Raw genomic sequence first — 144,179 nt, forward strand, 5'->3', positions numbered from 1 at the left:
TGCAAACCTTCCATCAGCTCCCCATTGTCCTCGTAATAAAGTCCACACTCCTTGGGGCGCCTAGGTGGCTCAGTCAGTTAAGCGTCCGACTCACGGCTCAGGTCACAATCTCACAGTTCGTGAGACTGAGCCCCATGTCAGGTTCTGTGCTGACAGTGCAGAGCCTCCTTGGGATTCTTTCTTTCTTTCTCTGCCCACCCCCCTCTCGTTTATTCTCTCTCTCTCTCTCTCTCATAATACACAAATAAGAACTTTAAAGTCCACACTCCATGCTATGTCCCCCAAGCATCTGGGATCTGGCCCTTGCCTGCCTCTTCAGCCCCATCTAGAATCACTCTCTTTGAAGGTCTTGCCCACAAGGCTGCATCCACTTGGGCCTATACATTTCCTCAAACAAGATGAACTCCTTGCACACAGACACTGGATCTTTCCATGACCAGTTGCTTCTTGATGTTAATATGTCTAGTTAAAGGGCACTTTGTCAGAGTCCTTGGCATGACCATCTGCATTGGAAGTAGCTATTTTTTCACTCTGTTCCATCACCCTCCTTTTGTTCTCTGTGTCGTTCTTGTCACTCTCTGGCTTGTAAATGGTCCGTCTGTGCCTGCCTGCCCTCTCACTGCCAGAATGAAGCTCCCTGAGGTGGGACAGTACCTGTCTTGTCCCTCATTGTATCCCACTGCCTGGAAGGAAGTCTCATACACAGGAGGGTCTTAGTAATGCTTAATGAATGAAGGGGTTCCTGATAATTTGGACCAGTGATGGAGTTCAGAAAATAGCTGTTTCCCAGTAGGGGAGGCACCAGCTGCTTTCTGACTGATCAGGCCAGACCTTTGGCAGGAGTGGTAGTCATTGGTGGGAACACTTTTCTACCTTATTCATACTTACTCTGTTCTTCAAAGCCTCAGAAGTGAAATGGTCATGACCCTTGCTCAGCCTAGCGCTCTAATGGCTAGTTAGTGGTAACTCTTACACACCCTGGCAAACTCCTGATGGACACTTCTTGTTTCTAGTACTATTGTAACTTTATATTTTTGTTTGTTTGTTTGTTTAAGTGGACATTTGACCATGAAATTGGGGGAAAGAGAAGAAGGTGCCACCACAACCCAGCTGGCAATCAAACAGAGGTGGTAGTGACATAGTTTTATATTCAGCCCATGTTCAAAACTGGTGGTAGAGAATTGTGTTTTTATGTGTTCATATTAGCCTTTTCTTCATTTAATAAATGTGACTCTTATAAGTAACATGCTAATAGCATACACCTACCAGATAAAATAATACTTTAAAATTGTTATCAGTTATCCTCCCAAGTCAAAGGCATTTGAAGTGCACCTCAGTCTTCTCATTTAAGAGATGGGAATAATGGTAATAATAATAGTATCTAGCTTAAAGGTTGTTGTAAAGATTAAATGAGATAATCAGCATAAAACTCTGATGGAGACCCTGACAAAAAGTAAGTGCTGGTTAATGTTCTCTAAGATTGAGGTTAATATTATTTTGATTTTCTCTATCCTTGGTGCATTGTATGTAAAATGCCAAGAACCATGGGAACCATAGATATTAAGAGAAGGTCACTGTTACTTTACAAACTAAGGTTATCATATCCTTAATTGTACCTGAGTGTGGCTAGGGGGCACACAATTCTGCCTGTGGGTATGAAACAATGGAGAATAGACATGTATCTCAGAAAGCAGGCCAGTTAATAGGCCAAGGTGAGCCCCTAGAGGGCACCAACTTCATGGGTCATTATAAACCACATCTAATCCTTTTATGACTTACAAGGTCACAAAAATTTGATTTTGTTGATTCGTGGAGGATTGGTCAGACTCTCAGGGGAAATTCACCAAAGGTGGGAAGTATCTAACATTCTGGGTGCCTATTACTTGCCAAGCCATCTGTTACACACTTTATAAATGGGATTTCATTTAATACTAACAAAACCCTTTAAAGAAGTAAGTAGAGAAAACTTAGGCTCATGGGGAGTTTCAATAACTTGTCGCAGGTAATGAGTGACCTAATCAGCATTTGAACTCAGGTATGGATGATTTCAAACCATCGTCCTTTCTATTATACCACACAGCCTTTCTCAGATGCTGAAATATAGTAAGCAACTTAACTTTGGTAAGAGGCTGGTATATATGTTAGAACAACAATGCATTATTTTACAGTGGTGTTTTCAGCCATTCCAGTGAGTGGAATACTTAAATCTGCCACTTAGGACATTCACGAGATTTCTCGAGAAGTAAATTTCCAACCAGAAAGGAATCCACCAAGTCTGTAAGAATATTCCAGGCCACGAAGTGTACTAAATTCTGCCTGACCCATACACCTGGCTAAATCTTCCTCTTGGTTTTGAGCGTTCTTCTTCGTGCAGGTTGGCTATGGCTCTGACCTGCCAAGGTCTAAGGAAGGTAGCATTAGGCACTGAGGCCGATACTTTCTTCCCATGCTCTTGCTCCTTTCCTTTGGGGCCAGTGGGTCTGCTCTCTATGCCCTTTTGCTCAACTGGGAATGCTAAGATTTATGTGAGCTGCGGTTCCTAATATAGTAGACAGACTTAATAATTTAGTTTGCTCCGGGTTGAAGCTTCTTTGGCTTCTACTTCCTCCAGCTGGTCCAGCCTACTTCCCTAGAGTTCTACAGAAGTACTTGGAGGCCAAAGCCCCAGCTCAATAATGGTAATGATTCGCTTGGCCCTGCCTTCTGAGCTCGCGCCTCTGTGGATCCTTGACAGAAAGAAGGAAGTAAAACCTGGGTATTCCTGGATCTTGGCCAAAGTAACAACACATGACTTTAATCTTATACTTGTCCCCAACATTCTCCATGTATCTGCCAGATCCCATCATTTTCTTTCCTGGACACAGTTAGGTAAACACTGCCAAATCCTTGGTCTTTGATTTCCTTTTTTTAATATATATGTATTTTTTATGTTTTTATTTTATTTTTAGGAGAGAGACAGGGCAAGCAGGGGAGAGGCAGAGAGAGAAACAGAATCTGAAGCAGGCTCCAGGCTCTGAGCTGTCAGCACAGAGCCCGACATGGGGCTTGAACTCACGGACTGCGAGATCATGACCTGAGCCGAAGTCGGATACCCAACCGACTGAGCCACCCAGGCGCCCCCTTGGTCTTTAATTTCCTAACTAAATTCCATGTAAACCAACTTCTTTCTGCTAAAACATTTTGTCCTAAAACAAAACGATGACATTCCAGTGCACCCACCCCATTCTGGCAGCACCTGGCGGGGACTGCATTCCTGTGGCAATCTTGCTTTAGTTGAACTTCATGATTTCTCCAGTTTTTCAGCCCTGGGCAGGCAGACCTTCTCCTTCTGTGGCTTGAATCTCTGAAGAGCTCATTTATCCATTCGTTATGAGTTGGTCCTATTCTTTCTATCACAGAGTTTAACCTTATTTCCAAGTTGGGAGGCAACTAAGTTTTAGCCCATTTATGTCTGACTTCATTCAGTAAAAGTGTTACTTCTACTCTTCCAGAGACATATGGGATTCATCTAAATGGACAATTTATTAACAAACTTATTTTTTAACAGACTGCCTGTACTGAATGACTATATATAGCAAGAATCTGGAAAAAACTTTATCTCCATTCCAGGAACATCCACTGCAAATACCATACTAAATTCTTTTATTATCCAAACTATATAAATTATCTAAATTGTTTCCCACTTTTCCTAGCCCTTGACTAAGGAAATACAAAGTTCTCACACCTAAACTAGGAAGATAAAGGGGTTAAGGAAGAGTAAGATAGACTAGTGAGTTTTCAAAGTCATGTGGTAACCCGTTGTGATCCAAGAACTGTCTGCATAATAATACAGTTCCATAAAGATTAAACTGAAAAGTGTCCCACTAGGTTCAATTATTGCACATCTGAGCACACCAGAATACTGAACATTAGTTGCTCTTAGTAGACAAAATAAAAATCATTTTACATTTAGTGAACTGAAAAGCAATATTCCCCAGACCAGTAAGTTTTCTCCTTCAAGCTATTTTCCTTCCTCATTAAATGGCAACATCTACTATTAGGTGCAGAGATCCCAAGCATGGGAATAATTCTGAATTTCTGGTAGAAGGGGCCAGTGGTTCATGGTTCAAGGAAGAACTGTCACTATGGAAATGCTAACTTAAAGGGGAGCTATCTGAACTGAAAATCACTAAAGTGTTGCTTCAGAAATGGCTTGAGCTATTCTCATGTTTATTCAATACACATCAATAGCTTTGGATTGAGAATTTATGATGATAAACCAAATGATGTCTCCTCTTTTTCCTCCTCTTCCTTCTCTTCCTTTCCTTTTCCTCTCCTTCCCTTCCCCTTTCTCCTCCTCAATCTATCATTATTTTTCACTTCTCTTTGCTATTTGGGATATACATCGTGTGTGCTAGAATGTATAGGATTTCTATAATCATGATATGTGATGATATTACATAGGACACATAAGGAGTATTGGGACCCATCTGAAATTTTTGCAGTGCTATTGGTTGCTTTTTATGTAGCATGAGTTCTGGTGATAAGAACTTGTGTGTAGTTGCTGATTTGAGGGGAAATTATAAAAGCTGGTTAAGTGAAGGGCAGTTTAACCAAAAATAAACTTCATAAGAGCATACAGCTTTGTTGGGCTTGAGACATCACTTTGAGTTCATCATCACTTCCATGATGCTAATGTATACCATAAATCATTAAAGTTTCCTGAGATTGTGCAAGACAGACCAATCTATGTATTCACTTTATTATTATTCCCAAGCCCTCAAAGAGGCTAGAGCTACTAAGAAAATGTCGTTTAACACTTTAGGCTCAAAAGTTTCTGCCAAAACAAAGAGCCTTGCTGAAAAGAGACAAACTTATGACCGTTGATCACACATACGTATTGACCATGTGATTACAGAATGTTTCAGAAATAACTTTTTTTTTAATGTTATTCATTTTTGAGAGGGAGTCAGAGCATGACCCGGGGAGGGGCAGAGAGAGAGGGAGACACAGAATCCAAAGCAGGCTCCAAGCTCTGAGCTGTCAGCACAGAGCCCAATGTGGGGTGCAAACTCAAGAACCATGAGTTCATGACCTAAGCAGAAGTTGGACACTTAACCGACTGAGCCACCCAGGCACCCGAGAAATAACTTTTATCTGAGTCTATTGCTCATCAAAAGTTTCAATGTAATTTTTTAAAAACTTGGTTTTTCCTGAAATTCTGCATATCCTGATGGAATTTGATGAAACTTGTCTTTGATGAGAAACTTATCTCATTCCATAAGATAGGACAAATATGGCATGACTCCAAGCAAAGACACCATTTCCACCACAAGGAGTAGAACAAAACCAAGAGACCCTACAATGATGTAATATATATATAATATATATATTAGTTAACTATAAACTTCAGTAGTTTAGGTTGGTGCCTCCTGGTTGGGAAACTAGTACCCAGATTGAGTACAAGCAGATTGAGAAGTTACCAAATGAAGTACCTCAGGTTCAAAAAACCATTTCACAAAATAACCCTTTGACTTATTGTTTTTTTGATAATTTTCTTTGCTGAAACTATAGAGCTCAGCTGAAAATTACACTGATGGCAGTAATGTTTTCATAAGAAGAGTACCTATTTTGCCATCAAAAATTATCCTAAGAGGGTGCCTGGGTGGCTCAGTTAAGTGACTGACTTTGGCTCAGGCCATGATTTCATGGCTTGTGGGTTCAAGCCCCATGTCAGGCTCTGTGCTGCAGCTCAAAGCCTGGAACCTGCTTCGGATTCTGTGTCACCTTCTCTCTGTCCCTCCCCTGTTCATGCTCTCTCTCTTCCTCAAAAATAAATAAACATTTTAAAAATTTTTTACAAATTATCTTAAGGAAGGATAAGAACACTTAACTATGTGGGGCGCCTGGGTGGCTCAGTTGGTGAAGCGTCCGACTTCGGCTCAGGTCATGATCTCGCGGTCCGTGAGTTCGAGCCCCGCGTCGGGCTCTGTGCTGACAGCTCAGAGCCTGGAGCCCGTTTCAGATTCTGTGTCTCCCTCTCTCTGACCCTCCCCCGTTCATGCTTTGTCTCTCTCTGTCTCAAAAATAAATAAACGTTAAAAAAATAAGATAAAAAGAACACTTAACTATGTGATTTGAACAAATGCATGTTAAAATAAATAAAGAGTATGCCATTGGGAATAAGGTAGCTGCCGTGGCAGCTTAGCGCACACACACACGTATGTTCAGATTACCTAAATACTGTGTATGTTGTATTCATTGAAAATTGTTACTAACTTACAGAATAATTATAGTCCACTTTTCAATTGCTGAGACTATATTATGTTTTCCACCATTAAGTATGAAATATATTGTAAATATGCGTTAATTTTTGCTCTAATGGAAACAATGTAAACTTTTAAATTGGGATTCCGTAAAAGTGAGCATCACTTTCCCCCAAATTATAGGCCCAGCCTTTTTTCATCACCTGTAGCTGAGCTAATAATTCTGCTTTAAAACAAATAAAAATCTGGGAATGCGAGCTGGTGCAGCCACTCTGGAAAAGAGTATGGAGGTTCCTCAAAAAACTAAAAGTAGAACTGCCCTACGACCCAGCAATTGCACTACTAGGCATTTATCCAAGGGATACAGGTGTGCTGTTTCAAAGGGACACATGCACCCCATGTTTATAGCAGCACTATCAACCATAGCCAAAGTATGGAAAGAGCCCAAATGTCCATCGATAGATGAATGGATAAAGTAGATGTGGTATATATATATATAATGGAGTATTGGCAATCAAAAAGAATGAAATCTTGCCATTTGCAACTACATGGATGGAGCTGGAGGGTATTATGCTAAGCGAAATTAGTCAGAGAAAGACAAAAATCATATGACTTCACTCATATGAGGACTTTAAGAGACAAAACAGATGAACATAAGGGAAGGGAAGCAAAAATAATACAAAAACAGGGAGGAGGACAAAAACATAAGAGACTCTTAAATATGGAGAACAAACAGAGGGTTACTGGAAGGGTTGTGGGAGGGGGGATGGGCTAAATGGGTGAGGGGCACTAAGGAATCTACTCCTGAAATCATTGTTGCACTATATGCTAATTTGGATGTAAATTTAAAAAAATAAAAAATAAAATAAAAAAAAATAATAATAAAATAAAGCAAATAAAAATGTATTTTGGTCATTATCCTAGCACAGTTCTTGGTAGAAAAGATTATTGATGCCAGAATATCCATATATAAAGCCAAGTTTGTCTTTTAAAGAGATGCCTTTAAATCTCATACATTATTCATGAGACTTTGAGGCAGCTCTTTGCCTCCTCCAGCTGATGTCATTTTAGCTCAATGAGAACAGCCAGGAGACCATTCCTGCATTGAAGTTGCTTTCAACTGAAGGAGGAAGACAAGACCTACATACTTGGAAAAAGTGAAGAACACCCTTTGTATTACAGGTGAACACACAGGCAAAGGGATTTCAAATCACAGAGGGGTGGGGCGCCTGGGTGGCCCAGTCCGTTGAACACCCAACTCTTGGTTTCTGCTCAGGTCATGATCTCACAGTTGGGCTCCATACTTGGGATTTTCTCTCTCTATCCCTCTCTCTCTTTGCCCCCCTCCTGTGCTCGTGCTCTCTCTCTCTCTCTCTCTCTGTCTCTCAAAATAAATAGACTTTTAAAAATATGTAAAAATAAAATCACAGAGGGAACACTGAGTGGGTGGAGTTTATAAAGGAAATGCAGCAAGAGGTAAGTAAATGACCTTCCAAAGGGTGTGGAGTTTAGGTGCGGTGGCAAATTAAGAGTACTTTGTCAGAAACACCCTCAGAGATCCCAACTCTTTGGCCTTCTTGACACATTTGAATAATTTTAAAACGTGCCCCAACTTTAGGAAGTGCAACATTATCTCCAAAAGCAAGACTTCCTGCCAGAAAGTCACCCTGATAAGGGAGCAGTGGGGGACAGAGAGGCCAGGCCTCCTCGCCTCCCCGTGGGCCAGCAGGAGCAGGAGGGCTGGTTCTGACTGGGGATGGGCCTTCCGAGTAGAAGCCAGAGGGTAGAGAACACGCCAGCACTTTCGTGGGTCCTGGCAACTTGTCTCGGGAGACGTAGAAGTGGCTCCCAGGTGGCCTGACCGTCAGAGACACATGACGCAGGGTGTGCCCAACATGGCGCCGGGTCCTCCTCCGGCTCGTCGTCAGCAATGCCACGTCGACAGATGAGACCCTCTTGTTTTTGACTCTGATGTCCCAGAGAGTGGTGACTAGGGAAGGCCTCCTGCCACCCAGGGGGACCCAGGCCTTGCTTCTCAGGCTCGGGTGGCAGTTGGGAAAGAGAGAGCAGTGTGAGCGCTGAGGCTGGGAAAGGAGGGAGGCCGGATCCACGGGGCCGGGAGCACCACACTAAGGAGCCTCCCCCTCACTTTGACACAGTGGGGACCCAGAGGACGGGGCACCAACAGAGGTGAAGTCAAGTCCCGCAGATGTAAAATCCTTCTGCAAGAGGGCCTTTGTATTCATATCGGCAGAATGGCCTAACTACTAAAAAAGGGCACCTGCTTTGCCTGTCCCTGCACAAAGTAAAAGGAGTTCCTTTCCTTTCTCCTGCCAGTGGGAATGTGCACTGGGGCGGGCAGAGACAGAGATCCCGGGCTGAGAGGACATGGGCAGTTCGGCAAGGACTGGGGACCATCCTGTGGGTGGAGAGATAAGAAGTGGGCAGACACTGTGACAACGGCTTTACCAGGCTGGACCGGCTGGAAGGCAGCTAGAAGTCCCCATCTGCGCATTCCAGATGCCAGCCTTGCCCGGGCTTCGCTCTGCTCTGAGACTCCAGGGGCGTGGGCCCTGGAGATAACGGGGGTCTCAGTACCGCCTTGGAACTGACTGATTGATGGACTGAGCAGAGGATGGCTTTGAAGAGAAAAGAGCAGGGCAAGACAGAAGCTATGAAGATCTCGCAAAGGCCAGTGAGCAGAAGAACCTGGACCTGGATGGAGGCCGAGGGCACGCGCAGGAGCTACGCTGACAAGACTGGGGACACTGATCGCCTGTGAGGATAAAGGAGAGAAATGGGCCAAGAACGCCCCTGAGGCTTCCAGCCCAGGCAACTGGGCTTTGAGGGGAAGAGCAAGCCTCTGAGAGAGGATAACGATCACTGGAAGCACGTTATTCATCAGAGCAGAGTTTGAACCCCCGAATAACCAAGAGAATCCACATATATGACAAGAGTAAATATATGAAAGAACACGAAATGCGATTAAATCTGTTTATTGAAATAAACTGTAGTACAGATTGGTTTCAGCATGTTATAGATGTCACACGTTTCTCCTACTAACAGATGATAGCCAGATGAAACACGATAGCAGAAGAATCTAGAATAATAAATTTTATTACTGAGACTCTCCCCAGAGGTCAGCAAACCCAACCCAACCCTTGAACAGATGAGGAAACTAAGGACCAGACAGGCTGGCATCGTCCACTCTACAAATGTTTAGGGCACTGACCATGTGCCAGGCACTTACTCGGTGCTGGGCATATAAAAGCTAACACCACGTGGTACCCGTACTCAAGGAGCTCGTAGCCAGGCTAGTGGGCAATAGTGTCCAGTAAGCAGGAAATTAACACACGGCCGAGGCAGTGTTGTGAGAACAGCGTGCTCAAGCTATCGGGGGCACCCGATCCAGGCTCAGGAGCAGCTCTCTGAAGGTCAAGTGCGAGCTGAGCTGGCAGGGATACACGGAGCTCATATAGACAAAGAGGTTGTGAAACAGTGCCCCGGGAAGGCCCGGGTGAGGGAAAGCACAGTGCGTTTCGTTAACCCAAGGAGTTCAAGTACAAAGGAACTCCACTCCTGGATTTTGAAGACAGCAGTCTCCTGACTTCCAATTCGAAGCTATTTGGAGAATACTATCCATCTTTCTAGGTCCCCTGACAAATATGTGGTGATTCGGCACATACATATCAATAGTCTTGCATAGAAAAAGCATACGTGGCTCATGCTTACCCAGGTAAGATTTTCAAACCCTCTTGTTTACAGTGTCTCTTGGAGGAATCATTACTTTGCATTACAGCCTCTCATTTCCTCCCCAAATTTCCATCAGTGGGGTCATGCCATAAAGCCCTTATGTCTGGAAGGGATTTTAAGGAATCACTTTGTCAGTGGCCATGGGAGCAGGAGGCGGGGCTGGGGGAGCAGTCACCACCCCGGTGCGGGCAATAAAGGAGCTGTTATCTGTAGAGCACATAAAAATGTATAGTAAAGCTGACCAAAATCGTCCTGCATTTTATTACCACCACGTGGCAGCAGTCCAGCAGTCCTCAGTCAAGTCAGTAGCGAAACACTCCCTGCCAAGGCAAAGTGCTCCTGCTGACCCCCGCCCGTGCACGCCAGTGCGCTTGGATACACCTGCACAGGCAGAGAGCACACTTAAATACACCTGCACACGCAGAAGCACACAGCGCCCGCACAGGCTGTGCACCTGTCTGAAACCCCCAGGGTTGCCCTCTCTTCCCATTCTTGTCACCATTCTCCAGTCCACTCCCTTCTGTAAACAAAGCTTGAATCGTCAAAAAAATCATATATACAAAGAACCTCTTATCGATGTGCATCTTCCTACAATGATGACATTTATCTCCAGTGAAGGTTCTCGTTTCTCAAAAGCCTCAAATCCCTCTCAAGGTGGGGATGACATCGGAGGCCACCACTTCTGTGCTCACGGGCTTACCAGGAGCAATCCTCACCCATCCTTTCCGGCTGGGCCATCTGGCAGGTGCTCGGCGGGGTAAACACCGAGGGGTCTTTAATACCCAGCTGTATGTCAAAAAACCGCGTGGACAATATCACACTGTAATTTTTGGTGAAGGTTTCCTGGACGGGATAGCAATCCTTGACTGTATAAATGCCAATCCAGGTTTCATCTGTAAGAGAAAGAGAGGGTGACTTAAAAAATTTTTTTTTAATCTTTATTTTTGTGAGAGAGACAAAGTGTGAGCAGGGGAGGAGTAGAGAGAGAGGGAGACACAGAATCCGAAGCAGGCTCCAGGCCCTGAGCTGTCAGCACAGAGCCCGGCGCGGGGCTCGAACTCACAAACCGTGAGATCACAACCTGAGCCAAAGTAGGAAGCTCAACTGACTGAGCCACCCAGGCGCCCCCTGGGGGTGACTTTTTAACGTAGAAGGTAAGGCAAAATGCCTGTGTTGTTTGCTTTCTTTTTCTCTCGTGGGAAAATATACATAAAATTTACCATTGTAACTATTTTTAAGTAGTTCAGTGGCATTAAGTACGGCATTAAGCCATCACCACCTCCATCTCCAGAACTCTTTCATCTTCCCCAGTTGAAACTCTGTGCCCTTTGACACTAACTCCTCGTTCCCCTCCCCCAGCCCCTGGCAACCCCCGTTCCACTCTCTGTCTGGGGGAATGCGACTATTCTTGGCATCTCATGTAAGTGGAATTATATGGTGGTTTTCCTTTGCTGACTGGCTTATTTCACTCAGCGTAATGTCCTCAAGGTTCATCCACATGGTAGCATGTGACAGAATCTCCTTCCTTTTTAAGGCTAAATAATACTCCATTGTCTGTTTACACCACGTTTCGGGGATTCATTTACCTGCTGGGGGACACTTGGGTTGGTTTCCACCATCTGGAGGAATTATTATTCATTCATTCATTGTCATTAAGTATGCTGCTATACACATGGGTACACAAATATCTTCTTGAGTCCTTGCTTTCAGTTCCTTCGGATATACACTCAGAAGTGGAATCGCTAGGTCATATGCTAATTCTACGCTAAACTCAGCGGCGGGGATGGAGGGAACTGTTTTCGCACTGTTTTCGACTGTTTCCCGCAGGCACCATAAAGCCTGTGTATTCGAAACAGCTTCGGGGTGGGCATATGGAAGCACCACCGAGAACAGCTTTCCGTCTATACGCAAAAGCAGACACTCAGAATGACAGGAGAAGATCTGGTCACTGTAACTTCAGGAAGTGATATGGGGACTCGAACGTATACCTTAGACAGACATCTTCTGTGTCCTAGATCTCAGGGTCATTAAACGTCAGAGCCAAGGCTAAGCCCCTAACAGCCAAGGTGGCAGAAAGGTACAGCTGGTGCTGGAAGGCAGAGGTGTTTCAAATGTGATGCGTATACCCTGGAGCTAAACCACTAGCAGATTAAGCACGTGGGGGGGGGGGCATTAAACAATTTGATTAAGCTTGTCAATTTCCTTAACTACCTTCCTTAGTGAACTTAACCTTTTTTCCCATCATGCTTTCTGGGACGCAGCACTTGGATAGTTTTTGAAGCCTTACATGATCTAGCTGACTTTCTGTCGGACCACTCCTGGACGGTGATCTGCTCCTGGGGTCCCCCTATGGAGTACTGGTCCTCAAAGGTGGCATTCTGAGGAATGTCTAGAGGGTCCCAGGGGTCTGTCAGGGTGATCTTGGAGCACTGCTTGGTGGCTTGTTCAATCTGAAACATCACTCCATCCTTATAGAGCAAAATATATTCAAATAATCTGAAAGACAGATATAGAGAGACCATATCAGGACTTTATTGTCAGTCGTCATGCCTTTTGTCAGCACACCATCCAAAGGCCTGCAATATGAATTACTCTTGGAATAGAACAAGCAGAAAAAAACAGTTTGGCTTGTTAATAAATAAATAAAAAACATTTATTTATTTATTTATTTATTTATTTATTTATGAGCACTAGACACTTTGATAACCTAAATACAAAATAATTAAAACTAAGAGTTCAAAACTGAATATTGAATAACTGAGCACCTATTATATGCCAGACTCTGTGCTTAGGCTACAAAATGGGGAAGACGGGGCCCTGGGTTAACGGCTGGTTTGTGACATTGTAGCACAGGGACGCAGGAGGATTTGACCCTTGGCTTGGTTCAGTTCTCCTTGCAGCACTGAATCTGGCATTACTGGGGTGCCCTATGTAGGGCATCGAGAAGATGCTGAGGTCAGACCACACACCTGTGCCCCATTGTCTCAACTGTCAGTCATGAGTAATGGGTTTTGGGGTGAGGCACAGCGGTGTGAAAATGGGGCCCTCCTCCCACATCTGGGGGAGGCTGAGACAAGCAGGCAGAAGGTGAGGGGACCCCAGAACGACTGGTTTCCACACAGTTTGTCCACATGCTCTAGGCCTCGTCTCTCCTGCCCACGTGCACGCCCCATGTGTGGAGCAAGCCAGAGGTGTTCCCAGGCTGGGCCAGGAGTCTGCAGACGCGCCCTGTCTCCCAGCACACGGCCTTGTCACCAATCCTGCATCAATCTTAAAGCTAAGCAATCCTGGTGCTGGGTGAAGCCAACGGTGGGGGATGGGGGGAGGGGGGGTCCTCTGAAATGTGTTTGATCATCAGTCTGAGACTCGGGCCACTGCTGCTGGTCCAGCAGAGTGAGGCTGCAGGCCTTGAACTCACACAGTGAAGAGCCTACAGAGGGTGCTTTCGATGGGCAAATAAAAGACAACCAACATATTATCTGTGGTATGTGAGGCTCACTCCACATCACAGCCTACGTCTGCCTCCAGGGCAAATGTTCACCATCCCAAGTCCGAGCTTAAAAAGCATTTTCTAGAAAAACTATTATAAATGATCACTGTCTATGTGGTCAAAAAATAGTACCACTATTTTAGCGTTATGCTTCCGTTTTCTACTGAGCCAGTATGGAAATGTACACATGACCTCATTTTATAGATTTAGGTATACTTATCCTGCTTCGTTCCAGGAAACACTTGAAATGGCTTATGAGGGTCAAACCCAAGCGCAGACTTTTAGAAATGGGAGTGATCACAGAAAGAAAAGGAAGTGTTCATTTTCTCCGACAGTGCTCCCATAAACGTGGAGCCAACCTCTCATTATAATACACATGCAGGGTTCACACCCTACTGAAAGCCCTTCGAAGGAGATGGGGTTGGACTGTCACTGTCTTCTCATGCCCAGAAAAATCCCTGGCACATCAGTCTAAACATTCGCGTAAGGACACCCAGAGTGCCTGAGTGACTCAGTCTGTTTAGCCTCTGACTCTTGATTTCTGCTCAGGTCATGATCTCGTGGTTCATGAGTTTGAGCCCCGAGTCAGGCTCCACACAGAGCATGAACCTACCTGGGATTCTCTCTCTCTCTCTCTCTCTCTCTCTCTGCCCTCCCCCAGTTGCACATACTCTCTCTAAATAAATATTTATTTAAAAAAAAAAAGGAGTACAAAGACATCCGTATCAATTTTAGAGCACTGTCCATTCATAAACACGGGACTCTGTACAGAGATCCTGTTCTACGATCCTCTCTGACAGCGGGCCCCACAGAACACCGTGTGCCCTCAGAGGTGACTGTCTTCTTTATTCTTCTCCTCACCATCAGCACCCGCCCCTTGTGCCTTCCCAAGTCCCAGGCATTAGCCTAGACAGCCATTCGTCACTTTTGCTGAAACCCCGATGGCGTGCTTCTCAAAGCGTAGTGACTGCCCCCTGGAAGATATGCACCATGGGCGGAAGAGGTGTGGGGTCCTTCCTGAGAACAGCCCTTAGCTCCCAAACCCACAGGTCGCAGAAGGTGGGAGCCTGGCAGCCATTCTGGCCATACATGGGCGGGCTCCCCTCCACGGAGCTTACGGGACCGGAGGTGAACATCCCGCCCAGGGCAAGACCATCAGATCCTCACCCACAAACATGTGGAATTGCGCCTGCACAGGTCATATGTAAACTCAGAAGCTCTGGGAGGCTTTTTCCAACATGTGAACTGAGCAAGAGGGAAGAATGAAGCAGAGAGAGGCACCAGGAAGCGGGGATTCCAACAGCTGGTCCCCCCGGATGCATTCCTGTGTCCTCTGTTGTAATAAACTTTCCTTTCTTCTGCTTGGAACTTTTTGTGTGACTCATAACCAGGACTCATCTCTAAGATAGTTGAGGACTCCGCGGTTTCCACCTAGAGCCCTGGAGAACAGCCACTGGGACAGCTGTGTTGTGTGTCATGCGGTGTCATGGCGGACCCCTGGCCACCTCCGCCTGCCCGGGGAAGCCACCAGCTGGGGAAGGGAAGGGGCAGCGGGAAAGGAATTCTGCCAGCTGCGCCGTTGTCCTGAGGCCAGCTCTGCCCATACACACACAGAGGTAAAATTTAATTTCAAAATGAGAACTCTAGACTTGAAGGAATCGTTACAAAACGTTAACCTTTATTACTTCTGGGTGGTCTGAACACAGGTGTTTGTTACAGTGTTCTCTGTAACTTTTCTGCTTTCAAAATATTTAGTATTTTAAAAAGAGGCCATAATCTGATACCGAGGTTATGTTGACAGTGCCTTAAGTAAGACAGAAAATATTAATTCAACGGGAAACCAAATACAACCGTATAACTGTTTTTTTGTTTTTTGTTTTTCAAAATCCCATATGGGTAGAAAAGCGAGTACTGATCCATAGGCAGTTTTGGAAAAGAAGCTTTTCACAGTGCTGTTGTGGCTTGGGTGTTTATGGGAACACATTCATAGTTCAGACGTAAAGTTCTCCGTCGCAAATAGGATACAGGCTCCGGAGCCTGATAGAGCCATTAGGTCAAAATGCAGAGATCAGCCAGGGTTGAAATGAATCATCTGCCTGGGATGCTGTGCGGGTTATTACCTCCGGAGACCCAAAGGACTGACTGTCTTCAACAGAAACTCAATCCCGGGAAGCAAGATCAAAGCCTGGCTCTAAAGCAAAGGAAGTTGTAAGGATGGGAGTCACAAATGACACCCCCGGGGTGCAAGCAAGGTGAGGTGCTGGAAAGGGCTTGGAGGACAAGGCGGGCAGGCCAGGCCTGGGTCAACAACAGCCTGCAAACTCCTCCTTGCTGGCCAGACCCCAAGCAAAGCACAGTTCCCGGGAGGGCCCTGCCAGGCCTGGGCTGTGAGCGAGGTCAGGCCATCCAGGCCCGGCCAAGGGGTCAGCAGGCTGAGCTCTCACAGCAGCTTCAATGCAGACGCAGGGCCCAGGCAGGGCTCAATTCTGCCGCTCGCCTCGTGGGACCAAGGATTTTTGTTGCTTCTGACAAAATTCTCAGGCTACATTGACCATTTCTGTTGTTTCCTGAAAATCCATTTTCCTAAATATTAGCCTCTACCACCCGCATGTTCTCCAAAACACTGAAAACCTGCAGAAGTTTTAGATCTTTTGAAAATGGATGTCTGGTTTTTGTAAAACGATTCACATTCAAAGTTAAAAAAAAAAAAATCCAAACAGTACAGAAATGGAAAATGAAGTAAAAATTGCCCAGAAACTCGAACTTACAAAAATAACAACTCTTTGCCTCTGTGGCTAAACATATAGTGATATTTTCACTTAAATTTCTTAAAATTGTGGTAAAATAGAACATAAAATTTACTATCTTAAGCATTTTTAAGTGCATAGTTCAATAGTGTTAGGTACATTCATACTGTTGTGCAACCAGTCTCCAGAATTCTTTTCGTTTTGCAAAACTGAAACTCTATGCCCATGAAACAGCTCCCCATTTCTCCCCCGCCCAGCTCCTGGCAACCACTCTTCTCCCTTCTGTCCCTATGAACTTGACTGCTCTACAGACTTCCTACAAGTGGAATCATTCAGTAGCTGTCCTTTTGTGATTGGCTTATTTCACTGAGGATAATGTCTGCAAGTTTCATCCATGTGATAACACGTGTCAGAATTTCCTTCTCTTTTTAAGGCTGATATTCCATTGAATGCATATAGCATATTTTGCTTATCCATTCATCTGTGGATGGATCCTGGGTTGTTTCCATCTTTCGGCTATTGTGAATGACGCTGCTATGAACATGGCTGTGCAAATATCGTACTGAGTTTTCATTATGTGTACTAGACACGTTTTACAAAAATGAGTGAATCTAATGTCTTTTTTAATGGGCGAATATAATGTTCTCTAACCTACACTTTACCTTAATTTTTTTTATTTTAATGTTTATCTTGAGAGAGAGAGAGAGGGAACACAGGGGAGAGGCAAAGAGGATCCGAAGGGGGCAACAGACAGCAACAGACCCAACGCAGAGCTCGAACTCACGAATCATGAGATTACGACCTGATCCAAAGTCGGATACTCAACCGACTGAGTCACCCAGGCACCCCTGAAATATTTTTTAAATGCAGAAGAGTTGAAGGACTAGTACAATGATCACCTTTGTGTCTACCACTTAGATTCAATAATTGTTACATTTTGCTATATTAGCTTTTTCTAAGTATTTGCCGAAAACAAGGACTTTCTGCCTTCTGGCCACACTACCACTATCACACCTAAGAAATTAAAATTCATTCCCAGGGGCGCCTGGGTGGCTCAGTCAGTTGAGCGCCCGACTTCGGCTCAAGTCATGATCTCACGGTTCGTGGGTTCAAGCCCCGCATTGGGTTCTGTACTGCCAGCACAGAGCCTGAAGCCTGTTTTGGATCCTGTGTCTCCCTCTCTCTCTGCCCCTCCCTCGCTCGCACTCTGTCTCTCTCTGTCTCAAAAGTAAATAAACATTAAAAAAATTTTTTAATAAATAAATAAAATTCATTCCCTAATGCCAGCTAATATCTGGCCCATATTCAATTGTCCCCCCAAAATGTATTTTAAACTCTTTTTTAAAAATCAGAATGCAGGGGCGCCTGGGTGGCTCAGTTGGTTGAGCGGCCGACTTCAGCTCAGGTCATGATCTTGCAGTCCATGAGTTCGAGCCCCACGTCGGGCTCTGTGCTGACAGCTCAGAGCCTGGAGCCTGTTTCAGATTCTGTGTCTCCCTCTCTCTGACCCTCCCCTGTTCATGCTCTGTCTCTCCCTGTCTCAAAAATAAATAAAAACGTTAAAAAAAATTTAAAAAAATAAAATAAAAATCAGAATGCAGTCGGGGCGCCTGGGTGGCTCAGTCGGTTAAGCGTCCGACTTCAACTCAGGTCACGATCTCGCAGTCCATGAGTTCAAGCCCCCCGTCGGGCTCTGGGCTGATAGCTCAGAGCCTGGAGCCTGCTTCTGATTCTGTATCTCCCTCTCTCTCTGCCCCTCCCCCGTTCATGCTCTGTCTCTCTCTGTCTCAAAAATAAATAAACGTTAAAAAAAATTTTTTTAAATAAAAATAAAAAAAATCAGAATGCAGTCAAGTCTCAAGCAATATATTTGGTTGTTACGTTTCTACTGTTTTAAAAATCTGGAACACTACTATCTTTTTTATTTTTATTTTTATTTTTTTTTTTTTTAATTTTTTTTTTCAATGTTTTTTATTTATTTTTGGGACAGAGAGAGACAGAGCATGAACGGGGGAGGGGCAGAGAGAGAGGGAGACACAGAATCGGAAACAGGCTCCAGGCTCTGAGCCATCAGCCCAGAGCCCGACGCGGGGCTCGAACTCACGGACCACGAGATCGTGACCTGGCTGAAGTCGGAGGCTTAACCGACTGCGCCACCCAGGCGCCCCTATCTTTTTTATTTTTAATGTGGCCTTTGACTCTCTGAAGATTCCAGATCCGCACATATTCCCCATTCTACATTTTTGTCAGTTTCCTAATTTAACTTGTTCCTCTATATCCTGTCATTCCTCCAAACTAGGCGTGGATTCTAAAGTCTTGATGTGCTTTGGCTAAAGATTCTTGGAAAGAAATTGAGTGGGCTGTGTACCTCCTGGTGCATCACATCAGAAGACAGGTGATGTCCCATGCCACTATCAATGCTACCAACTCTGATCACCAAGTCCTGTCCTTACTCCAGATGCCTTCAGCATAGAGGTGCTTCCCTTCGCAGTTAGCAAGTAATTGATCAGCAATACTTGGTGAAGCTGGGGAACAGCCCGTTAGCCAATAATTGTCACCTCATGGTTTTAGGTAAAACCATTTCCTGAATCAATTGTCGCTGGAGATTGGTAGATTGGTACCAATGGTATAACAAATGACATCTATCTATTTATCTATCAATCACCACCCAGGACGCAAGGATTTTTATGTACTCAATGCACGACAAAGTCATTATTCCATTTGATGCTCAAATTGTCCCAAGTTCCCTCAGTGGGAGCTGCTTCCAGCTGGTATTTGTGGCTTTGATGTGCCCCCTTAGTGTTTGAATGCTGTGTATACATATGCATGTATATGTGTGTATATGTATGTGTATATATATATATGTATGTGCCCGTGTATAAATATGCATGTATATGTGTGTATATGTATGTGTATATATGTGTATATATGTATATGCTTGTGTATATATGTATATATGTGTGTGTATGTGTTTGTGTATATATGCACATGCATCACATGTGTGTTTATGTACACACACACACACACACACCATGTTTTGCTTTAGTGATCTCCTACTCGTGATCACTTAGATTATTTCCACAGTTTGTTAATATTAACAAAGCTGAATATAAATGGAGGTAAACGCTTTTGGCTTTCTCTGTTTACAACTCTATGAAAAGTTTATAGACTGGAATTGTTGGATCAAATAAAATTCCCATTTTATATTTTACAAGATATTGTTTCCCAAAAGGAATTTTAACTGGATGTAGAGCTTCATTCATTTTTTTTTTTTTTTTTTTCATTAGAAAGGTACTGGTGGGCGGTGCCTGGGTGACTCAGTCAGTTCAGCATCTGACTTCCGCTCAGGTCATGATCTTGCCGTCTGTGTGTTGGAGCCCCGCATCGGACACCTACTTCGGATTCTGTGACTCCCTCTCTCTGCCCCTCCCCTGCTCATACTCTTTGTCTCTCTCTCTCTCTCTCTCTCTCTCTCTCTCTCTCTCAAAAATAAATAAACATTAAAACAAATTTTTTTAATTAAAAAAAAAAGTACTGAAAATTTACCCAACTAAGAGCACCTGGGTGGCTCAGTCAGCTAAGCGTCCAACTCTTGGTTTCGGCTCAGGTCTTGATCTCAGGGTTTGAGAGACTGAGCCCCACACTGACAGCATGGAGCCTGCTTAGGATTCTCTCTCTCCCTCTCTTTCTCTGCCCCTCCCCTGCTCTCTCTCTCTGTCTCAAAATAAATAAATAAACATTTTTTAAAAAGTTTGCCCAACTATACTAAGGCAGGGGAAAATCTTTCTGTCTAGTTCAGGGTAAGGTTTACAGACAGCATGAACTTCACTGTAAAAAAAGCTGAGGTGAAGAAATCCAGGTTCCCAATCTACTACTGGTGACCTGCGATCATAATTTTAATCTCCCTGTTTCTCATATGTAAAGAAAGACCAAAAATTTGAAGCTCAAAGTTTTTTATGAAGATGATTTGAGACAGCAGATATAAAATTGTTATATAAATGCAAGGGATTATAGCTTTGTAGAAAAGTGGGTACGTTTACTATCACCCGTTAATGTTTAATAGGGAAACTACGCATTTGACTTGTGTATGTAAGACCAGATCGGCTGTGTAACAAAGAAGGTCTAGTTCATCCAGGTGGGGTGAAGGATGAAGGGGAGACCAATCTTGAATGCGATAGCGGACCCCTCTGTAGCAGCCCTGCAGGCATCTGACCCTTTCTCTCTTGCCTGCCTCTCAATATAGAGGTTGAGGAAGTACACTCATCTACTCACTTCCTTAGTTTCCCTTGGAGCTGGGGGTACAGTTGGTTCTGGCCTTGGAGATATAAAAGGAAGTCTGTTGGGTGAAGAAATGCCCTGGAGAGTTCTCTTTTCCCAAAAAAGCAGACTCCCTGTCCTGCTCTATGTCCTTCATTTCCTGTCTTTGAACATAAGGATATAATGCTTAGAGTGGAGATAGCCATCTTAAAGCCATGAGGCAACAAGTCAGTGCGCCATCTTGCAACTCTGACCCAACATTCTAGAGTAAATGGATGGAGAAGAACCAGGGGCCTTGATGATACTGTTGAGTCAGACCTAGGAACAAGTATCACCAGAATTCTGAGGTAAACTACAACGATCCTCATAGTTTAAGCCCCCATTAGTCAATTTTCTGACACGTGCAGCTGAAAGCACCCTAGATGAAATAAGTAAAATCCACTGCTTTATAGTTATTATCTATCAGATGCTTTTTTTTAACAGCTCTCTGGGAACCCTTCATTCCAGAATGAGCAGGGCCCAAGGATTTGGCTAATCCCAGGACCCACAATACCAGAGCCTGACCTGGGTGTGGAGAAACCTTAATAGCTACTGCCCGTACAGCCAGGAGGCAACTGTTTTTCTGTCTTGAATCAGAGTAGTCAAGGGGAAAAAAATACAGTCTGAGGCAGAGGTTACAGACTGGCAAATTCAGCTGGCTGACACGTTATTAGCTTTTTCCTTTCTTTCTTTTTTTTAACCAGATGAGAAAATACGAGGCTCAGAGAATAACTAAGTAGTAAATAATGTGCCGGGATTGGACTCCAGGTCTGATCTCCTATCAGATTTGTCCTAATTCACTAACACTGTGATTCTTCCCATCCACGTATAACTGCTTGGCCATCCAAGATATCTTAAATTACAGAAAAGGGAGTGTACAGATATTATATTGTGATTTCAAAAGGACTTTGGCTTTTATGGAAGAAATTGGACCAACTCTGGATTCGTTTAATATGCAATATAATATATTAGCAATTCATGCCAGCTCTGTGACTCGAGGCCGGAAGAATGGAGCTTCGGCCACTTGCCATTCTGGCGTGTACCGGGATTGAGTTACACCCTACAGTAATTATGAGACATAAAAGAAAAACGCTATTTCAAAATTGTTGTGTTAGACACAAACTCATTGTGTAGGCTGATACCAACCACATACAACAAAAGGAATATTAAATTACTTGAGAATGCAGCCCGAGGAAAAGTAAAATCAAAGAATAATTTTGCATGCAATTTAAGAAGCTGTAAGGTGACGGGCCTCCACTGCTTGGATTCTAGTTCAAAAGAGGAAAAGCCTGCTCAAGAAATTGAAGCGGTTTTTTTTTCCCCCAAAAATGTTTCAGGAGGAATACTGGCACAGGCATATATTCTTCCCGCTGATGGAAGATAATGAAAAATTATCATGAGACAATAGTTCAAGTTGTCTTTTTTTTTTTTTTTCAACATTAAAAGAAAGATCCTCATTAGCACCAAGGTACCCATGTTGCCATGGTACATAGTGATTTCTGGAACTACGCATCAGAAGGTATTAAGAAGGTTGGGAGGGTACAAGGACAGTCAGGTTCATACCGTCAGCACTCCGCTTTTCAGTAGAAACTTATCAGTTGCCACTGTGTGTAAATATGAACACAGACATTCTTCCAGCTAACGTTAATGACTCTAAAATATAAATCTTATTTTTTATCTTCACTGGGATTTGGGATGATACTGAATTTAAGAAAAAAAAAAAAAAAGAATATGTGACCACAAAGATAGCTCTCTAATGAAAAACATGATTATCAAAATAGAAAATGTAGCAGAGATGATACAGAATGCTTGGGCTATAGGAAACAAACAAACAAACAAACAAACAACAGAACAGCACATTAAAAGGTATGATTCCAGAACTCTAGGAAAAACATAGGAAGGGATGAAAAGGCTAATGGAAAGATAAGAAATCAGGGCGCCTGGGTGGCTCAGTCGGTTGAGCAACCGACTTTGGCTCAGGTCATGATCTCGCGGTTTATGAGTTCGAGCCCCGCGTCGAGCTCTATGCTGACAGCTCTGAGCCTGGAGCCTGCTTCAGATTCTGGGTCTCCCTCTCTCTCTGCCCCTCCCACACTCATGCTCTGTTTCTCTCTGTCTCAGAAATAAAGAAACATTAAAAAAAAATTTTTTTACAAGTTAAGAAATCTGGGGGAACATGAGGCACCTGGGCGGCTCAGTTGGTTAAGCATCCAACTTGGGCTCAGGTCACGATCTCATGGTTTGTGAGTTCGAGCCCCGCGTCGGGCTCTGTGCTGAAAGTGTGGAGCCTACTTCAGATCCTCTGTCACTCTGTCTCTCTCTGCCCCTCCCCTGCTCTCTCTCCCTCTCTTTCTTAGAAATAAATAAATATTAAAAAAAAGAAATTTGGGGGGAACAGATGTAAGAGAACCAATACATGTAAGTAGAGAGATATTCTAAAGGAACAAAGAGAATGTCTTCCCTCTTGCTTGGAGAGTATCAAGGCTCCAGAAACAGCAGATGAAATTTCCTCTAGAGCTAGACATAGCCTGGAGATGTTAATGATGTTCCAGGATAATAATAGAAACAACCGACAAAAATTAGGGCAGAAAAAAAATTATTAAAACTAAACGAAAATCAGTTTGGTATCAGACTTCTCTTCTAGAGCTCTAAATGCCACAGCAAATTTTAAACAAAAAATACCATTATTACCCAATGAACTGCTTATTTATTTTGAGAGAGACAGAGACAGCATACGTAGGGGAGTGATAGAGAGAGAGAGAGAGAGAGAGAGGGAGAGAGGGAATCCCAAGCAGGCTCTGCACTGCCAGCACAGAGCCTGACACGGGGCTCGAACTCAGGAGACTGTGAGATCATGACCTGAGCCAAAACCAAGAGTCAGGTGCTTAAGTGACTAGGCCACCCAGGTGCCCCTATTATCCAATGAATTGTATACACCCCAAAGTTACCATTATGCAAAATAGCAATAAGTAGATGTTCTCAGACATTCAAACTTTCTGGAAGTATACCATGGCACCAGTACCCTTGCGGAGGAAAATTAATTGAATACATTTTCTAGCTGACATAAACATGAATCAAAATAAAGGATTCAGGTAGATAAGAATATTAGCATAAAAGAAATTGCAGCAAATAATAAAAGGAATAAAATAATCTACGTTTCTTTTGTGGCAAAGCTACTTAGAAGTTTGTACAAACACTCACAAAATAAAAAGTCCTCTGTGCTTAACAAGTGAAGAAGTTGACCTTATAGAGGCTTGACTCAGCCTAGTGAAAGAAGGAAACACTAGAAACCATCCAAACACTTTAAATTCTTTTCGACATAGTGAGTGGGACCTAAGTAAACACGCGTCCTTTACAAAAGAAATTGTGTTCTGGTGACAGAAAAGTGGATTCCCAAGTTTCACCCTCTAACTCCTTAGGGGAACTGAGACATCAAGAGGGTGGCTCCTTGGGGGTCCTCAGGGCAAGCCAGACAATACATGGCGCTGGATGGGGCGGAGGGGGGTGAGGGGGGATCATGATCCAAAATACAGTGTATGACAAAGGGGATGGGTAGAAGGCTCAATTCAGAGAGAGAGGACTCCCACATGCAGAAGAAACACATAAGCCACATCAGAACACGGTGCTCAACATGGCATTTCAGTGGATATTAAATCTGGAGCAGATTCTCTCCCCAGCACCTCTCCTCCCCAGAGGGTGAGCTGGTAAAACTGTCTACTGGTCCACTGCCCTGTTCCAACTCAGAGAACTCCATGGTTTCTCTGGCATCTTCCTCAGAGGAACATCTGCCTTTCACAACTTGATTGGATAATCAGCTCCTTGGTGAGACATTCTGGGAAGAAGGATTTATAATTCCTGGGAATATAAAATGTATCTCGCAGTAAGGGACTCGGTGAGGTGGTGGGGGTGGGAGGACTGTTTTAGAAGCTTTGGAGTCAATGCAGATGGTCTCGCTTACCACAGTCCTCCCTGCAAGTATTTTCAAGCCAACTCAGGAGGCCTGGCATTCATCAGGGGTGAACCTGGATGCCATGTCAACTAGCATGGTAGTTCAGGGTGCCTCATACATTCCTCCTAAGTTACATCTCACCTGTAGCTGATGATGCTATGCCAGCCCAAGAAATTGATGTGCCCTTGGCCCTGTACCTCCACCATCTTCCCATCTGACAGCATCTTCCTTGGCAACTTCTGAGATGCTCCAGAACAGCAGGTTCTCTGGGTTCTATGATCTGAGTGTTTGAGTCCCTCCCCTAACCCTACCAAACTGATATTGAAAACCTAATGCCCAAGGTGATGGCAGGAGGACTGAGGTCTCTGGGAGGTGATTAGGTCTTGAGGGTAGAGGCTTCATGGATGGGATTAGTGCTCTTATACAAGAGGCCCCAGAGAGCTAGCTGGCGCCCTCCACCATGTGAAGATACAACGGAAGGTCTACGACCAGAAGAGGGCCTTACCCAACCATGCTGGCACCCTGATCTCAGACATCCACCTTCCAGAACTGTAAACAATGAACTTCTGTTGCTTATCAGCCACCAGGTCTCTGGTATTCGTTACAGCAGCCTGAACTAAGACACTGTAGGAGCTTGGAGGAGTTACTTTGGTGCCTCCTCTCGGGCAAACTGACGGTTCTCACTCATTGGCAGAGCTCACACTCTGGAACTTTCCCAGTTGATCTAGTGTCAGCCACAACAAAAGCAGCCTTCCGTGAATGGGGCAGCACAGCCTTTTTGTCCAACGACAGCTGCCTCCTATTTAGAAGCCCTCTGTCCAAAAGCTTCCCCATTGTTTGGAGGGTCTGAGGGCCAGGGGGGCACCCTGCTGGGGGTCAGATTCCTCACACGGCCTCTCCCTTCAAAGAGGCACTGCTTCTGAAGGAAGCCATCAGCGCTTGGGAAACTCTCAATGCCCATATGAGGGAAAATTCTCCAAAACCAGGACTGTGGAGCAAGAGAAACACTGAAGATAGTGTTTGATGAGGGAAGAGCTGGGGACTAGCTCATGGATGAAAGGAACCCGGAGGATCCATTTCTGGAGGTCCTGGTATGCTCTCCTAGGTGGGATCCACCTCAAGCCTGCTTACAGACCTTTTCAAAATATGGGTGGGCACTGCCATTTGGTGTCAAGAATTGTTCTGGACAAAAGAGATACATGATGTAGAATACGATAATTAATAAACCATGAAACCATTCCATAAATCCACAAGTTGATTGTTAAACATGTAATCCTGAGGGAAAAGAAAATACAAATGCAGAATATTGGGAAGAAGAAAAGGATATTGATAGGTAAGGTGGAGTTGTTTCAGAGTTCGGAGAACATCACATACAAATGTATTAGGGTGATAAATATAATCTTGATGAAATGGAAGATTTTCTAGGAAAATATAAATAACCAAAACGAATGCAGAATGAAGCATGCAATTAAGTGAATAAATAACCAGAGGGGGGTAAAAAAAAACTCTTACAGAGGTCTAGTGAGATCTTAGATCTTTGATGTTTAAGAGATCAAAGAGTTACTTCTCCAAAAGGAGTTGGGTCCTAATGGTTTCGGGAATTAATGTTTTCCAACCTCAAGGCTATACAGCAATAGAGACATATAGAAAGCTTGCCAATTCTTTTATCATTTTACAAAGCTTTTTCTACATTAAAATACAGAAAGAAAATTAAAAACTAAAACACAAGCTGAATTGTGGCTGTGGATTAAAACCACATCTTAAATATTAGTGAGTCAAATCAGGCAGACTATTAAAAGACTAATACATAACGATAAATTAGAATTTACTTTAGGAGAGCCAAGTTGGTTTAACGTAAAGCAATCTATTAGTACAAACCACTAGGTTGGTGAAGTTTCATATCCATCCCAATTAGAATAAATTCTTTATAAAATAGGTCAGAAAAATATTTACTGAACATGATGGAGTGTCTTAGTTAAACCAACAGCCCATAAGAGACTTACATGTAAAATTTCAGAAACAGTCACAACACAGTGAGAGTCACTAGGGCTGTGACAGCACCACAGGCATGTCATTTTGCCCTTGTTTTTTCTTTATCATATTAGAAATCATTAAAAAAATTAATTAGGCTCCTGGGGCGCCTGGGTGGCTCAGTCGGTTAAGTGTCTGACTTGGGCTCAGGTCATGATCTTACTGTTCATGAGTTCGAGCCCTGCATCAGGCTCGCTGCTGTCAGCCCAGAGCCTGCTTTGGATTCTCTGTCCCCCCCTCTCTCTGCACCTCCTTTGCTCTCTCACTCTCTGTCAAAAATAAATAAACATTTTTAAAAATCTTAAAAAAAAAAATAGCTGCCTACAGGCATGAGTGTGGGAAACATGACCACTCACATTCTGCCAGCTGAAATATCTGCCAGGTGGAACAATTTCCTGAAGGGCAAAGTCGTCACAACTTAAAAATGTGCAAATCCCTTTTCTATCATTTTCTTACCTAGGAATGTATCCAAAATGCGTTAAAAAATGGTACACGTAGAACTGCACACAAATACAAGGTTATACATGTAGTAGTCTATATAGTCCTCCCTGCAAGTATTTTCAGGCAAACTCAAAAGGCCTTGCATTCATGATGGCTGAACCTGGACGCCTCGCCAGCTAGTCTGGTGGTTCATGGCCTCATAAGTCATGGGTTTGTGGTTCATCCCTCCTAAGTTCCATCTCACCCATAGTTGATAATGCTATGTGGACAATAGAGAGGAAAGATACATAACTATCCCATAATAAGGGACAGCTTAAAGAAGCTGTGCTCTATCCATTAGCTAGAATACCACACAGTCATCAGAAATGGTTCTGCTGGGGCGACTGGGTGGCTCAGTTGGTTGAGCATCCGAGTCTTGATTTTGGCTCAGGTCATGATCCCAGGGTCGTGGGATCATGCACTGAGCATGGAGCTTGCTTGAGATTCCCTCTCTGTCTCTCTCTCTCTCTCTGCCCCTCTCTCTCTCTCTGCCCCCTCCCCCACTTGCGCTCCCTCTCTTGCTCTCGCAAATAAATAAATAAACATTAAAATAGAAAAGAAAGAAAGAAATGGTTCCGTTGATGGGTACTTACAGCATGAGAAACATGCACAGCATTTTGTTAAATAAAAAAAAATGCAGACCATGTTTCCCTCTTAATTTCAAAATTTCATACACAGGAGTAGGAAAAGAAATCCAGAAGCACATGCATCAGGGTTCTTAAGTCTATATGGCGGGACTACAAGCGATCTTTATTCTGCTCTTCTGTGTTGTCTAGATTTTCCACCATGAACACGTATAACGCTAGTCGTCCCAAAGCCATCAAAACGGTGTTTACTTGCTCAACACACATTAACTGAGTCTTACGATATACCAAGCACTTCCAGGTGCCGGGGTTTGGGTGATCGGCCAAACCAATAAAGTTCTCTCACTGGCGGAGGAGAGATGGACAATAAACACCAAATGAACTGACCAGACGATGTCACACAGGGATCACGCCCTGAGGAAATCAGAACAGGATGTGACGGAGAGTGGCTGGTGGGGGGCGTCGCAGTAGGTTCCTCTGAGGAGATGGTGAGCTGAGACCCGAAGGAGGAGACGCCAGTTCAAAGATGAGAGAAGGGGACTAGTCCGTATGGATGAGCTTGCCCAGTGTGTTGTTCAGTGAAAATAAGCCTGTTGTGAAACAGTATGTGCTACGGTATGCGTGCTGGGCATCTAAAAATCTCCTAGGCTATTCGGAAGATGTAGTCTTACTGGTTGAGCAGTTATGGGTAACTTTTTTCCTCTTTGCCTATCCTTCTACAATAGATATATATGTCAGCGTTATTAGTCATCCCCTCATTCAAATATTCCCCCCAAAATCTGATTCTGTGGTGCTAGAGATACAGCAACAACCCAAGCAAAAGTCCTAACAATGGAGCCTTGTTTGGGGCAAGGGGAGGCAGAGGAGATAAGAAAACAGGTTGAAAAAACATTAAATAGTAAGTCAGATAGCGGTAAGCATCTTGAGCATGTAAGGCAGTGACGCGGAGTGTAGGAGAATGTTGGCAGGAGAGACCGTCGAATTTGGGAAGGGGCCATGCAGCTTTTTAGGGAAAAGGCCTTCTGTGCACAGGAAACAACAACACAAGTGCCAGCAGCGGGGGAGCGAGCTGGCAACCAGGGAGGCTGCAGGACAAGGTCAGGGACAAGGGATGGAGGGGGTGGGAAGCAGACCCCTTAGGGCGGCCAGGCCCGTGTAAGGACATTTACCCTCAGACACAGAAAGGCGTTGGAGGGTTTTGATCAGACAAGCGATATGATACAATATTTTTAGCAGAATCATCATTCAAAGGTGGCGTGCTGAGAACAGAAAGGGGGCAAAGGTCGAAGTAGGTGGACCCATTAGGAGCCTAGTGCCAAAAGCCCAGGCAAGAACGATGAGGGTTTGACCCTCAGGTGGTAGCGAACATGTGGTCAGATGGTGAGTCTCTATCAAAATTAGAGTCAATAGGATTTGCTTTATGGATTACTTGTGGCATGTGGGAGAAGAAGAAATCAGAGATGGCCCTAAGAGCTGGTCCTGAGCAAATGGAGTTGCAGTTAGCTGCACTTTAGAAACCTGCAAGAAGAATGATTTTTGATTTGCTTGTTTGTTTGTTTTCAGGGGAGGCATCGGTTTGGAGTATGCTGAGTCTGAGATGACGGTCAGAGATCCAAAGGAAGAGGTCAACTCAGGATTTGGATGTAAAGGTTCAGGGGAGAGGACACAGGACTCACGGGGGAACTCAAGGCTGGAGACACACGTGTGGGAGTCCTCCATGCAGAGATGCCATCTAAAGCCATGACCTAGCTGAGGGCACCAACAGAGGGGTGTAGACAGATAAGTAAAGGGAAGGAGGGGCACCTGGGTGGCTCAGTCGGTTAAGCGTCCGACTTCACCTCATGTCATTATCTCATGGTTTGTGGGTTTGAGCCCCGCGTCGGGCTCTGTGCTGACAGCTCGGAGCCTGGAGCTGCTTCGGATGCTGTGTCTCCCCTCTCTCTCTCTCTGCCCCTCCCCCACTGATGCTCTGTCTCTCCCTGTCTCTCAAAAATAAAAATAAAACATTTAAAAAATTGTTTAAAAAAAAGAAAAAAAGTAAAGGGATGGAAAGCCTGCGCCCTGGGACATTCTACCATCAGTGGTATGCAAGAAGGGGAGGAAGAGCAAAAGGAACTGAGAAGAAAAGGAAATGACGTAGAAGAAAGGACACCGGCAGAACGTGGGGTCCTGAAGACCCTGTGAAGAAAGATATCAAAATGGAGGAAATGAGCACCGTAAAAGGAGGACTGATAAAAGATCATTTGATTAGTAACGGGTTGCACTTGAGCAGAGCAATCTCAGCAGAGGTATGATGCTCTAAGTTTGGTCGGAGGGGGTTCAAGGGAGCAGCGGGGAGGGGGCGCGAAAATTGGATTTAGCGTGAGATTTGCTTTAAATAGAAGGGGAGCATGGTGTTTCAGCTGGTGGGATAAAGAGAGGAATTTTTTTCTTTAAAGATGGGTAAAATAAAAGAAATTATAAAGGGGAAACTAGAAGATTTTTACTGGAATTGGGGAAATAGAAGACAATCCCATTCATTCCAGGAAAAACAAACCACTAATTGGTAGAATATTTTCAGATCTTCGGGCACTGTGCCCCCGACCGCCATCTTCGAGGGCAGAATCAGGAAGAAACAGCTCAAGGTTGACGGAGAGAAGTAAAGACGCTTTCACAAAAGTTGGGGGACCACCTCTGGCTTCTAGTTATAAGTTGGCCTTACACCCCACCAGCCCTATTACTGTGTGGGGCTTGTCTTCCTTGGCACTAAATGTTCCTCACTGCCTGCTTCTCCTTTGCCTCCCAGCATCAACTCTCTGAAATCCAGGGTCAACACACCCACTGAATTAAGACTCAAAGCAAACTTTACAGGCTTCCAAGAACATCTCTTCCTTGAAGAAAAACTCACTTTTGCAAATCAGCATGGTTTATTTTCGAGGATCAAAAGGCCACAAGCAGTCAGACTTCCTGAGCTAATAATAAAAGAAAATGCTGGCTCTTGATCTCAGCAGAGAGCAAGAGGAGGGAATAAAGGCAAAAAAGAGTCATTCTGAAATTCTGAAAGGCATGATTTCTTAAGATGGAAGGCCTCATCTATGCAAAACAAGGTTGGTGATGAAATAAATCCACGGAGCCCTTCATATGAATTTACTTCCCCCAGCCACACAGAAGCATTCTGAGGATTTACAACCATACCACCCTGAGAAATCCAAAAGAAGGCAAACATATAAAAAAACATAAACTAATCTTTGCCTTCCCCTCGTTCAACAATGTCGTCTAAAGTCACAAGGGAGGGCCAAGCAAGAGAGCCATCTGCATGGCCCGGCCTAGGGTGCAGAGCCCAGTGCGGTGAGGAGGGCACCCATGTCGGGAAGGGACATCACAGCAATGCACCATCAGTGACCTACTCCAACTGAATAATGGGAGCCAGTTTTCTCTGAGAAGGGGCCTACGAAAACAAACCATGTGGTAGCGGGGTGGAACTGGAGGTTCTAGGCAAACACATATATGGATCAGAACCAGAAGCTTAGCAACGTATGTACATGTAAATCTATGTGTATGTGTATGAGTGAGTGACTGTGTGTGTGTGTGTGTGTGTGTGTGTGCATGTGTGTGTGTTCAAATCTACATCCCCTTCCTTTGTCCACTGAGAGGGGTCTGGGAGCACAGCCACCTAATAGCCATGAGCATAATGAAAGCAGAAATCTTGGCACCCAAATATTATCCTCCAGTAAAAGTAACCAGAGCTTCTTGAGAAATGGCTCAAATCTTGGCTTATTCCAAGACTCTAGCAGAGAGAGTACAGATGGTTTGGGGATGTCTTATGGTGGCAAAAAAAAAAAAAAAAAAAAAAGAAAAAAAAGTGCTCAAAGAATGAGAGGTGCTTGTTAAAAGAACATAAAAGCCAACTTAGAACGGTGCCCACTGGCCAGATCTGGGACAATGTGAACATCAAACCAAACAATGAGAGCAAATGCATCACAGTGAGAATCCTTGAAGGTGTGCTGATATAAGTAAGTGAATAAATTCGGTGTCATGAAAAATGGGATGTGTACGTGGTTTTAAAATATCTCCCTACAAAATACTTATTCATTACAAAGTGAAAAGGTGTCACTTGACGCTGAAGAAACTTTGCAGCCATCAGTTAACCAAGCGACAAGCGATCAAAGAGAACCAAGTGATCACAGGGTACAGCAAGAACAGAGTACTACCTCTGTGATACTCCTGCCGCGGGTGAATAACTAGAATATCAACGTAAGGAAACTTTCAACCAAAAACCCAAATGTGAGGAACATTCTACCAAACAACTGGTTTGTCATCAAAAGTGCAAGAAAGACCGAGGAACTGTTCCAGACGGGACACCTAAATGCAACGCTTGAATAGAAACTGGGTCCTTTTTGCGATACACAACATAAAAGAACAACTGCATTTCAGATGGTAGAAATGAATCCGTGTTAATTTCCTGATTCTTAGGGCTGCGTTGCAGTCACGCGGAAGAATATCCTTGTTTGCAGGAAATCATGCTGAAGTATCTGGGGGTCGTGGGGATATCAAGTGGGCCACTCACTCTCGAATGATTCAGGGGGAAAAAGTGGCTGTGTACTATCACTGTGACCTTTCTGTAAGAGCGGGATGGTTGCAAAATAAAATAAAACTCGATATTTGGAGGGAAAAAAAAAACCCTTATCCTGTTGTTGAAACACAATGATCGTTGGAGTTACCTAGTGTGATAACAGCCTTTGGAATTAATCTTTCAAAGCAGATACGTGGAGGAACACTCTGGAAGCAGTGCTATTCATGCCCTGGTGTACTCGGGGCTCCCACTCAGAGGAGAGCCTTCTGAGTTTGCAACCAAAGCATTTAAGGGTGGCCCCTCTTTCCTCTACCCATTGAACACAGGTATAGGTGAAGAAGAGAAGAAAGAAAAAGCATTTTGGTTTTATCTACACAAAGGGACAAGCTGAAAAAAAAATTAGGATCCATGTCAAGTTCATTGTATCATGGTAGAAACAGGAATCAGCCTGATGTAATAAAAGCACGATTAGTATCATTAAATCATTAAATGATTAGTATCATTTAATCTCTAAGGACGAAGGCCTAAGAGTATTTAGTATAAACATTGTAGATCATTAGAATTAAATTCAAAGATGAAAAGCTGATATCCTGAGAAGTAAGGGATCGCATTGCAAGTGGTGAAGCCAGGGCTAGAGGCCATGTCTGGCAACCCATGACTTTCTCACTGCATGTCCGTGCTCTCTACACAACACTGTGTGGCTTTCTCTAAAAATACAAAACAGAAATGATATTCTGCTCTCCAAGAATAGAATTCTCAGGGAAAACTGAGACTGACATGAACTGATCAGAATTTGAATGAGAATCTATTTTCTTTTCATCTTTTACCCGTCCCCCCACCCCACCAAAATCCCTGAACCTGTAGGACTGGTAGTCAAATAGTCTTCTAAGATATGATCCCTACCATACCCAGGCATATTCTCTTAACCCCTCTCTGCTCACTCTGTATCAGTAGCACCATTAATTCCAACCGCCAAGCCACCATTTTGTAAGTGGGCGCGGTAAGCTACTGGTGGCCCAACAAAATTCATTCAGTATCCCACACTGCTTCTTCCACAAAATTCAACACATTCGCTGAAATATGAAAATAATCTTCTTTCTTTTCCTGGGTCTTCCAGATGTAATACTTGTGAGTTTAGCCAAGGAGTCAGGAAGGATTGTTGGAAGAAGAAAACAAAATAGTATCAATTACTAATATTTCCCATTCTCTGCTGAGGCTGTCTTATCTGAAGCTTATAAAGTTGTTTAATCTTTTCCATCATCTCAGGGAAAAGAGAGCATGGAAAATCCCACTGATAGTTACTGTGGAATGACTAGGATTTTCCATAACTATCTGGATGCAAAATAAAAATCTTAAGAAGTTGATCCAATTCTAAAACTTACTTCTCAGCTTACTAATAAATATGAAGAGACAACCCATCCATATTTTCTTCAAATAACATCTGGTTTCTTGGCCGGACTGCTAATACCTGAAAAAGTTTCTGAGTTTATTCCAGCAAATCTACATTTAAAGAGCTTAAAAATGCATTTACGCACTTAAACATTCTTTTCTACATCTGACGTAAGGCCAGAGATGGGACTGTGAGACGGAACCTCCCCAGGAAACTGGGAAGATGGGGAATAAAATTGCCTTCTAAAAACTAAACTGTGAAATCAACAATTGATAGGTCAGGACAGAGAAATGAGAAATCACCGCATGGGGACAAAAACCTCTAGGCCAGCAAGATTTGGCTGCAACCCCACTAAAGACATAACACACACACATAAAGGCTATAGCAATCGATCATGGAGTCAAAGATGAAGAAGGGTTGCTAAGACAGCCTGAGCAGTACTCACCAAGACTCCATGCGGAGTGGAGGGAGTCTGGACCAGCAGGGCTGGGGTAGCAGAGAACCAGTGACAAGACATCTGTCTGGTGGAAATGAACGCATCACTTAATCTCAGCCCCATTACCCTGGGCTGGCCTGTCTCCTTCAGGATGGAAAGCTCAACATTGCGCATACAGCCTGGCCTGGAGCAAGCAATCATTAGATTCAGTGACTTGGCTCCCACTTTTTGCTCACAACCTCCTGATTATAATTTGGCTTGCCTACAGGGAGAGAATGACCTCGTCTTGTGGATCTGAGCATTCTGGCCCTCATGCCAGCCATAGCACTCACTCAAATATACGTTTTAGCTGTTAAGCCTGCTTCCTGTGAGTCAGCTCCCAAAGGAAGGGCCCTTGATCAAGTTTCTGAGCCCACGGGCTGGCAGCGAGTCTCTGGGCCAGGGTCAATTGACCAGGCGGGCCACGTACAGCTGCAGCCACCTACTGAGCACCTGGTATGTGTCATACACTGTGCCGTGTGCTTTACATACTTGAACTGGTTGAAACGCCAGGACACTCCAGTAAATTAGACACCACTGATATTCCCATTTTGTAAATGAAGAAACTGAGGCTCACAACGCTTTAGCAATTTCCCCCAAAGACCCGCCTCAGGACGCTTGCACTCCACCCAGCTTTATCCACCTCTGAAGCTTAACCTCTTACATGGTGAAAATACTACCTCTGTGGGAATGGACCCTTACCTTTCTCCTGGCCACACTACTCTGCTTCAGCAGTGTACTCTGGGCCATTCCAGTCGGGCTGCAACACGACCTTGTTCATCAATACACCACTACTGTGCCAGCCTGCCCATCAGGGCGCTAAAGGTTAGCGATTTCTCCTGGATCAGAAGCGCACAAAGCCAACCCTATCTCCGTGAACGGCACCGGTATCTCTTTCACGCCATCAGAAGCCAAAAATGGCCACCTCTCCTTGACTCTTCTCTCTCCTCACCTCCTCTGTGGGTAAACCCCTTCCATACTTCCCTAACGAGTCCGCTTCTCACGGCCTCCATGGCCGCTACCCATCTTCCACCCGGACCTTGACCAGAGTCTCCTAGATCACGTGTTTGCCTCCACTCTTGCTCTCCTTTATTCGAAACCATACGCCCAGTGACTAGTCCCTAACGCAATTATGACATTACACTGTTTGAAAATCCTTCAGTGGGTCCCAACCTCTCCACATCCTCTGTCTGCAGTCCTAACAGTGATCCGTCTGCAGTTCTTGGAACGCATCCAGCCCTGTGTGCTCCAGAATGTCCCGGAATATACCCGCAACCCCCCCCCCCCCCCCCCCCCCCCCCCCCCCCGCCCCCGGCAGTCTTCCCTTCTCCGGTCACTGGCACTGGCTTTGAGACTCACTCATGCTTCAGCTCCCACAGGGAGCCTGGGTTAGCTGCCCATCTTATATCCTTCATCTCACCAAGTGGAAATTTTCCTCGTGTGACTCCAACCCCGGACTGTGACCTCCCTGAGGCCCAGGACCCGCGCTGTTTGAACAAAGTGCTTGCCATGAAAAAAATGCACGATGAATGAATGACAGCCTGGTAATATAGCACAGGTGTCAGAAACCACCCAGCTTCCTCGAGTCCCAGCTGTGGGGTCTTGAAAGAAACATGTTGAATCTCCCTAGACCTCAGATTCTCTGCCTATAACACAGAGATCCATAAAGCTTCCACTGGTAAACTGTTGTAAGATTTGCACGTAACACATGGAGAGTCCTCAGCACTGTGCCAGGTGTATAATAAACGCTCAAACATTGGTTGTTGCTACTATGTCCTTTGAGACGGAACCAGAATGTTCTTTAAAGGCCTCAGAGATATTCCCAGGCCCCCATGGTGACTCAGCTGCTCCAGATCTCCTCAGGACTCATGTTTTACCTTTCCAAATGCATTAGCTCCCATTCTCGAATATACTGCTCTGAAAGGTTCTGTTCCCTCGGTACTTCCTTCAAGATTTGCCCCAGATCTTACTGCTCTGGCCCTTAAACCATGGAGGTCACATGCTACCACCTGATGATGCAAATGCCACACAGGGGGGCCCGCATAACCCCCCCCCACACACACACACACATACGAATTTCCACAGGAAAGCTGTGGAGTTGACAGGTAGTGATCCCAAAATAGAAATCAGGTCTTAAACGGGGCAGGAGCAACAGGAGGTCTCAGGAAGAGGACGTCCATTGTCGCAGCAGACGTGGAAAGGTGAATCATGGGACCAATGGCCTTGAAAAAAAAATGGCATCGCTCCTCCCTGGAATATTGTGCAGCTATTTAAAATAGCTCGGCGGGGGGAGGGGGGGCAGCCAATAAAATGGCAAATAAGAACGCATAAGTGAGCTTGTATAAAGAAAGATCATGGTTTCTAATCACAGTGTGTGAAACTTGCTTTAGAAAAATTTAACGAAGTTGACCAAAATGTCACTTGTTGTAACGGGGTGATGATATTTTCTTTGATTCCCCACACCTTTTGCAGTACTGCCCTATGCTTTTAAAATGCAACAAGAATTCTTAAAATATACACATCCTGCGCGCCTCCCTCGCAGATGGCTCCTGGAAGAGAGGAGATAGTGCAGGTGACACGCCCTAGGCTGAAGGGGGCTCCGAGAGCCTGACTCAGCAGCGTGCGGACCTGGGCGAACCTGGGCCCCGGGACGCCGGGATGCGATCCCACCCCTACCTCCTTGTTCACCCGCCACCGCCCCGCTGGGGATCTCAGAGCGCAGTGGGGCCAGCCCTCCTCCCAGCCCCCCAAGCGGGCTGGCCCCGGCCACCCTCCCCGCGAAGTTTCTCCTCGGTAAGAGGGAGGCGCCGCCAGCGGCTGGAAATCTAGCGGCCCGACGCGGCCCCCGCGACCTCGCCCCCGCCGCCCGTCCCGCGGCCCCCGTACCTCTTGCAGGGGATCAGCGCCTTGCGCTCGTCCAGCACCCGCACGCGCTGGTTGAGCCCGTCGTAGGAGAGGAGGGCGCGGCTGTTGCGCCCGGTGCTCTGCCGGTACAGAACCTGGCGGCCCTCCCACTGCTGCGGCGCCTGGCACGGGCGCGGGGTCCCCGGGGCGCCCCCGGCCCCCGCCCCCAGCGCCGCCGCCCCCAGGGCGCAGAGGCCGCCCAGCGCCCAGATCCAGAGGCCGCCCCGCAGCCAGGCGCCCAGGGCCCCGCGGGCCACGCGGAGCGGAGCGCGCCCCAGCATCGCCGTCCGCCGCGCTCGCCGCCCCCCACGAGGGCCGGCGCGAGCCGCAGGGGGCGCTGAGCAGTCCGGGCGCCGCGCAACCGTCCGCAGCGTGCGGGGCCGTGCGGGCGTGTGGTCTCCGCGCGGCCTCTGCCCACGTCTGGGATCAGGTCGCGCGCGGTGCGGGAGCCGGGGCCGCGGCCCGGGAAGGCTCCGGGGAATCGCGGGAGCTATTTCTGCCTGGGCCGCTGCCCGCTGCGGCTCGTGTTTTCGCTTTGCTCTCTGCTGCCAACAGGAAATGCAGTGGCAGCGGTGCCACTAGCATCCTGAAGGGCATCCGCGTTCTAAAGGGGGGGGCGGGGTGGGGAGCAGGACGGTGAGAAGAAATTCGTTTCCTCCAGTAACTGAAGCGCGCAGCAGATAACCACAAACTAGGAGATAAGTTCAAGTTCGAAGTCGGGAAGGCAGTGCCGCTTCACTTGCTGTGCCCCCCACACCTTGCCCCTTTGTCAAAATTGACACCTTCTTCCTCCAAGTTAGAAATCGAAGGGTCCCTTCCAGAAGGAATGATAGCAGTCATGCATCGTGGCCATTTTCAAGCCACCACTCTTAGTCTAGCGCCTGGGGTATTAGTGGATAAGCCCTTGCCCTTGGGCATAGGACTCAGAGACCTTGTCTTCAGGATATGCTTGCAGTGAGACTGCAGCCCTCACCCATCACCTGACTACACCACAACCCTGGAGGTGTGTGAGTCTGGGAGTTTAGCATCAAGAACAAAGGTAATTGGGTTTATGGCTTATGTTTTGTTTGTTTTGTTTTTTAGGTAGGCTCCATGCCCAGCACAGAGCCCACCAGGGAGCTCTTCGGAGAGCTGGCACTCACAATTCTGACATCAAGACCTGAGCTGACACCAAGAGTCGGACACTCAACCGACTGAGCCACTCAGGTGCCCCTGTTTTGTAATATCAGGATGTACCACATGGAATCAAGAAAAAAGAAGCAACATTAAAAAAACAGAAAAAGACCCTCGCTTTCCAAGTTTGTAGCATCTTTTCGGTTGCTCTGTTTCAAGGACGAGGAAGTGAGCCAGTTGACGTGGGAGAGAACATTCCTGGATGAAGGACAAGGGGACAAGAGAAAATGGGTGAAGCGCTGGTGTTTAAGGAGAGTGATTTGGAGCCAAATCGCTCAGGGCCTTGAAAGCCAGGGAGAAGCACCATCAGGTGTAAGTCTTAGGAAGCTCACTCTGGCCTGAGTGTAGAGGATGGGTGGGGGAGAAGGAGGTGGGAGAGGCTGTTATGACCCAGAGGACAGATACTGACATCCGAACTCAAGTGGTGGAAGGGAGAGGGTGAGCGGAGCTGGGAACTACAGAGAAGGTGGAAGAGCTTTCTGGTTGGGGCCACTGGGAGTTCAGTCCTGAATGAGGAAAGAAGACAAATCAGTTTAGGATCGGTTGACTGTGAGATGCCTGTGGGATAGGCAGGTGGAAATACCCCAGGGACTGTTGGATAAGCACTTCCAGAAACCAGCAGGGCCAGAGGTCTGGTTTGGGGAGCTATTGGCATCTAGGTGGTAATTGAAGCCAAGAGTAGAGCAGCAAGGGAGGACGGGGTGGGGGGTACTGCTGTCAATATCTGGAGACATTTTTGATTGTCATAGTGGGGTAGGGGCTGAGCTTCCACTGGCATCTAGTAGGAGGAGGCCAGAGAGGCTACTAAACTTCCCAGAATGCACAGGAGCCAGTAAAGAATTACCTGACCTCAGTGTCAGCAGTGCTGAGGTCCAGAAAACCTGGAGATGGGGGTGTGTGAAGAGCAGGAAGAGGATGGTTATGGAGCCCTAGCAGAGAAGCAGGCCTTTAGGGAGGCTGAAAAGGAACCATCAGAGAGAAGCCACTGACCAGGGAAGCTTCCTGTTATGTGAGCTATTGGCAAATCACTGTCAAGTACAGGGTAATGGATTAAGTGCTAAGGCAGGGCCTGAAGAGGGAGGCCGGTGAGGGAATCTCCAGATGAATCCTTCACTGCTGCCCCACGCCAAGCAGAAAGGCTACAGACCGGCTGCCAGTGGACCCCCTGGGGATGCCAAAGAGCTTTATAGAAAAGGCCTCTTACCTTCTTCTCAGCCTTGCTTAAAAGACAGGCCATGGAGAAAGGGAAATTCCTGCAGCATTGGGACTTGGGACTTGCGGTTAAACAGAGGCAGCAAGTTTCAACCGGCTGCACAAGGAAGAGCCTCTCCAAGTTTGCCTCTTCAGCCGCCTGGCAGGAAAAGGGTCAGGAGTTCAGCCGTTTCTCAAAACTGTACTTTCTTCCCTTGTAGGAATTTGGGCTGCAAATATTTTTCACTAAGCCAGGGGGTTTCGACTCACTGGATTCTACTGCTGGGAATGGCTTCCGATGTCATCCGGGTTATCCCCTGTGCTTGATATTTCACTGGCCTGGTTTGGCATCTTGGGAGCTTGGGTCCCGTTCTAGCTGAAACTGGCATACCTCTCGAGTTGGCGACTGGCGACGCTGTGTTTGGACGCTCTGGCTTCCCCTAAATAGAACCTGACTCCTTGGATGAATCTCGAAATAATATTTGTGTCATTTGTCCTCTCCACTTGCCATGTTTAATTTATGTGCCCTAAAAAAATAATAATAAGACAGTGTATTTAAAGTGCTTAGCCCCATACCTAGCCCATTGTAAATGCTCAATAAAATGTCAGCTGTAGTTTCTGTTCCTTTTATTTCTTAATCCTGGTCAGAGTCAAACTAAACTATCGTTGTGGGTCACAATGTGACGACAGCTAAGCTGTGACCAAGCTAAGCTTTGGAAAGAAAACAAACAAAAAAACAAAACAACAACAAAAAAACCAAAACCAATTACCTACTGTGTGTTCAGGATTCTAATTAGACTATGTTTTTAAAGATTTACATTTAGAAACCACATTTTCATATTCCAACACCCCATGAAAATACCACATACCGGAATTCTTACTGCCTGGAGATTAATACACTTGCAACAATAAAGCCTCCTTTTTGTTTTGTTTTGGTTCTTGTGGAGACCTGAGCCAGTCGTCGGTTTTATCACTTCTTCCTAATAACAAGAAAAAAGAAAACAAAATATACACGCTTGCTTTCCATAGTACACAGGTTCTCACTCAATTCAAATACTTTCTTTCCAAGCACATCAAAAATCAAGAATTTAGGCTGCTGGGTTGGAAATCGCTTTGGGCATGAGGGGGGAAATTTTTTTTTTTTTCATATTGTCATGTCCGGTACTCTTCCCCTTCTCCCGGGTTTCGTTCACGTTGGACGGAGGAATAGGGAGTGAGAAGAAGGAAGGGGAACGTCGGTGGATGGAAAACATTTCCACACTGGAAGATGCTATTATTACACCTCTGGCAGCTCTGTTCCTGGAGCAGGTACAGACCGAATGCCATTCTGGAAAAAACCTGAGCCCCAGCTACTGGCTTCTAGACACAACAATAACAAAACCCAACTCCATGCAACTTGGGGGAGGTTTGTTTCTACAAGGTGTCCATCCTGTTCCAACAATGGCTCCCGGGTCCCACACCGTGGTCTCGCCGCTCAGCGCTCCTCACGCCCCCTCCTGGAGAAAGCAAGCGTGTTTCAGAATTAAAGGGCGGCCGAAGTTTTCCTTCCCCTCCAACTCTGTACTCGGGGAACCTCTAAGGCAGAGGGCGCAAAGTTCAGCTTGGGCCCAGATCTCGTCCTTCCCTCTCCCAAAATCCTCTCCTGCACCCTCTTGGATCCGGCGTCCCAAACGACTGCCAGAGACTCTTTCTCTTGGTGCGAAGAAAAAGGACTGGCCAGACTAAAAAGGAAGGGACTTTGGGGAAATGCAGGATTCCAGCCCTGGGCTGCGGCCCGGAGGAGATGATGTCACCGCTCCGGCGAAGCGAGGGCTGGGGGGTGGGGGGTGGGGGTGGAGGGGGGGGCGGCCGAGGGGGAGCCCGCGCCGCGCCCGCCGCTGCCAAGGGAGCGTTCGGAGCCCACGTCAGGGGAGGTGTCGGGATAAATAGGGTCCCGCAATGGCCGGGGCCGGCCGCGCTCGGAGCTGCCGGGGCCGGGACTGGAGCTGCCCGGGCGGGTCCGCGCCCCGCAGGCTGAGGGCCGGCGCTGCTCGCGCTCGGTGCGCCGGACGCCGGATACCCCCGGCCGGCCCGCGAGGCCCCGCACCGCCGCCGACGGCAGCGCGGGCGGAGAGCCTCTCCGGTGCCCCGCGGGACTTCCTTCCCGGGGAAGGGAGGGCGAGAGCCTAGGGGGGCAGGGAGCCGAGGGCCCCTTCTGCCTGTCGGGGCGGCGGAGCTCCAGGGCAGTGCCATGCTGCTCTCCGTCCTGGCGGCGTTGTGCCTGGGGCTGCGCCTGGCGCTGGGCGTGCGCGGCGCGCCCTGCGAGCCGGTGCGCATCCCCATGTGCCGGCACATGCCCTGGAACATCACGCGGATGCCCAACCACCTGCACCACAGCACGCAGGAGAATGCCATCCTGGCCATCGAGCAGTACGAGGAGCTGGTGGACGTGAACTGCAGCGCGGTGCTGCGCTTCTTCCTCTGCGCCATGTACGCGCCCATCTGCACGCTGGAGTTCCTGCACGACCCCATCAAGCCGTGCAAGTCGGTGTGCCAGCGCGCGCGCGACGACTGCGAGCCCCTCATGAAGATGTACAACCACAGCTGGCCCGAGAGCCTGGCCTGCGAAGAGCTGCCGGTCTACGACCGCGGCGTGTGCATCTCGCCGGAGGCCATCGTCACCGACCTCCCCGAGGGTGAGCCTGAGCCGGAGGGAAAGGAAGGACCGAGGGGGATGAGGGGGCATTCTTGGCTGTGGCTTCCACGGGAGAACCCACCGGGCGGCCCCTTCTACCGATGCCAGTGGGTGGGTGGGCTGTCGGTCCCCCCCCATCCCACCCCCCCACCCCCGCCACCCAATCTCACTTCCGACAATTGGAGGAGGTGGGAAGGGCGGTGACCTGACGTGGGTACAAGTCTGCTCTCCCTCCAGAAACGTAGGGGGCAGAAGAACACTATGTCCCATAGAGAATGTAAGGGGGGGGGGGGGGGTAGGGAGGTGCTTCTAAAGAGAGCCATTAGCATTTTCCTTGACAATGATAGAATAATAGCAACGAACACGTATATAGGTGGGGTCCCAGCTAGCGTTCAGCGCTTTCCGTGTACGGTTTAATGCTTAAAACAGCCCCATCAGGGTTCTCCACTTAGTGCTAGCTCTTGAAAACTCTTTTCGGGGGGGAAAAAAAAAAGCAGTAGCAGGCTTCACTCCCCAGGAGGAGTGCAGTTTGTAAATTTAGTCCTTCTGGAAAATTGTGATGTCTGTTTCACGGTCAATATCTTATCTTGCGGCATCTTGGTTAACTGGATATCAACTTCCGCTTCTTTTTTTCGGTCATTTTGCTGCTTTTCTAGGACGAAGGAACAAATTTAAGTCCACTTCTTGAAGTCAAGCCTAAGAATATTTTTGCATGCTTTTTTTATCCCTGACCCAGGTTACTGAACTTTTAAAGAGATTATGCTGTTGCCTTAGTGTAGTTTCTGAGGTTATGTCTCAGAGCATTGTCCGTAACGTGAGGAAAGAGAAGTATAAGGAAGGGAAAATCGAAACTCTTCTCTAATTCAGAGCTTTAGAGAAAAACATATTTGTTGATTAAATTATATAAATGATAGAGGGTTATGCCTTGGCCGGTGGGGGGTGGGGGGAGTCTTATATAGCTGTGGACTGTTTCTGCACTGGGAAATGAGAGGTGGAGATTTGGAAATATTCGGGATATTTTGATTAGTGTCAACTGTCCACTTAGAAAAACCAACATTTTAAAATGGATTTGGGTGGGAAAGTTAGCTATATGTGTCAGCCAAGTCAAATGGACGGGCATTCACATCAATTTGTGCTGGATGGGCAAAACCTCACTCAAAAGTCTTCTTTTCTAAGCCCAAGAATGTCTGTATGAAAGAAGTAGTTGACAAGCCGATGCCACTTTTACAATGTAGTATTATTCTTTGGTAACGCCGTGTTAGTTTATTTCTCCAGATGGTTCTTTATTCCAGGGGGTGAACGGGCTAAGTCACTGACCACACCCATGCGGCTGTGTGTGTGTTTCAGACGTTAAGTGGATAGACATCACGCCAGACATGATGGTACAGGAGAGGCCTCTTGATGTTGACTGTAAACGCCTAAGCCCTGGTGAGTTCTTTCTTCTCGAAGTCCCTTTTCTTTTTTGCCTCCTCCCCAGAGTGATTTCCGAACACTTTTCCGACTCTCTGCCTCTCTTTCGTCTCCTTCAGACCGCTGCAAGTGCAAAAAGGTGAAGCCGACTCTGGCGACGTATCTGAGCAAAAACTACAGCTACGGTAAGTCGTCCGATGAAGCCGTTCACTCGACGAGTTGGCCAATTACAAAGCCAGTCACGAAGCCAATCCCAAAGTAAAGAAAGCCAATCCAACGTGGTTCACGATGTGGGTTCTGGAAGGCACAATAACAACTATAAAATGCCTTGCCCTTCTGGGTAAATCAAGCAAAAACAACGTAAATTACCCAGGGAGAACAGCGATGTGGTTCAGGGCTCAAATGTGACATCAAGGTCCTCTTGGTCTCGGTGAGAGGTGCCACTCAGCCAGGACAGCCCAACTGACTTTTTCTCTTCCTGAGGTTTCCTTGCTGCAGGAAGGATGGGTGAGTGATCCATGGATTTGATTATCTGAGGCCCAGAGGCCCAGGAACTAAGACCTGCCCATGTTTCTTTTTAGTTATAAACACTTATAGATATTTAACACCTAAAAGGAACTGTAGAGAAATAGGTTAATCATGAGACCCTCTGGCTATAAGTATTGACATCGTTTAAATGCCCTCCTCTCTTATTTGAAAGAACAGTCAACACGGCTATTTTCAGTTTTTTTAAGTAAATGTAATTCTACTGTTCTCATTTGAAAGTAAATTTAATTGAAAATATGTTCTTTTAAAATATCTGAGTTGTTTTATGTTCCTTTGCATTTCTTTTTTTTTTTTTTTAATGTTTATTTATTTATTTCTGAGAGAGAGAGCAAGAGAGTGAGCAGGGGAGGGGCAGAGAGAGAGGGAGACAGAATCCCAAGCAGTCTCCCTGCTATCAGCACAGAGCCCAATGCGGGACACGAACTCACAAACCTTGACATCATGACCCGAGTTGAAACCAAGAGCCGGATGCTTAACCGACTGAGCCACCCAGGCACCCCCCCCCACTTTGCGTTTCTTAAATTACTTCTTCTGGAATAACAGAACTGTCTTGGCAAAATGGTCATTTTATTTGTTAACTTTGTTTTCCATATTTCAAACTGAAATTTGAAATCATAAACCTTATCTTACATATCGCATGTGAAAGTAGGAAGATCGTGGCAATATAAAGGGCTGAAAAAATAACCTCTTAGTGAAGTTGTTAGATTTGAGATTATAGCCAATGTGGGTAACTCTACCAAAAAAAGAAAAAAAAAAAAAAACTGACTTTTCCAGTAGCTTTTATTGTTGTCGTTTGAAAACTGTTCTTTGTAGATATTACGTTAATCTAAACGATTTTGCCCCTCCTTTGACACTATCCAGCCCTAGTTGCTAATCTGAGTTTCACTGTCTTGCTGTCCATGGTGTCATTGCCACATAACTTCTTTGAGGATGAAACCATTTTCTATTTAAGTCCGTTGCCTTCTTCCTAAACAAGCTCTCTAGGACAGAATCCAAGACAGAGATCCATGCTAGGCTGATTACAATTCCATGGAAGGCAGTAATAGCAAGGGACCAAAAGGGCCAGAATTTTAAGCTTGATCAGACAATGATTACTTAACAGCTATCCGTAATAACAGTTATACATCTGCTCGCCGCAGACCTCGCTTTGACAGTCTGTGAAATTAAAGGATTAAGAATAGTGATCTTCAGAGACTCTGTCCAGGTCACAAATGTTACAGCTTTAATAACTTCCTTTGGAAGACAGGAAGTCCCAGCATCAGACGGGCTGTTGGACCATACAAATTGTAAAGTGGCTTGTGACTCTGAGAACATACGATTCTCACTTCCGATAATCACAAGGCAGAGTCTACTTTTTTCTATGAAATTTTTACTGACGTTCTATGTAACTGAATCTCCTGATATGTTCTCGGCAAACAAACGTCCAAACAAAACTGACATCAGGTTTTTAAGGCTGAGAAAAACCTGCAAGGTTCTCTTTTCACACCCTCGCTGTAGCCCAGTGAGGAGCAGCCGCTGACCCAGAGGCAGAGCCCAGACCGAGCCCGCCTGTCGCTTTGCTCTTACGTCTTGCAGGCTGATCCAGAACTTTAAAGACAATGCTGACAGTATGATTGTGTGGGCTTTTGGCCTGCATCTGGGCAGCTTGGACATGACCATAATTACAGGAGGGATTCTTTAAGAGAGGCTCAGGGCTTGGCGTGAATACACCATCCCTATTTGTCTGCAGAGGCCTCATCAACACTTCCATCAATTTTTAAATTGCAGTCATTCACGCCAAAATAAAAGCTGTGCAGAGGAGCGGCTGTAACGAAGTAACGACCGTGGTGGACGTGAAAGAGATCTTCAAGTCCTCGTCACCCATCCCTCGGACGCAGGTCCCGCTCATTACCAATTCTTCCTGCCAGTGCCCCCACATCCTGCCCCATCAAGACGTGCTCATCATGTGTTACGAGTGGCGCTCCAGGTAGGCACGGAGCGGGAGGGAGGAAACCGCACACTGCTTAATGGAAGCATGAATCCCATTTACCAGTCGTGGTGTTTTTTGTTTTTTTTTTTTTTAACGGCGCCAGTAGTTCTTTTTACAAAGGCAGTTTAAGGGGCGCCTAGGTGGCTCGGTAGGTTGAGCACCCGACTCTCGATTTCGGCTCAGATCATGATCCCAGGGTTGTGGGATCGAGCCCCACGTCAGGCTCTGTGCTGAGTGTGGAGCCTGCTTAAGATTCTCTCTCTCTCTCTCTCTCTCTCTCTCTCTCTCTCCCCCCCTTCTTTCTAAATAAATAAATAAATAGACAATTTAAAAATAGTTCAGTAAATAAAAATACACTTTCAACAGATGCCTCTGTTGCGATAATCACATAGCCTAACTATCATTTAATTCCCCGTGGCATTAAGGAACAGTAGGAATATGAGTATTTGAATGGGATGCTTAAAAATCAATTTCAGAATTCGTTAAAGGACTTCAAAAATCATAGGCAGATAAATTACTATGAGTGAAAACAATTCTTTTCAAATGATTCAAATCAATCTTGGTGTGGCAAATACTTAATTTTTTTAAAGAGCTCTTTAATGATCAGGTAAAGACGGCCATTTGAGACGACAGGTCCACATTTTCCTTACACACAATATAAGTACATGACATTTGTTTGATAGATCATTGCGTACACACACACATTCGCACTCACGCTCACCCACATATATCCGCGTACCTCTAGCTGGGAGTGTGTTTCCCCACATCTCTTTTCTTGGCATATTTTTATATATTGGTACATTCCTTAGAATGAAAAATCAAACTCTTCAGACCAGGGTGCGGGATGGGCCCCCTAACTGGCTACAGTATACATCTCCAACAGAATCATTCATATTTTATATAACCAGTCTTCCCTTTAATTCCCTGCCATTAATGCTCATCTGTTTCTTCTGGGTACAGCTGTGGACTGTTTTTTCAAAACACCTTTTGCAACTGACCTCACTTGAATACCTTCCTGATCTGTATTCTGTCTTTCCTGATCTGTACCCTCCCTTGGGTACCCTTGGCTTTTTTTTTTTCCTTTAATGTTTATTTATTTATCTTGAGAGAGAGCAAAGGAGGGGCAGAGAGAGAATCCCAAGCAGGCTCCGTCCCGGTCAGCGCAGAGCCTGACTCGGGGCTCGATCCCACGATTGTAAGATCATGATCTGAGCTGAAGTCAAGAGTTAGACACTCAACCGACTGAGCCACCCAGGTGCCTCATGGGTATTCTTGGCTTTCAAATTGTTCTCCTTATATCTTGTCTCTCTAAAGAACGAATGTTGACTGAATGTTGCTGGGCTCTTCTCTCGCATGGTGTTTGTACCTGCTACAGGACTAGGTGCAGTTCTGGGAATGTACCAGACTGCTAGTCATCAAATTCTATTTGGATTCCCATCATCCTTTCTGTTCATTTATAGATTTAATGGCATTCTGATGAAAATACCAATAAAAAATATTTTCGAATGATCGGGAGTTGTGTCTTCACACAACGATCATTTGGAAGCACAAACTGGCAAGGGCGTGTAAAGGACATTTTGAAAATAACCGTTTGGAAGGAAATCGGTTTCTGCCTTAGGAGAAACAGAAAACTGGAACAAAGCTAGACTGCTAAAACCATGTGGCGCAAGAGTAGACATGCAGATAAATAAAACAGAGGAAGCATTCTTGAGACAGATGCTAATGCATAAAGTAACGTATTAGGAAGGAAAAAGGGCAAATCAATTAGACGTGAGTATATTAGTTAGTAAATGTTGCAAATGTTTTTATTTGGAAAAATAGTACATATTTTCACTTTATACTAATACCATAAAATGAATTTCAAATGGATTCAAGAGATATTTTTTAAAACTTAATCATAGAGGGTAAAATTAGGTGAATAGATAGATGTATGAAATCTGAATAACAAAATACTTTGTAAACATGAAATTAATGTAAAAAATTACAAGAGGAAATGTCCATACATACCTTTGATGACATTATATCATGGACATAAAAATCACCAAAGAAAGCCAATAAAAGTTGAGAAAGATACTTGCAATAGTTATGGCAAAGGGGGAGTAGCCTTAAAGAGTTCATGTAAGTTAATATTTAACACATTAAGACGACAATATATAAATAATATGTACATAAATCTATATGGACACGTTCCAGAAGAAATACAAATAGTAAATAAATTTGCCTCTTTAATTCTCCAATCCAGAGTAAAACATGATCTGAATGAAAGTTCAACCATTCTGAAAACGATTTAGAAAACTTTGAGAAAGTACATACTCTTGGACACAGTAATTCTACTTTAAGAAATCTGTCCTAAGGAAATAATAAGCCAGTGCACACTAGTAAATATACAAGGATATTCAACAAAAAGCTGTTAATAGTAGCGAAGCAATGAAAGGGATTCAACAGTAGGGAAAGGTCTAAGTATCATTATTGCAATATTATATGGTTATTAAAGCCGTATTCTAATTATATGAGAAAATGCATATAATAGAATGATAAAAAGAAAGGTACAGTGTGATCTAAATATATAGTGTGATTTAAGAATATAGGTACAAGGCAGAATAAAAGGAAATGCTAGTAAAATATAAATGGGGGATATGTGGATTGTAGAGTTAAGGGTTATAAAGAATTTTGATTTGTAGGGGCACCTGGGTGGCTCAGTTGGTTAAGCATCTGATTCTTGATTTTGGCTCAGGTCATGATCGCACAGTCGTGAAAAGGAGCCTCACGTCTTATGCTTAGCATGGAGCCTGATTAAGATTTTCTTTCTCTTCCTCTGCCCCTCTCCCTGGCTTGCACACTCTGTCTCTGTCTCTAAAAAAAAAAAGGAAAGGAAAGGAAAGGAAAGGAAAGGAAAAGAAAGAAAAGAAAAGAAAAGAAAAGAAAAGAAAAGAAAAGAAAAAAAAGAAAAGAAAAGGAAAAAAAAGAAAAGAAAAAGAAAACAACGAATTTTGGCTTTGACAATTTTTTTGTATTTTTTTTAACTTTTTCCTTTCATAGTCGGAATTGCTTAAAATAAATTCCTTTTTTTTTTTCAGGATGATGCTTCTTGAAAACTGTTTAGTTGAAAAATGGAGAGACCAACTTAGTAAAAGATCCATAGTAAGTATAATTAGCAACCCTGCACATATGGATTTAAGCGCAGGTAAAGAAATTCTATAGAACTGGGGATTCTTCCTTCACCTTCTTCCATCTCCAGGCTCTCATAGGAGGTTGAAATAGCATCAGTATTTGTCTTTCGAATAAGTAGTTAAGAACAAAGTTATTCTCACTTCAACCTCAAAGATGATTTTGTTACACTCAATCTTCATCTAATGGTTATTTCCAGATTAAATTAGCGTTTGTTTGTTTTTTTGGTTTTTGTTTTTGTTTTTGTTTGTTTGTTTTTAACTATTTTAGCAAACAGGCACTTGAGCAGAGTTCACATCCAGTGGGATTAAAACAGACATATACATGTAAGGATGTGAACCCACAATTCTAAAATCCATGCTACTGTCTCTGTACAAAGCATAATCTCTCCCCATATTTAAAATAGTTTTGAGACTTTTGTCAAAATAAATTATATATACCAACTATAATCATTTTGTGGCCAAATCCATGATTTTTGGTGGTATCATCATGGAAATATTCGCAATGCAATTAGAGGATTAGAATAATTTTTTGCCCAGAGATATGCTGTCACACCAGAACTAAAGAAATCAGGTCATTGGTTTGAAATGTTTTTAAAGCATTCCCTCTCCTGTAAATACGTTTAGATAGATGTAGGAGAATTTGTGCTGTCAGGTTCACAAAAGGTCCTACTACTGCCTGTGCGAGGAAGAAGTCTATGTTAATACTGACTTAATGGAGAAGGTAGTTTGAACATAGCCTCGTCTACTCTGTGCATTTCAGAATAACATGACTTCCATCTGAGCTGAAAACCGTGGAGCTGTCAGGAGCACGCTTAGCCTTACTGGACAGAAGATTCTAGCAGGATGGGTTATCTGGTTTCCAAGACTACAGTGGATTAGAGGCATCAGTGTAGAAAGCAAGTCCACCATGAGAACCTGGGAGGAGAGAAAGCTTTCAAGAATCAAAGCTATTTAGAGGCCCCTGGGTGGCTCAGTGGGTTAAGTGTCTGACTTCAGCTCAGGCCGTGATCTCACGGTTTGTAGGTTTGAGCCCCGCTTTGGGCCCCACACTGACAGCATGGTGTCTGCTTGGGATTCTCTGTCTGCCCCTCCCCCACCGGCGCTTTCTCGCTCTGTCTCTCTCTCTCTCAAAAATAAACTTTAAAAAAATAATTAGGGGCGCCTGGGTGGCTCAGTCAGTTAAGCGTCTGACCGGCTCAGGTCATGATCTCGTGGTTCGTGGGTTCAAGCCCCGCATCGGGTTCTATGCGGACAGCTCGGAGCCTGGAGCCTGCTTCAGATTCTGTGTCTCCCTCTCTCTCTGCCCCTCCCCTGCTCACACTCTATCAAAAAATGAATAAACATTAAAAAATTGTTTTTAAATATTAAAAGAAAAGAATCCTAGCTGTTTGGGCCATTCACTTTTGCAGCAAATATTCTAATAAACTTCAGTAAGAATTCGAAGATATCACCATATAGTAGCAAATGTAAGATGTTTACTATTTTAGAACAGATTAGAGTTGTGCCCTGGGAAGGTGGGGACAGTGTTTCTCATTTCATTGTATTTCTAGTGCCTAGAGCAATGTCTGGCCTGTGGTCATGCTCAAACTCTTTGCTGAATGAAATATAACAAAGTAGGGGCATTTGTACAATAAAAAGCAGTGTCTATTCAAGGAGCCTTTTTCAGTTTTTTCTTACATGCAGCTACTTAAATAAATAGTATTTCTTTCTATAATAAGAGGTATATCTTTTTCTATCAAGGAAACAACTACCTAGAATGCCTCATTTCTCCTGGGTTCTGGGTAGCTAGCACTTGAGTGGATTACTAGACGTGAGTGGGGTCTCTGTTTTCCTTCTGATGTAAGAGAATTAGGTGAGCCCATCCATAAATGTGGGAATAGACCTTTGGACTTCCTAGTGAGGCTGGATAAATTTCTGCTCTTAGCCATATGTCAGAGCGTTTTTAGAAGGCTTTGCTGTGTAGGGATGTTGCATCATAGGACCTGTGGGCTGGGGCCTCGGGCTCTGGAGTCAGACTGGGTGAATTTGAATCCCAGCTCCGACATTTATCAGCTGTGTGACCATCTATAAATAAGCTCTGTGTGCTCGTTTCCTGGTCATGACCATGGTGTCCACCTAGAAGGGCTGTTGTTTCAGTGAAACGAACGCTTATCAAAACTTCCTCCCATACTGAGCCCTTCTAGAATCATCTGGTATATGATAAGCGCTCAATAACGGAGGGTAGCTATTTTATTTGCTGTCACGATTCATAGATTACAGTGGGAAAAAAATTGCATTAATTCTGATATTAGGGCAACAGCATGACATGATGAGATGCATCTGATGGTCATGTGTGCAAATTGCCTCCCAGCAGTGGGAAGAGAGGCTCCAGGAGCAGCGGAGGACAGTTCAGGACAAGAAGCGAACGGCTGGGCGTACCGGTCGTAGCAACGCCCAGAAACCAAAGGGAAAGCCGCCCTCTCCCAAACCGGCCAGCCCCAAGAAGACCGTCAAAGCTAGGAGTGCCCAGAAGAGAACAAACCCGAAAAAAGTGTGAGCCACCTGCTTTCCAGAATGGAGACTGCCTCTCAGAATGAGGCCAGGCACCCCCCAGCCAGCCTGGGGGGGCGAGGTGCCCCTCTCCTCGCCTTAACGACTGCAGTCCTCCCCATAGACACACCGTACAGCAGTTTTCTTAGTGATACGCTTCAATTTTTTCTTTTTAAGCCACCACAAAACCCTAGTGGTATGTATGTCCTTTGGTATGGAAGGTATATGAAAGCTGAGAGCTGGTGGACAAAGCTTCTCGCGGCATTCAGAGTAGACTTCGTGGTGCGTGGTCTGTGAGATCTCTGGGTGGGGAAAGGATGCTTTGGTCCTTACCATTTGACCTAATATGTGCATTGTAAAATGAATGCCATATTACAAACAAACTCCCCCCCCCCCTTTTTTTTACAATATGTTGTATTTCAGCTTGACTTCTGTCGTTAGAACGTTCGTCATGTTTCAGAATGTGATTGAAAATGCAATGATTCTAAGGAGGGAAGCAAGAGGAATGAAGAATGAATGTCTTAAAAGATCTTTCTATGTTTACTGTTTGCACAAGAAATTCTGTGATGAAAGGGAATTTTCAAACAATCTAGAAAAGTAGGATATGGAAAACTGTAATGTTTGTTTTTGGTTTTGTTTTTGTTTTTTTTTACAAAGAAGCCTTTCACCTAGAGTTTTTAGCTAGACACACTCTAGAAACTAAAATAATAATGATGATAACTAAATAAATAAAAGGGAAAGGCAGACATACCACATCCGGATCCTTATTTTCTGGTTACCACGCCGTTGGGTGGAAAGGCTCTGCATTTACATTCCTTGACGCTTCTCGTTAGTAACCATTACATGGCACCAGAAACAGAGTGTGTTTCTCCTCTGATGCTTTATATGCCAATGACTCCACCCCCAAGAATTTCACACGGGTGTATGTGATGCTCATGTCATTTCCCAGGATGCCCTAGGCATCTTGATGCCAAGCCTGAAAGAATTTTCTCTCTGCTGGTAGCTGGTGCTTACAGAGGTGCTGTGGGCCCAGTGTGGGAGGGCCAGGACTCCAAAGCCCCTGGTTCTCAGCCACCGCCCCACACCAGCTCTGCCCCTGGAAAGGCAACTACGTTCACTCTTCCATTCAAAGATGTAGAGGAATGACCTGAAAGCTTACATAGAAAATCTTCTTTAGGTTTACCATTGCCCCTGCTTCTCAGAGAAGGAGTAAGTGACATGTTGCACTCACACAAGATCATTAGACACATGATCTAATCTCACCTCTGTAAGCCACTGGGACGCAGAAATGAGGTGTGTGGGTAACCCAGGGGAGAGTGGAGAAATGGGGTTAGTAAGAATGCCGGCATGGGCTCCCCTCTCTTCCTAAAAGTGTAACAGGACGCCTGTGTCACCACCACCCCAGGGCGGCAGAGTTAAAGGAATCCAGTAGATGGACTGACACAAGGGTACCAGGAAACACTCGGTGTATGTTTCTGCTATATGAAAGGCCAAACTTCCTTGGCCCTTAAGGACTGCTGGATACATGTTTAGCAGAGCATCCAAAGAAAGGCCATTAAAAGGCCCTGGCAGCCTAGCTTACCTCCTTAGCATTGTAGGGCTTCTTCGGGGAAGGGAATCAGAAATGGAACTCTTCGTGGGAATGGAGAAACAAACACATATGAAAAAACAAAAGTAAACACTATTTTCAGTGCAATACTGAATACAAATAAGAGTTTGGAGATGACTACATACTCAAGCACTGTTTACTTAAAATATTTAACTGAAATCATATACTGAATATTACACAAAACTTGCTACTTCATTAGGAACAACGATACATTATATGATACTTAACTGTGCACATTTATACATCATACAATATGTAATCGGTATATCAGTTTGATTAATCGATAAAAGAGTTAAGCAGGCCTCCAGTTATTATGAAAAAGTCAAAAACATCAGCCCACACTAAGAGTAATATAACAAGTGTGGTAGTGGTCTTTGTGTGAGGATCAGAGATTTATTTTTCTCCCTTAAATATTTTCTCCATCCAAATACATGTGAGAGGAGGTAAATATTAATATGTGGAGAGGAAAGCTGAGGTATTGAAATGAGAATTATTTGAAGGTTGGATTGCTTATGTGAGGAAAAAATAGCATTTTTGCAACATTTTGGTCAACAAATTTCATAATTAAGGACAATGGGAGGCATTTACTTTTTCAATAATTTTGTTGGTCTTTCAATAATAAACATGTATTTTCTAGAAAGTATTTAATACGTGCATAGAATACAAGTAGTGGAATTATAATCCTACCTAATCCTATTCATCACTATGCAGAGGTGATTGCTGTTAGTATTTTGGTGTACAATTGTCCAGGTGTTTCTTATGCATTTATATAATGATTTGAGTAAAAAAAAAAAAAAAAAACAAACCAGGAGCTTATTATACATACTGTTCATTAACCTTCCTTCTTCACTCAGCCTCTTATTGAGATGAGTTCTCATGTCAATAAAGCTGATGCCACCTCATTTATAATGGCTCCGTTGTAGTCCGTGGTTGCTTTGCTCTACCAACCCTTACGTTATGAGGCATTGATGCTGTTTCTTAACTGAACATACTGAATAACTGAGTCAACATCTTGATAACTAATATCTGTGCACATCCTTCATTGGTCCCTTGGGATAAGTCAGTTTAAGTAGCACTGCTGGGCCATGGAGTTATGTTCACCAAGGAAAGTCCTTGATTATGGTGTCAATTATCCATCAGGATATTGGACCACAGATAGGTAAAAATGTTGACTCTCCAAATCCTCACTAAGATTGTTTTGCCCTGCCAATATTTCTTTATAAATCTTAGCTGGAAACCGGATGTCGTCTTGGGCAAAGCCCTGCTCTTCCTCTGTGAGCTATCACTGACCACATTCTCAACACTCCAAATACTCAGGAAGCTGGGGAATGAGTGATGAAGGACTTCAAAGAGGATATAGTTGATGGACAGATAGATGATTGATAGATAGATTATGATGAGATGATTGATAGATGATAGATGGCAGATAAGATAGATGATAGATAAGATAGATAGACTGATAGATAAGATAGATGACATAGATGATAGATGATACATAGATGATAGATGGTGATGATAAATTAGATGATAGATGATAGATAGATAGATAGATAGATGATAAATCTCTTGACTTGGGAAAGTCTATACAACCTCCTCAATCTTTTTAATGATTCAAATTTAGGAATATAACCGGTCAGCTAGAGAAACCAAAGAATTAGGGTGTAACAGACATGTCAGTAGATTTGCTCTCAGTCCAGCCTTCTTTTAAGATACATGAGAATTTGGATAAATAACCTTAGTTTTTTACTTTTTAGTTAAAACCAATGCAGTGTGAACACACTTTTGGTTTCTGTCCTTGGATACTTAAAGAACTATCCATTGCAAGCTTACAATAAAACTCCTTTACTTGAACTAGCTTTAGGGTACTTTTGTTGGGTGGAACTAGTTCCTAAATAAAAAAGAAGGGCATGTGGTTGGGGTTATTTTTGTTTTTTGTGTTTTTTTTTGTCTTTTGCTTTTTGTTTTGGCTTTGGGGGGTTGGTTTGTTTTGTTTTGTTTTGTTTTGTTTTTTTAACCACAAATTTCTACCTGCTGTTATCACCAACTCAAAAAGCAAAAGTGGTTATTTGGAAGTGTGCAATGAGAAAGTTGAATGGGACCTTAGAACTCATAAGCCAGCCCAAAAGAGAAAGGCTATCTTAGGGCTTATCTGACACCTCACATGTTGCTAGAGAAAGATCTGGGCCCCCAGAGTTACTCAATTTTAACTTAACAGGCCAAAGTGCTCTGCTTGGTCAGTAACATTGGCCCGGCTATTCGAGGGAAGGCTCATGTATCACCACACAAAGAGCAATAGGAACCAATCATTGCTTCGGTTATAGAATAATATACACCAATACTGATCATGTTTCCTAATGGGAAAGTAATTCTTGAAAAGCATTTTACTCTAAAAGATGTATCATGTAACAATGACAGCCATGTCAACCAAAAATGTTAGTGAATTGTCAACTTGGTGACTTAACTGATAAGCAAGCAATGATGTGTTCTTCAGATCGAGGGAGTATGTGGGATTGTGTATTTACCTTAACATTAGTATTCCAAAGGAACGCTCGACCCTAGGATGGCAATGAAATATCCCCCCTTTTTGTTATTCAAACAACAGAGATAAGTGGAGAAAAGACAGAGAGAAAAGTACTCCAAATGTTAAAATCAGCATTTTGATGCCAACCTTCCAGACTCTCTCTGTTTGAGTATATGAATAGAATAATGTAACATGACTGCCTTTCCATATAAAGAAATAAAACTGTATTTTCATTTTCTACAATCACATAGTTTAGAGGTACCAGAGTTTATTTTGCCAGTTACTTGTGAGCAGGGATGTTTAAATGTGGTTCCTAAGGCACGCCAGATTTTTGTGACACAAATAATTTTCCACTCGGATTGAATTTTCAGGACGAGGAAAAAAAAAAAAGGGCACAAGAGCACAAAGTGTAAGTGCTTTTGCGTATTTTGTTACTTTTAGTACATGTTACTTTTAGAAGATGCTACAAAAATATCATGAGAAAGAGAAAAAGGGAACGAGAACAAAATGGAAAGTCGTATGGCTGTAAGCCATGTAGACACGTAAACATGGAAACAGCTTCGTCGATGACATGTATGTTGATCTGGGTCCTCAGAGAAGCAGGCACAAAATGGAGTTAAGCATGGAAGGATTCCATTCGAGGAAACACCTACTGAGAGAGACAGGAGGGGAGATGAACAGGGCTGGCAGAACAGACAACGGGAGGGAAGAGAGGTTGAGTGGATGCACTCCAGACTTCCTCGATGTCTTAAGGAGAATTTGGCAAGGCTATTGGGGAGCGTTGAGACAAGCGAGACATCCAGTCCCTCATCTCCTGGGAGCAGCTCTGCCCTCGTGTCCTGCCTCACTCGGTCATGGATGGCAACCAGTCCATGGAAGCCTGGTCTTGGCACAATGTTAGCAATGCATTTCAGACCATGGTGTCTGGATACCTGGTCAGTAACGGTCCCCATGGTTGGTGTCGAGCAACAAATGTTCCAGTCAACTTTGGAAATTGCCATCTATAAACTATTTGAATCTGTAAAACCCCAAAACTTCAATGTCTTCACGTCTTTTTTGTTTTACTTCAAATTTATTGAAGGGAAAATGTGCCGATCACAGCTACAGTCTTACGGTATTCACCCTTCTACTTAAGAGAGGTTTCTTTGTACTAGAATGTAAAGAATGGCAGTTAGGAGGTAGTTAACAAGGCAATTCATGGCAGTAATAAAGTCCATGATGTGTAATTTTGCCTTTACAGGTCCACACAGTGTCAGCACAAAAATATAAGCATCAGTGTATCTAGCTCAATATTTGTATGAGATCCATTTTCTAACTGGATAATCCTAAAATATGTAGCTGGAATATCTAGATGAGAACCACTTTATAATGGTGAGCGTGGATCGCATTAGTGATGTACTTTGAAAGGGAAAACGAGCATACTTCATTAGCAATGAAATTTAGCTAACAGGGAAGACTCATACCCAGAGGGCCGATTCCAAGCGTCACAACATTGTAACAACATGAATCACATGATGAAGTGCAAAGAACTTGGATTCAGCAAAAAATGGTATTATGAATAAAATTCCATCATGGTATCAAGGGATATCTCAAATGCTGTTGTTGAACCAAACTGATGCATTTTTTAAAACTTCATTAACATTTTTAGTCTTGTAAGAATTTCAAATATTTATTATGTCATTGAAATATTTCGGCCGCTGAAGATCACATGAACAATTGCTTAGTCAACTTTCTCCCTTTATTAAAAGCATTAAAAAAACTGACCTTGGAGGTCATCCAAAGTAGTTTCCAAGGGATGAGCAAGTTCAAACACAGTTCAGGCAAGAATCAGTACCAGGGGCATCCACCCCAGTGAGCAAAAAGGGCACCAAAAGAGTCCGGGAAGAGGGCCATAGAATGGGGCATAGTATATTTTAGGAAACCCGTCCATGTTCCTGAGGGAATCTATTTACAGAGAATGGGATCCAATCAGAGGATTCTGGAATGTATTCGGCTCCAACCAAGAATGCTTCAGGTCTCCTGTCTTAAAAGGTGGCTATAGGGACGAAGTGGGGCGATCAAAAAACCTGTGGCTTCAGGGTCAAGTTGCATAAGAGAGCCAGTCCTAAAAGAAAGGGGTTGTTTTGTAGAGTGGAATTCATAATCCAATTCTGTCCTCAATTGCTTCAGCCTCAGTGGCTGAGATTTCTGAGACAGGTGCTTTCTGTCCAGCTGAGATTCAAGATCGGCCCACTGAGCTGGGGTGCTGACAACTTTCTAGCCTCTTCTAACCTTTCTTCCGCAGGGGCAAGAAGATATTCGCAGGTCCTGCCAACCCCAGCTCCCATGTGCCTGCCTCATGGTGCTGCCACCCACTAACTTCAATCTCAAGACCAGCACCAACACAAATTAAGGTTTAATTGAGTATATCTCTTTTGGCGTTGATTAGTGGATTTCTGACCACTTAGCTTAAAAGGGATTCTATAATCCTAAAGAAATACCCTTTCCTTATCTATGTCTTGCTTATAAAAATCGTCATATAGAGAAGAACACATATATAGACAACTGAGGGAAACATGCCATCTGCTGGTGAAATATGTTGTTAATTTTGTTGCTTTAATGCTTTTGAAGTTCTGGACGGTTCCAGAGTGTGCCACTTGACAGCTAATAGTATTTGATCTGAAGGAGTGGGGAATATGAAGGAAGTAGGGTGAAGATTTTTACTCTACTTATTTTTCTGCACAATAAAAAAAAAAGCCAGTAATTGATTTACCCTAGTTTTTTTTTTAACGTGTTCTGAAGAAAAATTGAGAAATATCCTTACTGTTAATTCACACGTGCTTCTCAAACATAATGTTGGAACACTAGAGTTTTGAGGTGAGCAAGGTGTTACTAATACTAAATAATCAAGAGGTGATGTCAGCAAGATGGCAGCGTAGGAAGCCCTGGACCATCCTTCCCTCTGCAAATTCACCAACTCAACAACAGTCCATGAACAAATTTCCTTTGCAAGCACTCCAGGAACTAAGTGGAAAGTTCCTGCACTCGAGGTGACCGTGAAGCCAGAATCCCCAAAGCCAGTAGAGAGATTTGGGACCCCCCCCTGCCCAGAGTCCCTGCATCCGGCACAGCAGCATATGATCAGGAAGAAACCCCCTAACTCTTGGCTTCTCCCAAGGGGAGGAAGGAATTGGTTTGGGTGTCCAGTGCCCCAACTTTCCTGAGAGGGATCCCAGAGGACTAGCCTAGGTCTTGTCAGCCTTGGAGCTTGGATGGATCTACCACAGAGGAGTACAGAGAAGGCAGACACCATAGCTTCCCCTTCTTCCCAGTGCAGAGAGAGCAGATAAGAAAGTCCAGGTCTGGAGAGGGGCATCTGGTAAAAGCAGCAGGGCTACATGGGATTTGGCCCTAACAATCTGTCCAGCCTCTGCAGCAGGAGGTACGGCAGAGGGAACCGATTGCCCCAGGCAGATGGCCAGTTGGTCGGGGTGGCCGTGGCCACACAGGCCTACAGGGCATGGATACCCAACACTAGGTTGTGGGGGAGCAAACTGCACACTGCCATGTGACTCCCAGAATCCAGGCAGGCCAGGTCCCCATCCCCATGTCTGGACTGTGTAGACAGGAGGCTGAGTCAGCAGTGTGGGTACCTGCAGGCCACTCCCTGCCGGGTCCAGCCTGCTCTAAAACAAAGGCTTAGGGGAGCCTGGGTGGCTCAGTCAGTTAAGCTCCCGACTCTTGATTTTGTCTCAGGTCATGCTTTCACAGTTCATGAGTTCGAGCCCCACATTGGGCTCTGTGCTGACAGTGCAGAGCCTGCCTGGGATTCTCTCTCCCTCCTCCCTATCTGCCCCTACCCTGTTTGTGCTCTCTCTCTCTTAAACTTTTTTTAAATGAGGCTTAAACATAAGACACAAACAGGTAAAGCTCCCAGAAAACAAACAAACAAACAAACAAACAAACAAAAACGGGCAAAGCTTCATGACACTGGTCTTGGCAGTGACTTCACAGATACAGCACTAAAGGCACAGGTAACAAAAATAAAAATAAACAGGTGGGACTAAATCAAAGTTGCCACACAATAAAGAAAACAATCAACAGAATGTAAAGTCAGGCTGTAGAATGGGAGAAAATATTTGCCATACATCTGATTCCAAAATCTATAAAGAACTAATAAAACTCAGTAACAAAGAAAACCTAATAACTCCTTTAAAAAACTGGGCTAAGGGGGCACCTGGGTGGCCTAGTCAGTTAAGCTTCCAACTTTGGCTCAGGTCATGGTCTCACAGTTCATGAGATCAAGCCGCACGCTAGGCTCTGTGCAGACAGCTCAGAGCCTGAGCCTGCTTCGGACTCTTTGTCTCTCTCTTTCTCTGCCCCTCCCCAGCTCATGTTCTGTCTCTCTCTCTCAAAAATAAATAAGCAATAAAATTTTTTTTAAGAAATAAATAAAATAAAATAAGAAATAAATAAAATGGGCTAAGGACTTGAACAGACTTTTCTCCAAAGAAGACATGCAAATGGCCAACGGGTATATGAAGAAATGTCCGTTGTCACTTATCACCAAGGAAATGCAAATCAAAGCCACAGTGAGATGCCATCTTACACCTGCTGGGATGGTATATATGTGTGTCTCTGTTAGGATGTGGACAAACTGGAGACCTTGCTGGCACTCTTGGTGGGAATGCAAACTGGCCCAGTTGCTTTGGAAAACTGTACGGAGGTTCCTCAAAAATTAAAAAATAGAACTACCAAAAAATATAGAACCACCATATTATTCAAGAATCCCACTTCTGGGTATGTATCCAAAATAATTAAAAACGGGATCTTGATATTACCTTTCCCACATTCAGTGCAGCACTAATTACAAAAGCTAACGTGTGAACAACCGAAATGTCTATTGACAGATGAATGGATAAAGAAAATGTGCTGCACACGTACAATAAAATATTATTTAGCCTTAAAAAAATATGGAAATTCTGCAAAATGTGACAACGTGGATGGACCTTGAAAGGAGTACGTTGAGTGAAATAAGGCGGACACAGAAAATGAGAACTACGTTATTCCACATGAGTAGTCCTATTCATAAAATCAAAGATGGGAACGGTGGTTACCAGGGGCCCAGGAGAGGGGGAAATGGGGAGTATTAATCAACTGACCTAAAGTTTCAGCGAAGTAAGATGAATAAGCTCTAGAGATCTGCTATTTAACATTGTACCTACAAGCCAACAATAAAGCACTGTACCCTTAAAATTTTGTTACGAGGATAGAGCTCAGTGTTCAGTGTTCTTATCACAATAAAAAGAATGCTAAACGATCAAAGTTTGTATCTTTGTTAACATTATAGTTTAAAAATCAGGATGAAAAGTTAATCTTACAAGAACATCATTTCTGCTCACTTGCTTTCCAGTATGTTCTCTTGAGTGGAATGAAAAGGAGGATTCAGAGCCAGCAGGCTGGGATTTACACCTAACTCTGGCTAAAAGCTTAAGCGCATCACCGTAGTAACCATCATCAGATTACATCCTGAGAGGAGGAAATGCCAAAACCAGGGAAAACTCTGGCTTTTATCCACTGCATCCCTGAAGAGACTTGCCTTGTCTTAGCATCAGGAAACAAGGCGCATGACCTCACCGTCCTGTAGTTAGATGGCAAATTATGTAAACTGATGCGACACCTCTTCAGAGTTCATTGCTGAAAGGCTTAGAGTCAAATTTTTGGCCACCTCTAAATACACATTAGGGCCTCGTATGCATTTCGTCTACAACTCCGCTCCTGGCTTCACTGGATCCATCCTACACTCTTCTTCCCCACATTCCACGTTCCTCCCCAATTATGTTGCTGGATCCGGGCGGCATTTACACAAGCCACCTTAAATCCTCTCAGAAAGATAGGGTAAAAATAAACATTAAGATTTGTTTGAAGGTTACCTGTTTTATTGTTATCATGCACACCCATACGTTTTTCACTTTGAGGTGAGTTTTTAACTTGAGGTAACATTGAGTTTTCCTCCAGAGAGTATCTTCCTTTTTATTCCTCCCAGGAAGCTGTGCCACATGCTTGTATGTCAGTGCGAACTTACATGCATTATCTTCTCAAAGTTCTAAGAAAGAAAGAATATACTTGATGAGATACACAGAAAACTAACTTTAGAGCAGTTGTGTGTTTCCATTTTGCACACAAATCCCTGACACGTGGTAAATCACACTTGGGAGATGGTCTCTTTTCTTTGCCGAGAATACTGCCTGATTCAGCAAGTAAATAATCAGCATGGGTTTTCAACCCAATAAGTGAATGAACAAATTCTGTGGACAGGGTTAATTAAAAACATTCACTGTGAGTAACTGCAGCTTTCTACCTGATCCTTTCAAGGGTTCAGAATTGCTGGTTAAGCCACAGGTGGGAAATAGAATTTGGAGGGAGCTGCAGAAGACAACAGGCCTGAGTGTGCAGCTCTTTATGGAACATGCAGGAAAGTCAAGAGCAGGAGGTGATGACTGGGGAAGGAGTTGCAGGGCCCAGAGGGATTCTGGGGACAGCGGTGTCCAACAAGGAGTTTTAGGAATTTCTTGGTGGTGGTGGTGGTGGTGGTGGTGTTATATTTTGTTTGAAAAAAAAATTCCTTTATTTGGTATCTCTTCAAGAAACTTTAGTAAAGGCTTACTATTTAAGGATTTTGATGTTGGGATTACACGCATTTTTTTTTTAATGTGTTGTGAGGCAAGCTTCATTTTGTATCATTTGAGGAGGGGGTTTGGAGAACTCTGTTGGGAGGGATCTTTGTGCTCTCCTGAGGAACTATTCTTTATTTTACTTTTAAGATATTTTTATTGTGGTAAAATATATAGAACATAAAATTTACAATTTTAACTATTTTCAAGTATACAAATCAGTGGTTTTAAGTATGTCTGCATTGTTTGCAACTATCACAACCTATTTCCTTTGTTAAATTTTTTCTTCTTTTTTTTCTTAATTTTTTTTTTAACGTTTATTTGTTTTTGAGACAGAGAGAGACATAGCGTGAATGGGGGAGGGTCAGAGAGACAGGGAGACACAGAATCTGAAACAGGCTCCGGGCTCTGAGCTGTCAGCACAGAGCCCGACGCAGGGCTTGAGCTCACGGAGCGCGAGATCATGACCTGAGTGGAAGTCAGACGTTTAACCGACTGAGCCACCCAGGCGCCCCTCCTTTCTTAAATTTTTTTTAAAAAAATTATTTTTTTTTGAGAGAGTGAGACAGCATGAATGTGCACACATGCGAGGGGGGAGGGGCAGAAGGAGAGAGAGACAGAGAGACAGAGAGAGGAATAAATAATATTCCATTGTAGGTATATACCATTTTTGTTTATCCATCCTTCTGTTGATGGACACTTGGGTTGTTTCCACCCTTTGGCTATTGTATATAATGCTGCTATGAATATTGGTGTTACAAGTATATGTTTGTATCCCTGATTTCAATTTTCTTGGATATATATCTAGGAGTGGAGTTGCTGGGTCACATATAATTCTATGTTTAACATTTTGAGGAACTACCACGCTGTCGTCCATAGTAGCTGCTCCATTTTATATTCCCACCATCATGTGTAAGGGTCCCCATTTCTCCACATCCTTACCAACACTTGTTATAGTCCTTTTTTTATTATAGCCATCGTAGTTAGGTGTGCAGTGACATCTCATTTTGGTTGTGATTTTCATTTCTCTAAGGACTAATTGTGTTGGGAATCTTTTCATGTGCTTGTTGGCCAGTGGTTGATCTTCTTTGGAGAAATGTCTGTTCAAGCCTTTTCCATTTCTGATATTAAACCCCTATCAGACGTAGAATTTGCAAATATTTCCTTCCATTCTGTGGGTTGTCTTGTCACTCTCTTCATAGTTTCCTTTGATGAACAAAATTTTTATTTTTGATTAAGACCATTTTATTTTTTCTTTTGTTGCCAGTGCCTTTGGCATATTTAAAAAATCACTGCCTAATCCAAGGTCCAACAGATTCACCCCTATGTTTTTTTTCTAAGAGTTTTATAGTTTCAGCTCTTAAAAGTAGATCTTTGATCAACTTTGAATTAATTTTTGTATATAGTGTAAGGTAATGGTCCAACTTCATTATTTAAATTTTTTTACTGTTTATTTTTGAGAGAGAGAGCACAAGTGGGGTTGGGGCAGAGAGAGGGGGGGGACAGAGGATCTGAAGCAGGCTCTGCGCTGACAGCAGTGAGCCCAATGTAGGGCTCGAACTCACAAACCACAAGATAATGACCCGAGCCGAAGTCGAATGCTCAATGGACTAAGCCACTGGGGTGCCCCCCAACTTTATTATTTTAAATGTAGATGTCTAGTCTTTCCAGTACTATTTATTGAAGAGACTGTTCTCATTTTACTGAATGATCTTGGCATCCTTTGTTGAACATCAACTAACCATAAAGTGAAGTTTTATTCATGGGTTCTCAATTCTATTCCATTTGTCTATCCTTATGCCACTACCGCATTGTTTTGACTACTGTCTCTTTGTAATAACTTTTGAAATCAGGAGGTGGGAGTGCTCCAACTTTGTTGTTTTTCAAGATTGTGTTGGCTATTCTGAGTGCTTTGAAATTTCATATGAATTTTAGGATGGGTTTTTCCACCTTTGTAAAAAACACCAAAGGGATTTTTTAGGGCTTTCGTTGAATCTGTAGACCACTTTGCGTAGCACTGTAATCTTCACAATACTAAGTTTTCCAAGCCATGAACACAGAGTGTCTTTCTATTTATTTACATCTTCCTTAGTTTCTTCCAGCATTGTTTTATATCTTTCAGTGTAAAAGTCTTGTGCTTGTACACTGACTAAATTTCTCCCTAAGTATTTTATTATTTTTTTTATGCTATGGTAAATTGAATTGCTTAATTAATCTCCTTTTGGGATTTTTTTTCATTGTTAGTACATAGAAACATGAATGATTTTTGTGTGTTGATTTGTATCCTGAACTTTTACAGAATTAGCTCCAACAATTTTTTGTATGTGTGTGATTCTTCAGAGTTTATTAGATACAAGATCACGCTACCTGCTAATAATATTCCAATTTGGATGCTTTTATTTCTTTTTCTTGCCTAATTGCTCTGGCTAGACCTTCCAATACTATGCTAAATAGAAGTGGGTAAAGTCAGGATCTTGATCTTAGAAGAAAAGCTTTCGGTCTTTCACTATTGTAGTATAATGTCAGCTGTGGATTTTTCACATATGGCCTTTATCATGTTGGGGAAGTTCTTTATATTCCTAATTTATTGAGCGTTTTTATCATGAAGGGGTGTTGGATTTTGTTGAATGCTTTTTCTGTTTCAGTTGAGATAATATCTGTTTTCTCCTTCATTCTATTAGTGTGGTGTGTTACATTCCTTGATATTCATATGTTGAACTACTCTCATATTCCTAAAATAAATCTCACTTGATCATGGTATATAATCCTTCTAATATGCTGTTGAATTCGGTGTGCTAGTATTTTACCGAGGATTTTAGAGTTGATATATTCATAAGGCTTATTGTTATGTAGTCTTCTTTTTCCCTCTTTGTCTGGCTCTTGTATCAGGGTAACGCTGACCCCACAGAATGAGTTAAGCTTTGCCTCCTTTTCAATTCTTTTGTGGAGCTTGAGAATTGGAGTTAATTCTTATTTAATTGTTTGATAGAATTCTCAATGAATGGAGAATTCTATCTGAAGCCATCTGGTTCTGGGTTTTTCTTTTTTGGCAAGGTTTTCATTACTGATTTGTTCTCCTTCCTTGTTATAGGTCTATTCAGATTTTCTGTTTCTTCTTGAGCCAGTTTTGGCATTTTGTGTCTTCCCAGGAATTTGCATTTCACCTTATTTATCCAATTTAATGGTGTACGATTGTTCGTAGAATTCTTATAATCCTTTATATTTTTGTAAATTCAGCAGTAGAACGTCCCTTCTTTCACTTCTGATTTTAGTAATTTTCATCTTTTTTTTTTTTTCCAGGTCTCCTGAGCACTTATTCTTTCCCAGTGGGGAGGATGCAGGGGTCCAGTGTTCCAAGCGGTGCAAGCCCCTATGGATACCATATGAAGCCATAGGCAGCTGAGAAATCTCCTCCTTCATGGGCAGCCCTTAGAGCTTGCCCATCACAGGCGTTACCCAGCACATTGTGTAGAACACAGACTTACCCACCTTCCAGGCAGGCACGTCTTTCCAGGAGGTCTCTTCCTCCAGGTTCTCCCAAAGCATCTTGTAGGACCCTCTGTTCCTTCTCTGTCTGAAACAGTGGCATCAGTGCCATGAGGGTCTTGAAGTCCTCAGTCTTCAGGTGCCTACACTGGGTTCCACGTCATCATGCTCCAGTACCCAAAGAGCAAGGTCCCGAAGCCCACAGCAAACATCCTGCAGCTCAACAGTCCCAGCACAGAAGGTTTCACTTGTAGTCACGGACCCATCACCCCCTCACCCCCCCACCCCCCGCCACCCTGCTGCAGGGGCATGTCCTGTTTTACCTTCTCCACTACCATGCTGGCAGGACCTTTCTTTTGTCAAGGCTTTTGATCTTTTCAAAGGACAATCTTTTGATTTTGTTGATTTTTGATATTGAGTTTATATTCTCCATATCATTTGCCTCCACTCTAATCTTTATTATTTCTTTCCTTCTGCTAAATTTGGGTTTGATCTGTTTCTTCTTTTTCTAGTTCCTGACAGTGCAAATTTAGTTTGTTAATTTGAGATTGTTAATCTAATACTTTATTGTTCAAAAATTCCCTCTTGACACTGCTTCTGCTGCATCCCACACGTTTTGGTATTGTGATTTCATTTTCATTCATCTCAAAGCATTTTCTAATTTCTCTGGTGATTTCTTCTCTAACCATTGGCTCTAAAAGTGTGTTGGTTTCTACATATTCATGAGCTTTCTAGTTTTCCTTCTGTTATCGATTTCTAGTATCATTCCGTTATAGTCAGAAAAGATACTTCATATGATTCTAATATTTTAAAAATCTATTAAGACTTTTTGGTGGTCTAACATACGGTTTATCTTAGAGCATATGCCTGGTGTACTTGAGAAGAATGTATATTCTACTGCTGATTGGTGGAATACATATCTTTTAGGTCTAATTGGACTATAGCATTATTCAAGTCCTCCCTTTTCTTATTGATCTTTTGTCTTGTTCTATCCATTATTGAAAGATGGACACTGAAGTCTCCAACTATTATTGTGGAACTGTCCATTTCTCCCTTCAGTTCTGTCAAAGGATGCTTCATATATTTTGGGCCTCTGTTGTTATGAATGTGTATGCTTCTAATTGTTATACCTTGTTGATGAATCTTTCTCAATATATAATGTCTTCTTATGTCTCTTGTACACTTTTTTGACAGCAGATATATTTTTCTGATAAGCTACCCTAGCTCTCTTTTAGTTACTATTTGTATTAAATATATATATTTCCATCCTTTCACTTTCAAGCTCTTTGTGTCTTTGGGTCTTAAGTGAGTCTTATAGACAGCATATAGATGAATCCATGTTTTGATCCATTCCACCAAGTTCTGCCTTTATATTGGACAATTTACTCCACATACATTTTAAAATAATTACCAATTCAAAAGGACTTATTTCTGCCATTTGGCTGTATGTTTTCTATATGTCCTATGTGTTATTTTCCCTCCACTATTGGCTTCTTTTGTATTCGATTTTTTTGTGTGTAGTGCACCATTTTTATTCCTTTGGTTACCTTGAGAATTACAATTAGCATACTTAAACTTATAACAACCCTGTTTGAATAATATCAACTTAGTTTCAATAGTATTCTCTACTCCTATTCTTTTATATAATTATCATCGCAGATTGTACATGTTTGTATACAGTGTGCCCATAAACATATGTTTATCGTCATTATTTTATCATTGTCTTTTATATATTCTAGGAGAACAAGGGGGAGTTAGAAACCAAAAGTGCAATTTTACTGGCTTTCACATTTACTTATGTAGTTGTTATTACCAATGTGCTTTATTTCTTCACATGGCTTTGAGTTATTGTCTAGGGTCCTCTCATTTCAGTTTATTTTTTTAATGTTTATGTTTGAGAGAGAGAGAGAGCACGAGCAAGGGAGGGGCAGAGAAAGAGAGGGAGACAGAGGATCCAAAGCAATTTCCGTGCTGACAGCAGAGAACCCAATATGGGGCTCAAATTCAGGAACTGTGAGATCATGACCTGAGCCAAAGTAGGGCACTTAACTGATCAAGGTACCCAGATGCCCCTCATTTTAGTTTAAAGTACTCCCTTTAGCATTGCTTGTAGACAGATCTATTAGTAACAAACTCCTTTAGTTTTTGTTAACTTGGGAATGTCTTAATTCCACTTTTACTCCTGAAGGATACTTTTGCCAAATATAGAAATCTTGGTTGACAGATTTTTTGTTTTTGTTTTTGTTTTTGTTTTCCTCTCAATACTTTGAATGTGTTATCCCATTGCCTTCTGGTCTCCGTGGCTTCTTATGAGAAACAAGCTGTTATTGAGGATTCCATGTACATAGTAAGTCATTTCTTTCTTAGTAATATTAAGATTCTTTGGTTTTGGCTTTTGACAATTTGACTATAATGTGCCTCAGTGTGGCTCTCTTTGAGTTTATTCTGCTTGTGATTCTTTGAGCTTCTTGGATGTGTAGATTAAGGAATTTCATTATATTTGGGAAGTTTTCAGCCATTATTTCTTCAAGTATTCTTCCTTTTCCTTCAGGAATTCCCATAATGCATATGTTGGCCTAAATGATAGTGTCCCAGAGATCCCATAGACTCTGTCCACTTTTGTTCTTTTTCTTTCTTAATTTCAACTCCTAAGACTGGAAACTTCTTACTGTCCTATCTTCTAGTTCACTGATTTTTTTCTTCTGCCTGCTCAAATTTGTCTTGAACCCCTCTAGTGAATATTTCAATTCAGTTATTGCATTTTTCAGCTCTGGGATTCCTAGTTGGTTTATTGTTAGTTTCTCTTTATTCATATTCTCATTTTGTTCATACATTATTTTTCTGATTTCCTGATTTCCTTTAGTTTTTGTCCCATGGTTTCCTTTAACCCTTTGAGCATATTAAGACAGTGATTTAAAGTCTTTATCCAGTAAGTCCAATGTCTGGGCTTCCTCAGGGATGGTTTCTGTCAACTTTTCTTCCTGTGAATGGGCCATATTTTCTATTCTCTGATTTTTTTGTTGCTGTTATTGAAAATTGGACATTCAAGGGGCGCCTGGGTGGCTCAGTCGGTTAAGCGGTCGACTTCGGCTCAGGTCATGATCTCGCGGTCCGTGAGTTCGAGCCCTGTGTCAGGCTCTGTGCTGACAGCTCAGAGTCTGGAGCCTGCTTCCGATTCTGTGTCTCCCTCTCTCTGACCCTCCCCCGTTCATACTCTGTCCTCTCTCTGTCTCAAAAATAAATGTTAAAAAAAAATTTTTTTTTTAATTAAAAAAAATAAAAAGAAAATTGGACATTCAATTATTACAGTGTGGTAACTCTGGAAATCAGATATTCCCTTTTCCCCAGGGTTGGCTCTTGATTGGTGAAGACTTGGTTTGTGTTAAGCCAATGTTTTAACTAAGACTTCCTTGAAAGTCAGGAGTTGAAAAACAACAAAAAACCACTTCTCCAAGTCTTTGTAGATTGACTCTGTGCTGCAGCATTTCAAACACTTAGCCAGGCCTTTTACAATTCTGTCTCAGCCTTAACTTCCTGTTTGTACTGAGCCTATCAGCCAGTAGTGAAAACACAGGGTCTCTCAAATATTTTCCGAATATGTATCCCCAGTATGCATTACTGCTTTTGAATGCCCCAATTTCCCAAAGAAAATCCCCCTCCCCAGCTTTTCCTCCCTGGCTTTAGGTGCTCCATTGTATGTCTCAAACATAATCTTTGGCCTCAAACAGCAGTGGGGTTTTTGATCACCATGCAATGTTATTCTTTTAATGTGTATTTATTTTTGAGAGAGAGAGAGAGAGCATAAGCAGGGAAGGGGCAGAGAGAGAGAGGGGACAGAGGATCCAAAATGGACACTGTATTGATTGCAGAAAGCCCAGTGTGGATCTCGAGCTCATGAACTGTGAGATCACGACCTGAACAGAATTGGACACTTAACCAACTAAGCCACCCAGGTGCCCACCATACAGTGTTTTTAATCAATGCCCAACACCTTTCTTCCCTGAGTTGTCTCCAGGTTTGGTGAAATAGAGATGAGTGCCTTTTGTTATCCTTCAGGTAGCCTCCAGATAGGTTAGAACAGAAAAACACACAGTGATTTGCAAATGGTATCTGTTCTATTCTCTCTGGAGCCAGAGACAAGGGTTACACACCAGGAATAGGCCGTGATCTTCAAGACTGTCACCATGCTGGGGAAATGTAGGGTACATTAAAACGTCACAAAATGATATCATTTTTAAGTTGGCTTTTTGTTGATTCAGCACACACCTGGCTGTAAACCTTTGGTGTTTTCCAGAGTTCTGATAAAGTTGGTTCTGACAGCTTCTGGTTGTTTATTCTTGCGGAAGGATGGGAGCTTGGAGCCGCCTGCGTCACCATCTTGCTGACATCACTCCAATGGAGCCCTCTTGACCTGCCCCTGCTCTGAGGGCCACACTTACTCTCAACTCAGATGCCTTCTTCTCAACAGGACCAGAACAGAACTCATAATATTTTCTTCCAACCAACTTCTCTCTTCTGGGTTCTTTGTCTGGAAATGGCTAGGTCATTTCCTCAGTTACTCAGGCCAGGAAGCTTTTATTTTTCCCACTTATTTGGTAGAGTGGTAGTCAGTCATCAAGTCTTGATGACTTCTAACAATTCTCTTATCATTCCCCTTATCACTAACTCACCATTTCTACCTTAGTTCGGGTTGCTGTAATCTTTCATGTTATTGCAATGCCTCCTGCCTGGAGAGCCTGCATCTCATTTTCCCTCTCCATCTCCTCCATGGAGCACTTACCCCTATGTGCTTATCCCCTAAGAACTGTAGAACACATGTTAATTTTCTATCTCCTTCTTTTAGAGTTCTAGAGTTTCAGGACAAGGACTGTGTACATTCAGTCTTGCAACAACGTCTGGCATATAGCAAGAGCTGCATAACTTATTCTTGAATGTCTAAAACAGGCCAACAATACCTTAAGGTGATATGATAGAGTATAGTAGATATGGTATCGTAGACATAGTAAGACAGAAACCAGCAACGTGTCTTTATATATAAGCATCAAGTGTATGCATATATGATAGTTTCGAAACTTTTAAAACTGAATTCTTGGGGGGGCGCCTGGGTGGCACAGTCGGTTAAGCGTCCGACTTCAGCTCAGGTCACGATCTCGCGGTCCGTGAGTTCAAGCCCCGCATCGGGCTCTGGGCTGATGGCTCAGAGCCTGGAGCCTGCTTCCGATTCTGTGTCTCCCTCTCTCTCTGCCCCTCCCCCATTCATGCTCTGTCTCTCTCTGCCTCAAAAATAAATAAACGTTAAAAAAAAAATTAAAAAAAAACAAAACTGAATTCTTGGGGTGGGCTCAGTCAGTTAAGCGTAGACTCTTGGTTTCGGCTCAGGTCATGAACTTGCAGTTTGTGACTTTGAGCCCCGCATCCGTCTCTTCGCTGACAGTGCAGAGCCTGCTTGGGATACTCTCTTTCCTCCTTTCTCTTTGTCCCTCCCCCACTCACTCTCTCTGTCTCTCTCTCAAAATAAGTAAACTTAAAATTAAAAATAAAAAATAAAAAAACAACAACACTGAATTCTCTTTCTTGCTTCCTTACCTCTGATTTTGAAAATCCTCCTTATTTCTCAAGACTGATTTCATTCCTTACCTTCTCCAACGCCTAACCATCAAACATACACCTGTCAATTCAGCACTTAATTATACACTAATTTGAAATCCTCTATATTATTCATAATGCTCCCCTCATCAAAAAAGGAGGGATATGCAGATGTTAGCATAGATCTACACCAGGTTGCTATAACATCTATCCCCACGTAGTCATCCATCAGTGACATGTTTAATAATGTACTGTCCCACAGTGATTATAATCAGATGTTGTTTCTGTGAGTTTTGTCTCCCCGCTAGATTTGCCCTTTCCTGAAGGTAACAGCCTTCACTCAGCCATTTTTTTTGTATCAACCAAGAACCTACAGTTCAAGCAGACACACGATACATATTTTCCCAACATAAATGTTTATGGGTTGTACACTCATGCCTCGGTCTGTAATTGAGTGAGACGTATGGAATGAGGCTCCCTTTGCCCAAATTTATTTTTATTTTATGCATCTAATATTTTCATACAATGTGCTTATACCTGGAGAAATATAGCCTAAATGACAGTATTAAGGGAAAAAGGTACTCTTCTCTCCCCAAGGAACCTGGCTGGGTGTGGATGGGTTTCTCCACTTCACACTGCTTTCTCATTATGTTCTGGATACTGACTCTCAGTTTGGGTCATCCAAGGGGGGACAACCCTCGACATGCAAAGAGTCCATATACAGTCCTATTCCAGTCAGCAGTCAGAGCCACACAAGTGTATGTGAGCCTGCTTTAAAAATAAAGGAAAGTAGGTTTTATGGGAAAAGTCACTTAACTTAGGCTCTGTCTCCCACATGGCCCAGGACAGAAAAGTTTTCAAGCTTCCTATCAACAGCTAAGCAAACTCAATCCATATACGTATTATGTAGCTTCAAGGCTGTTATGGAATAGCACAGTGTGTCCGGCAAGAAATAAAGTTTGATTCAGACATATGGGAAAAGTTCTGGTCCTTCTGGGACAGTCTCATCCTGGGCTCAATCACAGTAACAAGCAAAGAAAAGAAAACAATCATTTAAAAGGTACCGTACTTTAGTTTCCCTCAGGGTTCTTGGGAACCAACATTTCAAACATTTGATCGATGGTCTCCATTGCTTCTTGGATATTAGATGATCCATGGACAGCATTTTTCAAAACACTTGTTCCAAACTGGGCTCGGATAGAATCTGGGGACAGTAGTTTTGCTTCATCTGGGTCTACAGGACCCATCAATCGTCTCCAGTCTGAAACAGCATTCCACTTGGTCAGAATCATGACCAAAGATGGACCTCTGCAAAGAAGAATGCTTTCAGAAGATTTGGCTATTTACACCTGTAGAGATTGCATACACAGCTAAACACAGAATGCCACACTTGGTCTTTATTCTTTGTCCTTGTCAGTGTGATTTTGTGGGGTTTTTTTAAGTTGTTTTAAATGTTAATTTGTTTTTGAGAGAGAGAGAGAGAGCACACACATTAGTGGGGGAAGGGGCAGAGAGAGAGGAGACAAAGAATCCCAAGCAGGCTCCACACTGTCAGCACGAAACCCAGTTGATCTCACGACACAGGGCTTGATCTCACGAACCATGAGATCATGACCTGAGCCCAAATCAAGAGTCAGACGTTTAACCGACTGAGCCACCCAGGCGCCCCTTGTACTTTCTTTCTGTTTTTCCATTCCTCCCCCTTTTTGGGGAGAGAACAGGTTTTTGTGCTGCATGAGTGCTATAGGTTAAGTCTAGAGATATGTGTCAGACACTGTTCCAAGTATGTCCAATGTACTAATTATATAACCCTCACAACAAACCTATGAGATGGATACTATTATTATCCCCATTTTATAGATAAGGCAATCGAGGCACAGATTAAATATGTTGGCAAAACAGAAACTTAAAACCAGAAATTGAAACCCATATCACCTCTATATAATGTTGAAGACCTACAGAAATAGAGGAAGAAAGGAAGGAAGGAAGGAAAGAAGGAAGGAAGGAAAGAAGGAAAGAAGGAAGGAAGGAAGAAAAGAAGGAAAGAAAGAAGGAAAGAAGGATGGGTAAGGAGAAGGGAAGGAAGGAAAGAGAGAAGAATATAGAGAAAGGAGGAAACAAAGAAGAATGAACCCCAAATATTAACAGGGTGTCTTTGAATGAATGAAATTAGATGGAATGTTTTCATTACATTTTGTATTTTTCAGTTTCTATAATGAATATTTACTACTTTTATCGTGCAAAGGACTATATATCAGAAACTTACTCAGATAACACTTCCAATACATCTTTATAAAAGTCTTTTGTTTTTATTTTTGAGTAAATTTTGTCTGCTGCTTTTTCATTTAGGAGCATTTCCTTCATCTGTGTTATTTCAAATCCAACCTCTTTAATATATTTCAAGATCTCCTCTAGGGAAAACAGATATTTGGTAATCTTGCAGAATGCCTCCACTTTTGTTCCATGTTCAAGTAGACTGAAATAACTATGGAAAGTAATCATTTTGCTTGCATAGGGTGGCTTTAAAAGCAAAAACTATGCAAAATGAAATTGAACTGAAAAGCACCATGTTAATACATTAATGCAGATGTTCAATCTCTGAGGTGCACCTTTCCAGGACGCACTGACAACAGCTCATAGACTATAAGGAGAGGGGAAGGGATGTGACTCTGTGCCGAAAGTGAAGTCATGTTTTCACGTCCATGCTACAAATGTCAAGGAACTCCTTGCTAGATATGGATTGAAGCAGGGAGCCCATGGAGGGAATTGAATAAAGTAAATCTTGTCAAAATCTCACCAGCCGCCTAACTTTTAAGGGCTACATTTAGTGAGCCAACTGAGGGATTGGGAAAGAGCAATGTATAAAGGCTCCTGCAACCACAGGCAAGTAAACCATTAACTCTCTCTGGGAAGATCAGAGATGACTTCCAGAAAGGCCGATCTTTGTGTTAAGTACAGAAACGGTAAGAGATGATCACCAAGCAGACAAGTAGAGAAAGAATATTGTAGGCACAGTGCACAATTTCAAAAAAATAACGTTAATGACAACACTATGCATTAAAATTTATGAGAGGGGTGCCTGGGTGGCTCAGTCAGTTAAACGTCTGACTTCGGCTCAGGTCATGATCTCACAGTTCTTGAGTTCAAGACCCGCGTTGGGCTCTGTGCTGACAGCTTCATAAAAAATATGTCTACTTCACTCTCTGCCCCTCCCTGGCTTTCTCTCTCTCTCTCTCTCTCTCTCTCTCAAAAATAAATAAACATTAAAAAAAATTTTAATGAAATAAAATCTATGGGATAATCAGAAGATTAAACCAGTAATCAAGGAAAACATATAACTTCAAAATTTTACATTGACAAAAATAAGATAATGAAAATAAATGAATTAAAGATCTAATTTAAAAAGCTAGAAGAACATTTTTTAAAACTACTAGAGAATCAAAGGAAGGTGAAAATTAAAAAAAAAAAACAACAACAACAACAGAAAGTAATGAGTTAGAAAAAGAGAACTAACTCCTAAATAAATCAAATTCTGTTTGTTTGAGACAACAAACTAAGAAATGACAGGGTAGAAATAACCATTGAAACCAGGCCCAGAAATTTTCATGGGAAAGATTTCATGGGAAATCTTCAAACAGCAATCCCACTGCTGCTTAAACTCCTCCAGAGTGCCGAAAACAAAGGCATTCACATTTTTTATGAAGTATTACATTGTTATTTAACCTTGCACAAAAAAATGAAAAGGACGGACCAATATCATTGTCAGTCTCAATGTGAAAAATCCCAAATAAAATATATGCAACTAGAATTCAAAAGCACATTTAAAAAATACCTCATGATTAAGTGTAATTTACACAGGAATGGAAGAATGGCTTGATATTAGAAATATCATTAACATTATCTTTCGTGGTAATATATCTATGGAGAAAAACATCATCATCTCCATCAACTCTAAAAGGACTTGAACAAAATTCGTCATCATTTTGATTATGAGGGAGACAGAAAGAAGGATGAGGGAAGGAGGGAGACAGAACAAATATGACAAGAGCTAATTGTTACATCGAGATGAAGGGATGTGGGTGTTCATTGCATAGTTTGAAAATTTTCACAAAATTTGAAGGGGATGTATACATTGACTTTCATTTCTAAATATTTACCTCTTTGTTCCTGTGTTACATGAGGTTTAATCAGTGCTAAAGTCTGTTGAGGAGGAAAGAAATATTGTATTTCCTTTTCGGCAGTTTCTAACGAATCACTTCCATACAACTGGTTGATAGGCAAACCTTCCACTGCAAATTGCACGCATAAGCTTTGAAAATGAAGTCAAGAACTATTAGAGCATCACATAACACAATATAAGCCAACACAACAGAACACTATTTATATGAATTGTTCAAAAGTTATCAAGCAACTCATTCCTGATCTAGACATTATGCGAAAGGCAATAATGACAGAGTGGCTTGGAGCATATTACTTCCTTATAAGGAGGTAACAGTCATCAGGAAGACAGAGCATGAACATTTAAATAACCACGATGTGAATATTTACAGCTGACTCTGAAAGAACGAACGGATGCCTTGGTGCGGTGAAAATGCAGACTGTACAATCCCGGCTGCACTACTCGCTAGCTATGTGTCATTGGGCAATTACTTAACCTCTCTGTGCTTGAACCGTCTCAAATACAAATAGTAAAACTGTTCTGGAAGGAGATTTTTGAGGGTGGAATCAGATGATACATTTGAAACATATGGCGCCTATTAAGCTCTCCATATTCATCTCCCTTCTGTCATCACTAAATATTATAGAGCTCTAGAGATGGCATTTGACTCTATAACGTGGATCCCGAATCACAAACACTGAATCCAAAAGATACCACAATGGAACCGTCCAGCAGAGCAAGTACAGTGATAAAAGAGGAGCATACAGGATGGGTTCATGGGAAGAGGCAAGAGTGAGGTTGATGGTACTGGGTATGTTGGGTTAGGCAGTTTATTCTGGATCTGCTTCCTCTACCATAGAGGAATACATACACTTCCTAAATCAATTGTTGCTCCTTGATGTTTTTTTCAGTTGCCCTTTTTCCTGTCTCTTTATCTATATACGGTTCAGTAGAGGATACACACACTCCTTATTTCATTCTCTGCCCTTTACACATAGTCCTGAATTGCCAACCCACAAAATCCAGCCACAGCGAATAATGTCCTTTCCTGTTAATGACCTGACTTTACTGGTCATTGGCTTTCGGTCCTCAGACCCTCTTCTTGCCTCTCTGCTTTTACTGATGCATTTAGATTTCCTTTTTGCCTTATCCAACTTGAACTTCCCACTTGATCCTTGGCGGTTCTCTCACCTCTGATTTGAAGATGTTTGCAACCCAAGACCCTTGGAGCCTGGTTTTCCAGGGGTAGGGGATTTGCACAATGAATGTATAAGGTGTCACCTAACATATCACCAGCACTTACTCTGTTCACTGCAGAGAACAACAACCAGCCCCTCCGTGGTGCCATGAGACATGATTATTGAGAAAAGTGTGTGTGAAGGGGAGGATAGGACAGAGGGAGTAGGTGATGAGTGTGAGGGTTGCTGTGTTTCTCCTTTATGCAAATGACCTTATTTCAGATTAAGCCAGGCAGTGCTGAATCTGACCCAAGTGCAGGAAAGGGCAGAGCTCTGCTGAGTTATTCTAACAGCAACCTGAAGGAACTGGGTGGAGCCACGGAAACTGGGAAAGGAGGAACCATAAATAACAGTCAAGATTAGCTGTGAACTTGTAGCAACATAGGGGGCATAAGGGCTTTGGTTGGAATCCTCACTATAATAGTGGGGTAGGGAGGAGCAGTTACTGAGTGCCTGCCTTCACCGGGAGAATGTACCTCCATGCTGGTGCACTACCTTCACACTTGAAACTGTAATTTCTAAAACAGTATGGCTAGAAGTGTAGGCCTTGTGTTGATAGGAATTTGTCTCGAATGCTATACCTTGCCTTTTATGCTACGTTTCATTAAGTGATTCTATAGACCGTCTAACCCTATTATCCTTTATGGTAATTGTAGGGTTAAATAAGGGGTAAAATGTGTCCATGCAGAACAAGTCAGATTCCAGATATCCTACCCAAAAGAAAACATTTCAACGGTTATATGTGATGCTTCATTAGTACTGTTATTTATTATACCAACACGTATGGCAAGTTTTCTGTATCTGATAGAACATCTCTGTTCTTGCTCACTTGAAGGATGGGCCTTTCCTCTCCTGAATTGATTCCTACCAAGGCCAAGAGATGGCTTTTTGGCTGGGTACACCACTTACTTCCCATCCCCACACTGAGCATCCCAAAACCTTCGTCTGCAAAGCCCTGGCTCTATTTGAGCTGCCATTGGACTGGGCCTCCAGTCACAATCAGGGAAAGTAGTTTTTCTGAGAGCCTCTCTTGGACTGGAGCTGTGGCTCTTGTACCCACATCCAAAATAAAATTAAAGTGTCTCCCATGAAAAAAGTTTGGGACCCACGGTATGAATCCTACCTCTCTGGAACAGATGTCTTGGCTTTTTCAACACTGCTGGGCCCAATTAACTCTTTCCAGTGTTGTAAACAATTGTCTCTCAATAAAACAAGGGCTAGAGATGGACCGCTGTTAAAAGAAAAAAAAAAAGCCGTATATTATGGCTCAGTAGCTAAATATGTATAGATAATACAAGTCGAGATGATTCTTTTACCAAGACTCTAAGACTAATTTCCATCAGTGTACTCCCAAGAGTATATTGAGCACCTCATACAAGTATGGAAGCAGACTAAGGAAGGGAAGAGAAGGACCTTGGTTCTGATAGACAGGTTCCTATATAGTATTCCCATATTCCTGCTGATTCATGTACCCTTGCTGGATTTCTGTCCCAGCTGCTATTTCACTTACCCTTCCAGAAACCTGACAGATTTCTAGCATCTTATTCTCCTTGGACTAATGATCGCTAGGACTACCAAAACCCTCGAGAGTCAGTGAATTCTCTACTTGGACATGATGTCACACACCACAGATTTCTGGCACTCGACTCAGCGGATTCCAGTGACTTCACTTGGGCCTTTCCATTGCTCCAGTAGCATGGGACGAGAGCAGATGAGACAGTTGAGCAGAGACTTGAGGTGGGGATGAGACTGGCAAAGAAGGAGACTCAGCACATGGTTACAGAACTGAGAGGTGTGGCAGCTTGACCAAGGCAGGTTCAGAAGAAGATTTAAATGATTCAAAACTCAACCAAACAAACCACAAGAGACTCTTAAAGACAGAGAACAAACTGAGGGTTGATGGAGGGACGTGGGTGGGGAATGGGCCAGATGGGTGACGGGTACTAAGGAGGGCACTTGTTGGGATGAGCACTGGGTATTGTACGGAAGTGATGAATCACCGAATTCTACTCTGAAACCAAAATCACATTGTATGTCAACGAACTAGAATTTAAATGGATAAATAAGACTAAATCAGATTGCGCCTTCTAAACCTGAAATCTACTTTACCTGGTCATTTTTTTTATAAGATTTTCAAAATAATCTTCATTTTCATATTCCTTGCACAGTGTTTGTGCTTCTTCTTCTGACAATACGATTGATCTCTGCATCAGTATTTTAAAGCCTTCATCATGGATGATACCTAAAACATTCTCTAAATAAAAAGTCACACGATAAGTGTTAAACTGATGGGTTGCTGGCTACCCATACCAGACTGAATGTATTATTATGAAGGCATATAATGCCTCTCATCCTCATATGAAATTTAGAAGTTGGCAAAAATAGCTTCTCAGATTTTAAGGTGAACAGCATTCTTAACGTACCGAATTATGATTTATGTCGCTGTGTCTGATTTTTCGTCACACAGGAATCACACACATAAGCAGAGGTGTCTCACTAGTAAACCTTTTCCTTAGGTGCACACACGAGCGTGTGTGTGGGTATAGACAGTAACCAAAATAACCAGTTAACACAATTACAGAAGTATGTGTAAACAGTTTATATCTTCACTAGCCCTATTTTACTTGTCCCACTTGGGGAGAAACACGATGATTGGAAACCCAAAAGTATTTCTCAGTCTCCTCCTTCTCTGGCGACGTCCCACTGTGGAAGTCTAGAAAATGCAATACTCAACTTCTCCAACCTCCCTTATGGACAGGTGGCGATGCTGCCCAGATCTGGTCAATGATACACAAAGGACCTGGACTGGGGCTGCTTCTGAGAGAGGTACCCAGGGGGACGGCTTCCCTGCCCTACACCACCTTCTGTCCTGTCTAAGGCATTTCAGCGACATGAGGCCTGGAGCTGTGAGGCCATCTTGTAACAAAGAAGGCAAAACCCAAAACACAAATGCTGACTCAGGGCCCGGACAGCACTGGGCCCTGCTCAAAGCCAAAAATGCAACCTAGCTGAAAATGCATCCTCTCCCCTGTTGGGCATGGAATAGAGTTAATGGACTCAGCCTAAGCAAACCATTGTTAGGAAAGAGTAAAACAAACAAGAAAACATACAAGTTAATAGAGTTTAAGCAATAATATGCTTCAGAACGAGCTCACAGACAAGAGGAAGAAAAAACAGAATGTTTACATAGTTCTTGGATTTTAAAAGGTAGAATCCTGGGGTGTGTGGGTGGCTCAGTGGGTTAAGTATTAGCTCAGGTCATGATCTCACGGTTCGTGGGTTCAAGTCCCATGTCCGCCTTGGGCTGACAGCTCAGAGCCTGGAGCCTGTTTCAGATTCTGTGTCTCCCTCCCTGCCCCTGTCCCCTTTCCTCCTCCCTGCTTCCCTTTCCCTCCTCCTCCTTCCCTCCTCCGCAGTTCCCCCCCCCCCCACAAGCTCATACTCTCTCTCAAAAATAAACATTAAAAAAAATTTTTTTTAAGGAGGAATCCTTAGAGGAGACTGAAATAATTTGTAAGGTCTTTGCATTGCTGAATTAAAAAACAAAAACAAAAACAAAAAATGTTTTCTCATATGAGGGTACCTAGTGGTCAACAGTTTAAAAGTGACAGCAAATCCTCAAACAATTTGCATAGGATGGCTTCTTGTCATGGCTTATGAGAAAAGCTGAGGAAAAATATTCAGGGAAAGCAAACTCCATAAAGTTAAAGAAACTAGACTCAATGAGCCTCTCCTTAGTTGGCACTCTCTCAGATGGGTGATCACAAGAATTACAACACAACACAGAGGGGCCTCAGTTTCCAATGATTAAAGTAAAAAGCATGGGGAGTACCACTATTTGCAAGATGGCATTGCGTTTCCTTGACCTCATTACTCGAGGACTCGGTTCCGCTTCAAATTCCAATGTAGACAAATATGATAGATATGATAATAAATATTTTATTTTGTTGCATAGTGTCCATGAGGCTTTTCAGACATCACCTCAACTAATTCAGTGATGCCACATTCAGTGGCAGGTGTGGGGATGCAGAGAACTCCTAGACAAAGCACCTAGCAATTGTATGGTTGCTTCGTGGAATAACCTCATCCATAAAAACCATACTTCAAAGCCTAGAGCACTTTGCTATCTTCTATCTCCTCTATTACAGACAAATCGCTAAGTCAGGTGGTTAGTAACCAAATAAATATGGAAAAACCAGTTCATTCTTTTTTAAAAAATATTTCTTTATTTATTTTGAGAAAGAGACAGAGAGAGAGAGAGAGAGAGAGAGAGAGAGGCAGAGAGGGAGGGAGAGAAAATCCCAAGCAGGCTCCATGCTAACAGCGCAGAGCATGACATGGGGTTTGAACCTATGAACCATTAGATCATGACCTGAGCCGAAATAAGAGTCAGACGTTGAACTGACTGAGCCACCCAGGTACCCCAAAAGCAGTTCATTCTTTTTTTTTTCTTTTTTTTAATGTTTTATTTTTGAGAGAAACAAAGAGTGAGAGCAAGGGAGGGGCAGAGAAAGAGGGAGACACAGAATCCGAGGCAGGCTCCAGGTTCTGAGCTGTCAGCACAGAGCCCAATGTGGGGCTCGAACTCTTGAACCGTGAGATCATGACCTGAGCCAAAGTCGGAGGCTTAACTGACTGAGCCACCCAGGTGCCCCATGACCAATTCATTCTGATATATCTACAAAATCTTGGACATTTTTGAGTAATGAGGGAAAATTCCACAAGTATCTAAGTGAAACAAACAAAACATAACAAAAACTGAATTATCTGCAAAGGAACAAAAACCAGGCTGAAAACAGACTTTCCTCCTCAATGCAAAAAGTCTATAGGTTTGGGGATGGGGGATTTATTTCTTAAAAATATATAGTCAGGTAAGTTTCCTTTATACACAAGGTAACAAAAGATATTCTTAAATATGCCAGCGTTCAGAAAACGAAAGAAGTACATATCTTTTTCAAAAACGTGTTTAAATATATGCTTCAGGTGTGGGGTGCCTGGGTGGTTCAGTCGGTTAGGCGTCCGGCTTCAGCTCAGGTCATGATCTCACGGTTTGTGAGTTCCAGCCCCACGTCTGGCTCTGCACTGACAGCTCAGAGCCTGAGCCTGCTTCGGATTCTGTGTCACCCTCTCTCTCTGCCCCTCCCCGACTCATGCTCTCTCTCTCTCTCTCTCTCTCTCTCTCTCTCTCAAAAATAAACATTAAAAAATTAATATATATATATATATATATATATATATACACACACACACTTCAGGTAACTGAGAAAATATAACTGATTAAAAAGTGGAAAATTAATAGATCTAAGGACTGTGGGAACAGAAAAACCAATTTATATAAGAAAAATTCTAAACATACCCGTTGTAAACCTGACCATAAACAAGATATAAATTGCAAAATATTATCAAAAGATAAGATATGCATCATAAAAGTAACATCACCACCACCATCGGTATACTAAAACTTCAAACAACAGTCACAAAAATTAAGACCACAGATATTATAACTGGGGTGGGGTTGAGCATGGAGAGAGGAATAAAACTCTGCTAAACTCCATCTTGTGGGATGGAGACTTGGGAGGATATCCCCATTTGAGGAGGCTTCTTCGTTTTGATTTTGCTTTTTCCCTCTCCTGGACCTACTAGAAGGCAAGCCCCAGCCGTGAAATGTACTGTGAAGGGAGCGGAGGCCCTGCAAGCACCTAAAACTGAGAGCAAGTCCTTCCCTTTGACCAGTGAGACTGGGAAGGGGGGCCTCTGTGGCCTGAACAGTGTGGGAAAAACCCTGTTACTTTTTTTCTCACCCCCACTTTTTTCTCACATTTAGGAGGCAGTCCTAAATGTGGGCTGTGCCCAATCGCACAGGGAGGCTAAAACCCCAGATATCCATCCAGAGGACAAAGAACAGTGGCTTATGAGATACAGCCAAAGATGGTGGGGACGGGGGGGGGGGGGGGTGGAAAGCGACTGACTAAACCTGTGTTTGAAGTAGTGGACTGACCCCCCAAGCAATGACTATGGTTGGGCTGATAAGTGGCAACTTAGTGGCTTGAGAATTGAACCTCAGTATCGAGCATCACCTAGGTCTCCGAGTGAGTTCTAAGCTGTGAAGTCCAGAATAGCATACAAAAACTTTGAAAATGCAACTGACATTGGAAACAACCCATAGAAAGTGGGATGGGACATGTGGTCTTAACCTGACCAACTGACTTCTGAAACAAACAAGAAGTCAACATTCTCTAGAAGACTTTAACACGATTCATCAGTCTCATAACAATACTCAAGTGACCAAGAACTAAAATACAATACAAAATTATGCAACCTATAAAGAACTAAGCAAATCTTGGGGCACCTGGGTGGCTCAGGCAGTTGAGCATCTGACTCTGGACTTCAGCTCAGGCCATGATCTCATGGCTTGTGGGTTCAAGCCTCACATCAGGCTCTGAGCTGGCAGTGTGGAGCCTGCCTGGTATTCTCTCTCTCCCTCTCCCTCTGCCCCGTCCCCTGTGTCTCTTTCAAAGTAAATAAATAAAAACTTAAAAAAAAAAAAAAAGAACTAAGTAAATCTCAAGAACTCCAATGTGGATATTGAAATATTCAGATAAAGAATTTGAAGGAACAATTATAATGCTCCATGAAGTAAGGATGAACACTCTTGAAATGACTGGAAAGATGAAAGTTTTCAGCAGAGAAATAGCAGTTACAAAAATGAACCGAATGAGGTGTGTAAAACTGAAAAACATTACAACTGAAATAAATATTCATTGGATGGGCTGAATGCCAACAAGGAGATCACAGATTTCAATCTTAAAGCTAACACAAGTGAAATGATCCAATCAGAACTACACAGAGAAAACAAATTTAGGCCAAAGCCTCAGGAGTCTGTAAGACAATGTCAAAAGTCCCAGATGGTGAAAGAGTTGGCACGGAAAAGATAATTTAAAGAAATAATGGTGGAAAATTCCTCAAATTTGGTGAAAGACATTTATAGATTCAAGAAGTTCAAGGAACCCCGAAGTCAAAGATAAGCTCAAAGAAAAGTATAGTCACATGCATAATAATAAAGCTGTTAAAAACCAAAGAAAAAATCTTGAAAGCAATCCCCAAAATAAATAAACAAATAAAAAGCTATATTACATATAAGGAAAAAAATGCGTTGAATGACCATGGATTTTTCATTAGATACCAGTAAAGCCAGAAGGCAGTGGCACAACATTTTTAAAGTGCTGAAGGAAATGAACTGGAAAACCAGCATTCTATATCAGTACAAATATCCTTCAGGAATGAAAATAAAGATGTTCTGGGGCACCTGGGTGGTTCAGTCAGTTAAGCATCCGACTCTTGGTTTCAGCTAAAATCATGATCTCATGGTTTGTGAGTTCAAGCCCTGCATCGGGCTCTGCACTGACAATGTAAAATCTGCTTGAGATTCTCTCACCCTCTCTCTCTCTGCCCCTCCCTGCCTTGTGCTCTGTCTCTCTCAAAAAATAAACTTAAAAAAATTTTTTTTGAAAGAAAGAAAATAAGACTTTCTTTGATGAAAGAAAACCAATTGAATTTATTGCCACCAGACCTGCTCTTAAAAAAAAAAGTGCTAAAGTTCTTTGAGTAGAAGGGAAATGATATCAGAGGGAAATGTGGAACTTCCAAAAGGAATAGAAGATAACAGTAAATATCTGGGTGAATATAATAAACATTTTCCTCCTCTGAAGTTCTTTAAAAAGTCAGCACTGTTGAAAAGCAAAAAATTACAACACAATTTTTGGTGTCTTAAGTGCATATTGCTAAGTGAAAGCAATCAGTCTGAAAAGCCACATACTCTATGATTCCAACTGTATGACATTCTTGAAAAAGCAAAAACTAGAGACAGCAAAAGATCAGTGGTCACCAGAAGTTGGGAGGGAGGAAGGGAGAACAGGAAAAGGGGATTTTTTTAGGGCAGTGATTCTATTCTGTGTGATACTGTAAAGGGGATACATGACATTATGCATTTATTAAAAACCATAGAATGTACAAAACAAAGAGTGAACATTATTGTAAACTATGAACTTCAGTTAATAACATTTCAATACTGGTTCATTAATTATAAAAATATTTCACCATAATATAAGGTGTTAATTGGATAAGCTGTTGGAAGGGGGTGGATAGGGATATGGAAACTCTGTACTATCTTTCTTAATTTTTCTGTAAATCTAAAACCTTTCTAAAATATGGTCTGGTCATTTAAAAAATATGTCCATATTTTAAAGGATTTAAGAAGGAAAACAAAGCTAAGACATTCTAAAGAAGAAAATTCTAGGCCCAGATAAGTTTCCCTGGTAAATTCTAATAAACATTTAAGAAAGACGTAACATGAATTATACATGATCTCTTCCAGAGAAGAGGACTGACAACTTCTTATCTCACGTTTATAAGGCTTGCGTTACCCTGACACCAAAACCAGATAAAGACACTACAAGAAAGGAAAACAACAAATATTTCTCATGAATGTAGACACAAAACGCCTCAACAAAATATTAAAAAAATCAAATCCAGCTATTTTTAAAGAGAACAATAGACAACCAAGTGTGGCTTTTCTGAAGGACGCAAGGCCAGTCCAACATTCAAAAATCAAAGTAGTTACCGTATTCTCAAACTCAAGAAAATAAAATATAATCAGATCAGTAGATACAGAAAAAATAATTGAGAAAACACAATATCTATTCATGATATTAAAAAAAAAAAACTCCCCAAACTAAAAACAGGTGGGGTTTTTAAAAATCAGGTGAGGGGTATATTAGAGCTAATGTTGTGCTTCACGGTAAAAGACCGAGTGCTTTGCTGTAAGGTAAAGCATAAAGCAAGCCTAACATCTTGCTAGCATCAACAGAGAGTTCTAGCTAGTTCAATGAGGTAAGCGGAAGACACTTCCAAAGAAAGACGTAAAACTGTCTGCGTTTGCAGATGATATTACTGTCCCCGTCATGGGCTCTTGGCCTGATATTTTGTCCTGCAAGGGTGCGTGTGACAATGTCTGGAGATATTTTTGGTTATCACCCTGGGGGCGGAGAGGATGCTAGTGGCATCAAGTGACAAGAGGCCAAGGATGCTTTTAACATTTTACAGTGCACACGATAACGCCCCTTTCAACAAAAGAATCATCTAGCCCCCAACGTAAGTAGGTCTGAAGTTGAGAAACCCTGGTCTACATAGAAATTCCTAAGAAAATTACACCAAAGCTTCTAGAACCAACTGAGTTTACCAAGTCAAAGAACATAAGGTCAATATACAAATATCAACTGTATTCCCGTATACCAGCTATAAAAAAGAACTAAGAGTGTGCATGTATGGTGTGAATTCTTATTCTGTCATATTCCCCCTGCCAGGTGAATATGGGATAAGGTTAAAAATAACTAGCACCCTGGGGAGCCTGGGTGGCTCAATAGGTTAAAAAGCATCCCACTTTGGACTTTGGCTCAGGCCATGATTTCAGAGTTCACCAGATTGAGCCCTGCATTGGGCTCTGGGCTGACAATGTGGAACCTCGTTGGGATTCTCTCTCTCCCTCTCTCTGCCCCTCGCCCACTCACACTCACTCTCTCTCTCGGTCTCAAAATAAACAAACTTAAAAAAATAACTAGCACCCTTCAAGTGCCAGGCACTTTATGTTTTCTCATTTTTTTTAAGTATGCTCTACTCCCAACGTGGGGCTGAAACTCATGACCCCGAGATCAAGAGTCACACGCTCCACCAACTCAGTCAGCCAGATGCCCCTCATTTTAATCTTCTGAATTTTATACATGAAGAAATAGACTTGGTAAAGTATCAAATCACACAATTAATGAGGAGGTGCATTAATTCAAGGCATTTCAGATATAAAGTCCAATCTTTATTATATAATAAGTCCTACCATATTAAAATCTACTTTAACAAATTCAAATGTTAGAAAACAATTTGCAAACTCTTTACCTACAAAAATGTGTTATTCTTTATCATTGAGAAATTAGATTAGTATTAACTAAATTTCTTATTTCAGGTGCTATTTTCTTCAATGTTAAATTTTAAAATAATAGTCTTTGATGCAATTATACTAGGGTTTATTTATACTTATTTCTTACCTTTCTTTTCTTGAAAGAGATCTGGTAGAAGTAATGCCAGGATCTTTTCTAATTTGAGGTTTTTCATACTTTTAAAATCAGGGAAGAACATATCAATAAACTTATTAACGTTAGCTATACTCTCTTCAATATCACAGAGCTGAGATATATGTTGTCTTTCCAGATATTCTTGTAAACTGTGGAAATCCAAAATGTAATTTAAGATTATTATAAGCTGAAATTTAATAACCATGCCAGAAAATTAAAACTGGTAATAAGTTCACAAATACTTTAATGGTTTAATAAAATAAACAAAAATTAAATTTTCATGTAAAGTTGTATCTTTCTATCAAATCAAAAAATATGCATTTAATTCAATTTTTGTTGAACCAATCCAAAACTCAATTACATGAAATCACGTATGTTTTGACTTTTTGGGAGGATAAAGAAGACCAACATAAAATATGGTTAAACACGTTTTTCTTTCCTTCATGTTAAGCTTTCCAGGTAGTTTCTACTTTTCTTAAGGTTGTCTTTGAGTCAAGGATCATTTAGAAGAACATGGTGTGTTTTCAAATACATAAGACATTTTGGTCATATTTAAAAAAAAATTTTTTTTAATATTTATTCATTTTTGAGAGAGAGAGAAAAACACAGAGCATGAGTGGGTGAGGGGCAGAGAGAGAGGGAGACACAGAATCCAAAGCAGCCTCCAGGCTCTGAGCTGTCATCACGGAGCCCGATGCAGGGCTTAAACCTACAGACTGTGAGATCATGACCTGAGCCGAAGTTGGCCGCTCAACCAACTGAGCCACTCAGGCGTCCCAGTCATCTTTTAATTGTTTATTTCCAATTTTATTGGATTATAACCAGCAAATGCGTGTGGTGAAATCTTAATTTTAAAAAATGTGTTAAGGCTTTCTTGTAAACAAAGAAAATGTATGTGTGGGATTTAAGGCTACATATATTTATAGAGTATATGTAATTCTATCAGGGCACTTTTTGATGACTATATCTACTTCATAAATGTTGTTTTCACATCATGTCCTTCTTTATTAAATTTAGCACTTGTAATGTTCAATTCTAATACTTTATTTTGCCTGGATATATATATATATATATATATATATATATATATATATATATCTCCCTTTAATTTTTTCTTTGTTTCTTTTTAAAAACAAATTTTTAATGTTTATTTATTTTTGAGAGAGAGAGACAAAGCATGAGCAGGGGATGGGGCAGAAAGGGAAATACAGAATCCAAAGCAGGCTCCAGGCTCTGAGCTGTTAGCACAGAGCCTGACTCAGGGCTTGAACTCATGATCCGTGAGATCATGACCTGAGCCGAAGTTGGATGCTTAACCCCTGAGCCACCTAGGCACCCCTGTGTGTTTCTTTTGAACAGAATGTAGATGAGTGTGTTTTTAAAACTTTTTATTTTGAAAAAATTAAATTGGCGGAAAAGTTGCAAGAGTATGATAATGAACTCTAGAGTTACCAACTGTTAGCATTTTGCCACATTTGTTCTCTCTATCCCTCTCATCCCCCTCCCCTCTCCTGTGTGTGTGTGTGTGTGTGTGTGTGTGTTGACTGAACCATTTAAAAGTAGGTTGCAGTTTCAGATTCTGTGTCTCCCTCTCTCTGTGACCCTCCCCCATTCATGCTCTCTCTGTCTCAAAAATAAATAAACGTTAAAAAAAAATTTTTTTTTTAAATAAAAGTAGGCTGCAGATATTTTAACCATTCACCCTCCTAAATACTTCAGGAAAGTTTACTTGATATAAAACTTTTATCTCATAAACTGTTCATATTCAAATTTCACCAATCATAAAATACTGTCCCATCAATAGTAATTTTTCCTAATCCTGGACCATACATTGCATGTAATTGTCCTATCTCCCTGGTCTCTTTTAATCTCTAACAATATTCAGCCTTCTTGTCTTTCATGATATTGACATTTTGAAGAGTCCAGGCCAGTTGTTTTGTGGACTATTCCTCATTTGGGATGGTTTCAAACTACTGGATGGACCAATAGTTTCCTATTACTTTCAGGATACGAATCTGTGTCCTTGTCACAAGATGATATACGCAATGTAAGTTTTTCCTATTGTTGGTGATATTAATGTAGTTGAAGTGATATCTCCCTTCAAAGCGTTTTCCCCATTGAAAAGCTACCATTTCCACTTTGTAAATAAGAAGAAATCTGAGATGACACAATCTGAAAGTGTATATATTTTTCACGCAATGGTTTTAGCACCCATTGAGGATTCTCCTCTGTGTCAATTGTTACTATAATGGTTTTTAACTTTTTTTAAACTTTAACCTTGTAATCTCTGTATTTCATGGGATAATTAACCTTTTCATACTTAGTATAATAGCCATATACTTAACTATATTCCCTCCATCTTACTTTATATATACTATTTATTTTAAATTATACTTTCTTCTTTTTTCTTTCTCCCATCTGCTGGTCTGAGCGAGTTGCTATCCATTCCGTGGTATTCCCTTGTTAACATAGAGGTCCCATGTATACTCATCCACTGCATTAATGGTCACCATCTTTAACCTGCTTCCATAACCAAACGCATATGTTCTGAGTATTTCCTGCATCCTGGCACACACTATTTCTCAGCTCTAACACTCCACCCATCTCCACTTCTGCAAACTCAAAAAAGAACCTTAAAATGCTGTGTTACTTCTTTATCTCATCTTTCTCCTCTCTGAGGAGAATTGTTTCCCTTCTCTTTTTTCCCTCAGATGGAAGTATCTCTTTTCATTTTTTGTTTGGACAAGTCTTCCCTCAAATATCTTCCAGGAGATATACTCCTAAGCATGTCCCTAAACTTTTTCCTTTGCTCCACTAGGTAAAGTGGAGCATCTTCATTAAGATGGGGGGGGGGGTCTGTTTCTCTCAGGAGTCTGATGACAAGTCCCATGCCAGTCAGAGATTTGTCCTTGTAAGTAACTTATTCTCAGTTGCTGCCAGACAGGCAGTTGGTGGAAAGGGATTACCTAAAGTGCAAGTCACTGGGGGATGCACTGTCTCTAAGAAATTTTAAACCATTTCCTTTATTTTTTTTTTAATTTTAATGTTTATTTTTGAGAGAGAGAGAGAGAGAGAGAGAGAGAAAGCAGGGGAGGGGCAGAGAGAGAGGGAGACATAGAATCCAAAGCGGGCTCCAGGCTCTGAGCGGTCAGCACAGAGCCCGACGTGGGCCTCGAACTCACGAACTGTGAGATCATGACCTGAGCTAGAGTCGGACTCAATCGACTGAGCCTCCCAGGCGCCTTAAACCAATTTTTAAACTAAAAGTTGGGCTGCTTCTTAGCATCACCATGCACCAGCAATTCTAAATAGCATTAGTGGTATGTTACTACTCCTCCTTGAAAAAACAAAAACAAAAAACTTTTCTCCACATTCTGAACAATTCCTGTGGTTATAATGTGTTAAATTTTAATAATATATGTGTGGGCTTCAAGTTGGCATTTTTATTATTTACATTTAATAAATAGTGTGCTCTAGCTTCTACTCTGCATATAAGAATCAATTCTAAAATAAAGAGCTATTGGCAGATTGCAATTTCTGGAATTTATCAGGAAACAGGAATTTTACGTATCTCTATTGACATCCAGTGAAGATCAATTTTGAGAATGTCACTAGCAAATCATCAAAACTTAAGGCTTGCAAACAAAAATTGCACTTTGTTTCTGTGATAGACTAATATATATAAGTATGCAAATGTTTTCCTTTCTAAGAAAACATATTAATATAATTAAACAGTATTAATCTATTGTTTCATTTTTGATATTATAATATTCATTTTTTACTTTTTGCTTCTATGTTCATATATACACAAAATTTTGTAAAGGACAATTTTCACTATTTATGGGTTTTTTTTCTGGCTATTATTGTCTTGCTCAATAGCTAGTACTAAAAATAATATTGTCATGGGCCGCCTGGGTGGCTCAGGCAGTTGAGCGCCTGACTCTTGATTTCCGTTCAGGTTGTCATCTCACGGTTGTGAGATCCAGCCCTCTGTCGGGCTCCATGCTGGTGGAACCTTCTTGAGCTTCTCTCTCCCTCTCCCTCTGCCCCTCCCCCCACTCATTCACACTCTCTCCCTCTCAGAAAAATCCTTTAAAATTTTTACAAAAATAAAAATAATATTGTCATATAGAGGAGAGGGGTGTTAAGGAAATTATCTGCTTGGGGTTTTGGACATCCTAAGTACACCACGGGCTGTTCTTTGTCTCTGGAAATGACATATAGTGTGTCTTCCCAGGATATTCCCGTATCTGTGTTTCTCTGCATCAGTCAAGACTGGGCCACCATAAACCCTTTCAGTCGGCAAATGCATGTGTTTCTTCGTTTCAGGAAATTTTTTCCCTATTATTCGTTGAGTTATAGCTTGTTCATCTGTTCTTTCTTTTCTGTATGGAATCTCTCTTATTAGCACATTGATCTTTCCAGTACATTCTCCACGTTGTTTCTGGTCTGCTCTCATGAAGTCTGTCTCATTTTTTTTCTGTCCTTTGAGCTACTTCTTGTATCTGATTTTCCAAGGCATTAAACCGAGTCTCAAATGACTATCAGACTGAATTCAGAGTTCAAATCATAATTTATTTTATAGTTCAAATGGGAAAGTCTCTTTTTATGTGTATGTAGCACTTGGATCGCAAGTATTACTATGATGATAACTCCTATTACTATTATTTTATTTGAGGATTTTTCTATCCTTAGTAGTTCTTTTTCACTGGGCTTCTGTTCTGGTGTTTGTGTAGATCTTCCTTTGGCCACTAGGCTCCCCTTGGTAGACAGTCATTTTTCTTGGTTTGTTTATGGGGGCTTACACCTGGTTTTGAGTGTCTTAGGTGATGGAAACCCTATGGCTGAAAGGCCAGAATGACCTCTAGGCTACCAGCGAGCAGGTTGTTGTTCCTCTGGTAAGAGCCATTATGGAGCTGGTCCTCAAAGGCAGGGCATTTCAGTAATCCCACTCAGCTCCATCTTGGGCTTTCAGAAGGTCAGGAAGGCTCAGTGAAGTTCAGTGTCAACCTGGTCCCGGGAAGTCACAAGTCTGTGTTTGTTCTTCCCAAGGCTGGTGGTTTTCTCCAGATTCTTGTCCCCTGTGACCTGTCCCCTCCCCTTCTCTTTCGTTCTGTACACAGAGCTCCAGGCCTCACCTGTGGCCAGATGCTTATTAGTACAGGTTCCCTTTGATTCCTGAGAGGCAAGAAAGGTCTGGAGATGGGAATAGATAGTAGGGGTATAGTATTCAGACTGCTCTGATCCAAGAAATACTTTTAAAGATTATTTTAGAAATTGTACCTATTATCTTTAATTTAAATGAGAGTTTTATAAAAGAAAAACCTGCTCTCTACAAGCTATGTCATGTATAGGAGATAAATAGGTTACTAAGAATACAATAGACACTTTGTGTGGCCAGAGAAATGCAATATATTATAGGAGGTCGGAACTATCATCTTTACTCAGTCATAAGGATTTAGAGCAAAAGAGACTTTAGAGATCGTTTAATTTTCACCCATCTCTGTATCCCCAAGACTTAGCACATAGCAGGACTTTAATAAATACTACATAAAGGAAGGATGCATAACAGAATAAATGAGTGAAGGAAGGAAGGAAGGCAGGAGTGAATGAATTAGTGAAGATGGCCAGGAACTACTTATATGACTCTGGACAATGTAGCTAATAGAACCATGCCCTTCCTCTTCTGTAGAATGACAAGAAAGCAGAGATAAAGGACTCTGACCTTTGCATTCTTAATATACTGATTAAGGAGACAGACGTGTAAACAGATAATATACGTGCCATAATCAGAAGTCATCATGAACAAATTTGGAATGTGGATGAAAACCATGGATGCCTGAACCATTTTCCTGATTCCTACTCCCTCCTCCCGGCCAGCGATGGGGTCCAGTGGGCAACTGACAACACGAAGAAAGTTCTCCCAAACCATGTGGGTCCACATGTGAGTTTTTCTCCATTGGGCAAACACTCCAACAAAGACAGGGCGCTCTGTTCACGTTCACAGAAGGAGGCACCTACCACTCCCAGTCTAATTGTCCTGCTTTTAATTTCCCTTCTTCCTCACCCACCAGTACTCCCTTCTCCCAATACCCATAGAGGAAGGTGAGGAGGCTTTGAGGTGGGGGAAGGGCGGCCATAAAGAAAAACAGTGAACAAATGGGTACATCATTCATGAGAGTTTTAGTTCTTTATCCTTTAGGTTTTAGATTTACTTAAAAGATGAAAGTAGCAGGGCACCTGGGTGGCTCAGTTAGTTAAGCATCCAGCTTCAGCTCAGGTCATGATATTCCGGTTCATGAATTTGAGCCCCGCATCGGGCTCTATGCTAACAGCTTAGAGCCTGGATCCTGCTTCAGATTCTGTGCCTCCCTCTCTCTCTGCCCCTCCCTTGTTTGTGCTCTCTCCCTCTCTCTCTCTCTCTCAAAAATAAATAAACATTAAAAAAAAAAAAAAAGATGACAGCAGCTGTACACAGCCCCTGTTATGCTCTGCCTCCAGAACAAAAGCTGTGAAAACAGATTCCCAGACAAACGAACTTGAACCCCACCACTCCATGCTGCCTACTGGTGGCCACTGCTCAGAGTAACGACGGGCCAAACGCAAACGGAGTCTCTAAGTTCAGAAAGGAAATACCGCAGACTTTGCCAAAGCAAGATTAACACATCTCACTCCATGCCCACCCTGCCAATTGCCTAAATTGTTCATCTGATTATGCCGGTATCGAACGTTTGGAGACAACTGCTTTCCAAAGTCAGATGTGACACAGACTTGCCCCAGAACAATGGCACCAGTGGAATACTGACTTCTTTTATGCCAGCTGCTAACAATGAGGGTTTCACAGGACATTTTTTAATGGCTCAGAAGTCCTGGTATGAAGCCTGGTATCTTTTTGAGCACAACTCTCCCCACCAAACCTTCCCTCTGACCACTGACCATCATTCCCTGTTAAAACTGTGAAAGTAAGTACTACTGTTTACAAAGCTCTTTGTCAGCAGCCAACTTACCTATAAGTCCCTCTATCCCACTCAAAACTTGCAACGAATGACATTAGTTCCTGCTACCTAAAAAGCATCGGTAGGAACCAGCAGATGTAGCTAGTCAAGAAAAGCTACTGCACACATTAATAGGACAACAAGGAAAGTTCTGGAGATTCCTGGCCAGAAAATGCAGTGAAGATGCTCTGTCCAGCCACATGATGAAATCTCAAGACTCAGAGACTCTCACCCACCTTTCTTTCAGACATAGTTCCAATGACTCTTGGGTGGACTTTCTGAGTCTTCGGGGGAATAAAAGGCACAAACGCCAGTGCATGAAACCGGGACTGTATATATTACATTCATTTTCAACTATTTAAAAACCCATCAGTGAAAACATACAACCATTCAGTTCTTAGCAATTCATAACCAACTGCTGAAAGTAAGAGGGGAGAGTACATCTGATGTCTTTAGGACCCGGAGCAAGTGGGAGTGAATGTGGGGAGACAGCAGAAAAGATAGACCTGGCAGGGATTACACATGGTCCCAATCTATCCCTGGGGCCCCAGGTTGGGAGGCCACACTGGTGTGCCCAGCTTTAGAAAGACAAACGTAGACTGTAATCCTCTTGACATACACTTTCAGGGAAATCCCAGCTTTGCCGAATATACACTTTTTTAGACTGACTGGAAGAAATACTTGTGGTTCCAACGTAAAAATGTGTGTTCTAAATGTGTACCTCAAAATGTGTTTGAGGTATTTGGACACTACGCTTCACTACGTCTTCATACAATGTAAATGGTCTCGAGTTACCTGTACCGCTTCTCCTTCCTCAGCGTAGGTGGGGCCACCTCATGGTGATTATCCTCATACACTTTAGTTTCAGTCTCGGGATTGGGTTCAGTTTCTTCCCAGACAGGCTGTTCTTCATTTCCTTGAGATATCACTAGAATATGGCTCAGGCCATTTGTCATAAAAAGGACAAAATCTTCAAAGTCAGGCTACAAAATAAGAGGATAAACTACCTACTTCAGGCTTCTGATATGGATCGACAAAAATGGCAGCCACCACCCAACTCAAGCAACATCCTCCCCTTCATGATCACAGGGCAAGGGAGTGTTCTCTTTATAAGCCCACTGCTAACAAACACATCTTTGAAGGATAAAGGTTCACAGCTAACAGGGATTGATCTTAAAGATGATCTAATAACCATTCTCGAACTTCAGGATGCTTCCAGATCATCTGACGGGGCTTGCTGAAACACAGATTTGGAAAGTCCAATCCCAGAGTTCATGATTCAGTAGGTTTAGGATGGGGCTTTAGAATTAGATTTTCTCAAAAGCTCCCAGGTGATACTGAGGCACCCGGTCCAACCTTTTCCTGGGGCCAAGAGAGATGGTTGGAGTGTCACAGCCAGCTGACAAAGTGCTGTTCACTAGAGCTTTCTCTGATGACAAAACACATTCTGTGCTCTCCAACATAGGTAGCCACATGCAGCTACTGAGCACTTGCAACTGAGACTCTGAATTTTTTATTTGATTTGGTTTTAATGAATTTAAATTCAAACGGCCACAAGTAGCTAATGGCTACCATATTGGACAGTACATTTCTGGAAGCTATGTCTTCTGACCCCTAAATCACTGAACTTTCTCGAACACAGCACTGTCTTTCTTAATACTCCCCTAGGCAAAAGAGAAAATAGCTCCAGACACAGGCTTTCAGATAATGAAAGGATTAAAGCTTCCCTGTGAGCCTTTATGACAAGGAGCCTTCAACCTGGGATAAAAATCTATCGGAAAGTCCTGGCTATTCACTTCCAGAGGCCAATGCAGAAAGTCTGAGAGGACATAAGTTAAATAGGTCTTCACTCCAACAAAATACAATTGGACCATCTGCTTTCGCTCAGCTGCCACTGTTTCTACTGGAGACTGCATCACTGCCTTCTTTGGCATTACCACGATATGGACACCAACAGGACAAGAGAAGCTTATTTGGCTAGTTAGACTTATCCGTTTGTTTTTCTAAAATAAGGACTCAGGGGCACCTGAGTGGCTCAAGCGGTTGAGCGTCCTACTTCGGCTCAGGTCATGATCTCGCAGCCTGTGAGTTCGAGCCCCGTGTCGGCCTCTGTGCTGACAGCTCGGAGCCTGGAGCCTGCTTCGGATTCTTGTCTCTCTCTCTCTCTCTCTGCCCACCCCACCTCCCCACCTCCCACTCATGCTCTGTCTCTCTCTCTCTGTCAAAAATAAATAAACAATAAAAAAAAAATTTTTAATAAAAATAAAAATAAAATATGGATTCAAAATATACACTGTATTTGAAAACACAGTGGCTTTTTTTTTTTTTTCTAATTTTCTTACCTGGTCTGCTATTCGACTGTAGAAGTCCCTTACTTGCTGTTCAGTGAGCACTCTCTTATCCTCTATTTCTATGACAAATCCTGCCTCGAGAATCTTCCAGTAGAGAGGAAGGTCAGATCCAGACGTGTTATGGGACCACATGTAAAACAAGTCAAGGACATTTGTTTCCTGTGCTTAACAGATTTGAATGAGTTTTCAGGTAAAATACTTCAATACGATCCATAAGGCACTAGGTTTGAAGAGGCTTAAAAATACATGAACAAAGAAGGCCCTTTTCAGGCCTCCTATATTTCAGTTTTTAAGGCTTGAACCAGAGACTCCACAGTATTTCTATTATTTAAGTGACTTTCCCCAAAATGTGAAAGAACTAACTAAATTTCAAGGGAAAATACCGTGTTCTGAATCATTCATAAAGACATAAATTAATAAGCATTTTTTTAACCATCTATCTTCAAAATCGTTTTAACATTTTTTAAAAGGCCTTCCTTTGTTGAGGCTTTAACTCATAATCTAGTCTAGTTTATAGCAAAAAAAAAGAACTATCCAAATGATGGGGAAGGATAGAATTTAACATTTAGTCGTGATTTATCATTAAAAAAACCCTTAAATTAATGATAAATCCAGTTTGTGTGCCACTCAAGTATGGTAAAATGAAACAAAGAGAAGTTTTGAGACAAATAAGACAAATCTAATGAGGTACTAAATGATGAAATATAAGTATAATCCGGGTTCAAAGCAACTCAGGAATGACATCAAACAACACCAATAATTTGAGCTCTTTTTGACCTGGGAGTATCCAGCACCAGGTACCTTTTGCTTCTATTATAAAAGTCAACACCGGGGGCACCTGGGTGGCTCAGTGGGTTAAGGGTTCAACTTTGGCTCAGGTCATGATCTCGTGATTTGTGTGTTCAAGCCCCACGTTGGACTTTGCGTTGACAGCTCAGAGCCTGGAGCCAGCCTGCTTCAGATTCTGTGTTTCTCTCTGCCCCTCCCCAGTTCATGCTCTCTCAAAAATAAATACATGTTAAAAAACAAATGTTTTTAAAAGTGTTTTAAAATAAATAAATAAAATAAGTAAAATAAAATAAAATAAAATAAAAGTCAACACGGTACTTGTTCTGCTTTCATTTGTCTCGTTGATATGGCAGAGCATTACTTACATCTTTCTGAACCCTCTTCTGACTGTCCCATTTGAGTAACTTCTAAATATTCAAATCATGTCTTTGTTACATTACTTAGAGTCTGACAACAGAAAATAAAATCCAAGAAATATTTAAACTCGATAACTTCTCCTTTACCCTAATTGAAAAATAGAGTGTGCTCATTTTCTTTCTATTCAAAACATTCTTTTTTTTTTAACATGAAATTTGTGGTCAAATTGGTTTCCATACAACATGCAGTGCTCCTCCCAATAGGTGCCCTCCTCAGTGCCCATCACCCACACCCCCCTCCCACTCCCCATCAACCCTCAGTTTATTCTCAGTTTTTAAGAGTCTCTTATGGTTTGGCTCTCTCCCTGTCAAAGCACTCTTTAGATTTTTTTGTCCTGTTTGTTATTAGCCCTTTACTGTATTCCACAGAGGTGAGGTATTTAGGAGATACTTGTAATTTACATATCTGAAATGTTATTTACTATGTCAAAACAATAAAAAGATCAAGATGAACTTATGATTAATTGTACTGCCCCAACTTAAAAAGAATTATAGAATCTTGAAAAATCGTTACTGTGTCCTAGCTATTCAAACACATTCGAATAAGGAAGAGTAAATCATTGCATTGTGATATTATTTCTTAAAACTTTATCAAGTGTAAGAAACATATGGGGGATTGGGGTACAGTTTTGTGCCCCCCTAACATACACACCAAAATCTGGAAGGAAAGGGCTACCCTTAGAGAGTGATATGACTTAAATCAACTCACAAATGGAAGAGACCATAAATACTATGATCATGGACCATCTACTTTAGTGTAGTTCAGTCAACGAGAACACTGCTGTAGCTAAAGAAAGAATGCATGATGGGAAGTTCATCAGGAGACCTCCAATCCCTCCTGATAGCTCCCTAGGTGACACCCTCTATTTCACAGACAACATTCTTTCAAATTTCAATTTACTGACGCTGTTTCAACGCCAAGTCATTGTTAAGGAGTCAGCAAAGTACTGCCTCGTTTTGGAAATAAAGCCTGTTGGAGTGCAGCCACTCCCATTTGTATACATCCTGCTTATTGCTGCTTTCTCAATGCGATGGCAGTTAAGCAGTGGTGACAGAGATCATATGCCCCACAAACCTGAAACGGTTACTCTCTGGCCCTATACATCTGCTGACCTTTGGATTAGAATGCAATTTTCGGGGCGCATGGGTGGCTCAGCCGGTTGAGCATCAGACTTCAGCTCGGGTCATGATCTCACAGTCTGTGAGTTCAAGCCCCGCGTCGGGCTCTGTGCTGACAGCTCGGAGCCCGGGGCCTGTTTCAGATTCTGTGTCTCCCTCTCTCTCTGCCCCTCCCCCGTTCATGCTCTGTCTCTCTCTGTCTCAAAAATAAATAAACATTAAAAAAAAATTTTTTTTAATAAAAAAAAGAATGCGATTTTCCTCTTAAAAAATTTATTTTGGCTCTAAAGCAAAACAATAAATGCTTCCTTACACTCCCATGTATCTAAAAAGGACCCTGCATTTGTCACAACATACAGGAAACAAAACAAACCAATGTGAGCTTATAACAAGTTTGTGTTGCTAATAACTAAACGGGAAGAACATGTGTTATCATCCAATATGAGGGCTATAATTTTTATCATTAATATTGGACACTGGTAGAGCAGAGTTATTTAAATAAAGATGCTTGAATAGGCCCAGCCTTGGTAAAGACAATACATTCAGAGCCTTTAAAGATAACTAGCACCAGAAATTTGTTATGTTCTATTTTACTCTAAACAGTAAGCTTGTCTCTAAATTGACAATTAAGAGGTTGTTATGCTGCAATTAATTTAAAGTAAGGTTGGAAAATATCACTTACTTTTTTTTTAATTTCTAAAGATTTTCTAGCAATCACAGCATCGGGCTTGATAATAGCAATACTGTATAGTTGCTCTAGGGAAAAAAAATAGAAGAATTTCATTTTCTTGACACAAAGTCTAGATAATGAAGGATTTGGCAATTAGAAATGTAAAATATGGAGTGCCTGAGTGGCTCAGTCCGTTAAGCGTCCAACCTCAGCTCGGGTCATGATCTCACAGTTCATGAGTTCGAGCCCCACATCGGGCTCTGCGTTGACAGCTCAGAGCCTGGAGCCTGCTTCGGATTCTGTGTCTCCCTCTCTCTCTCTGCCCCTCCTCCACTTATGCTCTCTCTCCCCCTCTCTCAAAAATAAATAAACATTAAAAAAAAAAATAAATGAAATGTGAACTGTTAATGTCCAGTGCATGTGCGTCCATTGACAGCTTTGCTCTTATTACAGCATTCCAACTACCAAAGAGTTTCTGCTTAGAACCAAAGTGCAGCTCCTATCTTTGCATGCAGGACAAACATTCACAACAATTGGTGGTCCAGAGGCAAAAAGAAAAAAAAAAAAGTTAGGTGGGCACTAGTTATTTTAATACAATGGGTTAAAATCACACCCATGATCCATCCAGCTCAGTATCACTGATGAGTAGAGCTACAATGCAAGCAAAATTACACACTGATGGATTTGACCATCTACAGAATTATCCACATTTATCTACACACTCTTCTTTTTTTTCTTTTAATTTTTTTTTAAATTTTTTTTTTAATGTTTTTATTTATTTTTGAGACAGAGAGAGACAGAGCATGAATGGGGAGAGGCAGGGAGAGAGAGAGACACAGAATCAGAAGCAGGCTCCAGGCTCTGAGCCATCAGCCCAGAGCCTGATGTGGGGCTCAAACTCACGGACCATGAGATCGTGACCTGAGCTGAAGTCGGACGCTTAACCGACTGAGCCACCCAGGCGCCCCTCTACACACTCTTCTGATGAGTTTTTAGTGCATAATAGCTCGCTGAGCATGCTGTTTGTCTCTGCTCCAAGGTATGAACACACACTCACACACCTACACAGACAATCCACACACGAGATCGTTAACTGGAAAGTAAACCGGTGTGTGGGTCATTGAGGAAGAAATTGTTTTCATGAGGTTCTGGAAGATGATGAAGGATTAAATAAGAGGAAGCTGCTGTCTAGTTAGTCACAGGGGACAGGAATGCCCGGTCCCGGGTAACCTCAGAAAGGCTTCAGAAACAGAGACCAAAGGAAAGGCAAGAGGAACAAAAAAGTTTGCTTTTTAATAGCGGAATCTCATATTAGCCTACCAGTCCCTTACCAATGACATTGATGTCACGACCAGCTTTTTGTTCTTGCAAGTAGTGCCTTAATGAGCATCCATGTACATGAATCCCTTGCCATTACTTTGAAGGAAATTTACTCACCAGCACTTTCATAGGGTGATTCCTCACCATCTTCCGCATCTGAGTCCACAAACACAATTTCATGATACTGTGGAAGAGAAATGCAAGTCGAAGTTATATTTTAATATGATAGGAAAAGAATTTTTAGAAATTTTTTTTCTAATAAATATCTATAATCCAAGGGATAGAAGGTAAAGTGGGAATGTGCCTGCATTTATCTAACACTACTTTTCCTGATCTTCCCACTAAAATAAAATAAGGAATGTTGAAAATGATTGGGGTGGGAAGGCTATCAGAAATCATGCATATATGCTGTTTGGAAAATGATCAACAACCAAAAAACCTTAAAATTTAAGAAGAACACAAGGAATAAAATAAGAAAGAAGCAGAGATTAATAAGTAAGAAAGCGATTAATACACAATTATCATGTTATAGATCAAAAGGGCATTTGATGAGTTTCTAGATCTAATCCTGACCATTACTCTTGGTAAACTAGCAACAGCAAAAATACCTCCTTAACTTATAAAAAAAAAAAATTTTACTGCTCAAAACAACAGCCAATTTTCTACCATAGGGTAAAAAACTAGGAAGGATGGGGATGGGGTGCCTTAATTTTTTGAGAATCCCTTAAAGTGCTTCTGTGATTCTGTTTTAACTACTGGAAAGGTATAGACATTTACATATATACATTTTTTGGCAAGAGAATGCATAATGTCAGAGTCTCAATGAAATAAAGACCCCCAAATGTATGGAAATGACTATACTGGAAGCATTTGTTCTTACTATAATCAGGAATCAGATAATCATGCCAGCTATAACTTCAGATTGATCTGACTTTATAGTTGCTGAACGTATGCTGGCCAGTAGGGCAGCCACTAACCACATAAGATTATTTCAGCCTTGAAGTGAAATTAGTCCAAATTAAGATGTGCCATAAGTGAAAACTACACAGCACATTCCAAAGATTTAATATGAAAAAAAAATGATTGTAGAATACCTTATTTTTATATTGAGTACATCCTTAAGTGGAAATCTTTTTAATACACAGGATTTAAAATTTGTAATTTCACTTCTTTCTTTTCTGTTGTTTTCAGTGTGACTAGTAGCATATTTTCAATCATGGATGTGGCTCACAACATGACTTGCACTTTATTACTATCAGACAGGGTTGTGCTAGACCAGACAATTAGATAAGAAAGCTAAATAGCAAAAGCAGTCAACAAAATGGAATAATAAAAATAAATATATTAATACACTTCTTACATTCACACTGCTATTAGTTAAAACAGGATATCATCCTGTGACAACAATCAGACCAACAACAATACAAACGCAAAACAGAGCACACATAGAGAAAACTGGATAGAATTAAGCCATTAGGAGTTTATATTCAGGAGTCACTCTGCCTGACATGAAATTCTGGTTTCACCATCTACTGGCTGCCTGTTTCTGGGGAAATGACTCAATGTTTTTAAGCCTCGTCTTATTGTTTGTAACTCTCTCACAATATTTCTTGAGATTCCCATTCAAGATGCCAACATAGAAGGCTCCTGAACTTACCTCCTCCCATAAACACGCCAAATCTACAGCTATATACAAACAAATTTCCTCTGAAAGAAACCCAGAGAAAGCCTGAGCAACTCCTACCCATCTGGTAAATGAGGGGGGAAAAAACCATATTGAAATGGGTAGGAGAGGTTGATATACAACTCGACCATAAACTTCACCCCCACCACAGGGACACACCATTGGGAGGGAACAACCAGCATCTCCCTGAGGAGTGAAGGGTTTGGACTCCACATATAATGCCCCAGATTTTAAGACTTCCAACTGAGAGACAGGTCCCCAAAATGCCTGGCTCTGAAAGCCAACTGGGACTTGTGTCCATGAGTCCCAGGGGGTCACGGTAAACAAACAGTTCTTAACAGGCCAGTAAGAACGGGGTGTGGCCATCCTATCAAGGCTCAGGGTACCAGCAGCTCAATGACCTGCCCAATTTTTCTCTGAAAGAAGCCTATTTGACACTCTTGAAAGCTGTAGCCTGGGAGTCAAGCTCCTAAACTAACACAGAACTAGCAGCTGACTGCAATCCTTTCTGGAGACCAGGGAGGCCAGCAGGCGCCATCTTTGTACTTTCTCTCTGCCTGGATCCAGGTGGCTGATATCCACATGAACATGGCTTGAGCACACACCTGGCACCCCACCCCAAAAGAACACATCCTTTTATAGCCTGGTTCTGGCAGCCAGCAGAGCTAGCGTTCGTGGGTTCAGCACACCCGGCAATGGATAAACCATCCGTACAGAAAATCAGTGAGAAGACACTGGACTTAAACTATATGTTAAACCAGATGGACTTAATATTTTCAACACATTCCATTCAAAAGCAGCAGAATATACATTCTTCTCAAGTGTACATGGAACATTCCCCAGGATAGATCATATGCTAAGCCATATCAAGCGTCTTTTCTCACCACAATAATAGGAAACTAGAAACCAACTATAAAAAGAAAAGTGGAAAATTCACATATCTGTGGAGATTAAACATGTTACTGAACAACCAATGGGTCAAAGAAGAAATCAAAAGAGAAACTAAAAAATACCTGAGACAAATATTTAAAAAAAAAAAAAAAAAAAAAAAGGGCGCAGGTGCCTGGGTGGCTCAGTCAGTTAAGCACCAACTTCAGCTCAGGTCACGATCTCAGTCCGTGAGTTGGAGCCCCACGTCGGGCTCTGTGCTGACAGCTCAGAGCCTGGAGCCTGCTTCAGATTCTGTGTCTCCCTCGCTCTCTGCCCCTCCCCCACTCATGCTCTGTCTCTCTGTCAAAAATAAACATTAAAAAAAAATTTTTTTTAAATAAAATAGTAATCTAAAGTATTACCTGAGGGCGAACCATTTCACCTGCTTCAATTTTCCTCTCCTCATCAATCAAATTAATAATTTTTTGATTAACAAGTGGGGCATTTGCACCAATGATCTTTGCAATAATTTTGCCATTCTATAAGGGAAAAGAAAGCATAAAGGAAACTCATTTTCAGGATAAATCTGGAATTCAACTTGACTAAGTCACCCCATGTGGCCTCACACCCCCATCAATTCTTTTTAGCTATTACAATTAGCCATTTTAATCTTTTTTCTTCATATTTATTTATTCATTATTCATTTTGAAAGAGAGAGAGAGAGAGAGAGCAAGCGGGGAAGGGGAAGGGGAAAAAGAGAGGGAGAGGGAGACTGCATGCTCTGAATACATACTGTCAGTGCAGAGCCCGACGTGGGGCTCAATCTCATGAACCACGAGATCATGACCTGAGCTGAAATCAAGAGTTGGACACTTAACCGACTGAGGCACCCACGCACCCCTGCAATTAGCCATTTTAAAATAAAGTATTAGTGATGTAAAAGTACGTCTTGATTTAAAAATCCCAGCTCTTTGGGGCGCCTGGGTGGCTCAGTCGGTTAAGCGGCCGACTTCGGCTCAGGTCACGATCTCGTGGTCCGTGAGTTCGAGCCCCACGTCGGGCTCTGTGCTGACAGCTCAGAGCCTGGAGCCTGTTTCAGATTCTGTGTCTCCCTCTCTCTGACCCTCCCCTGTTCATGCTCTGTCTCTCTCTGTCTCAAAAATAAATAAAAACGTTAAAAAAAAAATTTTAAAAATCCCAGCTCTTTGAGTTCTACTTCCACGTTGCCTGTCCTCCTTCAACCAAAGGCAAGGCAGCCCTGAATTACATTCAACAGTTCTGTACAGGCCTCCCAACCTTGCCTTCTCTAATTATTATTGACACTATGGCCCCTTTCATCCATCTTTCAATGTATATTTACTAAAATCTGTCTACTGGCACAATACCAGGCATGATGGCATCGAATGGCAGTCCTGGTACATGGCCTAATTACATCACAAAAAAGGAGGAAAGAAAAACCAACACAGACAAAATATGTAAAATAACAATCATGACAAGTACCACCAAGAGAGGTACAAAGCACTGGGAGTATCTACAAGAATTTGTCATGGTCAAAGAGATCAGCAAAGGTGCTTACTGATATCAGGGTTAAAATGTGTAAGATGGGTAAGAGATAAGTAGGCAAAGTGGAGAAGAAAGAGTATTCTAGACAAAAGGGATAGAGATGCAAAGGTCCTGAGGCCAGAAGGGAATATGGCAAATGTGAAGGCCAGCTGAGAAAGTGAGGGGATGCCTGGAATGAGAAAAGGCCCAACAGTGAAGGGGAACCAGACCATGCAGAGCCTTGTGGGTCATGGAACAGCATAGCCTTTAACCTAAATGCAGTGGGAAGCCTTAGGCATCGTTTAAACAGAGGCAGTGACCACAATTAGAACTGTTATTTGTAAAGATCCTTTCACCTACCATGTTTAGAGTCAGAAGGGAGCAGGAGAAGATGTTTGTATACAAAGTAGGGCTATCCTAGAGGTGATGATGAGAGAGATGATTGCTCAGTCTATGGCTGTGGTGACGGAGATGGAAAGAACGGAAAGATGCAGATGAGTGTGAGAAAGACTTGGGTAATGAAACTGACAGGTCCAAGGTCTGGAGTGTTTTGGGTGTGATGTTTTTGTCAAGAAAGTAGATAAATTAAGATGTTAAGCACCAAATGAGGTGACACTTAGAAGACCACATTTCCTGGGGATGGCGGGGTGGGGGACGGGTCTGGTGTTGGACCAGTCCCTTGTGAGACGCCCTTGAGACACCCAAGAAGGATGTCAGAACACCAGTTGCATACACACCTCTGGAGCTCAAAGTATAGGAATCGGCTGAAGATGTAAACTTGAGTTCTTTATATACAGGTGGAGACAATGGAAACTGTGTGGAGACAATTTTCTAAGGAAGGTATTAGCATGATAAGATCAAAATTTACTGGCTGAATTAAGAAACGTAAACCTGCGGGGCACTTGGGAGGCTCAGTCAGTTGAGCGTCCAACTTTGGCTTAGGCCATGATCTCCTGGTTCATGAGTTCAAGCCCCATGTCGGTCTTTGCACTGACAGCACAGAGCCTGCTTCAGATTCTCTGCCTCCCTCTCTCTCTGCCCCCACCCCTGCTCATGCTCTCTCTCTCTCTCTCAAAAATAAATAGACATTAAAAAAAATTTTTAAAGAAAGGTAAACCTGGAAAGGTGATGGAGGGGAATAGCATCTAGGTAGGCAAAAGGGAAACCAAGTAACAAAGCCAAAAGAAGCCAATGTTTCAAAAAGGAGGGCATGGCCACCACATTCAATACATGTGAGAGGTATAGCATGATGAATCTCAAAGTGTCCACGTATTTAACAACAGGCTGGTAAGTGGGTACATTGGCAACAGCAAATTTGCTTGAATAATCAGACAGAAGGCAGATTGGATGGGTTGAGGAATTCATGGAATGTGAAAAAAAAAAAGTGGAGTAAAACTAAATATACAAACTCTTCTGAGAAATTTAGCTATGAGGTAAAAAAGGTGGGTGATAGCTGGAGAGGGGTGTGGCACCAAAGAAAGTATTACTTTTTAATTGGAAATATTTAACCATCTTCAAAGGACATTGAAAGGATCCAGGTGAGAAAGGCTTAAATAAATACTGGCATTCTAGTTACCATTCCCCACTAAAAGGAACTTTCCAACAATTCTGGGGGCCTTCTAAGGCGCCTTGCAAAAGCCTTTCCTGCGGAAAGTTGCTGAAATGAATTTCTTGTCAGCTAAGGGTGGGGAGCAATACAAAGAGCCCCCGTGGGGACATTTTTTTTTTTTTTTAAAGAAGGGATGATGTGATGGGGATTGTGTGCTCACAGACTAGATTCTTAGATAAAGGATTATAGGTGTGGTTATTGCAAGGAGCATAACAAAATCTGAGGCATAACTACATGAGCAACTGCTTGAGGTCCACTGGAGAAAAGTTTACGGGCAGTTAGGGCGTCAGGAATTGAGAGGCCAGGATATTGGGCAGGTTGCCAATGTGGATGCTGAAGTCCCTGGGGTGACGGCAGGACACGGGTTTGAAAGGAAGCCTTTGAGGCACACGCCAAAGTCCTCAGTCATCGACAGAACTGATTTGAAGTCCAGTAAATGACAGGAGTGCGGGTGGGGGGAGAGGAGGTTTAGCCAAATAGCTAAATTAGCAAGGAAAAGACCTCTAACTGGCAAGGAAAAGCAAGTTATCAAAGTAAGAAGAAGTAAAGGGAATACCAATTCTACTTCTGGCCTCAAGACACATAATCTGAGACACCAGTCACCACTCTGGGCTGCAGAGAAACGTGTCCTAAGTTACGAGCCAGATTTAAGGTAAGTCAAGGAAATGTCTTGAGGCCCAGAGCCGTGACTAAAGAGTTTAGGAAGTGTGCTAATTTCTTCTCTCAATTCCAGACATCACACAATGAAAGGGTTTTTGTGAGCATGGGGGGAGAACGGGAGAACTGAGTCAGGAAAAGAAAATTCTGAGCATTAGAAGGATGAACACTGCACGATTGGGAAGAAGGGAGGACTCCTACTCCTGGCACTGATTGCAGATAAGATAGCCCAGATAACTGGGCTGGATGGTCCAGTCAAGGAGGGTGGGTCTACTGAACAGGCCTGACTAACCCTGCAGGGTGATGATGGCGGTCCCAGAGCTCCAGCCTCTATGTGGCCGTACCCCTGGCCAGTCTTCCTCGGTTCCATGTTCCTAACTGCTACTGCTACGAGTCTCCTCACTGTTCCTAATACTAGCCCACCAATCCCATCTCTGGGTGTTACCCACTCTGCTTCCGAAACTTTATCTAGGCCCAGGGTCAACGAACAGTGACCCAGCACAGAGACTGCATTTTGACAAAGCTAAAAAGACTTACTACCTGACCCTTTACAGAAAAAGCCAGCTGACGCCTCATCTAAATCATCAAATCCTACATGTCCAACTGAGAGCAAGATCTGAAGGCAACGTCTAATATTCAATGAACCTAGGAATTCAATTCCTTGAAATAGTTGCAAGGGACTTATTTAACAGAAGCAAAAAGTTATATCCAAGAAATGATTTTTTTTTATGTTTATTTCTTTTGAGAGAGTGAGCAGGGGAGAAGCAGAGAGAGAGGAAGAGAGAGAATCGCAAGCAGGCTCCACGCTGTCAGTGAAGAGCTTAACACGGGGCTCCATCTCATGAACCATGAGATCATGGCCTGAGCCAAAATCAAGAGTTGGGCCCTTAACCAACTGAGCCACCCAGGCGCCCGTACCCAAGAAATGTCTTTAAATAGCTATTTCTAATACAAAAAAATAATAATAATCGAAGTATCCAATAGCAGAGGAACAGTCCAAGCCCTCCCTGGGAAGCCTTTCCTTACTATCCCCACTTCTCGGGTTCTGTAGTAGCTACACTCCAGGCCACATAACTTGGCTTTTAACTGTATATACTCTCCTTCTAGAAAACAGCCCTTACCATGTCTTCCTGATTATCAAAGTTGTATTTCATCACAGAATATTTGGAAAATATTAAAAAGTATAAAGAAGAAAACTCAAATATTGCATCCTTCCCCCATACATAGAAAACCACTATTAACAATTTGGTGAATACTCTTCCTGTCTTCTTCCTTCTACACATTTCTACATACAGAGATCAAAGCAACATATATTATAAAATAGTGATCATATAGGTATTTCCTTGTATTTCTATACACGAATACTTACAACCAATTCTCTCCTACTACATATCTAGGAAATTTCTCATTTTTCACTCCTGTAAATAATCATTCAGCATACCAATTTCTGATTATTTCCTCAGGAAAGGTAAATACTTATTTTTCTCTTTCCTGATAAACTCAGTGTGTGGTAGTCTAACCTCCTCAACCCATTACAGGCTTCTAGAGGTCACGTTACCAAATATATTAATAGACAAGGAAAGACAAGGCAAAAAAAAAAATCGGCAATTATTATAATCAGAAAATAATAGTACCACGGTAATTTTACAATATTTAACTGTAAATTGGAATCTGATGATATATTTTAGATGATGAAGATACTTACGACACTAAAGAGAAAAACAGGTTCACATTTATCTCTAAATGACTGCAAAGTTACAATGTTGTCAGCTTCTGCCTGAAAAAAAATACATGTTATATAATAATAAAAGAAGCTATATCCAGGTCATGAGATACACAAGGTTGAAAACAATGCAGATCACATAAAGTTTTTATTGTGATGTTTCCTACAGCATTTTCTGAGGATGTCACATGTGTTCTCAGGATCAAACCGTACACACTGGTGACTCAGGCCGTGGGTCAGGTAGCCTCGACCTTACTTCTCACTGCTCACCTCTGTGGTACCCAGCCTGTGGCTCAACTCACCTACTTCCATTTGTCAAACCACACCCACGCTTCCTCCCTCCTCACCAGCTCTGGCCCTTCCTTTTCCAACCCAGGTCAAGTGTCCCTCCTCTAAGAATCCTGTCTTGCTCCCTCCTGCTGTAAATCCTCTCCTGCTCTACCCGGAACTTTCCTGCCTCCCTTGGGGGCTCCAAGGTCCCTTTCAGCAATGCACCGCCGCCATATGGGCCTGTCTCACTTCTTTCGATCAGATCTACGAGGTTTCATCTTCCTCTTTGCACATCACCCTCCTTCTGCATCGGTCACGGAGCCTACGGGGATGTCCACTCTCACCACTCTTATTTAACATGACACTAGATGTCCTAACCTCAGTAATCAGACAACAAAAAGATATAAAAGACATCCAAAGCAGCAAGAAGGAGCCAAACTTTTGCTCTTCACAGATGACATGACACTCTATGTAGAAAACCTGAAAGACTCCACCAAAGCCTGCTAGAACTGATATACAGATTCAGTCAAGTTGCAGGAAACAAAATCAATTGCATTTCTATCCACCAATAATGAAGGAGCAGAAAGAGAAATCAAGGAATCCATCCCATCTACAATTGTGCCAAAAACCATAAGATATCTAGGAATAAACTTACCCAAAGAGGTGAAACAGCTATACTGTGAAAACTATTGAACACTTATGAAAGAAACTGAAGAGGTTCCAAAGAAATGGAAAGACATACCATGCTCATCACTGGAAGAACAAATATACTATCCAAAGCAATCGACACATTTAATGCAATCACTATCAAAATACCAACAGCATTTTTCACAGAGCTAGCACACATAATCCTAAAATTTGTATGGAACCACAAAAGACCCCAAATAGCCAAAGCAATCCTGAAAAAGAAGAAACTGGAGACATCACAATTCTGGATTTCAAGCTATATTACAAAGCTGTAGTCATCAAGACGGTATGGTCCTGGCACAAAAACAGACACATAGATTAGTGGAACAGAACAGAAAACCCAGAAATGGACCTACAACTATGTGGTCAATTCATCTTTGACAAAGCAGGAAAAAATATCCAATGGGGGAAAAAACGTCTCTTCAACAAATGATGTTGGGAAAACTAAACAGCAACATGTAGAAGAATGAAAATGGACCACTTTCTTATACTATACACAAAAACAAATTCAAAATGGATAAAAGACCTAAATGTGAGACAGGAAACCATCAAAATCCTAGAGAGGAACACAGGCAGCAACCTCTTTGACATCAGCTATAGCAACTTCTTACTAGATACGTTTCTGGGAGCAAGGGAAACAAAACCAAAAATGAACTATTGGGACTTCATGGAGATTAAAAACAAACCAAACAAACAAAACAAAAAAACTTCTGCAGAGTGAAGGAAACAATCAACAAAACTAAAAGGCAACCCATGGAATGGGAGAAGATATTTGCAAATGACATACCTGATAAAGGGTTAGTACCCAAAATCTATAAAGAACTTATCAAACTCAACCCCCCAAAAGACAAATAATCCAGCTAAGAAATTGGCAGAAGACATGAACAGAGATTTTTTCAAAGAAGACATACAGATGGCTAAAACACAAATGAAAAGACGCTCAACATCACCCAGCATCAGGGAAATACAAAAACAAAAAACAAAAAACAAAACCCATGAGATACACCTCACACCTGTCAGAATGGCTAAAATTAACAACACAGGATGTGGAGAAAGGGGAACCCTCTCAACACTGTTGGTAGGAATGTGAACTGGTGCAGCCACTATGGAAAACAGTATGGAATTTCCTCAAAAAGCTAAAAATAGAACTACCCTATGATGCAGTAATTGCACTAGTAGGTCTTTATCCAAAGGATACAAAAATACTGATCCAGAGGGATATGTGCACCCTGATGTTTATAGCAGCATTACCAACAATAGCTAAATTCTGGAAAGAGCCCAAATGTGTCCATCAACCATTGACTGATGAATATTCTCAGCCATAAAAAAGAATGAAATCCCGTCATTTGCAACAATGTGGGTGGAGCCAGAGAATATTATGCTAAGCGAAATAAGTCAGAGAAAGACAAATACCATACGATTTCACTCATACGTAGAATTTAAGAAACAAAACAGATGAACATAGGGGGAAAAAGAGACAGGGAGAGGCAAACCAGAAAACAGACTCTTAACTATAGAGAATAAACAGAGGGTTGTTGGAAGGAGCGGAATGGGCTAAATGGGTGATGGGCATGAAGGAGGGCACTTGTTGTGTTGTATGTAAGTGACAAATCACTAAACCCTCCACCTGAAACTGATATTACACTGTATGTTAGCTAACTTGAATTTAAATAAAAACTTGAGGGAAAACAACAAATTTCAAGCTGTTGTGAAGTGATCAATAACTGTATATTAAATATTATTGTTTTACTCCATATTAACACAGCATCCCTTGGCCAGCTGTCAGATCATTTGGTAGGGTCTTCTCTAAGAGATGGTTTTTGCAACCTAAGGCAATTGTTTTCAAACTGGGGTTTCTGCAAGTTCCTCAACCACTGGCAAGAAACCAAGAGAGGGTCTCAGCCCTGTCAGCCAGAGGCACTGTGTTGTAATATTTTTTTTTTTTTTAAAGCATGCTGGAGTCTATGTTTCTTTTTCTTTTTTTAAAGCTTCCACAGTTTAGAAGAAAGAAAAGGAAGGAGGTAAAAGGTACTAATCTATAATATTAAAGGACAGAAGTTAAAGATTATATTTAAAAGTAGCTTAAGACACCTGGGGGGGGGGCTCATTTGGTAGAACATCTGACTCTTGATATCAGGGTTGGGAGTTCAAGCCTCACCCTGGGTACGGAGCCTACTTAAATCAATAAATAAACAAATAAATAAATGTAGTCTAGGTATCATTATTACAATGTTCATATTGTAGTAAAGTATTAACAATTAAAGGATTTAATAATATTATTAAAAACTAAAATAAAGAGTGTTACTGAATTTTTACATATATAGATAGGTACAATGTTAGTACAAGTCTTCAAGTCTTTTAAAAGGACACATAACAAAAAAACCAAAAAAACAAAAAACAACAACAAAAACAAAAAACTGTACTGACCATTTAGCTTAGGGTGACTTCAACAGGTAATCAACCTCATAGGTCACTCCCAATGGCGGTTTCAAGACTATATTAATTTTTGTCATCCTTTCAGGGAGGTCATAGCAAGAAAACAACATTAATTTATATGAATGTCCTATTGTTGAGTGCGCTCAAATATAACAAGAAAAACCATTCGGCGATGACGCACAAGATTTTTTGTTGTTAAATTCAACAGATGCTAGTGTTATGAGTGGTAATCTGAACATATTTTGGAAAGAACTTACTAGCCCTTCCCAGTGGGATGGCTACAGTAATAGAACAGATTCCTTGTGGAGGAGGCTGAGGAATTCTGGCTGGCTGGGGTACAATGGGAGGTCACAGTCAAAGTCGCTGGGGTTGGGAGGAAGCACTGTTAGGACCTGTATCCTCACACAGCTCTGAGCTGAGCTGAAATGGGAGCCCAACAAACTATGTGATCTAATTCTCCTTCCACCCCCACCCCTCTGCCTCCACAGCCATGCCGGGTTCACACATATTGCCCAAGTTGGTTTCTACACAGACTCTACAAACAAAGAGAAATTTAACGCCTCTAAACCACCTGGGAACACAGCATCAAGTTATACCTTCTCCGTGTCTAAGGACTTCTTGCCTTGCCTTCCTATGCCGAAGTTCCCTTGCAGGTAGCCTGACAGGTGTGCAGGGGGCCTGCCTTGTTGTTGGTGTCTCCCCACTGACCCCAATTTCCTTTTAGACACTGAAATTTTCCCGTGATTCCTAGCCAGTGAACTTGCACTCCTACCACTTCCAGACAAACTTCTCTACTGCCAACTGCCATGACTCAAGAATTTTCCAACCCTTGATTCTCCATGACCCATTTGCCAGCTGTTAGAGCCTTCTGATATTGTCCTTTAACTTCTTATACCAACCCCTTGTCTATTGTATGTGGCAATTCCCATTAGACCCCATTCTCTGTCCTGTCAACTCCATTTCTCCTCCCCGCCAAGGATCAAATCTCAAATCATATTCCAGATCCACTCAGGGGGCTCAGAGTGAAGCAGGCTATTATGAATCACCGCCCTTTCAAAAACTGTAACACTCTTATTTCATAAGACAAAGTCAACCTTTGGACAAAAAGATTTAAAAATTATATATAGGGGTGCCTGTGTGGCTCAGTTGGTTGGGTGACCGACTTCAGCTCAGGTCATGATCTCACAGTTTGTGAGTCCAAGCCCCACGTCGGGCTCTGTGCTGACAGCTCAGAGCCTGGAGCCTACTTCAGATTCTGTGTCTCCCCCTCTCTCTACCCCTCCCCTGCTCACGCTCTGTGTCTCTCTGTCTCTCAATAATAAATAAACTTTAAGAAAAAAAAAAAAAAAGAGTCAGATGCTTAACCAACTGGGGCACCTAGGTGGCACCCGTTGACTATACATTTTATTAAATTAAATTAAAAATCAATGTTTCTTGGGGCGCCTGGCTGGTTCAGTCGGTTGAGCATCCAACTTTGGCTCAGGTCATAGTCTCTTGGTTTGTAAGTTCAAGCCCTTCTGCTGACAGCTCAGAGCGTGGAGCCTGCTTCAGAATCTGTGTCTCCCCTTCTCTCTCTCCTGCTCCCCCCACTTTCACTATGTCTCTCTCAAAAATAAACATTAAAAAAATCAATTATCCTGGGGTGCCTGGGTGGCTCAGTCGGTTAAGCATCAGACTCTTGATTTTGGCTCAGGTCATGATCTCACAGTCATGAGATAGAGCCTTGCACTGGGCTTTTCACTGAACATGGAGCCTGCTTGAGATTCTCCCTCTCCTTCTCTCTCTGCCCTTCCCCTCACTTGAGTATGTGCACACATGCGCATTCTCTCCCTCTAAAAAAAAACAAAAAAACAAAAAAAAAAGTATAGTAAAAAAAGTAGATTCACATACCCAAGTTGTTCCAAACAACTTAAAATGTTTGATAATTTCTGAATTACCAGTTTTTTAATTTATGTTAATTAAAATTAAAAACTCAGTTCCTCGGGGTGCCTGGGTGGCTCAGTAAATTAAGCACCCGACTTCAGTTCAGGTCATGATCTCACGGTTTGTGAGTTCGAGCCCCACGTCAGCCTCTGTGCTGACAGCTCAGAGCCTGGAGCCTGCTTCCGATTCTGTGTCTCCCTCTCTCTCTGGCCCTCCCCCGTTCATGCTCTGTCTCTCTCTGTCTCAAAAATAAATAAATGTTAAAAAAAAAAATTAAAAAAAAAACAAAACAGCGTTTGCCGCTTTTGTTATAAAAAACATACACTCACCATACAGTTGGGTGAAAAGAAACAGGTCAATAGACAGACAGACGTTTTTATACTTTTCCAATGTTCACACCCATGGTGAACAATTTCAATACTACAGGAATGGGATAAAAATCATGATTGTTCAGATCATTTCAGATCCGGTAGAACTAAATATATAGTAAAACTGCCAAGTAAATATTGTCCATTTTGAAAAGTTGACAGGTTGTTTAAATTAAGACAGTCCTTAAGGACGATACTGAAATATTTGAAAAGTATCAAGAAAATAACAGTTTAATGGAAATGACATCCTTACGACAACGAAATGCAGAAGTTCATCTTCGTTCAGTTCGTTTTTCAGTTTTCTGAATAAAGGTTGCATTGCTTTGCAAGGTCCACACCAGGCTTGGTAAACATCTATCACTGGAAGACGAGAACATTTATGAAAAAAACAGAGTCGAAGAATCTAGAATAGCCGCTTATCCCAATGCTGGGGCAGGGGCAAGGGCACAGATGAGCAGGTTTTTACACTGTTAGTGGGGAGGCACACTCTGTGTTGCGGGTGGGGACAGGTGCCCTGGGCAGAACTCCAAATGGCTGGACAACAGGGGAGCCCCAGTACCTGTTAGGCCTTTGTTCTGCAACATCTCATCCCACAGGCTTTGACTATTAACGACCGTCTGCAAAAAGGAAGGCACTGTAAAGAGGTCCCCAAGTGCCAGCGCACCAAGTAAAGACCGTTGGTAATGTCATACTCACCTGTAACTGGATTTCTCGCTTTTTGCTTGCCATTTATCCACTGTCACATGAAAAAAGGGAAGAAAAATAGAAAATGTTTAAGAGGAAATTTATATGAAGTTATTCTCTATGCATTCAAAGAGGCATCTTAATGGACCGTAGGCAGTATTGGATTATACCACTCCTCTTTTCTGGGGAGAGAGGAGCCAATGCCACTAAAAGATTCCTCGCCAACTGGCTGCATCAGCCATACTGTCTTACTCTCCCAATAACCCTGAGGCAAGGCGAGGAGGTACAGTTTCTTAAAAGGACTCTGTTTCCCTATAGTGTTATGGAGTGTCCTCTCCCCGTTTCCATTTGCACACGAGTTAATTGCCTTTGACCGGACTCATGGATCCCACTCCAGGGAGGTTTAATTTTCAGGACGAGACTACTAGTGTTCTTGAGCACAACATAAGCTTTCCGCAGGGTGAAACCAGTGAGGCCCAAACGCCACCCCCCCCCCCATTCCGTAGTGTCACGGGCGCGCAGTGGGTGACAGCAGACCCCAGCACAAAACAAAGGCGTGGCCCAGGACATGGAAACTACATCCCAGCGAACGGTGCCGGATTCTCCAACAAGCCTTACACAGAACAGAACCTCCTCTCAGCGACACCGCGCGTTTATACGAAGGGGAAGGAACAGTCCCTGGGGATCCCAACCAGCCGTCTGGACGAGGCCTGTGACCTTTGTGAGCACAGCTCCAACAGGTTCGAGTACCTGGGCGCGGAACAGGTGCCCCGCTCCAAAGAGCTTTCAGCCCGCGCAGGTCCTGCGGAAGAGGCCGGACACGGTCCCCGGGACCGCCCCGCAGGAGGCGTGGCCAACGTCTGCACCGCCCCTCCAGGGCCGCGAGCCTGGCCCTCCCCCGCGGGGGCGGTGCCTCGAGGCTCCCTGGACTTTGCGCGCAGGCCCAGGGCGGCGAAGCACGCCCGCCCTGGAACCGCCGGTTTCCTGCGCTTCCCGAGGTGAGACCCCGCTGCCCGGTGCTGCTGCGCCTGCCCGCTCAGCCTCCGGGCAGCGCCCTCCGCTGCGGGTGCGTTTGCCACTTGCAGGTTTGATCGCAGCTCTCCTGGGCTCGACGCCTTCCACCGCGGGGCCTGCTTTACAGCATAAAATGTGTGCTCCTCAGGTTGGAGTGGAAGGCTCTCTGAAGCCCAGCCTCAGCCTGTCTCCAACATCGGCACCTATCCTGGCTCTTCTTCTCCTCTTCTTTCTTTACCTTCTCCTTCTTCTATTATTTGGAAATAATTTTAGAGCTCCCATACACCCTGGGACGACCAGATCAATAGGCTTATTGGAAGGATGAACTAGGGTATCTACCATGATTACTTTTGAAATCTAGTCAGTTAATAAACGACTACTTTCAAATCGAAAAAAAAAAATGCTAACTTCCCTCAAGTTTTATTAGTTTCCTACAATGAATACTTTTCAGAGATAATGTTTCTGAGCCATCCTTAGCCACCCTCTCTCCGGTGGTCTTGCTTTTTTTCCCCATTGCCCCGGTAATGAAGTTCTTTCTCTTCACCATTCGTCAGAGTGAGATTGGCTCTATTTTGAAAAATAGGGTGAGTGGCTGGCTTGATCTGGGAATTTTTTTGTGTCCACTTTTTACTGGGGAAGAATTCTCTAGTATTATCTATGGCTGGAGTATAGGTTGTGAGCATAACTTCCCTGTTCTTAGCAAGTTTCACGTGGGTCGCTCTGTTCTACCGAGGTGGCATCTTTCTTGTGAACTTTTTATTTCTGTGGTTTGCAGGAGAAATAACTACCAGTACTCCCTACTAGTGTTCATCTCAGTTCTGAGCAGCCTGTGGGAACACACCTCCCATCAGCCCTGCCACACTCACTGTTTGTCTTTCCAAAATGCTTAGCTGTTTCTTGATGTTAAGCTGTTAGTTACCTGATTTCTGGAGTCCATCTCACAAGTTTTTGTGGTTTCAGCCCAGAAAGCCATCTAGTAAACCTCTGGGGAACCTAAGTTTTCCTGTGGGCTCCTGTTGACAGACAACAACACAGGTGTCACAGAGGAGGTGTCACAGACTTTCCTCTTTAGGGATCTCTTTCTAACGCCAAATAGTGAGTTGGACCAAAGAACAACTCAGGGTCAATTTATTGACAACCTGATCTGGTGAAATAGTAGTTACTAGAAATATGTGACAGTCCTTTCAAAATGCCAGATGGTGATGTGCAGGGATATTATATATACTTCATATGTATCCTTAATAGGGGAACATCCTATTAAGAAACCATTCTGTAAGTAATCCTGCTCATCTATTTGATTCACTCCGGGAATGAGGATCCTGTCTACAAAGGTCCATGGTATCCCTTCACCTTTTAGTTATTTCCTGCATCCCAAGTATGCCCACATCGGCTGGAAATCTTTTGTTAATAAAATTTTTTGCTTACTCAAAAATACATCATTGTGCCAGCACCTACATAAAGATTTTAGCAGGTGCCACAAATGTTCATGCACTAATTTCAAGCAAACTCTTCACATACTTTCGCTATTCAAGGGAAAACATCATTGATACATCAAGAAGTTCCAGTCTATTCTGAAATAAGCACATTTACCAATGATCAAGACATGCAAGGCAAAAGGTGAAATCAGGTTTTGAAACATCATTCCCATTAACTGCAAGAAGCATAAATGTTGAAGCTTTGAAACATAAACTTGGTGAGCTTTTGCCTTGGGTCTTTCCAGAATGGACTTCAAGGACAAATGCACTCTGACAATGTTACTTATAAGGGATCGTGATGATTCTGGAATAGTACAGAAGATCCCACAGCATGCTAATGCATGTAGGCTTTATAGGAAAACTTCTCAAAGTTTAAAATGGGAAGGTTTGGGGGCATCTGGGTGGTTCAGTCAGTTGAGCGCCTGACTTCGGCTCAGGTCATGATCTCACAGTTCGTGAGTTTGAGCCGTGTCGGGCTCTGTGCTGACAGCTCAGAGCCTGGAGCCTGCTTTGGATTCTGTGTCTCCCTTTCTCTCTGCTCATCCCCTCCCCCTTCCTCTCTCCCTCTCTTTCTCTCAAAAATACACAAAAATTTGTAATAACTGACTGGGTGGCTCAGTCGGTTAAGCGACTGACTTCGGCTCAGGTCATGATCTCATGGTTATGGGTTCGAGCCCCACATCAGGCTCCATGCTGACAGCTCAGAGCCCAGAGCCTGCTTCGGATTCTGTGTCTCCCTCTCTCTCTACCCCTTCTGCACTCACACTCTGTCTCTCTATCTCTCAGTCTCTTGAAAATAAACATTAAAAATTTTTAATAATAAAAAGAAATAAAAAATAAAATGGGAAGATTTACAACAGATGAATGACATAAAAAGGTTGCAATTCTTAAGTAATAATAATGAAACTAATGTGACATCGGTGTGACAATTGGAATAAATGTAGTTGGGGAAGTGAAACCAGAGATAATAAGATCGAAGTCCATTGCAGCAATCCAGGAGGGCTGGGCTAAGGGCCAAAGTGAAGGCAGAGATTACAGATAAGGGGCAAAAAAGACTTAGGAGACATTTGGGGTTAGTATCAACAGGATCTGGGAAGTAGCACTTCGCAGGGATGAGCAAGGAGGAGAAACCACAGAAAACTCTATAAAGTTCCCAATTTCAATGAGCGAATAATGAGGGATGTAAAAAGAGCTATCAGAACGGGAGGGAAGATCATGAGTTCAGGGATTTTAGGATGACAAAGTGGAAGGAGAAGACTAATGAGTCCAACCATTATTGACAGTTAAATCAGGGTTATTATGATCCATGTAATTAGTGAATCCCAAGGGAACAATAGGACAAAAGTCCTTGAGTAATAGCAGGATGAAGCTTGCTCTGCATGATCAGTAATTTGTGAATATATAATGCGTCCTACCTTAGGGCTTTTTCTAACTGCCCCCTCATACATTTTTGTGTGTGTGAAATTCCCATGAGGCAGTATTGGGTAGTGGGGGGTCTTTGTGACCTTGGTCAGGTTTCTTAACCTCTCTGTAGTCTGGTGTTGTTACTGGAGATAATAATAGAACCTATTTAATCACTTTTGTGAGGATTCAATGATTTAAATTATACCTAAGGCTCAGAACAGTCTTCAGCTTATGGTACACATGCAATAATTGTTATCTATTGTCAGGCAGAGATATAAAGCTAAAATATTTCAATTAGCACTCCTGTGTGGACACCTTATACATCAATCTATCTAAAACCTGCCAAAGTACCTTTCCACAAAGATTTCTATCACTGTTAAATTGAATGGAGACTACTGCTCTAAAGAAAATGCATCAAAGTTAAAAAAAAAAAAATCCTCCCCCTACTACAGGTGTATATTGACCTTGTGATAATGATGTACTTAGCTCCTGCATCATTTCTTCTTAAGGTGGTGCCATGCTTTCTCCTGTAATCTACTTGATATTTCTACCCTAAATGGCCCAATGGAAAAATCATGTGGAAATAGAAACTTGAAGTCCAATTTCAAGACACATGCGCACGTGTAATAATTAGTGAATTTTTTTTTAATTCTCCCCCAAATCTAGAATGAGTTGGAAGGATTTTTCACAGAGGGTGATGGAGTTACATCGGAACCCCTTGCTGGATTCTTCAGTGCTCTGGTGTGACGTTGTCCTGGCTGAAGCTGAACCTCTGGCCTTGCTCACAGGGAAATGGGGAAGGTGGTGAGTCCTCCTTATGGATGCATACGTGGCCATGTTTACCTTTTGATCTAGCACCCCGATGATATTACTGTCAACATCTCTGCCTCTGCTCCCCACCTCACTATTTGTTTGACTCTGTTGATATTCATGAAATCTTTTCTTTCGTGAGAAGGGCAAGAGGACATTTGAGTTGGGGTAACCCAAGACAATGGAGAGAATGGGAGCTTCCATTTCCACTCTGCCCTATGGGATGGATTTGAGTTCTCATGAGATACCAGCCACCTTTGTTGCAGGAAACAGGATGCACCTCACATGGACAAACTGGAGAGGCGTGAATAAACGTACTCCTTCCAGAGATGTGAGCAGAAATGAAGAAGCCAATAATGGATACTGATGAAAGCAGACTAGCAACACCACATCCAGGCATGAAGGAACAAAAGGAAGAAAGGACCTTAATGGAACCCAGGGACAGTGGGGCCACTCAGCAGGAGCTGTAGCCTAGAAGGTCTGCAGGCCATACTGGAATTGTGAAGACAAAGTAAGGAAGGGGTAGAAAATAAATGCCTCATCCTCACTCCTCCCTCTGGATGGACTCTCCTACTGGTAACTCCCAGTGGTCAAATCCAACCAGGAGCCCACTCTGATCAGGGCCAGCCTCCCAGTGCTCAGAGAAGGGCAAGGTAGAGAAGAATGGCAAATAAAACAACATATAGGGTTAGAGAAGGGGCAGAAACATATAGGAATGTCTGTCCAGAGACTTAAGAGATTCCAGACATGTTAGCCTGAGCTAACAGAAATATGAAAGACAGTTTGTGAGACTCTGGGCCTAGGCAGAACTGCTTTGTGGGTCAGCCAAGGAAGTGTAGCTGGATTTGGAGAGAAGACCATTCGTGCCGTCCAGCCTTGGAGTCCAGCAGAGCTCTTGCATTTCAAGGACCGTAAATGCTGGAGGCATCAGAGAATCTGGGGCATGGACATTAGAGATCTTGTGCCACTCTGTGGGAAGAAGATTTTGCCAACCAGGAGCGTGTGGTGGCTGCAGCTGATGTCCCGTGTCTGGACTCACAAGAGGAAGGCTTCCTGGCCCTCAGCTCTGGGGACTGGAGCAATCATAAGTCGCTTAATAAAAACATACGTAGTATTTTTCTGTGTCTTGGGTCATACATTGTATTAGGGTTCTCCACAGAAACAGAGCCAATAGTATATATATGGAGAGATAGAGATTGATTATGAGGAATTATGGAGACTGAGAAGCCCCGCTATCAGCCCTCTGCAAGTGGGAGACCCAGGAAAACCAGTGGTTAATTCAGTCTGTATCCTGTTTTTCATCCCGCCCAGTTTGAGGGCAGGAGAAAATGAGATGAGATGTCCCGGATTAAGCAGCGAGGCAGGAAAGAAAGGGAGTATACTCCTCTCTCCTCTACCTTTTGCTCTATTCAGGCTTTCAACAGATTGGATGGCGCCCACCCACCTTGAAGAGAGCAATCTACCCAGTCCACTGACTCAGATGCTAGTCTTGTCTAGAAATACCCTCACAAACACCCCCAGGAAATAATATTGTATCTGAGTACCCCGTGGTCAGTGAAGTTGACGTACAGAATTAACCATCACACACATGCCTAAAGGATTTGGGTTTTTGGGTTTTTTTTTTTTTATTTGTTTAAGTTTAAGTGTCACTTATGTAGATCCATGGAGACCAGCTACACACTTACGCAAGAAAGAACACCTGGTGTGGAACTGACAGAGATTGGGGCAAAGGAGATTCAAAGGAGGATTCCTCAAGGAGATGGGATCTGAGCACTTACCTCAAGGAAGGATCACTTTTGGAGCACCCAAATGCTTACTTGTAAATTTTTTTAATGTTTATTTATTTTTTAGAGAGAGAGAGAGACAGAGTGTGAGTGAGGGAGGGGCAGAGAGGGAGACACAGAATCTGAAGCAGGCTCCAGGCTCTGAGCTGTCAGCACAGAGCCTGACACGGGGCTCGAACTCATGAACTGGAGGTCATGACCTGAACCGAAGTCAGACGCTTAACCAACTGAGCCACCCAGGTGCCCTACCAAATGTTTATCTGTGACACAGAGGCCTCTGATGGCTGAGATCAGGGATGGTTGTGGGACAACCGGGGAAAATGGGACTCTGTTGGGAATGCCCACACTACACCATCCCGCAAGCATTGTAGGGCATCTGATTCCATGGTTGTCTATCATTTGTCCTTCTCTTCCCAATATCCACAAAGATGTTCAAAATAATAACACTCCAGTATTGAAAATTTGCACTTGCAGGGCATTGCTATTTGCACCTTATGAAATACCACTTAATTTGTATATCAGCTCTCTGAAATAGGATCTCTTATTCCCATTTTGCATCGGAGGAAAATGAATTTCAGAGAGATACACAAGACCAATGTCCTGTAAGAAAAGAGACCTCAGGTACATCTCTAGATGATCTCTGGATGATCCAGATCTGGGCTAATATATTAACTGCGAGCCATGTATGGCTGCTGAGGTGCGACTACTCAGAATCAGGATGTGCGACAAGTGCTAAATACAAACCAGATTTTGAAGGGCTTCCTATGGATAAAAGAATGCGAAAAATCTCATTAATAATTTTTATATTGATTACCTCTTTAAATGATAAAATTTGGGATAGAATGGGTTAAAGCCTATTCTTAAATTCAACTTCACCTTTTTCTTTTTCCTGTTTTAATATGGCAACTAGAAAACTTTCAATTACATATGTGGCTCACCTTGGTGACACGCATCACATTTCCACTGGGCAGCACTGATCTAGAATTTCATTTGTGGTGAGTCATCTATTGTCCCAAGCTGCATAATGAGTTGGCCCCAAATCTAGCAGCTTAACCAATCATTTCATTATATCTCTCCATTTCATGGGCCAGGAATTCAGGCGCAGGGTTGGGTGGGCAACTTCTCTGCACCAGGTGATGTGGACTGGGGTCACTTGGTGGTATCCACAAGACAGCTGGGTGGTCTGGAGGGCCCAAGCAGCTTCATTTGCACATCTGTGCTTTGGCTGGAAGGCTGGGCTCCTCTGGGCTCCTCTCCCCTTCATCTCCATGTAGTCGCAAACATCTCCAGGTGTACTCCCAGAGAAGTCGAACTTCTTCTGGGACTGTTCAGGCTTCAAGAGCTAGTGTTCCACGTGGCAGGGAATGGAGGCTTCCGACCTCTTTAGGCTTCCTTCTGGAAACTGGCAGTGTCATTTCTCCTGTGTTCTGTTTGTTGACACAGTCACAAATTCCACTCACAGGGAAGGGTGAGGGACAGAGATTCCACCTCGTGATGGAAGCCATGTCAAGAACTTGTGTCCATTTTTAATCTAGCAAGTTAATCTAGGGCGGTGATTCTTTTTTTTTTTCAATATATGAAGTTTATTGTCAAATTGGTTTCCATACAACACCCAGTGCTCATCCCAAAAGGTGCCCTCTTCAATACCCATCACCTACCCTCCCCTCCCTCCCACCCCTCATCAACCCTCGGTTTGTTCTCAGTTTTTAAGAGTCTCTTATGCTTTGGCTCTCTCCCACTATAACCTCCTTTTTTTTTATCTTCCCCTCCCCCATGGGTTTCTGTTAAATTTCTCAGGATCAACATAAGAGTGAAAACATATGGTATCTGTCTTTCTCTGTATGGCTTATTTCACTTAGCATAACACTCTCCAGTTCCATCCATGTTGCTACAAAGGGCCATATTTGATTCTTTCTCATTGCCCTGTAGTATTCCATTGTGTATATAAACCACAATTTCTTTATCCATTCATCAATTGATGGACATTTAGGCTCTTTCCATAATTTGGCTATTGTTGAGAGTGCTGCTATAAACATTGGGGTACAAGTGCCCCTATGCATCAGTACTCCTGTATCCCTTGGGTAAATTCCTAGCAGTGCTACTGCTGGGTTATAGGGTAGGTCTATTTTTAATTTTCTGAGGAACCTCCACACTGTTTTCCAGAGTGGCTGCACCAATTTGCATTCCCACCAACAGTGCAAGAGGGTTCCCATTTCTCCACATCCTCTCCAGCATCTGTAGTCTCCTGATTTGTTCATTTTGGCCACTCTGACTGGCGTGAGGTGATATCTGAGTGTGGTTTTGATTTGTATTTCCCTGATGAGGAGTGATGTTGAGCATCTTTTTGTGTGCCTGTTGGCCATCCAGATGTCTTCTTTAGAGAAGTGTCTATTCATGTTTTCTGCCCATTTCTTCACTGGGTTGTTTGTTTTTCGGGTGTGGAGTTTGGTGAGCTCTTTATAGATTTTGGATACTAGCCCTTTATCCGATATGTCATTTGCAAATATCTTTTCCCATTCCGTTGGTTGAAGGGAGGTGATTCTTATACTTTAGTTCACCTCAGAATCACCTAGAGAGGTGTTACAACACATTACCATTGGGTCCCATATCTAGAATTTCTGAATCGGTAGGTCTCAGGTAGAGCTCAAGAAGTTGCATTTTTTTAATGTTTTTATTCATTTTTGAGAGAGAGGACGTGAGTGGGGGAGGGACAGAGAGAGAGGGACAGGGGATCCCAAGCAGGCTCCACGCTGACAGTAGAGAGCCCATGAGGGGCTTGAACTCACGAACCATGAGATCATGACCTGAGCTGAAGTTGGACACTCAACCAACTGAGCCTGAGCCATACAGGTGCCCCAAGAATTTGCATTATTAATAAGGTCCCAGATGCTGCTGCTGCTAGTGATGGTCTGGGAATCACATGTGGAGCACCAGGAATCCATACGTCAATATGACCAACAAACAATCCCTGCCCACTCTGTCCCCTTTGCAATCTTCACCCTAAACCACCCCAATGCATCTCCATAGAGTATCATTATTTTCCTATTCTTCAGGGACAGAAGTAAAGCTTATATGATACCAGACACAGTTCTTATTGACTCAGAGAACAGGCGAGGATGTGCTTGTCACCATGCGCGACTGGAGCAGGCAGGAACTAACTAGTGGATTGTAAATGTCAGACACGAGTGCCTTAAGTGGCAGCATTGCACAGGTGCAAATAACTCACTTACTGCATTTGCTACCTTTGGCTGCATAATACATTATTCTGAAACTTACTAGATTCAGACAACACACATTTATCATCTCATAGTTTCATGTCAGGAATCCAGGAACAGATAAACCAAGTAGTTCCGGCTCGGGATCTCTCATGAGACTCCACTCAACGCCAGCCAGGGCTGGCATCACCTCAAGACTCAAGTTGAAGAGGATCTGCTTCTGAGCTCATGCCAGGTCTACCGTCAGGTCTCGGAAGATCCACTTCCAAGCTTACTCATGTGGCTGTGAGAAAGTCTTGATTCTTTGCCACACGTGCTTCCATGACATGGCAGGTGGTTTCCTCCAGGGTGAAGGAATCCAAGAGACAGCAAGAAAGACAGAAAGAGTCCCCAGGATGGAAGCCATAGTCTTTTTATACCCTAACATTGGAAGCGATATCTCATTTCTCTGCCCTCTTTACTTCCTAACAAGTCAATAGTCCATAACAGGGGAGATGACACAGGGGCAGTAATATTAGGCAGGGACCATTAGAGGCCATCTTAGCTCTGCTGTCCGAGATATTAAAAGGAATTTGTAGAACGCAACAAAGTGGTAAGTTGAGTACTGACTGTATCCTAAAGTTACACAATCAATCACAATCAATCTTGAAGTTACTTAGGACATTACCATATCCCCTTAAAAAGTGACTACATTTTTTAAATTTTATTTTAGATAGAGAGAGAGTGCATGAGGGGGGAGAGAGGGGCAGAGGGAGAGAGAACCTTAAACAGGCTCCATGCTCAGTGCAGAGTCCAACACGGGGCTTGATCTCACAACTCTGGGATCATGATGTGAGCTGAAATCAAGAGTTGGAGGCTCAACTGACTGAGTCATTCAGGTGCCCCCAAAAGTGATATTTTTTTAATTTAAATTCAAGTTAGTTAACATATAGTGTAATAATGATTTCAAGAATAGAATTTAGTGATTCATCACTGACATATAACACCCATTGCTCATCCGGAAAAGTGCCCTCCTTCATGCCCCTTGCCTATTTAGCCCACCCCCCACCCAACACCTCGACAGCAACCCTCAGTTTGTTCTCTGTATTCAAGAGTCTCTTACGGTTTGTCTCACTGTCTGTTTTTATCTTATTTTTTATTCCCTTCCCCTATGTTCATCTGTTGTGTTTCTTAAATTCCACATAGGAGTGAAATCATATATTTATTTTTCTCTGACTGACTTCTTCTGCTTAGCCTAACACAGTCTAGTTTCATCCACATGATTGCACATGGCAAGATTTCATTCCTTTTGATGGCCAAGTAATATTCCATTGTATGTATATACCACATCTTTATCCATTCATCAGTTGATGGACATTTGTGCTCTTCTGGCTATAGTTGATAGTGTTGCCAAAAACATTGGGGTGCCTGTGCTCCTTCGAATCAGCACTTGCTGGGTCTATTTTTAACTTTTTGAGGACCCTTCATACTGTTTTCCAGAGTGGCTGCACCACTTTGCATTCCCACCAGCAGTGTAAAAGTGTTCCTCTTTCTTTGCATCCTCAACAACATCTGTAGTTGCCTGAGTTGTTAATTTTAGCCATTCTGACCAGTGTGAGGTGGTATCTGAGTGTGGTTTGGATTTGTATTTCCCTGATGATGAGTGATGTGGAGCATCTTTTCATGTGTCTGTTGGCCATCTGGGTGTCTTCTTTGGAGGAGTGTCTATTCATATCTTTTGCAATTTCTTCACTGGATTATTTGTTTTTTGGGTGTTGAGTTTGATAAGTTCTTTATACACTTTGGATACTAACCCTTTATCTGATATGTCGTTTGCAAATATTTCTCCCATTCTGTCGGGTGCCTTTTAGTTTTGCTGATTGTTTCCTTCGCTGATTGCATGTAAGTGCACCGCTATTTATCTTGTTCTGTGACAGACAGCAGGATTATAAAATGGTTCTCCTATAGTATTTTAAAGTATTATTAATAATTATAGAATAATAATGACAATTTCTTATAGGCAAAAAGAGGAATAAGCATCCATTTAGTTACTGACTTAATGACACAAAGTATGAGATTAACATTGACCAATAGTATCTAAGCTCCTAAAATTTATTTTTATATGAATCAACGTTTTAGGCCTATTTTTAAATTATTTGCACAAAGTTGCCCCTGGATTAGGAGAGTAAGTAATATTATCCTGAGTATGGGATGTCAGGCACTATGCCATTATTTAACACATGTTGCTATCTTGCTTCAGCTTTACCAAAACCCTATAGCATAGGACAGTGGGGATCAGAGATTATAAATACCTCATCCATGATTCCATAGTTACTAAAAAGTTTTGAATCCACATGCCCAGATTATTCCAAAACTCTTTTGTGTAAACTATGCTGCCTTGTCAGCCATAAGGGTTTGGTTATTTGAGTCAGTAAATTTAATATCAAAGGTAGCATTGTTATAAACAAATCACAAGGGCATGTCAATTTCTTTAAAAAAAATTTTTTTAACATTTATTTATTTTTGATAGAGAGAGGGAGAGAAAGTCACAGCATGGGCCAGGGAGGGACGGAGAGGGAGGGAGATACAGAATCCCAAGCAGGCTCCAAGCTCTGAGCTGTCAGCACAGAGCTCAACGCAGGGCTCGAAATCACGAACCGTGAGCTCATGACCTGAGCTGAAGTTGGACACTCAACCTACTGAGCCACCCAGCCACCCCAGAGCATGTCAATTCCTATATCAGTTAAGTATCAGTTAACGCAATAAAAATAACAGACGACCCACTTGGATTCTACTTATCTCAATCCAAGTGGGTTGTCTTGGTTATTTTTATTGATTTTAACTGATACCAGAATTGATTTTCATTATATAACACTACTTGGTCATAAAGGGTGCCTTGAACAAGGTTAAGAATAGTCTCACATTCTCAAAGGTTTGGGCTGTAATATAGTCTGCCAGCATGCTTAGACTAAGTCCAGATGCTTTCCACCTTTTCCAATTTCTTTTTCTGCTTAACAGATCCATGTCTGGAGTGATATGGGAGGCATTCTGTTTCCTGAGTCCCTACTAAGTCTTAGTCAGAATCAAACCATATTAATGCTCGATTAATCCTGAAAGGACTTCCTCTAAGTCATTTGACTAAGCTGGTTCTTTCCTCTAAATACCATGGCCAGCAGCCATAGCTTTACTGTCTATCAGTCATTTTCAAGAGGCATGTATCTCAGGTTGAGCATCGGTTGAAAAAGTTAAGTCTCCTACAATCCATATCTTCAGGTTCTCTGGACCTTGAGTAGATAGTTTGGAGACGGAGGGAAATAACATTCTAAGATCAAAGCCCAGCAAGAGCAAATGCAAAGAGAACAGCCTGGATTACTGCATAGGGAAAGGCAATAGTTGTGCTTAGCAGAAGTATCTCCTGAAAAAGGGGTAGGAGTTGAGTGTCGAAAGGATTTTGGGGGTCAATTTGTGTAGAGCTATGGAAATTGAATATATTCTATAGTTAATGGAGAACAGATCGTCGTTCTCTCAGAAGAGAAGAAACTGTCAATCTTCTACCTTTTCATGGAAAAACAATTTTGGTGATAATTAAGAGCAGAGCATTGAAACATTTGGAATCATGGTAGCAGTCATTCATTTGAAACTATTTTGTCACAATGGTAAAAAGCTGATTACAAAGCAAGTGACGAGGAATATTTAATGGATAACTCCACCTATGAAGCACACCATATCCAGGCAACAGACAGTAGTTAAAGCAACAAAAATTTCGTTATAAAGAACTAACTCAGAATTGTCTATCTCTGAGTAATTTTGAATAAAGTGTACCCGGAATACATGATGGGGTATAAAACAGACCACTATTACTAGAAGGAAGAAGAAGCTCTTGATTTGAGCTCTATAGTCTTGATGGGCCCACATGTCAGGCCAGAGAGCTTTTGTCTGTTGGAGAATGACGCCCATCTGTATCAGGAAGAGGACCCCAACCGTTGTGATCATGATAACAATCATAGAGTAGTTCAAGATAATGAATTCTCTGCGGTTGATATCTTTGTAGAACTCAAAGCATCGTCGTTGTTTTGAGTAACTTGGATTTATGCCATATTGTAAAAATAATATTGGCAAAAAAATGAGGCCGCTCATGGTCCAAATAACAATGCTTAAAACTACCGCATGGCACTTTTGCAACTGTTGCATTTGGAGTTTCTTAAAATAGATGAGCAATCGGAGTATGACAATGGCCACGTAGAAAAAAAAGGTGACGTACATATGACCATATAATATGCTGCTGACCAATCGGCAGAGAAAGGTTCCAAACTCCCAGACCTCTAAGATATAATAGCTGAGGCGGAATGGAAGGCTGACCAGGAGGACTGAGTGCAGCACTATGATATTGACAACGATCATGGCAATCATTGATTGGCTTTTCCTTTTGAACATCATACGTGACATCAATACTGTTCCAGTAGTGCCTCCGAGTAAAACCACGCCATAGAGTGTTATCAGAATCACCCTGCATTGCCCCTTGCAGTGGCCTTGGTCTGTGTTTGAGGCATTTGGCAGGGTGGTCGTGCTGATGGGCTCCATGTCTCACCACAAAATGCTCCGAAGATCATAAACCCCTAAATCAAAAGTTTTGCAAAATTATAATGGATATAGTAAAACTACACAGCAACTGCACTTTAATAGTATTGAGTTTTGCAATCCCAGCCGATTATTTACAACCCTCAAGCTGTCTACCCAAAATGGAGTCACTTAAGACTCCACTTAATTACCCAGACATACTGAAGAGACACGCTGAAGCTAAATCACAAAAATAAGTTTGCTTGAATATAAAATTCCTAACCGTACACACAGGTGTTCTATTCACAGGTATGTCTAAGCTCACATACCACGGCTGGGATTACTATGAGACATGTTAGCCGCTGGCATAAAATTTAAGGAAGGGCCAAAAACTCAGTAATCAAAATAAACAATACTTCAATGCAATTAAAAAAAAACCTCAAAATCAATGCAAAAATTCATGATGAACAGGATAACAAAAATTTAAACAGAGGCAGAGTCAGTATATACACAGTACATGCTCATATCAGATCTACAAGGGCCGTTCCTTCTATCGTCAGGATCCAGTTTGAGATAACGTAGAGAAGATCAGATCAATTGTGTGCAATTATTGTAAGAAGAGGCATCAGACAACATTTTAATATATTTCTGTTAGGGGCGCCTGGCTGCCTCAGTCAGTAGAGCATGCGACTCTCTTCTTCAGGGTCGTGAGTCTGAGCCCATGTTAGGCATAGAGCCATCTTTAAAAAACAAATAACTAATTTATAAAATATTTTCTGCAAATTGCTTTTGAGCAGGGAGCAGCATCGACTGTGCATATTCCCTGCGCTCTCTCCTTCTTGCCAACCTTGAATCTTTTCCTCATGTAAAGTTGGGGTTGGTGGGTGAGTTCTGTTTAGTTTTTATTTAAGTTTTTCAGGGATGGATGTGTAAGAAGCAGGGACAGCGTAGCAATCTGCCACCCTGCATGTAAGTGCCAACTCTTGTCACTGAGTCACTGTGGTGTGTGCATGAGTCACCCGGCTCCATGGAGCTCTGGCTGTAAAATGGGAAAATCATACAGCCTACGTTAGAAGATGACTGGGAAATTAAATGAGTTAGTGTGCTTGAGACGGCTTTATAAGTACAGCAAAAAAGCCATATAGAAGTTATGATTCTCATCACGAAACAACAGAAACGAAAGGACATTTACCTCTTTCTCCTTACCCTACACCTAGGCAGATATACAGTTGTATGACATAAAATTGTTGTGGCATCTGTAAGTATTTAATGAATATCTCAATAAAAAATTTTTAAAAATCCCTTTTGGCCCACCAACTTCCTGCTGAAAAAAATTTTAAATAAAAATAAATAAATAAAGTTTTTAAACCTTTGATTGGATCCAGGCATCAACGGATCAGACTTCCCTGTCCAGAAGGATCTGTGTCCTTTTTCCTCATATGTCTCCTGCCCAGCTGGCCAGGGCAGTGTTTGAGCCTTTGTATCTGCGTGAGAAGTTATTCTACAGTGAATGTCTAAATATCTTAAAATTTTTCTTCTGCTACTCCGGAATCTCCTTGTAGGGAATAAGTAAATTTTTTTGTTTCCGAAGCATTATATTGGACCTGGCATATTTAATATGATCAAGTAAGATTTTATTATAACTCAAAAACATAATTAGAACTTGCATAATAACCTAAGTTTTATGTGCTGAAATATGCATTTTAACAAAGTGCATGTATTTAAAATATACAATGTTTATATGTTTTTTGGGTGAAACAGAATAGTTTTATATGATTTGTGAACAAATATGATACTAATTTACCTTTCAAATTTTGGCAGTCCTCAAGTCGAAGAAGACAAAATGCAAGTTTGAAATTATTTTAAAGCGATAAAAACCTAAATTATTTATCAGTTCCACAGTCTAAGTGGACACTGCTCTCAAGGCAGTATGATATTTGCAAACAGCGTGAACTGTCACTTACTAGCTGCCTCATCACGGGACAAACGTTTAACCCTAAAGTTGTCTCTTCAACTGTAAATATGGGAAGGAGAAGATCGATTCTGTAAGAAGTAAGTTAGAGTGTGTCTATAAAGAACCCAATGGATTCCCTGACATAGAATTGGTCATCAAAGTGCCAATGTCATTTTCCCTCCATAACGCACACAAAGATATTTCATAAACACAAGATCCCATTCATTTGCAGTTACTTCTCAGAACTGACCCACAAAAAATGCATGGGGATTATGTTCCACTGCTTTCCTTCCCCCCCGCCGCCCACCACCCCAGGACATTATGGCACTGCCCACCCCCAACATGATCCTTTAACAGCTTATAATTTCTAGTTATTTCTTTGTTTGTTTTCTATGCAGAAACAAATGAGTACCCAGACTACTTACTTGTTCTTTTCCTCTTATGATTTGTTTCTGGTGGAGGACTCAGGCCACCCTGGTCATGTGTTGGTGACCTACATCTACAGTAAGAACCGTTTGCTTGAATCAAGACTCCAGTAATGGCACAGTCGAGAGGAATCTTGGGATGGATGGTGGATGATGAACGCGCTTTAGACTGACAGACTCTGAAGTCTGGAACAGTCAAGATGGAGGGCCCAGATAAACTGCCTGGGCCACAAACGGATGTTTGTCTCTCCAGCTCGTGGTTAAACAGATAAAAAAAAAAAAAAAAAAAAAAAAAAAAAGGATTCCTATAAGTGAAGACTTTCATTTTTACTATTAGTGATGTATTTGCGGAAATTTTTCTTAGTAACCTGAAAAACTTAAAGAGTTTTCTTTTTTTCAAATGTTCCTTGTTATCATTCTTATATGTTTTACACTGTGACCTCGTGGACTACTTTCTCTGAGACTTTCATGTTCTCAACCATATGCTCAAAATACAGCTCTGTGTTTCAATTTTCAGAGACTCCCTTCTCTCATTAACTGCATTTGGACATATGGTTCTTTCGAAGCTCAGACCTCTGGCGCTCTAACTGCTACAAGAGGGCTCATTTCGTTTTTCTCAAAAGTCTTTCCTTTTCTTACCTCAACCTCACTTCCTAACTTCATAGGCATCTCAAGCTGTGTTAAGTCCTCAAAGAATAATTTTAAGGAAGCATTGGATTTAGGACAGGTAAAGAGGCAAAGACTAACATGTCTTCTAGCAGTAGGCAAACCCAACCCCAAGTCATATTACTGTTTGGCTACAGGAATTCAGAAGGATACATAATATCACCCATATGGCATGTTCAGGTCAGTCTGCATTTCAATAACGGATAAAATTCTCATTTACTTTGGAAAAATGAATGTCATCCCCCACCTGCTCCATTTGCTAATGATCATGCAGCAATGCTTGTGGCCACAGAGATATAAGACAGCAGAATCTAAAGGCACTAGACCCATATGCTTAATTGTTTCAGGAAAAAAAACGAAACACCCCTTAGTAGAAGATGAGATTGCCAACTCTTATTACCAAAAGCAAATTTATACCAACTCAACTCCACTGGAAAATTTTCACATAGAACCAACATTTCAACCGGTTTTAAACACCTCTCCTTAAATCAAAGTAATTCAAAAATACAAATCTAGTTTATATGCCTAGATTGATCTGGCAGGCCTCATTTTTTAGATAAAATGTGTTCCCAGAATGGGTAGGATAAAGGATGTTCCCATAGAAACTGTGCTATATTTAGAGGTTGCTTGTCTGCTGAAGCACTAACTGGGAGATGAGTTAGGTGTGACCAACAATGCAGGCAAAAATAAATTCAGTTATAATTTGAAACTATGGCCAGCCCACAAATTAAGTGTTCACATTGACGATGTAAGGATTTCAAAGTATTAAGATGTGTGTATATTGTATTTACACCACTGTGCAGACCATGTTTTTTCCCATTATACCTAGAATTCAGCTCTGCTTTCCTTGAACGGTGCCCAGATTTTCAAGAAAAATAACAAAACCTTAATATGACAGCTTAGCAATCACCTCGTCCTAGTCCTCAAGAGTACAAACAATTATCTTCATTAACAGATGAAGCCGCCACAATGCAGAGAGTTTATAAAATCACCACAGGCCGCCACAGGACCACTTAGGGAGTAGCCAAGGGTAACAACCACAACCTCATTCCAAGCCTTCATACCCACAACACCACATTGTATGATGGTGAACTTGAGATACTTTCGGAGAGCGCCTTTCATAGTCTATGGTTTCAGGTTCCATCTTCTTCCTTGCAATATCTGGAATCTTGTTTTTGGATTGAACCTCTGTGCTTAAATAAAAGTATATTTTAAAATTCTAGGAAGTTAAAATTCTTCTTTAAATGTAGTTCTTTGCCCCCAAATAAACTGCTAAAGTAAGGCATTAACCTTGGTGATTATCCTAAGTCAGTTTGCAGAAGTCTATCTGTCCTGCGCAAGAGGGGCTCCAAAGTCGATGCTGCTGGAAATGCCGCCATCTTGCCCCCTCTTCCCCCTCCATGGAAGATGCCATCTTAGAAGGCCATTGGTGGGTAATCCCTGCTCCTGGAATGATGTGGTCGGGGTCGCTGGTCATTCTATGGTTGGTTGTTAAATTGCTACTATGAAATATCCGTAGGAAAGTGGTAACAAAATCTGCAACTGCTAATTCCCAAACCTGTTTATATTCATAAGTTATTAACCAAGACCCCGAAGTGCCAGGCATGATGCCCTGTTTGACCCCAAACACCCAGAGGCTAGGCCCACCCATATACTGGAGGCAGCACCTGGGACTTGGACCTCTCCCAACTCTGGGCATCTGTGTTCTCGGTCCTTCTCCTTATCTCTGTCAGGTGCAACATAACTTTCTTCCATGGAGGCATGGGATTTGAAACCAGAGGGTCCAGACAGAGCATCCCATCCCACCCCTCCATTTCACAGATGGAAAGGTGTTGGAGGCCCAGGCAGGCCATTCTGTTCCTCTCACTTTTCCCCCTGTAGAAGGTGACCCAGGGCAGCATTTCTGTGACTGAGGAGCATCAAACAGCATGTTGCAAGAAACATTTTTAAAAAATATTCTCTGGCATTTATTTATAGTATAGCTATCATCTCAAATAATGAAACCAAAGTTGGCACACAAAAGTCCTGGATGTTGAGAGCCATGCATATTAGTATTCAAATATGTATAAATGTAGACTTTGTCCTGGCAGACTGTTCTCTACACTTGATAAAAGGATAAATGATTTTAAATATAGCAAGAAAGATGGAGATTAGACATTAAGAAAAAAAAAAAAAAAACCCTAACGAAAGCAGAGATTTATGCTGGCCTTCCATTAACATGCTCAACCTTGACTTATAGACCACACCATGGATTTGTTTTTGCCCCTTGAGCCCACCCAGGTCTTCGTGCATTGTGCCCTTTTGCATCTGTGAGTTCCTCTGCCTGGTGTGATTTTTTTACTTCCACAGGGCAGGCTGCCTCTTATTCAGTTCTCAGGACTGATGTCACCTCTTCGAGAAAGCTGTATGTGACTGCCACAGTGCTAGGCAAATTCTAAGGACTACCACATGCCCTGTTTGAATCCTTTGCATATGATTTCCCACCAGATATTTTTATTGCTTAATTGAGCATCATAATTTTCCTGTCTGAGAGGATATACTCCTTCCAATGTCTCAGTGTACTTAGATTTGGACCTTTAGATTGAACAGGGCACCCTGACTGGCTTTTCAAAGTCTTGGGCAATGATTGTTAACAGGTAGGAGAATTAAAAGGTGCTGATTTGTTTGCCACTTTCTTAAAGATGTATTTCACCAGACCCTACCTGGATAGCTTCTTGTTCCTTCCCGGTGCCCAGAACAGTGCCTCGCACAGACACATTGAATGAATTCAACATTTGTTGAATGTATAAAATACATGATTTTCTAAGAGTGGCTGGGAAGAATCCTTTTGAAGATAATTATCCAATCATTTAAAAAAAATTTTTTTAATGTTTATTTATTATTGAGAGACAGAGAGACACAGAATGTGAGCAGGGGAGGGGCAGAGAGAGGGGGAGACACAGAATCCAAAGCAGGCTCCAGGCTCTGAGCTGTCAACACAGAGCCTGATGCGGGGCTCGAACCCACGAACCGTGAGATCATGACCTGAGCCGAAGTCAGTGGCTAACCAACTAAGCCACCCAGGTGCCCCTATCCGATCATTTTTAATTTGCACAAGAGTTCTGGGACCAAGGCAGAACGTGATAGCTGGAATTGACCTAAAAGAGGCTCTACTAAATCCAAGTAGATCATTTCACAGAAGAAGAAACTGAGGCCAGGAAGGCAGCCTGAGTGGAAGCCACACATGCCCTATCCCTCCTCCTTTGCTGATCTGCTCTGCTGCCCTGGACCATCGTCCAGGCCACTACAACTGGAGGTTCCGCCATATTCCAAGAGTCTTGTCTCTTTTTAGGTGACTGTGTCTCTTAACACTTTGGAAGTGTTCCAGAGCATGAAGACATTCAATTGAGAATGAGGAAACATTACATCCAACATACATTTTTCCTATCATCTTCTTAGCTTCAGATCTCCAAATGCTCCGTGTGGGTCATCTCTTGTGCTGATCAAATTTCAGTATAGAAAAAGCCAGTTACTTCTTCAGAAGTTCTTTCCACTGTGGTTTAATTTTTTTCTCTGCTTCATTCTACTCCTTTATGACAGGAACATACTGTTCCCTCAGAGCAGGGAAAAGGAATGGGAGGTTGTACAACCACACAACAGATGCTACGGAAGAATCAGACGTAATGCAGGTCACTAGGTTAAGTTCAGCTGCTTTCTGAAATGATGATTATCTGAGTATTTCAACATCTAGAGGTCATTTCAGTCAGGGCGTGGCTAACAGTGTATTTGATTACTGTGTCAAGAAGGACTTGGTAAGAGTTCACAGAAAGGATCTCCTTCAGGTATAATAATATCCAGAAAGTGTGCTAGGAAAAACACATGTGCCTGTCACTGTAGCACTTTAAAAATGAGCCTTCTGGGGGCGCCTGAGAGGCTCAGTCAGTTGAGCGTCTGACGTCAGCTCAGGTCATGATCTCACAGTTCATGGGTTCGAGCCCCGAGTCGGGCTCTGTGCCAACGGCTCAGAGCTTGGAGCCTGCTTTGGATTCTGTGTCTCCCTCTCTCTCTCTGCCCCTCCCCCACTCATTCTCTCTCTCTCTCTCTCTCTCTCTTTCTCTCAAAAATAAATAAACATTAAAACATTTTTTTGAATGAAACTTTTAGGGCAATGTCTCTCAAATGTTATTGTGCTTGTAAATCACCTGGAGATCTTGTTAAGGATGCAGATTTTGATTTAGCAGGCCTGGGGTGGGCCCTGAATGTCTGAATTTCTAACTCGCACCCAGATGATGCCCACGCTGCAGGCCCATGGACCACATTTTGTGTAGCAAGATTCTCTACTGCGTTGTCCAATATAGTAGCCAACAGCCACACGTGGCTCTTTTTGTTAGATTAAATGAAACTTAACCATTCACTTCCTCAGTCACATTCACTAACCACATTTCAAGTGCATAATTACAGAAGGCTCTATTGGACAGATGTACTAAAGAAAGCACAACTTATTAAATAATTCCTACTCCCCATGAGCTCACCTCCTCTCTTTCCCAGATAGCTTCATTTGGACAATAGCAAGCATTGGTTGGATAAGCAGGTATGTTTGGAACTTGAGGAGATGGGATAGAAAAACACCAGAGAGAAGGATGCTTGAGGAATCCGAAGAATAAAGGAATTTCAAGAAAGGTGTGCTCGACAGAGTCAAATGTTGCCAAGAGGACAAATAAGCTAAGATTTGAAAACTGTCCATTGACCGTGAAGTGGCCGAAAGAGCAAGAGGGCAGTAGTTGGTGGAATATAGGATCAGATGAGGGTTTTTAAAGATGAAAGCTGTTTGCTATTTCAAATTTATAAAATTTGAAAATTGCAGTCTTGGGTCATAAAGAAGACTGGCCTTGGAGATGCAGTAAAACCTTGGATTGCGAGTAACGGGCTCTGCAAGTGTTCCACAAGATGAGCAAGCATTTCTAATAAATTTTAACTTGATAAACGAGCGATGTCTTGCAATATGAGTCGTATGTGATGCAGGATGTCACGTGGTCACAACCGAGCCAATGGTTCCTGAAATTCACTTTGATACGTAAGTGCTTTGGATGATAGGCCTGTTTCAGGAATGAATTGTGCTTGCAAACCAAGGTTTTACTTGTCTACTGGTTTTGGATTTTCGAGGCAAAATGGGTCCTATGGTGACCTGGTTCACACTTCATTATTCAAAGAAGTCAAATAGATACCATCAACCATTAAAGATTTCAGAGTCTCCAAGTCTGAGAGGCACCTCTCAAGACTTCATAGAAATTTCACATTTCTTTGGCTAAGTTAAAAAAAATAGTGATTTTGTCTATTTTACCAGGGACAACGGAACCCTTCGCTCTTCGCTCTTTTGTGAGCTCTAGTTAGAATGAGGAGCAATTTCACTAATCACTTTTCAACTCAAAATCTCACCAGACCCTTAACAATAAACTCTCTTCAAGGAGAGGCCAAGCCCCAAGGGATTTGGCTGATCAAAATCTGACACCTTGGTCAGAGTGTGAAAAGCAGGTTTAATTAGGTGCACAGGCCAGCCTCTTTTTCAAGGAAAGAAGACGTTGAATTACAGCAATTACCCTGTTATTAGTAAGTTTTGAAAAGAATATAAAAGCTTATAGGAGGTGGTGATGATTACATCTTGCCGTTGCGCCAGCAGGAAAGCCCGTTCAAGAAGAACGGACACCAGGGCGCAGACAAGGCTTAATTTCCCTGGGGCAGTGTAACACCTCCAACACCCTCAGAGTATTGCCTTCTGGATGGCTCCAAATTGCTAATAGACTGTTGTGTCATCGTGTGATGTGGAGGGAAAGGGGAGCTGGCACAGTCCTTGAATTGGACACCTGGGACGAGCAAGACAACAGCAGTTCAGACTCAGATTAGCCACATGCATTCTGGGGCAAGCAATAGAATCTTTGAGTCTCTTCATTTTTAAAATAGGCAGCAAATAATTGTTTGGCCCTCCTAAGAGGGCTGTTTTTGTTTTGTTTTGTTTTTAAGAGGAACCCGATGCAAAATGGACACCTACATCAAAAACACCTTGATTTCTTAATTTGGCCAGTGCCACCTCGCTCAGGTTCCAAGCATCCTCAGTGTTTATGGCTAAGGCTTTTCTTTTAAGGTATTAAAAAATGTCTGAGGGGCACCTGGGTGGCTCAGTCAGTTGAGCGTCCCACTTCGGCTCAGGTCATGATCTCACGGTCCGTGGGTTTGAGCCCCACATCGGGCTCTGTGCTGACAGCTCGGAGCCTGGAGCCTGCTTCGGATTCTATGTCTCCCTCTCTCTCTGCCCCTTCCCCACTCACGCTGTCTCTCTCTATCAAAAAATGGATAAACGCTAAAAAAAAAATAAAAATAAAAAATGTCTGAGTTTCTGATGATTCACGATTTTAGTCATGTGGACATCGGCTCAGTGGGGACTTAGGGACATCATAATTAATTTTTGGCTTCATTCTGGGCACTGGGGAGAAAAATTGAGCCAAGAGAAGATGAGGCTGAGGGAATGGATGGACTCCACCCAACGAGTCTGCCTCATGAGGACAGCTGGCCAGTCCAATGGCATGCTCTGAGGAAGTGGCAGGTTCTGGCAGGTTCAATGTGGTGTGAAGGGCAAAAAGGCAGGAGGAATTCGGGTGGTGGATGTAGCCCAAATCCAGGCAAGTGGAGGTGCTGAGCCTGGGATTATGCTCATTCGTGCATGAATGGGCCCAGTGAGAAGGAGCCAGAGAGTAAGTCAGAGCTTTGAGCTTCAACCCACATCAGAGTCAGCTGGGCAGCTCATTAACACGACACTTCCTGATACCGTGTGGGTGGAACAGAGCATCCACACTCGCAGCAAACCACCTGACTATCCTGATTCAATCACCCAGAGGGCCACCCCTAAGGATAGTGAAATGGGGCCTCCTCCTTCCGTGGTAGGGTAGCGCACAAAAGGGCTACAGTTTGCCTCAGGGTCATAGCCCTGGAAAGGAAGCTCATGTTCTGATGATGAAACGCCTGCAGAGTCCCATCCTTATGAGCGACACCACACCAATAGGTAGGAAATGTCTAACTCAGGGGGTAGTCAAATGTGGTCACTGCACACACATCGACAAAGCATCCTGCCACATCTCCTGCCCTGATTATGGGCTGAGAGATGTGATCTTAAAGGCAGGGCTCACAGGCATAGCCAAGTCCACGATGTGGGATACATCATACCTAGATTAGCTTCAGTAGGTGTTTATAATCCTGGCCCCCACGTCCAATCGCTGGGCACAGATGTCTGACTATACTACCAGGTCACTTGCCCAAACCCTGGCTGCCAGAGGGCTAGAGGGTCTGGCCATTTATCTTTTTTAGTCAGGGGCTGACCCAGCTTCCCTTCAAAGGTCTATTACCAGGACACTCCATTACTTCTGAGTAACTTAAGTTAAATACAAAACACATAACACAGAGTTAAACAATCCTATCGCAGGAATTAGTTGCTTCTCCTTCAGAGATAGCCTGGTGTTGGAGAAAGAGCATGAACTTAGGCATCAGACATCAGCCACACACACACACACACACACACACACACACACACACGCACATGCATGAGTGTGCGTGCACAGCATAACAAAAGTTGTTCAGCTACGACTGGTCCTTCTTGACCTGATAGAACCTCAAGGGTCAGTTAGAGGTAGAGAAAGTGGAGAAAAGAAATGTAAATATCAATCAAATTTCCAAGAGCTGAAAGAAAGTAGGAGTCACAGTGTTTCTCTAGAGGACGAAATGATATTTTTCTTGTTTCTCTGTAAACAAATTGATCTGGTGCCTAAAACCTTTCCTGGCCAGGAAATAGGTTCCCTTTCTTATCCGCAATTTCTATCCCAAACTAGAACTGTCGTGAGCTCAAATGTTTTAGAGAAGTGTCATTTTGCCCCCAAATCAGATCCCCCTCATGCCCATTTCCACCCATCCGAGGTCCAGACGTGAATGTGGGTTGACACTCAGCTCTGACACTGAGATAAGGCTCAGTATCCTTAGGATCCCCTCGTTTATGAAGAAAAGAGGCCGTACTAAATCTGTGTGGCGTAGCCCAAATCAGGCTGCAGACCAGTAAGATATCAAAATTCTCTGCAGCCCTTACTGTGCTTTTGGCTTCAGATGGGATGGGATATTAACAACCATCTCTTGGGAGGCAGGGCACATGTGGGCGGGGGCCTTACGACTAGCTGATTAGCACACATGGACTGTTCAGGAAATGATGTAAAACAAGCCTCTGTTTAGACAGTGACCTCCATGAATCCCTAGAGAGATTGATAAGTAGCAGCTTTAATTTTCTTTCGAATTGTCTTTAATTTTCCTAAAAGAGGGGGAAGGGGTTTTGTTCTCAACTGTTGGGTTGGTGCCATGGCCACCCTCTCCATGGGGGACTTCTTCACACCATTGTCTTGCCCATTTACCCCCCCACTGCCTCACCCAGAGCCTCTCCCTCCAGGATTTCTCCTTTTATTTCCCTTGCTCATCGCCCTCTGCTGTCACACATGGAAGGCCTGTCTGGTTCTCCCCCAGAGGGAATTGTGTGGTTGCAGGAGTGGCTGAAGGAAAGCAGGCCTTCCTTCTCGATTCGGAGTCGAGCATCTCCAAGACAATCGGACCATTACACATCTAAGACCATTTCACACCACCTCTTAGCACAGCCTCCGTCTCTGTTCTGCACCTGGGTGTGTGTCACTACAGTCCTCCTTCTGTCATCCTGACTCAGATCTTCCAGGTCCTGGGGCACCTGGGTGGCTCAGTGGGTTAAGCGTCTGACTTTGGCTCAGGTCGTGATCTCATGGTTCGTGGGGTAGAGCCCCACATCGGGCTGTGTGCTGATGGCTCAGAGCCTGGAGCCTGCTTCGGATTGTGTCTTCCTCTCTCTCTGCCCCTTCCCCGCTTGCACTCTGTTGCTCTCTCAAAAATAAATAAACATTAACAACAAAAAAAAAGATCTCGCAAGCCCTGTCTGTCCTGCCACATCCCTAGTGTGCACCCACAACATGAGGGAGAGGAAAACCTGGAAAGGCCCAAGTAGGAGTGAACCAGGCAGGAAGCCAGCTCCAGGCACTAAAAATATGCCTTGCCATGTGCCCCAATGTTTAGGAAAAGCAGACCAGAGCAATAGGCTAGCATCCATGCATGGGGTCCACTTGGGCTAAAACACGCTCAAAACTACATAAGAAGTAATTTACTAATTATGATAGGTAAAGTAAGTACTCTAGTTTGCAAGGACTTGCTTTTTAAAATTTTCTTAATGTTTTTATTTATTTTTGAGAGAGAGAAAGAGTGCGAGTGGTGGAGGGGCAGAGAGAGGGGGAGACACAGAATCTGAAGCAGGCCCCAGGCTCTGAGCTGTCAGCACAGAGCCCAACGCGGGTTTCGAACCCACAAGTCGTGAGATCATGACCTGAGCTGAAGTTGGACGCTTAAGCGACCGAGCCACCCAGGTGCCCCGGGACTTGCATTTTTTTTTTAATATATATATAACCAGTATGTCCCACTCCACAATTCAGGTTTACAAAACATTATCATATTGTTTTCAATGTTCAAACTACGATGATGAAGCCGCAAATACTCACATTGTTGGAAATACAGATTTTATTCTGAAGCCCCACCCCAGGCCATTTAGAGAGTCTCAAGAGTAGCTTATACTCCTATATTTAGTCAGTCCTCCTTGGTGCTTGCCTGCTGCCACCATCTGTCCAGGGAGCACGACACCAGCTGTCCCCATCACTGCTGATCTCTACGACTGCTCATTTCTGGACACATATGCAGGTGCAACCCTCTGCAGGTGTGCTGTGGTGGCCGAGATCCAGCGTGTCATAAACCTCCAGGATCGCACAGCTCCTGAGCACAGCTCTGCTAGTCTGAGGAATCACCCTGGGAACCAAGGACCAGCCTTCCTTAGAAACCGGGGGCTCTAGCAGTCCTGCTTAGTGTGGTGTTTACAGCTGCTGATCCTGCAAAGCTTCCCTACTGCCAGATGACGATGTTCCACTCTCCGATCTATGCCCTGTCAGGCATAGGCCCCGGCGGCGACAACCACAGTGGCTGAACACAACGTCAGGCTTTTAGACACCAGCTCTTTGGGTTGGTACACATGCATCATCCTCCCATGGAAATAAACAGTAAAATAAATGGGATCTGTATCAGGAGGGGGCACAGTCTGCACCTTAAAGCATGCCCTGATTCAGTCCTCTTCCGAGAATATCTAGGCTCTGGTATTATAGCCAGATCACCCGTTTAGATCCTTCCCGGACAACGAGTTTCCTCCTAGGCGTCCCCGTTGGCCTTTTCTGATAGTGGCTTTCATTTGCGACCACTCCAATCCATCAAACATGTTTTATTTGAAAGCTTTAAACCTTGGGGCGCCTGGATGGCTCAGTCGGTTAAACGTCTGACTCTTGATCTCAGCTCAGGTCATGATCTCACAGGTTCGTGAGTTCAAGCCCCACATTGGGCCACACACTGTCAGTGCTGAGCCAGCTTGGGATTCTCTCTCTCCCTCTCTCTCTCTCTCTGACCTTCCCTTGCTTGTGTTCGTGCTCTCGCTCAGAATGGAAAAAAAAAAAAAAAAACAACTTAAAAAAATAAATTAAAAAATAAAAGCTTTAAACCTCAGAGATATTTGTGTTCCATTTACCTTCCTCCCTGAAAAGTCTTTGGCTCCTAGAAAAAATTCTGCAGATTTAAAATGATATACAAGGGATGCATTTTGTCTATCTTTACAGATCTTTACAGATTTCTAAGTTCTGGGCCTTTGCTGAGTCACAAAAGTGTGACACATTTCTTCTTTCAGAACAGTGAGTGGGTTTGACTTACATCACTAAGAGGGGCCATTGAGGGCAAAAGGATCTCTATCAGTAGATACAGAAAACCACAGTCCTCTGTCTCACCAAAACATAAAATCTCGTTCTCCCAGGCCCTAGGGAGCACACGCCCTCGGAAATTGGAGGTTTTCGGCATTTGAGATTATCTAGCATGACGGCCTTTCTGTGTGTTCCCCCATGTTCCCTTGAACAGGAGACGAATGTGTAGAGTTAAAGCTAGAGCAGAGGGACTGTCCCCCAGCCTCCAGCCTCCTGACCTGTTACTAAGACTTGTCTCTGGCTCTCAGCCATCTAAGACTTTTGTTTCATTATTTGAGATTTTATTTGAGCCATACTAGAAATAAAGGACAGAGAATATTCAATGTTTTAAAAATATGGGTCTCTTGCAACCTGCTTGTTTGATGCCCTTCAGTCTGGTTGGCACCTAAAGTTGTTCAGAAACGCTGCCTGGGTCACTTTCTGCAGGGGGGAACGTGAGAGGGACAGAATGGCCTGCCTGGGCCTCCAACTCCTTTCTGTCTTTGAAATGGAGGGGTGGGATGGGGTGGTCTGCCTGGCCCCTTCTGGTTTCAAATCCCATGCCTCCCTGGAAGAAAGTTATGTTGCCCCTGGGGGAGAGTGAGACAGAATGAGCCACCCACATGGATTCACAGACAGAGATAAAGAGAAGGACCAAGAACACAGATGCCCAGAGTTGGGAGAGGTCCAAGTCCCAGGTGCTGCCTCCAGTATCTGGGTGGGCCTAGCCTCTGGGTGTTTGGGTCAAACAGGGCATCATGCCTGGCACTTCGGGGTCTTGGTTAATAACTTATGAATATAAACAGGTTTGGGAATTAGCAGTTGCAGATTTTGTTATGTTTGGTTACCTTTTGTTATGTTTGGTTATCTTTACTTTCCTAAAGATATTTCATAGGTGCAATTTAACAACTGTAGAATGACAAACGACCCAACCACATCCTTCCAGGAGCAGGGATTACCCACCAACCGCTTTCTCAGATGGCACCTTCCTTGGAGGAGGAAGAG

The 144,179-nt window shown here is 42.6% G+C and overlaps 5 protein-coding genes and 1 long non-coding RNA gene across 10 annotated transcripts; 2 read left to right on the forward strand and 4 right to left on the reverse strand.

Annotated features, from left to right (window-relative positions):
• Window positions 1-9,225: 9,225 nt before the first annotated feature.
• Window positions 9,226-37,198, reverse strand: EPDR1 (ependymin related 1). The gene is made up of 3 exons (XM_049641319.1): window positions 36,879-37,198; window positions 12,286-12,494; window positions 9,226-10,891 (listed from the first exon to the last, which is right to left on the reverse strand). The coding sequence occupies exons 1-3, from the start codon at window positions 37,175-37,177 to the stop codon at window positions 10,695-10,697; spliced, it is 705 nt and encodes a 234-aa protein (XP_049497276.1). The 5' UTR covers window positions 37,178-37,198; the 3' UTR covers window positions 9,226-10,694.
• Window positions 37,199-39,330: 2,132 nt separating this feature from the next.
• LOC125929823 (uncharacterized) lies at window positions 39,331-40,980 on the reverse strand. The gene is made up of 3 exons (XR_007459975.1): window positions 40,130-40,980; window positions 39,531-39,787; window positions 39,331-39,420 (listed from the first exon to the last, which is right to left on the reverse strand). It is a non-coding gene; the product is annotated as an uncharacterized LOC125929823 (long non-coding RNA).
• A 307-nt stretch (window positions 40,981-41,287) lies between these two features.
• On the forward strand, window positions 41,288-54,069 carry SFRP4 (secreted frizzled related protein 4). Its single transcript, XM_049641318.1, has 6 exons — window positions 41,288-41,935; window positions 43,282-43,362; window positions 43,464-43,529; window positions 45,658-45,856; window positions 48,937-49,000; window positions 51,380-54,069. Exons 1-6 carry the CDS (start codon window positions 41,491-41,493, stop codon window positions 51,563-51,565), a joined length of 1,041 nt encoding a protein of 346 aa, XP_049497275.1. The 5' UTR covers window positions 41,288-41,490; the 3' UTR covers window positions 51,566-54,069.
• A 7,515-nt stretch (window positions 54,070-61,584) lies between these two features.
• Window positions 61,585-115,883, reverse strand: NME8 (NME/NM23 family member 8). 5 transcript variants are annotated; one of them, XM_049641323.1, is made up of 18 exons: window positions 115,795-115,883; window positions 115,057-115,096; window positions 114,920-114,977; window positions 114,614-114,720; window positions 108,659-108,730; window positions 103,568-103,684; window positions 100,709-100,775; window positions 99,284-99,357; window positions 96,269-96,361; window positions 94,722-94,909; window positions 86,905-87,080; window positions 78,920-79,064; window positions 77,934-78,041; window positions 75,571-75,722; window positions 73,680-73,824; window positions 72,483-72,721; window positions 63,284-63,547; window positions 61,585-61,773 (listed from the first exon to the last, which is right to left on the reverse strand). In XM_049641323.1, exons 2-16 carry the CDS (start codon window positions 115,087-115,089, stop codon window positions 72,484-72,486), a joined length of 1,773 nt encoding a protein of 590 aa, XP_049497280.1. In that variant the 5' UTR covers window positions 115,090-115,096; window positions 115,795-115,883; the 3' UTR covers window positions 61,585-61,773; window positions 63,284-63,547; window position 72,483. The 5 variants fall into 5 exon arrangements, with proteins under 5 accessions (XP_049497280.1, XP_049497279.1, XP_049497277.1 ...); XM_049641322.1 differs by lacking the exon at window positions 63,284-63,547 and adding an exon at window positions 70,094-70,355; XM_049641320.1 differs by lacking the exon at window positions 63,284-63,547.
• On the forward strand, window positions 115,426-120,861 carry LOC125930406 (uncharacterized). Its single transcript, XM_049642266.1, has 3 exons — window positions 115,426-116,042; window positions 119,604-119,741; window positions 120,014-120,861. Exons 1-3 carry the CDS (start codon window positions 115,426-115,428, stop codon window positions 120,057-120,059), a joined length of 801 nt encoding a protein of 266 aa, XP_049498223.1. The 3' UTR covers window positions 120,060-120,861.
• Window positions 120,862-127,256: 6,395 nt separating this feature from the next.
• On the reverse strand, window positions 127,257-131,843 carry GPR141 (G protein-coupled receptor 141). Its single transcript, XM_049641325.1, has 2 exons — window positions 131,662-131,843; window positions 127,257-129,341 (listed from the first exon to the last, which is right to left on the reverse strand). The coding sequence occupies exon 2, from the start codon at window positions 129,304-129,306 to the stop codon at window positions 128,419-128,421; it is 888 nt and encodes a 295-aa protein (XP_049497282.1). The 5' UTR covers window positions 129,307-129,341; window positions 131,662-131,843; the 3' UTR covers window positions 127,257-128,418.
• Between the last annotated feature and the right edge of the window lie 12,336 nt (window positions 131,844-144,179).

This window comes from Panthera uncia, chromosome A2, assembly GCF_023721935.1.
Source record: "Panthera uncia isolate 11264 chromosome A2, Puncia_PCG_1.0, whole genome shotgun sequence".
Taxonomy (NCBI): domain Eukaryota; kingdom Metazoa; phylum Chordata; class Mammalia; order Carnivora; family Felidae; genus Panthera; species Panthera uncia.

Bases quoted from the DNA above. Each gene is read 5' to 3' on its own strand.
- SFRP4 (XM_049641318.1), top strand. From the start codon at position 41,491: ATGCTGCTCTCCGTCCTGGCGGCGTTGTGCCTGGGGCTGCGCCTGGCG. The intron at 43,363-43,463 runs GTGAGTTCTTTC...CGTCTCCTTCAG, and splicing joins CTGTAAACGCCTAAGCCCTG to ACCGCTGCAAGTGCAAAAAG. The intron at 43,530-45,657 runs GTAAGTCGTCCG...TTTAAATTGCAG, and splicing joins GAGCAAAAACTACAGCTACG to TCATTCACGCCAAAATAAAA.
- LOC125930406 (XM_049642266.1), top strand. From the start codon at position 115,426: ATGGATCCCACTCCAGGGAGGTTTAATTTTCAGGACGAGACTACTAGT. The intron at 116,043-119,603 runs GTGAGACCCCGC...CCCCAAATCTAG, and splicing joins GGTTTCCTGCGCTTCCCGAG to AATGAGTTGGAAGGATTTTT. The intron at 119,742-120,013 runs GTGAGTCCTCCT...CCTTTGTTGCAG, and splicing joins ACAGGGAAATGGGGAAGGTG to GAAACAGGATGCACCTCACA.
- EPDR1 (XM_049641319.1), bottom strand. From the start codon at position 37,177: ATGCTGGGGCGCGCTCCGCTCCGCGTGGCCCGCGGGGCCCTGGGCGCC. The intron at 12,495-36,878 runs GTACGGGGGCCG...TCTGTCTTTCAG, and splicing joins GCGCTGATCCCCTGCAAGAG to ATTATTTGAATATATTTTGC. The intron at 10,892-12,285 runs GTAAGGCTTCAA...TTTCTCTTACAG, and splicing joins CAGAAAGTCAGCTAGATCAT to ATGAAACCTGGATTGGCATT.
- NME8 (XM_049641320.1), bottom strand. From the start codon at position 115,089: ATGGCAAGCAAAAAGCGAGAAATCCAGTTACAG. The intron at 114,978-115,056 runs GTGAGTATGACA...TCCTTTTTGCAG, and splicing joins AGCGAGAAATCCAGTTACAG to ACGGTCGTTAATAGTCAAAG. The intron at 73,825-75,570 runs GTAAATATTTAG...TGTTTTCCCTAG, and splicing joins TGTAACACAGGAACAAAGAG to AGGAGATCTTGAAATATATT.
- GPR141 (XM_049641325.1), bottom strand. From the start codon at position 129,306: ATGGAGCCCATCAGCACGACCACCCTGCCAAATGCCTCAAACACAGAC.